Here is a 144,179-nt window from a genome sequence, read left to right as displayed (position 1 = left end):
TAACCCTCAAATCACATCAACTAACGCGAAAAATCATGAATCACCCTCCAATTCAAACTTAAAGAACTTGAAACTTCAAATTCCTACAACTGATGTCGAAACCTATCAAACCACGTCCGAATGATCTCAAATTTTTCACACAAGTCATATTCAACATTTTGGACCTACTCTAACTTCCGGAATCGTGTTCCGACCCCGATATCAAAAAGTTCACTACCGGTCAAAATCTCCAAATATTCGACTTCCACCATTTCAAGCCTAAATGAGCTACAGACCTCCAAAACACAATCCGGACATGCCCCTAAGTCCAAAATCACCCAACGGAGCTAATAGAACCGATAAAATTCCATTTCGGAGTCGTCTTCGCACAGTTCCGGCTACAGTCAAAATCCTAAGACTTAAGCTTCGATTTTAGGGATTAAGTGTCCCAAATCACTTCGAATCACCCGATAATTGAATTCAACCATGCACGCAAGTCAAGGCACATAATACGAAGCTGCTTATGGCCTTATGCCGCCGGATGAGATTTAAATTCTCAAAATAACCGGCTGGGTCGTTACAACTTGTGACACCAGTTTTGGAATGGTATTTAGACACCGCTATTATTATGGAGTTTTCACTATATTTCAGACTTTGCTTCCGTATTTGTTTCTTTGATATTAATAAATTTAAAAATTGTTTTAAAATGGATAATATTATTCTAACATTGGCTTGCCTATCAAGTGAAATGTTAGGCGCCATCACGGTCTGAAAGTGGGAATTTCGGGTCGTGACAGTTGGTATCATAGCACTAGGTTACATAGGTCTCACGAGTCACGAGCAAGATTAGTAGAGTCTGAAGTATCGGTACAGAGACGTCTGTACTTATCTCTCAGAAGCTATGAAGTTTAGGAATAATATCACTTCTTTCTTATTCCGTCGTGTGAATTTATTCTATCATCGATGATTGAATCATTCTACTCTTATTCTCTCGCAAATGGTGAGAACACGTAATACATCTACCGATGGATTGGGACCAGAGCCCCTGGTGGCAACTATGGCCAGGGGTAGAGGTCGAGGCCGAGGTCGTGCTAGAGGCCGAGTTAGAGCTCAGTCCAGAACTCGAGCAGCTGCACGTGTTGTAGAACCTCATGTAGACCTTTAGGAGGAGGTTCCGGTTCAAAATGTACCAGTTGGACCAGTTCAGGTCCCGAAAGGATTCATAGCCACTCCAATACTTCAGGATGCTCCAGCCTATTTGGTAAGTCTTACAGAGGGCATAACCCAGAATGGTACATTTCCGGTGGCACCAGCCGTCTCACATGCTGGGGGAGGAGCACAAACTCCCATTACTCCCGCTCCGGAGTAGATGGCTCCCCAAAATCAGGCTCTAGCAGCCCCTCCAGTTGGGGTAGTTCAGCCAGTTGTTGCTGCACAGACCGATGATAGGCCCGCCATGTCTTTTGAGGCCTTATTGAGACTGGATAAGTTTACTAAGCTTTCTCCAGTTCACTTCAGTGGTACACCTCCTGAGGACCCACAAGATTATATTGACCGCTACCATGAGGTGCTGCGGAACATGGGTATAGTTGAGACTAATGGGGTTGATTTTGCTGTATTTCAGATGACGGGTTCCGCCAAGGGGTGGTGGAGAGATTATATATTAGCCAGACCAGTTAGATTGCCTGCACTTACCTGGGAGCAGTTAAAGTTCCTTCCTATCACACTAAGAGAGGATTACCACAAGCAATTTGAGCATCTACAGCAGGGCAGTATGACTGTTACTCAGTATGAGTCCCGTTTTATGGATTTGGCCCGTCAAGCTCTCCTTTTACTACCTACTAAGGGAGAGAATGTGAGGAGGTTTATTGAGGGACTCACTCACCCTATCAGGCTTCAGATGGCCAAGGAGACCGGAAGCAAGATTTCTTTTCAGGCAGCTGCTAATGTCGCGAGGAGGATCTAGATGGTTCTTACACAGGAGAGAGGGTAGAGGTCTGATAAGAGGCCTCGTCAGTTCGGTGGTTTTAGTGGTGCCTATCTGGGGGCAGGAGTAGTTTTGGTAGGGGTCATCCTCGCAGACCGTTTCATTCAGAACTTCATACATCTCACGGTGCTTCAGGGAGTCACGGTCCTATTATGCCTTATTATGGGCAGCCAACATTCAGTGCACATTCAGCTCCTATCAGTGCACCACCACTCTAGAGTCCAGAGTTACTACAGCAGTTATCCTGCCTATTTGGGTCAGCTTCAGCTTCAGCAGCCACAACATCAGGATGGGTGTTATGAGTGTGGGAACATTGGTCACATCAGGAGGTATTGCCCTAGGTTGGCGAGTAACAGATCTCGACAGGATTCTCGTGCCATCATCTCAGCACTGGTTGCTTCACCGCCTGCTAAGCCAGCTATAGGTAGGGGTCATACAGCTAGAGGTGGAGGTCAGGCCATTAGAGGTGGAGGTTAAACCGTTAGAGGTGGAGGCCAGCCAGTTAGAGGCCGTCCTAGAGACGCTGTTCAGAGTGGTGGGGCTCAGCCCCGATTTTATGCTTTTCCAGCTAGGCCTGAGGCTGAGTCATCTGATGTTGTGATCACATGTATTATTCCAGTTTACCATAGAGATGCTTCAGTTCTATTTGATCCAAGATCTACTTATTCCTATGTGTCCTCCTATTTTGCTTCATATTTGGTTGTGCCTTGTGATTCTCCAAGTGTTTTTATGTGTGTATCTACACCGGTGGGAGACTCTGTCATAGTAGATCATGTCTATTGTTCGTGTGTGGTTACTATTGGTAGTCTTGAGACTAGCGTGGATCTTCTACTTCTTGATATGGTAGATTTTGATGTCATCTTGGGTATGGATTGGATGTCACCTTGTCATGCTATATTGGATTGTCATGTCAAGACAGTGACCCTAGCCATGCCAGGGTTACCTCGGTTAGAGTGGAAAGGAACTCCTGGTCATTCTGACAGCAGGGTTATTTCTTATATAAAAGCCCGGGAGTATGGTAGAGAAAGGGTGTCTAGCCTATTTGGCTTATATTCGCGATCACAGTGCGGATGTTCCTTCTATGGACTCAGTACCAGTTGTTCGTGAATTTCCAGAAGTATTTTCCTGTAGATTTGCCGGGGATGCCACCCGACAGAGATATTGACTTCTGTATTGATTTGGCTCCGGGCACTCAGCCCATCTCTTTTCCACCATACCGTATGGCCTCACCGAAGTTGAAGGAATTGAAGGAGCAGTTACAAGACTTGTTTGATCAGGGATTCATTAGACCCAGAGTCTCACCCTGGGGTGCAGCAGTATTATTTGTAAAGAAGAAAGATGGCTCTATGCGGATGTGTATAGATTATCGGCAGTTGAACAAGGCCACAATCAAAAACAAATATCAGTTGCCAAGAATTGATGACTTATTTGATCAGCTTCATGGTGCCAGGATATTTTCGAAGATTGATTTGAGGTCTAGTGTCACGACCCAAAATCCAACTAGTCGTGATGGCACCTAACCCAATCCGCTAGGTAAGACAACTTTCAACTATCCAATTCCAATAACAATTATTAAAGAAATTTAAGTAAATAATTATCTTAACCTTATACATTCCCCAAGAACTGGTAGTACAAATCATGAGCTTCTAAGAATAGAGTATACAAAGCGGAAATGAAATAATACATAGTCTGTTTGAATAATACATAAACAGAGCTTTTATAAATCTAAGGCTACCCTGAGCAAAAGGCAGCTACAACAGGAACGCATGTACATCTTCAAGTCCCGCAACCATCGAGCACAGCAACAACAACAGCCAACATCTGCACGCAATATGCAGAAGTGAAGTATCAGTACAACCGATCCCATGTACTAAGTAAGTAACAAACCTAGCCGTATGTAGAAAGTAGTGACGAGCTTCCACCAAGTCGGGTCCAAAACCAATAGTCCACAACAATCCATAACAACATAAAGCAAATAATACCAGAAGTAACTCAGGGATAAAATACTCAGCCAAATAATGATTTCAAAAAAAAAATTATAGTTCTTCCTTTCAAATACCTCAGTGAAAACCCAAATCGTTTGCCGAAGTTTCCAATAATATAAATAGTTTGAAAACAATAAATTTCTCAAAAAATATTCTCAATAATAAATAATATATTTTATTTTCCTTCCGGATAACCCGTGTAAAACAAATGTATCACTATGCCCATCTGTCAAAAAAATGTGTGAGAAATCATGAATGATGTGATGCAGTACAACACGAGGAAATACATCTCTATGCATGTATGTCATGTGTGCATGCCAATGCAATGCAACTCATTGATAAAATCATAAACAGCCCCTCGGGCAGAACATCACTCATATACAGCCTCGGGTAAAACCTCACAGTCACTCGTGCCACTCGAGCATACCTCACAATCACTCTTGCCACTCGGGCATACCTCACAATCACTCTTGCCACTCGGGCATACCTCACAATCATTCATGCCTCCCAATCACTCAGCACTCGGCACTCGCACTCAGTAGGTACATGCGCTCACTGGGAGTGTGCACAAACTCCGGAGGGGCTCCTTCAGCCCAAGCGCTATAATCTGCACAGACAACTCACGTGCTGCACAAATAACTCACGTGCTATAATAATAAAGTATGTTGCAGGTGGGAAGCCCCGATCCACACTCATCCTCACAAATCAGGCCCTCGGCCTCACTCAGTCATAAATATGCTGCAGGCGGGCAACCACGATCCACACTCATCCTCACAAATCAGGCCCTCAGTCGATATCAAACATACTGCGGCGTGCAGCCCGATCCCATAAATATGCAACATACTGCGGCGTGCAGCCCGATCCCATAAATATGCAACATAAATCAGGCCCTCGGCCTCACTCAGTCATAAACCTCTCAAACCACTCGGGCATCTCAGTAAAACATGGCATTCGGTCCAAAACATTTATATGCATCAAAATAGAGTCATAAAACTGAGTTATAATATGCAATGAAATGAATATGACTGAGTATGAATTTTCAATTTAACACAATAATTCACAGCAATATGACCTCTGAGGGTCCCAATAATACTGGCACATGGCCTCAACATGATTTCTAATATGCTTTTCAGCTCAATTTCTTTAACACATAAAACCGCATGAAAAATGCCAAGATTATTTAACTATAAAATTCCACAGAAACAATTATGTCACAATTTCTATAGTGCACGCCCACACGCCCGTCACCTAGCATGTGCGTCACCTCCCAACAATTCACAAAATACATATATTCAGGGTTCATACCCTCAACTCCAAGATTAGAAGAGTTACTTACCTCGAACAAGCTGAATTCAATGTCGAGCAAGCTAAACAATGCTCCAGAAATCCTATTATGCGTGTATCAACTCCCGAACGGCTCGAATCTACCACAATTAATTTGATTCAACCCACAAAATTTATAGGAATTAATTCCATATCAAAATACTAATATTTTCACAAAATCTGAAATTACGCTCCAAAAATCATCTGTGGGGCCCACATCTCGGAATCTGATAAAACTCACAAAATCCGAACCCCTATTCAACCACGAGTCCAACCATACCAAAATTACTTAATCCGACCACAACTCGGCCTTCAAATCCTCAATTTAAACTAAGAGAGTTTTCAATTTTTTCCAACTTAATTCACCAATTAAATGATAAAAACAAGCATGGATTTGGGTAATTTAACCAATATTGAGTTAAGAACACTTACCCCGTTGTTTCAAAAATTGTCTCAACCCGAGCTCCAAATCGTTAAAAATGGATTTTTGAACTTAAACTTTCTGTCCAGACCTCTCTTCTTCGCGAACGCGACAGGTCCCTCGCGTTCGCGAAGCACAAAATGTGCTTCCCAATATTTGCTCTTCGCGAACGTGAGACACTGCTCGCGAACGCGATGCTTAACGGAGCCCTTCTTCGCGAGCGCGAGCTCCCCTCCGCAAATGCGAAGGCAAAAACCCAAGCCCACTATGTTTCCCTTCGCGAACGCGATACCCCATACGCGAACGCGATGCACAACCCAACTTCTCTTCGCGAACGCGAGACCTCCTAGCGAACGCGAAGAGTAAATCCTGCCTGCCACAAATTCCTCTTCGCGAATGAGAGGGGCCACTCGCGAACGCGAAAGAGAAAATCCGAAAAATGCAGCAACAGATATCAGCAATCTCAGCAAGGCCAAAAATGATCCGTTAACCATCCAAAACGCACCTGAGCCCCTCGGGACCTTAACCAAATATACCAATAAGTCCTAAAACATCATACGGACTTAGTCGAACCCTCGAATCACCTCAAACAACGCTAAAACCATGAATTACACCCAAATTCAAGCCTAATGAACTTTGAAATTTTTAGTTTCTACAACTTACGCCGAAACACATCAAATCATGTCTGATTGACCTCATATTTTGTACATAAGTCATAAACGACATAACAGAGCTATTCCAATTTCCAGAATCGAATTCCGACCTCGATATCAAAAAGTCAACTCCCCTATCAAACTTTTCAAAAATTCAACTTTCGACATTTCAAGCCTAATTCCACTACGGACCTCCAAAAAAATTTTCGGACACGCTTTTAAGTCCAAAATAACCATACAGAGCTATTGGAATCATCAGAATTAAATTTCGAGGTTGTTTACACATAAGTCGATATCCGGTCACTATGTTAACTTAAGCTTTAAACCTTGGAACTAAGTGTTCCAATTAATTCCAAAACCTCACCGGACCCGAACCAATTACCCCGGCAATTCAAACAACAACTGTAAAGTGCAATTTGAGCAGTAAAGGGGGAAGCGGGGTTGTAATACTCAAAACGACCAGCCGGGTCGTTACATTCTCCCCCATTTAAATATACGTTCGTCCTCGAACGTGCCAAGAGTTGTTTCCAAGCCATCAAATCACTGTTCCATCTTACCACACACGTACTCGGGGGTGAACCCACGTCACCCTATCCCACATAAGCTTGACTACACAATGCAACTGAAAATCATTAATTTAACCTTAGCCCATAAACCTTGTAGTTTAATTTCCAACCTTTAAAATTTCTTTCAAGACACGAATTTTATATTTACACACTGTATAAGTCCGAATAAGCTGCATCGAGCTATAACTATAACCACAGATATAATCACCCAGCATATTACACAACTCGCATGCTCGTAGCACCATTCCTGATCGCAGTGACTACTCCAAAACCAACCGCATACTGGTATTAAACCCATATCAAACCAAACCTCATCCTAAAACCTTCGTACACTGTTGATAATAAAAGAAACACGCATAATCTCGTAACCCTTTATCAGACCAACAAGTCATGGAGGTCTCTTGCCCCAACCGGAACCATAGTCACTTTGTGAGCCGACTTTCAATATTATACTCCTGAGTATACCGAAATTAAACCTGATAGTACCCATTCTAGGTCCAATGACCTTATATTACTAAACATAACTGCTCCACAGACATACCGCACCAATATAACTCAGAGCCACAACTCGTGCCATCCGTGCACTAATACGCAACAATTCAAATGTACCCAGTCATGGAAAATGACTCAAATGAGAGAACTGCCCTGCCAGATTAGCAAGTACTTCCACAAGAAACGCTGAAAATTCATCATACACCATAGAATCATCACCTGATTCTAACACGAGGTTCATATTATATACTCCGAGCCACCCTGCTCCAATTTAATAACGACGGAGAGGCAAATGACAAAAATACCACACAAAACCTTAAAGGACATAATCATTATGCTATCGATCATGCAATACCTAATTACTCATCACACTCAAATTCCGCTATAAAGCTCAAATAGAACCGCACCATCTGTGCACATAACCAATGAATCACAACTCCTCGTAGCATAAAGGAATAACTCACAGATCATTTGAGAACACGAATAAGTTCGACATCAACCAAATGACACATCTCTCAATAATAGCAGTATGGAGCCAACCATTCCGGCTCGGTGTAGAATACACATCTTAATTGGGCCTACCTATGGACCCCCAAATCAACTCGGGTTACCCACAAATAGATAAAAATTCTTTGGAAAATCCATAATGACTGAATCATAACACATTCTATCATATGGATAGCTCCGGCCACAACTTTACAGTCCACAACCATGAAACAATCCTCTCCTGAGAACTCCCAATCTCCAAATCCATAGAACACGCGAATCACCATATTTGATTTCATCTCCACCGCCCAAATGCCTAATAACTCTCTCATACACGATCATCCCACGAGAAATACTTTAAAAGTTCTTCTGTGCCAATTGATAAAATTTGAATATCAACAGTCTATCAACCATGTGAGTACCGCAATACTAATTTATACCTCCGTAAGTAAAAATACAATGCGCCTTCTAAAGTCCGCCCCTTTCTCATACAACACCAAGTAGTAATAGTATTTATCTAGTTATTTGAAACCGCCCATGTTGTCCAACATTCGTTACCTTTTTTTCAAGACTATACTGCCACCCATTTTAGTTAGAAGCCTTTCTCTTGATTCTTTCCAGGACGAAATCACAATACACAATATGTTCTCCACACCGGTAGAAACCATCATGGATACTTTGAAATCCATTTGCACATAATCAAGCCCTTAAAACTAAATTCCTCTAACTCGACCAAGCCATACAAGTCGCCAAGTCCATGTGTATTGCCACAAAGCACCTGTAGAAATACCCCACATCATAAACACTCAAAGAACCGATCATATCCATTACCATACTGATCTAACCTACTACCAAGCTGTCCTATTTCTCCAAGTCCCTTCCGAATTTGTCTTCAGATTGATATTTCTTCTTGCTAAAATACCATGATCTTTAACCACAACTTACCCCACAAACATTAGCATAGAACCACAACGCCCTACGGCCCATAATCAACTGTATTCTTCTTAAGCACCTTCAAAAATACTACAACTATAACACTCACTCTAAGAATACCTTATGTGAATTTGAAATTGTTCTTCTTACCTTCCTTACACAAAAATGTAGAATCCATACACAAGTCCGGAAACATTCTTACTTGCTATATATAATTCTCAAACCCACTGGAATCTTCTCGGGAGTCATCCACTTTGCTCAAATCTAATTGCACCGCCCAAATGGGCCAAAAGACATGTGCCCCATTAGCACCACAACACTCAAAGAAGTATTTCTACTTTAACACCACATATCAAATTCATACTCCGTGCACACTACATCATTCACCAATAATAACTCACTCATCCCGCGAATTTCATTTACTCATACGTGAAATATAATCCTTAACCAGAAATTTCCTTAATCAAGTCATCCTCGATCTCAACTTCTGCAAGTCATAGCTAACCCACAAGTATGTCTCAGACCAAAATTAAAATTTAACACCTAACCATGAAATCAAATTGTCAATAGCAGACTCCCCACACTTGGCTCAAAGCCATAAATTTAAACACTAGATAACTCGCAATATCCATACTCTATTACTGTCATAATACCGCAGTCGGTTCAATGAAAAATCATTCTCAAGCTTATATAACGCCAACCATAAAATACCTCAATCATCCACTAAGCTCGCATTTATTCTCTTGACACTCGAGTCAACTTTATCAGCCAGATTTAAATTCAAATCTCCACCCATACACCCCGTTGACAGAAAAGAAACTCTCCACTCACATCATAAGAAATACTCCTACATAGATTACTCCGCAAGGGATAATCCACCTGCTTAGCCTCAATCTGCTGTCTTGTTATATCTTTTCGCAGTCATAATTACTATGCAATTACTTAGTCAATCTGCGTCCAAACTCATTACCCAGACATGAGAATTTAATTTACCCCAAAATTTAACAATATAAAAGATCCTTCAAAACATTCATACTCGAGATTGTGCGTCACATTAAAACGAAAATCAAGCACCCCATGGCCATTTCTTTACATTTCAAGGAAACACTTCTTGTCATATTCAAATCGTCTTAACATATCCCGCGGTCACATCATACCCATCATACCGCCATTCCACCGCTCATCGAGCCACAAATTCCACTGTAGGGTCATTACCGGACATATGAATCCAAATGTATAGGTTACAACTGAAGCTACCGAGCCTAAGCTGCGGTCTAAACCTGGCCTCAAGTCCTCCAGACTGGCCTATCACCAAAACACAAAATACTCACCTCGAACCTCGTTCATAGAATTACAATCCGGCGATGCACAGCTGATATTGAGCGCTCATGTGCGCATACAAATACGTGGAAGGAATTCAAAGAGTTTATATCTCAAGCTGAATCAATCTCGCACGATAAGGAAAGAAAAATGGGAAGTATATATCCTAAATGCCCTGTAGCCTCTCGAAGATAAGTATGGACGTCATCATACCAATCCGCAAGACTCTACTAGACACTTGCTCATGATTTGTAGAACCTATAAACCTAGAACTCTGATATCACCTTGTCACGACCTAAAATCCAACTAGTCGTGATGGCACCTAACTCAACCCGCTAGGTAAGCCAACTTTCAACTATCCAATTCCAATAATAATTATTAAAGAAATTTAAGTAAATAATTATCTTAACCTTATACATTCCCCAAGAACTGGTAGTACAAATCATAAACTTCTAAGAATAGAGTATACAAAGTGGAAATGAAATAATACATAGTCTGTTTGAATAATACATAAACAGAGCTTTTATAAATCTAAGGCTACCCTGAACAAAAGGCAGCTACAACAGGAATGCAGGTACATCTTCAAGTCCCGCAACCATCAAGCACAGCAACAACAACAACCAACATCTGCACGCAATGTGCAGAAGTGAAGTATCAGTACAACCGACCCCATGTACTAAGTAAGTAACAAACCTAGCCGTAGGTTGAAAGTAGTGACGAGCTTTCACCAAGTCGGGTCAAAAACCAATAGTCCACAACAATCCATAACAACATAAAGCAAATAATACCAGAAGTAACTCAGGGATAAAATACTCAGCCAAATAATAATTTCAAAAAAAAAATTATAGTTCTTCCTTTCAAATACCTGAGTGAAAACCCAAATCGTTTGCCGAAGTTTCCAATAATATAAATAGTTTGAAAACAATAAATTTCTCCAAAAATATTCTCAATAATAAATAATATATTTTATTTTCCTTCCGGATAACCCGTGTAAAACAAATGTATCACTATGCCCATCTGTCAAAAAAATGTGTGAGAAATCATGAATGATGTGATGCAGTACAACACGAGGAAATACATCTCTATGCATGTATGTCATGTGTGCATGCCAATGCAATGCAACTCATTGATAAAATCATAAACAGCCCCTCGGGCAGAACATCACTCATATACAGCCTCGGGTAAAACCTCACAGTCACTCGTGCCACTCGAGCATACCTCACAATCACTCTTGCCACTCGGGCATACCTCACAATCACTCTTGCCACTCGGGCATACCTCACAATCACTCTTGCCACTCGGGCATACCTCACAATCATTAAGGCCTCCCAATCACTCAGCACTCAGCACTCGCACTCAGTAGGTACCTGCGCTCACTGGGGGTGTGCACAGACTCCGGAGGGGCTCCTTCAGCCCAAGCGCTATAATCTGCACAGATAACTCATGTGCTGCACGAACAACTCACGTGCTATAATAATAAAGTATGTTGCAGGCGGGCAGCCCCGATCCACACTCATCCTCATAAATCAGGCCCTCGGCTTCACTCAGTCATAAATATGCTGCAGGCGGGCAGCCACGATCCACACTCATCCTCACAAATCAGGCCCTCAATCGATATCAAACATGCTGCAGCGTGCAGCCCGATCCCATAAATATGCAACATAAATCAGGCCCTCGGCCTTACTCAGTCATAAACCTCTCAAGTCACTCGGGCATCTCAGTAAAACACGGCATTCGGTCCAAAACATTTATATGAATTAAAATAGAGTCATAAAACTGAGTTATGATATGCAATGAAATGAATATGACTGAGTATGAATTTTCAATTTAACACAATAATTCACAGCAATATGACCTCTGAGGGTCCCAATAATACTGGCACATGGCCTCAACATGATTTCTAATATGCTTTTTAGCTCAATTTCTTTAACACATAAAACCGCATGAAAAATGCCAAGATTATTTAACTATAAAATTTCATAGAAACAATTATGTCACAATTTCTATAGTGCACGCCCACACGCCCGTCACCTAGCATGTGCGTCACCTCCCAACAATTCACAAAATACATATATTCAGGGTTCATACCCTCAACTCCAAGATTAGAAGAGTTACTTACCTTGAACAAGCTGGATTCAATGTCGAGTAAGCTAAACAATGCTCCAGAAATCCCATTATGCGTGTATCAACTCCCGAACGGCTCGAATCTACCACAATTAATTTGATTCAACCCACAAAATTTATAGGAATTAATTCCATATCAAAATACTAATATTTTCACAAAATCTGAAATTACGCTCCAAAAATCACCTGTGGGGCCCACATCTCGGAATCTGATAAAACTTACAAAATCCGAATCCACATTCAACCACGAGTCCAACCATACCAAAATTACTCAATCCGACCACAACTCGGCCTTCAAATCCTCAATTTAAACTAAGAGAGTTTTCAAATTTTTCCAACTTAATTCACCAATAAAATGATAAAAACAAGTATGGATTCGGGTAATTTAACCAATATTGAGTTAAGAACACTTATCCCGTTGTTTCCTCTGAAAATCTCTCAAAAATCGCCTCAACCCGAGCTCCAAATCGTTAAAAATGGAAAATGGGACCAGACCTCTCTTCTTCGCGAACGCGACAGGTCCTTCGCGTTCGCGAAGCACAAAATGTGCTTCCCAACATTTGCTCTTCGCGAACGTGAGACACTGCTCGCGAACGCGATGCTTAACGGAGCCCTTCTTCGCGAGCGCGAGCTCCCCTCCGCGAATGCGAAGGCAAAAACCCAAGCCCACTATGTTTCCCTTCGCGAACGCGATACCCCATACGCGAACGCGATGCACAACCCAACTTCTCTTCGCGAACGCGAGACCTCCTAGCGAACGCGAAGAGTAAATCCTGCCTGCCACAAATTCCTCTTCGCGAATGAGAGGGGCCACTCGCGAACGCGAAAGAGAAAATTCGAAAAATGCAGCAACAGATATCAGCAATCTCAGCAAGGCCAAAAATGATCCGTTAACCATCCAAAACTCATCTTAGCCCCTCGGGACCTTAAACAAATATACCAACAAGTCCTAAAACATCATACGGACTTAGTCGAACCCTCAAATCACCTCAAACAATGCTAAAACCATGAATTATACCAAATTCAAGCCTAATGAACTTTGAAACTTCTAGTTTCTACAACTTGCGCCGAAACACATCAAATCACGTCTGATTGACCTCAAATTTTGCACACAAGTCATAAACAACATAACAGAGCTATTCCAATTTCTAGAATCGGATTTTGACCTCGATATCAAAAAGTCAACTCCTCAGTCAAACTTCCCAAAAATTCAACTTTTGGCATTTCAAGCCTAATTCCACTACAGACCTCCAAAAAAATTTTCGGACACGCTCCTAAGTCCAAAATCACCATACAGAGCTATTGGAATCATCAGAATTAAATTCTGAGGTCGTTTACACATAAGTCCATATACGGTTACTATTTTAACTTAAGCTTTAAACATTGGAACTAAGTGTTCCAATTCATTCCAAAATCTCACCGGACCTGAACCAATTACCCCGGCAATTCACACAACAACTGTAAAGTACAATTTGAGTAGTAAAGGGGGAAGCGGGGTTGTAATACTCAAAATGACCGGCCGGGTCGTTACATCTAGTTACCATCAGTTGAAGATTAGGGCATCTGATATCCCTAAGACAGCTTTTCGACTCGGTATGGGTATTACGAATTCCTAGTGATGTCATTTGGGTTGACAAATGCCCCAGCAACATTTATGGATTCGATGAATCGGGTATTCAAGCCCTATTTAGATTCTTTTGTGATTGTATTCATTGATGATATCTTGATTTACTCCAGCAATCGAGAGAAGCATGAGCAGCATCTTCGGAGTGTGCTTCAGACTTTGAAGAATAATCAGTTATATGCCAAATTTTCAAAATGTGAGTTTTGGTTAGACTTAGTTGCTTTTTTGGGGCATGTTGTATCCGTAGAAGGTATAAAGGTGGATCTTAAGAAGATTGAGGCTGTTCAAAATTGGTCTAGACCTACTTCAATTACAGAGATCCGGAGTTTCCTGGGTTTGGCAGGTTATTATCGTCGGTTTGTGAAAGGGTTTTCATCTATAGCAAGCACATTGACTAGACTAACTTAGAAGGGTGTCCCATTCAGATGGTCAGACGAGTATGAGTTGAGCTTTCAGAAGCTCAAGACTGCTTTGACTACGGCGCCAGTGTTGGTATTACCCACAGGTTCAGGATCGTATATGGTATATTGTGACGCATCTCACATTGGGCTTGGTGCGGTATTAATACAACATGGCAAGGTGATTGAATATGTGTCGCGGTAGTTGAAAGTTCAAGAGAAGAATTATCATGTTCATGACTTATAACTGGTAGCCATCGTTCATGCGCTGAAGATTTGGAGGCATTACCTCTACTGTGTTTCGTGTGAGGTATTTACTGATCATCGTAGCCTTCAATATCTGTTCAAACAAAAAGATCTTAATTTGAGACAGAGAAGATGGTTGGAGTTGTTGAAAGACTATGATATCACCATTTTCTATCACCCCGGAAAGGCCAATGTGGTGGCTGCTGCTTTCAGTAGAAAGGCTGTAAGTATGGGCAGTCTTGTGTATATTCCGGTTGGTGAGAGACCATTAGCTGCAGATGTTCTGACTTTGGCTAATCAATTCGTGAGGTTAGATATTTCAAAACCCAGTCGGGTTCTAGCTTGCACAATCGCTCGATCTTCTTTATATGAGTGTATCAGAGAGCGGCAATATGATGATCCTCATTTACTTGTCCTTAAGGACACGGTGCGGCACGGTGATGCTAAACAGGTTATCGTAGGGGGAGATGGAGTTCTACGAATGTAGGGTCATATTTGTGTGCCTAATGTTGACAGGCTTCATGAATTAATTCTTGAATAGGTACACAATTCCATGTATTATATTCATCCAAGTACCGCCAAAATGTATCAAGATTTGCGGCAACTTTATTGGTGGAGGAAAATGAAAAAGGATATAGTTGCATACGTAGCTTGGTGTCTGAATTGTCAGCAAGTTATGTACGGGCATTAGTGACCCGGTGGTTTGCTTCAGAAGTTAGAAATTTCTGAGTGGAAGTGGGAGCGTATCACTATGGATTTTGTTGTTGGACTCCCACGGACTCAGAGAAAATTTGTCGCAGTTTGGATCATTGTGGACAGGTTGACCAAGTCAACACATTTTATTCCAGTTGCATTTACCTATTCTTCAGAGAGATTGTCCGCCTACACGGTGTGCCCGTGTCTATTATTTCATATCGAGGTACACAATTTACCTCACACTTCTGGAGGGATGTACAATGTGAGTTAGGCACGCGGGTTAAGTTGAGTACATCATTTCATCCACAGATAGACGAACAGTCAGAGCGCACCATTCAGATATTGGAAGATATGTTTCGTGCTTGTGTTATAGACTTTGGAGGTTCTTGGGATCAGTTCTTGCCACTTGCGGAGTTTGCTTACAATAATAACTACCAGTCGAGCATTTAGATGGCTCCATATGAGGCATTATACAGAAAGCGATGTCGTTCGCCAGTTGGATGGTTTGAACCGGGAGAGGCTCAGTTGTTGGGTACCGATTTGGTACAGGAAGCCTTGGATAAGGTCAAGATTATTCAGGATCGACTTCGCACAGCTCAGTCTAGGCAAAAGAGTTATGCCGACTGTAAAGTTCGTGATATTACATTCATGGTTGGAGAAAGAATATTGCTCTGGGTTTCACCTATGAAAGGTGTAATGAGGTCCGGAAAGAAGGGCAAGTTGAGCCCTAGGTATATCGGACCCTTTGAAATTCTTGAAAGAGTGGGTGAAGTAGCCTACATATTTGCATTACCACCTAGTATATCAATGGTTCACCCGGTGTTCCATGTGTCTATGCTCCGGAAATATCATGGTGATCCATCCCATGTGTTAGATTTCAGCTCAGTCCAATTGGACAAAGATTTGACTTACGAGGAGGAGCCGATGGCTATTTTGGCCCGGCAGGTCCGACAGTTGAGGTCTAAGAGTTATCCTTCAGTTCGGGTGTAATTGAGAGGTCAGCCGGTAGATGCATCTACCTGGGAGTCCGAGTCAGACATGCGGAGTAAATATCCATACCTTTTCTCCAGTTCAGGTACTTTTTCTAACTTCGTACGAGGACGAACGGTTGTTTTAGAGGTGGAGAATGTGATGACCCAAAATGTCACCTTTAAATTTAATAACTAATTCTGTGTTTTAAAACCTCAAAAAGCATTATTTATCATTCCTCGACTTGCGTTCACAGTCCTTATAATTTTCGAAAAAGTTTTTGTGTGAAAAATGGATTAAAATGTGAAATAGAGCTTTAAAACTCAACTGAGTTGACTTTGGTCAAAATTTTGAACAAACGGACTCAGATCAATGTTTTGATAGTTCCGATAGGTCCGTATCGTGATTTGGGACTTGGGCGTATGCCCGGAATCGAATTCCGAGGTCCCTAGACCGAGATATGGAGTTTTGATAAAAAATTAAAAGCTTGAAAGTTTAATGATTTTTAAGATATTACTAATGTTGGACTTATTGACACGGGGTCCGTATTTTGGTTTCGGAGCCCGGTATAGGTCCACTATAATATTTATGACTTGTCCGCTGAATTTGGTGAGAAACGGAATTGAATTGACGTGATTCGGACGTCCGGTTGTAAAAATATAAGTTTTGAAGTTTTCTTAAAAATTTCCTTTGATTTGGTATCCGATTCGTAGTTTTAGGTATTAGTTTGGCGATTTGATAGCATGAGCAAGTTCATATGATGTTTTAGGACTTGTGTGCATATTTGGTTTGGAGCCCCGAGGGTTCGGGTTGGTTTCGGGTGGTTAACGGATCATTTTTGGACTTGAGGAAACTGTAGAAACCTGCTTTTGGTTTCCTTTTCGCATTCACGAGGGGAGTCTCGCGTTCACGAAGAGCAAATTAGGACTGGCACATTTTGTGCTTCGCGTTCGCGAAGGCTTGAGGTGCGAAGCTTCGCGCTCGCGAAGGGAAAGGGGCTGGTCAGGAAAACTGTGTACGCGTTCGCGAAGGCCAAGCCAGGCAATCTTCGCGTTCGCGAAGTAGCCCTCGCATTCGCGAAGAGTAAAATTGGTCAGCAGAAATTTGTGCCTCGCGAACGCGAGGCACTGACCGCGTTCGCGAAGGGTAAAAGTTCCAAAAATAGAACTTAAGTTCTGGAAAATGGGATTCCTCCCATTTTCAATCCTTTTCCATTTTTGAGCTCGGGTAAGGCGATATTTGGGCGATTTTCACGGAAAAATATTGGGATAATTTCTTATTCTATATTGATTATATTTCATGATTCCATACTCATTTACATCATAAATCCGTGAATTTATGGAAGAAAATTATATTTTTATAAAATCTTTCAAAAACGAAAATTTAAGATTTGAAGATCCATTTGACATCGGAATTGGATAATTTTTATATGGTTGGACTCGTCTCGGAATGGGTATTCGGATTTCATAAGTTTTTTCGAGATTTGAGACGTGCGTCCCACTGTCGAATATTTAAATGAATTTTGGATTTTTATCCGAAAAATTAGTAAATTCATATGGAATTAATTCCTATGATTCGTATTGAGTATATTGAATTGTTTATGAATAGATTTGAAGCTTTTGAAGACAAATTTAAAAGGAAAAGATGTGGTCGAGTAATTGATTGGAATTTGCAAAGCGAGGTAAGTGTTGTGGTTAACCTTGACTTGAGGGAATAGAACCCTTAAATTATTTGTTATGTGAAATGCATGTGACCGACGTATAGGCGAGGTGGCGAGTGTCTATACATCATCAAATTAATTGTTTGCATAATTATTTGAAAATCATAAATTATTCTAAAATACTAATTAATTGTTATAATAATTATTTCTCTCATATTCTTTATCAAATATTAATTCTTGAATTCCTGCAATAATTGTTACATGCTATTTGATCTGTGTGTATTAATTGTTATTTGACATTTAGCATATGAAATATTAAACTGCCTATTTTCTCCTTGATTTCCATAATAAATTGTTATTTGCCATTGTTTGTTTTATAATTAAATTATAATTATTGTATGCTTATTGTCTTATAATTTCATATTAACTGTTGCATTTATTGGGGCAATTTCTTTTATAAGAATTCATTGAAATGAATATATTGGAGGAACGGGTTGCACGCCGCAACAGAATTGATTGAAATGAATATATTGGAGGAACGGGTTGCACGCCGCAACAGAATTGATCGAAATGAATATATTGGAGGAACGGGTTGCACGCCCCAACAGAATTGATTGAAATGAATATATTGGAGGAACTAGTTGCACTCCGCAACATAATTGATTGAAATGAACATATTGGGGAATCGAATTGCACGCCGCAACAGACTTATTAAAAAGTCTATATATATACTTGATTAAAATAAATATTGGAGGATTGAAAATGAATATATTGTGAGAGCGTTTTGCACGCTACAACGAAAATTGGTTGAAATAATAATTGGTTATGACTGGTGAGTTGGCTTCAACTATTATAAATGAGTTACCTGATTTAATTCTATTATTTGTTGTTATTACTAATATTGCGTACATGTTAATGTAAGTGACCCGCCTTAGCCTCGTCACTACTTTGTCGAGGTTAGGCTCAACACTTACCAGTACATGGGGTTGGTTGTACTGATACTATACTCTGAACTTCTTGTATATATTTTGGAGTTGGTCCCAGCGGCGCACCATAGACTTGCTCGAATTTCAGCTACCGGAGGAGACTTGAGGTATAACTGCACGGTGTCCGCAGTTCTGAAGTCTCTATCTACTTTACTTTAGCTGTGTGTTTGTTTCCAGACAACTTTATTTTATTCAGACCTTTATTTGTATTATTCCAGAAGCTCGTGCACTTGTGACACTACTTCTGGGATGGTATTTAGACACCGCTATTATTATGATTTTTTCACTACATTTCAGACTTTACTTTCGCATTTGTTTCTTTGATATTAGTAAATTTAAAAATTATTTTAAAATGGATAATATTATTCTAACGTTGGCTTACCTAGCAAGTAAAATGTTAGGCGCCATCACGGTCCGAAAGTGAGAATTTCGGGTCGTGACATTACTGTAGCACAATGGAGGTAACTTATTGGCAACTGCAGCATCATCTGCTACCGCCTAAATAGCCAAGTCGTGCAACCTCCCTTAAATTTGTCACTGTATAGTTAGTCATACTTCTTATCTACAAAAACTATTCAAAACTGATAACTCTTTCCGAAAAACCCATTAGAAAGTAATTTAATGGTAACTAATCTGAATTTAGACTACAAAAAAGTTTTATTTCATGACCTTAAGAAATTGCATTATAGATTTACTTGGTTCATACTACTCTGTGGTATACATTGGTAGAATATTTGATATAGATTTCGGACCTCAAGGCGCAAGTACATTTACATTATATAGATAATGGAGTCATTTATTCTCTAATTGCTTCCCAGTTCTTTATGTGCTTCTCTTCTCGATGAAGTTCATTTGCTTGTTGATGTTGATGTGATTATAAAACTTGGTACTTGCTGAAAATTCTCTTTGTCAAGTCGATTCTTGCTTAACCTCATATCTCCAAAATTTTCTATGTAAAATACAATTCATGGCACGACGAAAATCTAAGTATTTCTGCTGATAAAATATAGGTATGACGTATTCTTGTTATTTATCAAGACCTTCACTTTTGTTCTACTTTTTGACATGTACTTTTTTAAAATTTACTAGAGTTTCTTTGCAGTGCTAAGGATAGTAAACAACCTCCTCATTATAAAAATCTTCTCAAATAAGTTCAACTTGCTATAGTGCTATCTAGAATTTTGTTAGAAAATTAAGAGGTATGAATGTCAAAAGAATGTTGATTTTTCCTTTTGCATATGATGTTAGAGACAGAAAAATAGTAAAGTTCACCAAATTGTTTCATAGTTATGTTATCTTTGACAGGTAAAATGGGATGAGTACTTTGTGCAGCTTTTTACTTCCTTTTTTATGCATGTTGGAGCTTCTTCAAAGGCTTTTGATTATGATTTGGTTATTATTCAAGATGGTGTAATTCCAATTAACTTTCACTTTTTCTTTCTATTTTATTTATTTATCCATCTATCTATCTTTTATTTATTTTTCGGAAGAATTTATCACGCACGTTTATCCAAGATAAAAGCACAGTTTTGTTTATGCATATGTAACATAGTTTAAGTTGAAAGCAAAAGATTCAGTTGAACTCATAACTTTTTTGACTTGTATAATTTGAACTGTGTTGGTATAAGAACAAGAAGAAGTTACCATTTGCCATTGGAGAGACAGAGAAAGGGTGTGATGTGTTCAGTGGGAGATGGGTTTGGGACGAGATTCGACCTTTGTATGATGAATCAGAACATCCGTACGTAATGCCATAGTTGACTTGCCAAGAACATGGCAGGCCAGATAAAGACTATCAGCATTGGAGATGGAAACCTCATAGTTGCTATGTCCCAATTTAAAATTCTTATATATATATATATATATATATATATATATATATATATAGAACTTTTGGATGACGGATTATTTGCAAATTCATCTTTGCTGCAATTGACGCAGAACCTGTGAGTGAATCTACAATTTCTCAAAAGACTTCCAAAAAAAAGTCTGCTTAGGTACCTGCAAATTCAAATAAGAGGAAGAAAAAAGATACATCATCTGACTCTGAAGATGAAGAGGTAAATAGTGATGAGGAGAGTGACAACTATGAAGAACAATCTAGCGAGCGAGCTAGGTCTTCCGGCAGAGGTCAAGGAAAGGATGTTGGCAAAGCTACAACAAGTAAAAAGGGCAGTGGCCATGGAAGAAGTCGACCTCCATCGGCAAATAAAAGCTCTCAGCCTGAAGGAAAAGTAACGACAGGTAAAAGAGGAAGTCCCGGGAAATCATAAGAGTACAACTTTTTTGGTTATGTTAAAAGCTTTCAATATCATCAAATGTATCTTACTCTCCATTTCCTCCTTAATTACACTGCAAAAAGTGAATCATTTTCATCATTATTTCCATTATACATTCTGAAATTTAGCAAGTGTAAAACATTTGTGCTTTAAATTTGTAATCTGTATTGACACAGAGCATTAACCAGCAAGATGGAAGTGTTTGTCCGAGTTTGTATCCGCTCAACTCTATATCTATGATTGACAGATATTAACAGATTACAAGGATGATTCCTTGGACAACAAAGTTGATGTTCCTGTTAGGCACAAAGTTGATTGTGTAACTATAATGTTTAACTATCGCAATTCACGTGAGGTTTAATATATCAACTGTCAGAACTGTTATGTAGCGTTGGAAATTGATAATATATTAACAAACCTTCATGGAATGAACAAAGTATCACAAAAACTGAGATCTCATAAATACCAAACCAGGTAAATGAACATGGCGTTTTCCTTGGACAATTTAGAGTACTATTGGAAACAATTGCAAAAAGAATTTACGCTAAAAAACTATTGGGCCGTGCTTAGCACAGGCAATACCCCACTAGTAATAAGAGAAGCTAGGAAAAAATACATATCCTACTAGTTGTGTCTTCAATCAAATGTTACAGCATATTTGCATCTCATCAAAGATCGGAGTTATGCCAATAGCAAAATTGAAAATATTAGTTGTTGTGTCTTTTTAGCTTGTGCTCCATTACAGCATTGTGCCATCTCTCTTTTTTTTGGTCAAAATAAAAAAAAAATTCAACCAAGTATAGAAATATACACAGCTAACTCTTTTGGACTCAAGAGTTAGTTCTCAAAAAGAATTACAGAACTCAACTAAAGCTCTACTCAAAACATGTGGCTATGCCATGTTATCAGTGTTTTAGCTTATCACCTTCTATGAAGGGTACAAGCTAAAGACCTCTTCATATAGTTGCATTACAAGCCAATCTATGTATGGGTAGTAATTCAAACTATCTAGTATACTCTTCCATTTATAATTTCTCTGCCCTATAACATGTAACTGTATAACAATGTCCTTCACCCTCTACCTATGCTCTTACTTCTTTTGTTGAAATCTTCTTGCGTTTTTCTCTGCCCAAATATGATAGACAATAGCTGCAAGAGAAAGCCTAGAATATTAGCTCTTGGCCTGTTATTAATACCCAAGACACTTCCTCCTGCCAAGTGCCAATATTCTTTCTTGCTCCCAACCAGCCTAGGATAGAACTTCGCACCTGCTATGAATAGGGGTATGCAAATAGGATATGTGACAAGGTTTCCTCCATGTCAGATTCACACAGCACACACCATTTATCAACTTGTATTCCCCGTCTCCCCAACTTGTCAACAGTGGATAATATGTGCTGGATTGCTAGCCAGAGAATGAATTAATGCCCGAGAAAAATACTTTGAACCAAAAATGCTTTCTTCCAATCTACTTTTTGAAACTGGGGGTGAAGAATTGATATGATTTCTTAATACTGAACTTTCATTGCACTACAAAACTATTTAACAATACTGTCACTATGACTCACTAGCCAACTCTTTGCTTCTAATATCTTCATAACTAGCCAGCAAGTGTGGTTAGGAATGGGAATTTATAGTAAATCTCTCTGTGTTATATAGAAGCAGTGTATCTATTTTACCCATAGACTGTTTTTTTTCTAAGTAACAGCCTAGAGTAACTTGCAAATAGCTGATTTGTTCCACTTATAGAATTCTAGAATATTTAGTCCTCTAGTAGACCTAGGCATGCACAGTTTTTTCCAAGCTACTAGAGCCTTTCTGGAAACCTCGTTAGTTCTTATCCATAGGAAAGTTGTGCGAACATTGGTTATCATACTGATGATCTTTTTTGGCAGTAGAAAGATTTGAGCCCAGTAAGTCTGCATCTCAAATAGTACACTTTTGATCAGTTGCAGTATCCCACTGTAAGACAATAATTTGGTAGACTAACATCTGATCTTTACAATCATCTTTTACACTAGAGGCAAGCATTGGTGTAATGTGAGTTTCCTAGAAGATAAAGGTACTCCCAGGTATCTAAATGACATTTTCCCATCAGAAAAGCTCATTTCCTGAATGATCTGGTATTTTAATTCACTAGACACTCCTGCTACATAAAGTGAACTTTCGTCCATATTGGCTTTAAGCCCAGACACTTCAGAGAAGTGATTAAATGCATGTAACATTAACTGGATAGGGATCCTATCTGCTCCGCAACATATTCACAAGTCATCCGCAAAACAAATGTGTACTAAATCCAAATCTGTGATATAATTTTGGAAATCAATTATTTCAACAGGATGGACTGGTACCCCATTGACTCTATCATCACAATGTAGGAGTGCATTGAAGTCTTCTAATATGATCCAAGGGTCGTTTATAGTTCCATTTAGGCTCCTTAACTACTCTCATAATAATTTCCTTTAAGTGTTAGAATTTTACCCATATACATAGGTTATTTCACAATTAAATTGAGACATTTTATCCTCAATGTGGCAGTGTATCAGCTGGGCAAAGCTAAAGAGGATAGTCACTGCAACTGATGCTTTTTTCCATCCCATCCAAATCCTTCCATTAGGTGTATGAGAGTAATCAGTGTAGAAGTCTCATTCCACTCCAAATCTCACAGTAATGTTTGCAACTTTATATTGTTTAACTCTTGTCTCAAGGCATCCTATTAAGTCAATCTTATTTTAAAGCAAAAAGGCCTTGAGTTCCTTTTGCTTATGGGCTTATTCATAACTTTAATGTTCCAAAAGCAGAAAAATCATGGGGGATGTCTTTTAGAAATTCTCTGACTTACTCTCCTTTCAGCTGCATCCTCATATATTCTCAGAGATGAGTATTGGTTTGGTCCCAACGATACATCTGAATCACTTTCCAAGTTTGACTCATGGTGATCCAAGTCTGATTCATGTCGATTCCTCTGATCATTCCCTTAAAACACTACTGCATGTTTACCACAACGATGCACCTGCACATGAGTGGGAGCATTATGCTTTTCCTCATCTTTTGATGGTTCATTGTATTTGTCATTGGGTACCACAATATCTTGCTTAACCTTCCACTCATTCTTCTCCTGAGGTTGCTTTGTCTGCACCTTTTTTTGAGCTTTTGGTGGTCGTACGTACTCATGTTGATTTTCTTTTCCACAATCTTCAATATAGTTACCAAACTGGACACAATTCTGACAGAATGTAGGCCTCCACTTGTATTTTATGTCTTGATTCTAAAAGCTACCATCTGATTTTTCAACGGTCACCTTATATGGCAATGGTTGAGTTATGCCCATCTCAATAAGAATCCTGGCATACGAAATCCGATCACCTCTGGCAGGCAACTTATCAGTACATATCGGCCGACCCAAAATAGTTAGTAAGTCTACCCAAGTTCTCTTCAGTCCAACATTGTAAAGGCAATATAGGGAATGTCACACAAAGGGACAAATTTCAAAGGTTCTTTGTCCGATTTGAAATCTGGTACCCATTCCTTTAGTATCAGCGACCTACTGTTGAAGGTATAAGGCCCATTTTGAAGTAAGATGTGCTTATCCTCCTCCGATTCAAACTTGAAAATTAAGTACCCATCATCATGAAGGAGTACTCTCGGGGTTGAAACAAAATGCCACACTCCATACACAAACTGTAACATCTCCTTAAATACAGGTGTGCCTCCCAAAACATAACTAATTAACGCACATCTCTATTTCCTACTATGTTCCTCCATTTCTATTTCATTTAATTTCACAACTTTAATTTGATTCCATCTTTAATAACTTGGGGGGAGGGGGGTGTCAATTGCATGCTTAGGTGGTGAGCTCGATTATTTTTAACCACATCCATCATTGTAGGATTTTCATATTTAGAGTTTACCTTTGTAGGGGTTGGCACAAGATGTGTAGCTGAGAAATTTAGTCATCGAGCAGTGGTATTAATTGGTTCATCCTTCTGTATCGGTACCGGCGACTAGATCTCTTGTTGCACACGGCTCGAACCTTCTGCCCCCAGCACCTAGTTAACCAGCTGCAATGGAACCAGAGCTTGGGAAATGCTTCGCAGTAGGGAGTGGAGCTTGAGTTGCCTGCCGTTTCCGGCGCAACATAGTTGGGAGCGCACGTTAGCACACCTTTGCTTAACTTGCACATGTGGAGCTGCTCTTTCCTCCTTTAAAGATCATTCCACGTAACAATTAGGTCCCGGGTTCGAGTCACGCTGGAGGAAAAATATGGAAACACTATACATCCTCCTAATTTGGGAGGGGTTTAAAAAAAATTCACATAACAATTACTATATACTACAATCCATAATGCCATCTCTTTTTGGAAATATTTAAATACTTTGGGGCGAAACACTTGATTTGATTGGAGTAAACCTTGTGTCTATGGTCGTTTGGTTTAGGATAAATTATGCAGAAATTAGCTATGCAGGTATTAGTTATGCAAAAATTAGTTATGTATATGTTAGTAATACAGAGATTAGTATGCAAAAATTAATTGTTTTTGGATGTTTGCTTTGTTGCATTAAATCACTTTATATAACTAAAAATATATGTTTTTTAATTATATTAAAAATTAATACATATTATGAGCTACACTTGTTTTGGTACTTTTGAAATAGGTTAGAACAATTTTTAATTATTTTTAGCTAGTTAAAACATATACTTTCAGAAGCTTCAAGTTATTATAAAGGACAACAAAATCAAATAAATAATAGAATATGACCACTTAGGTGGTAATAAACCACCACCATGGTAGTTTCAAATCTTTGGGTTGCACTAGCTTTACAATTAGAAAATAAAATTAATTCGTTCATGATTCAAGATTCACTCGCAAGCAAAGAACTAAACTGCAAGGGAAAATAAGCTAAAACTCCTACGAGGCTGAGTAGGAATTCAATTAGGTGAAAGATTATTCAAGTAACGAGGTAGTGTCATTATTTTGATATTTTAATCTAAGTATAGCTTATACCTAGATACATAGGTGATACCTAAAACCCTTACACTATTCTTATTACTTTCTACTTTGCATAAAATAATATAGAGATTACATCATAAAGTTATGCATGTCTCATGTAGGGAGAAAACTAAAGTCCCAAGTCCTAACCAAATATTGTATATTTTATGTTGAGTTTTATACATAAAATTAACTCTCTTAAAATATCAGCCAAACAATATATAAATTGTGAATTTTTATATCTGAGTTGTTACTGTTGCGTTTTTATTAAGGGGTGTGAATGGGAAATGGAAGAGGCACCTCTTGGATTGTACCTCTTCATTCCACCATTTCATTGGGGTGTGAATGGAAAATGGAAGAGGCACCTCTTGGATTGCACCTCTTCATCTCACCCTTTCATTGTCTATAAATAGAGAGGCTTAGCCTCATTTTCCACCACTGTAAAATCTGAAATCTCTCCCCTCAATTTTCTGCATACTGCATTGGTTTTTCAAAAAGCAAAACGTAAGCATTTTGTGTGATTTGCTCCGCCATTTGAGTTCGCCAAAATTCTGTGATTTGAAGTGCCGCTATTACATAATAGTTATTCTGTTCTATCCTGGGAGAAATTAATCTGCAACCTTGGGCATTGTGAGGGGATTAAATTCTTTAAGAAAACATAAGAAACTTGTGGGCTCGGAATTTTTTCTGCTTTATTTTTTTCTTTAAACTAACGTTTATTGATTTACTGATTTTGAATACAGAGTAATAACAAGCTTAAGGAATTTAATATTTATTTTTGTATTCATCTTACATTCTGTTTTAGGAGACTAAAATCTTATTGATTTTCTACTCCCGTTTTGGAGATTAAAATCTTCGGATTTTCTACTCCAGTTTGAGATTAAAGTCTTTGTTACTTTCTACTCAATCCGAGATATAAAAACTCGGTTGCTTGTATTCGGTTTGAAGATATAAAAACTTCACTGAGATACTAATTTTGTTTGTCAATTTTTTTTTATAGAAAAATGACAACAAGTGCGGAATAACAGAATGGTTCTGTTGGGACTACTGCTGCAATAGCAATTGCGTCTTCAAGTCACACAACTCCTGCACCGGTGATGGCACCGGCAGAAAAATTCAAAAAGTTTTCTGGTGTGGACTTTAAGTGTTAGCAGCAGAAAATATTCTTCTACCTGACCATGCTCAGTTTACAGTGCTTTATCAGCGAAGACGTTCCAGTTCTGAGAGAAGAAACTCCTAAAAATGAGCGATTTGTGATCACTTAGGCATGGAAGCATTCTGACTTCTTATGCAAAAATTATATTTTAAGTTGCTTGGAAGACGGCTTGTACAATATTTATAGCGTCATGAAAATATCAAGAGAATTGTGGAATGCTCTTGAAAAGAAGTATAAGACTGAAGATGCTAGACTAAAGAAGTTTGTGGCCGCCAAATTTCTGGATTTCAAAATGGTTGACGGTAAATCTGTCATAACGCAAGTCCAAGAATTGCAAGTTATTGTTCATGACCTCCTTGCTGAAGGTATAAACCGAGTCAATATTTTTATTCAAGATATTGATTATTTTACTAATTATAAATTTATGATTGAAGGTATGGTCATAAATGAAACGTTTCAAGTTGCGGCATTTATTGAAAATGTGCCTCCGTTGTGGAAGGACTTTAAGAATTACTTAAAACATAAGCACAAGGAGATGATGCTTGAAGACCTTATTGTTCGTCTACGGATTGAAGAGGATAACAAGGTTGCTGAGAAGAAGTCTCGTGGAAATTCAACAATTATGGGAGCAAATATTGTTGAGGAAGCTTCAATGAGCAAAAAGAGAAAGAAGTCGTATGGTCCAAAGAATTACCCAAGAAAAAAGAAGTTCAAAGGTAATTGCCACAACTGTGGAAAGGTTGGACATAAGGCTACTAAATGTCGTGCACCAAAAAAGGACAAGAAGAAAAATCAAGCAAACATGATTGAGAAAAATGATGAAATAGACGATTTATGTGCCATACTTTCGAAGTGCAACTGTAACGACCCGGTCGGTCGTTTTGAGTATTACAACCCCGTGTCCCTATTTACTTCTAAAATTGTACTTTACAGTTATTGTGTGACTTGCCGGGGCAATTGGTTCGGGTCCGGTGAGGTTTTGGAATGAATTGGAACACTTAGTTCCAAGGTTTAAAGCTTAAGTTAAAATAGTGACTGGATATCTACTTATGTGTAAACGACCTCGGAATTTAATTCTGATGATTCCAACAGCTCCGTATGGTGATTTTGGACTTAGGAGCGTGTCCGGAAAATTTTTTGGAGGTCCGTAGTGGAATTAGGCTTGAAATGCCGAAAGTTGAATTTTTATGAAGGTTGACCGGGATTTCACTTTTTAATATCGAGGTCAGAATCATATTTTTGAAATTGGAACAGCTTTGTTATTCCATTTATGACTTGTACGCAAAATTTAAGTTCATTTCGGATTAATTTGCTATGTTTCGGCATCGAACCTAGAATGTTCGATGTCGATTCTTCAATAATATGTGGTATCACATTAACCAAATGAGCTCCAAATTCAGTTTTTATTAAAGTATTAGATCCTTATTGAAATTACGGAGCCATAGCAAAAAGAATCATTGAATTCGGACATCGTATGAGAGAGTTATGCCTATTTTCGTGTCTGGAATAATTTTTCCGTCGCAGCGAGGGCCCAGGGTAGCGTGGGGCGCTAGCCTTGGCGCTGGGAATTTTGGGATGCTGGAAACTGCGCCACAGGCAGCGCCCCACACTACCTGTGACGCCCGAAACAGCTGAGGGTCTATAAAACTGTTCTTGCCATTTTTACTCATTTTTGAGTTTATGGAGCTCGGTATAGGCGATGTTTGGGCGATTTTTAAGGGAAAACATTGGTGTAAGTGTTCCTTATTCTATATTGATTATATTTCATGATTTCATATTCATTTACATCATGAATCCGTGAATTTATGGAAGAAAAAAAATCAGATTTTTATAAAATCTTCCAAAAATATAAAATGAAGATTTGAAGGTCAATCCGATGTCGTAATTTGATAATTTTTATATGATTGGACTCGTATCGGAACTGGTGTTCGAATTTTATAATTTTTGTCGGGTTCCGATACGTGGGCAACACATGCAATTTTTGAGCTAAATTTCGGATTGTTATGAAAAATTAGTATTTTCATATGGAATTGATTCCTATACCTCGTGTTTATTGTATCAAATTATTTTGACTAAGATTCGAGGCGTTCGGAGGATGAATCACGAGGAAAAGGTTTATTGGAATAAAGAATTTTCTTGGATTGAGGTAAGTAACTCTTCTAATCTTGGAGTTAAGTGTATGAACCCTGAATATATGTATTTTAGTGAATTGTTGGGAGGTGACGCACATGCTAGGTGACAGGCGTGCACTATAGAAATTGTGACATAATTATTTATGTGTAATTTTATAGTTAAATAATCTTAGTATTTTTTATGCGATTTTATGTGTTAAAGAAATTGAGCTGAAAAGCATATTACAAATCATGTTGAGGCTATGTGTGAGTATTATTGGGACCCACAGAGGTCATATTGCTGTGAATTATTGTGTTAAATTGAAAAGTCATACTCAGTCATATTCATTTCATTACATATCATAACTCAGTTCTATGACTCTATTTTAATGCATAAAAAAAATATTTTGGGCCGAATGCCCTGTTTTACTGAGATGCCCGAGTGGCTTGAGAGGTTTATGACTGAGTGAGGCCGAGAGCCTGATTTATGTTTCATATTCATGTGATCGGGCTGCACGCCGCAGCATGTTGTATATCGGCCGAGGGCCTGATTGGTGAGGATGAGTGTGGATCGAGGCTGCCCGCCTGCAGCATACTTATGACTGAGTGAGGCCGAGGGCCTGATTGATGAGGATGAGTGTGGATCGGGGCTGCCCGCCTGCAACATACTTTATTATTATCGCACGTGAGTTGTCCGTGCAGATTATAGCGCTTGGGATAAAGGATCCCCTTCGGAGTCTGTACACACCCCCAGTGAGCGCAGGTACCTACTGAGTGCGAGTGCCGAGTGCTGAGTGACTGGGAGGCATGAGCGATTGTGAGGTATGCCCGAGTGGCAAGAGTGATTGTGAGGTATGCCCGAGTGGCACGAGTGACTGTGAGGTTTGCCCGAGGGGCTGTATATGAGTGATGTTCTGCCCGAGGGGCTGTTTATGATTTTATCATTGATTTGCATCGCATTGGCATGCACACATGACATACAGGCATGGAGATGTATTTTTTCTCATGCTGTACAACATCACATCATTCATGATTTCTCACACATTTTTGACAGATGGGCATAGTGATGCATTTGTTTTACACAGGTTATGTGGAAGAAAAATGAAACATCTTATTTATTATTGACAAGATTTTGGGAGAAATTTATTGTTTTCAAACTATTTATATTATTGGAAACTTCGGCAAACGATTTGAGTTTTCACTGAGATATTTGGAAGAAAGAACTATAATTTTTGAAATCATTATTTGGCTGAGTATTTTATCCCTGAGTTATTTCTGGTATTATTTGCTTTATGTTATTATGGATTGTTGTGTACTATTGGTTGTGGACCCGACCTTGGTAGAAGCTCGTCACTACTTTCAACCTACGGCTAGGTTTGTTACTTACTCAGTACATGGGGTCGGTTGTACTGATACTACACTTCTGCACATTGCGTGCAGATGTTGGCTGTTGTTGTTGCTGTGCTCGATGGTTGCGGGACTTGAAGATGTACCTGCATTCCTGTTGTAGCTGCCTCTTGTTCAGGGTAGCCTTAGATTTATAAAAGCTCTTTTTATGTATTATTCAAACAGACTATGTATTTATTTTATTTCCGCTTTATATACTCTATTCTTAGAAGCTCATGATTTGTACTACCAGTTCTTGGGGAGATGTATCGGTTTTAGATATTTTCTTTTAATTAATTTCATTGGAATTGGATAATTGAAAGTTGGCTTACCTAGCGGGTTGGGTTAGGGCCATCACGACTAGTTGGATTTTGGGTCGTGACAAGTTGGTATCAGAGCTCTAGGTTCATAGGTACTACAAGTCATGAGCAAGTGTCTAGTAGAGTCTTGTGGATCAGTGTGATGACGTCCATACTTATCTTCGAGAGGCTACAAGGCATTTAGGATAATTTTCCATCTTTCTTTCCTTATCGTGCGGAATTAATTCAGCTTGAAATATAACTCTTTGAATTCCTTACACGTATTCGTATGCACACATGAGCGCTCAGTATCAGCTGTGCATCGCCGTCTTGTGATTCTATGAACGAGGTTCAAGATATGCATTATGTGTTTTGGTGATGGGCCAGTCTGGAGTACTTAAGGCCATGGTTAGACCACAACTTGAGCTTGGTAGCTTCAGTTGTAACTTGTACATTTGGACTCATATGTCCGGTAATATCCCTATGAGTGGAAGTTGTGGCTCGATGAGCGGCGGAATGGCTTTGTGATGAGGATGATGTAAATACGGGATGTGTTAATACGATTTGAATATGACGAGAAGTGTTTCCTTGAAATGTAAAGGAAAGGCCATTGGGTGCTTGATTTCCGAATTGATGTGGCGTACAATCTCCAGTATGAATGTTTTGAAGGATCTTTCACATTGTTAAATTTTGGGGTAAAACTAAATTCTCATGTCTAGTTAATGAGTTTGGACTCAGATAGACTAAGTGATTGCATAGTAATTGTGACTGCGAAAGGGTATATCAAGATACCAATTTGAGGTTAAGCAGGTGGGTTATTCCCTGCGGAGTAATCTACGTAGGAGTATTCCTTATGATGTGAGTAGAGAGTTTCTTTTCTACCGCCGGGGTGTATGGGTGGAGATTTGAATCTGAATCTGGTTGCGAAAGTTGACTTGTGTCTTAAGAGGATGAATACGAGTTTAGCGGTTGATTAAGATATTTTTATGGTTGGCATTGTATGAACTTGGGAAGAAGTTTCATTGGACTGACTGTGGCATTATAGCAGTAAGAGAGTATTGGTATTGTGATTTATGGAATATTTTAATCTATGCCTTTGAGCCAAGTGGGGGAGTCTGCTATTGACAATTTGATTTCATGGTTAGGTGTTAAATTTTAATTTTGGTCTGAGGCATACTTGTGGGTTAGCTATGACTTGCAGAAGTTGAGATCGAGTATGACTCAAATAAAGAAATTTCTGGTTAAGGATTATATTGCACGTATGAGTATATGAAATTTGTGGGATGAGTGAGTTGTTATTGGTGAATGACGTAGTGCGCATGGAGTATGAATTTGATATGTGGTGTTAAAATAGAGTTACTTCTTTGAGTGTTGCGGTGCTAATGGGGCACGTGTCTTTTGGCCCATTTGGGCGGTGCAATTAGATGTGAGCAAAGTGGGTGACTCCCGAGAAAATTCTAGTGGGTTTGAGAATTATATATAGCAATTGAGAATGTTTTCGGACTCGCATATGGATAAAATCTAAGATTTTCGTTTGATGGTGCCTGGACTTGCGAAAATTCTGTATAACTATAGATTCTATACTTTTGTATAAGGAAGGTAAGAAGAAAATTTTCAAATTCACATAAGGTATTCTCAGAGTAAGGGATACAGTTGTAGTAGTTTTGAAGGTGCTTAAGAAGAGTACAGTTGCTTATGGGTCGTAGGGCGTTATGGTTCTATGTTAGGTTGTAGGGTGAGTTGTGGTTAAAGATCGTGGTGTTTTAGCAAGGAGGAGTATCAATGTGGAGGCATATTTGGAACAGACTCGGTGAAATAGGACAACTGGGTAGTAGACTGGACCAGTATGGTAATGGTAAGATCAGTCCTTTGGGTAATTACGATGTGGTAAGACTTTACAGATGTTTTGGTGGCAATATTCTTGGGTTTGGTGACCTGCATGGCTTGGATGAGTTGGAGAGATTCGGTCCTGGTGGCTTGGTTGTGCAAATGGATTCCAAAGAATTCTTGATGGTTTCTACCGGTGTGGAGAACGTGTTATATATAATTTCCTCCTGGAAAGAAGCAAGAGAAAGGTTTCTAACTAAAAAGGTATATAAATTATTGGTAACTCAAAGTTGATAATGGGATCCTTGTGCTTGTCACATGATGGCATAATAGATGTGGTGAGTTGTGTGGGATTAAGGTTGGCGTGTGCAAGGTCACAATTTAGCCTTGAAAGGGAGGTCATAAATTCTTAGAGGCATGAACAGTTTTCGATGTTAAGATGAATACTATTACTACTTGGTGTTGTATGAGAAGGGGGCGGACTTCAGAAGGCACATTGTATTTTGACTTACGGATGTATAAAATGGTATTGCGGTACTCACATTGTTGATAGAATGCTGATATTCAAATTTTGACAGGTGGCACGGAAGAATTTTTAAAGTATTTCTCGTGGGATAATCTTGTATTAGAGAGGTGTTAGACATTCGGGCGGTGGAGATGGAATCAAATATGGTGATTCGCGTGTTCTATGGATTCGGAGATTGGAGTTCCCAGGAGCAGATTGTTTCATGGTTGTGGACTGTGAAGTGGTGGTCGGAGCTAGCCAGATGATAGAATGTGTTATGATTCAGTCATTATGGAGTTTCGAAAGAATTTTTTTTTTCTATTTGTGGGTAACCCGAGTTGATTTGGGGTTTGCATAGGTAGGCCCAATTAAGATATGTATTCTACACCGAGCCGGAATGGTTGGTTCCATACTGCTATTGTTGAGGGATGTGTCATTCGGTTGATGTTGAGCTTATTCGTGTTCTGAGATGATCTGTGAGTTGCTCCTTCATGCTACGAGGAGTTGTGATTCATTGGTTATGTGCACAGATAGTGCGGTCCTATTTGAGTTTTATAGTGGAATTTGAGCGTGATGAGTATTTGGGTATTGCATGATCGATTGCGTAATGGTTATGTTCTTTCAGGTTTTGTGTGGCATTTTTGTCATTTTCCTCTTCGTAGTTATTAATTTTGAGCAGGGTGGCTCGGGGAATATTATATGGACCAACGTTTGGATGGGGACACATATTGCAGCGGAGCTATGTTAAGATATGAACCTTGTGTTAGAATCGGGTGATGGTTCTGCGGTATATGATGAATTTTCAGCATTTTGTTGTGGCGGTAGTTATTAATATTGCGGGACAATTCTCTCATTTGAGTCATTTTTCATGACTGAGTACATTTGAATTGTTGCGTATTGGTGCACATATGACACGGGTTGTGGCTTTGAGTTATATTGGTGCGGCATGTCTGTGGAAATAGTTGTGTTTAGTAATATAAGGTCATTGGACCTAGAATTGGTACTATCAGGTTTGATTTCGGTATATTCGGGAGTATAATATTGAAAGTCGGCTCAAAAAGTAATTATGGTTCTGGTTGGGGCGAGAGAGCTCCGTGACTTATTTATTTCGCGTGTTTCTTTTATTATCAACAGTGTACGAAGGTTTTGGGATAAGGTTTGGTTCGATATGGGTTTAATAATAGTATGCAGTTGGTTTGGGAGTAGTCACTGCGATCGGGAATGGTGCTACGAGCAAGCGAGTTGTGTGATATGTTGGTTGATTATATCTGTGGTGATAGTTATGAGTTGATACAGCTTGTTCAAACTTATAAAGTGTATAAATGTAAGATTCGTGTCTTGAAAGAAATTCTAAAGGTTGAAAATTAAATTTTAAGGTTTATGGGCTATAGTTAAATTAATGAATTCAGTTGGATTGTGTTGTCAAGCCTATATGGAATAGGGTGACGTGGGTTCACCCCCGGGTACGTGAGTGGTAAGATGGAACAGTGATTTGATGGCTTGAAAACAACTCTTGGCACATTCGAGGACGAACGTATGTTTAAGTGGGGGAGAATGTAACGACCCGGCCGGTTGTTTTGAGTATTACAACCCCGTTTCCCCATTTACTTCTAAAATTGTACTTTACAGTTGTTGTGTGACTTGCCGGGGCAATTGGTTTGGGTCCGGTGAGGTTTTGGAATGAATTGGAACACTTAGTTCCAAGGTTTAAAGCTTAAGTTAAAATAGTGACTGGATGTCGACTTATGTGTAAACGACCTCGGAATTTAATTCTGATGATTCCAACAACTCCGTATGGTGATTTTGGACTTAGGAGCGTGTCCGAAAATTTTTTTGGAGGTCCGTAGTGGAATTAGGCTTGAAATGCCAAAAGTTGAATTTTTGGGAAGGTTAACTGGGGTTTCACTTTTTGATATCGAGGTCGGAATCATATTTTTAAAATTGGAACAACTTTGTTATTCCATTTATGACTTGTACGCAAAATTTGAGTTCATTTCGGATTAATTTGCTATATTTCGGCATCGAACCTAGTATGTTCGATGTCGATTCTTCAAGAATATGTAGTATCACATTAAGCAAATGAGCTCCAAATTTAGTTTTGATTGAAGTATTAGATCCGTATTGAAATTACGGAATCATAGCAAAAAGAATCATTGAATTCGGATATCGTATAAGAGAGTTATGCCTATTTTCGTGTCCGGAACGATTTTTTCGTCGCCGCGAGGGCCCAGGGTAGCGTGGGGCGCTAGCCCTGGCGCTTGGAATTTTGGGATGCTGGAAACTGCGCCACATGCAGCGCCCCACGCTACCTGTGATGCCCGAAACAGCTGAGGGTCTACAAAACGGGGTTCTTACCATTTTTACTCATTTTTGAGTTTATGGAGCTCGGTGTAGGCGATATTTAGGCGATTTTTACCGGAAAATATTGGGGTAAGTGTTCCTTATCCTATATGGATTATATTTCATGATTCCATATTCATTTATATCATGAATCCGTGAATTTATGGAAGAAAAAAAATCAGATTTTTATAAAATCTTCCAAAAATGTAAAATGAAGATTTGAAGGTCAATCCGATGTCGGAATTTGATAATTTTTGTATGGTTGGACTCGTATCGGAATGGGTGTTCGGATTTTATAATTTTTGTCGGGTTCCGATACGTGGGTCCCACATGCGAATTTTTAGCTAAATTTCGAGTTTTTATGGAAAATTAGCATTTTCATATGGAATTGATTCCTATACCTCGTGTTTATTGTATCAAATTATTTTGACTAAGATTCGAGGCGTTCGGAGGACGAATCACGAGGAAAAGGTTTATTGGAATAAAGAATTTGCTTGGATTGAGGTAAGTAACTCTTCTAATCTTGGAGTTGAGGGTATGTGCCCTGAATATATGTATTTTGGTGAATTGTTGGGAGGTGGACGCACATGCTAGGTGACGGGCGTGTGGGCATGCACTATAGAAATTGTGACATAATTGTTTATGTGGAATTTTATAGTTAAATAACCTTGGTATTTTCCATGCGATTTTATGTGTTAAAGAAATTGAGCTGAAAAGCATATTACAAATCATGTTGAGGCTATGTGCCAGTATTATTTGGACTCACAGAGGTCATATTGCTGTGAATTATTATGTTAAATTGAAAAGTCATACTCAGTCATATTCATTTCATTGCATATCATAACTCAGTTTTATGACTCTATTTTGATGCATAAAAAAAATATTTTGGGCCGAATCCCCTGTTTTACAGAGATGCCCGAGTGGCTTGAGAGGTTTATGACTGAGTGAGGCCGAGGGCCTGATTTATGTTTCATATTCATGGGATCGGGCTGCACGCCGCAGCATGTTTGATATCGGCCGAGGGCCTGATTGGTGAGGATGAGTGTGGATCGGGGTTTCCCGCCTGCAACATACTTATGATTGAGTGAGGCCAAGGGCCTGATTGGTGAGGATGAGTGTGGATCGGGGCTGCCCGCATGCAGCATACTTTATTATTATTGCACATGAGTTGTCCGTGCAGATTATAGCGCTTGGGATGAAGGATCCCTTCCGGAGTCTGTACACACCCCCAGTGAGCGCAGGTACCTACTGAGTGCGAGTGCCGAGTGCTGAGTGACTGGGAGGCATGAGTGATTGTGAGGTATGCCAGAGTGGAAAGAGTGATTGTGAGGTATGCCCGAGTGGCAAGAGTGATTGTGAGGTATGCCTGAGTGGCACGAGTGACTGTGAGGTTTGCCCGAGGGACTGTATATGAGTGATGTTCTGCCCGAGGGACTGTTTATGATTTTATCATTGATTTGCATCGCTTTGGCATGCACACATGACATACAGGCATAGAGATGTATTTTTCCTCATGCTGTACAACATCACATCATTCATGATTTCTCACATATTTTTGACAGATGGGCATAGTGATGCATTTGTTTTACACGGGTTATCCGGAAGAAAAATGAAACATCTTATTTATTATTGACAAGATTTTGGGAGAAATTTATTGTTTTCAAATTATTTATATTATTGGAAACTTCGGCAAACGATTTGGGTTTTCACTGAGATATTTGGAAGGAAGAACTATAATTTTTGAAATCATTATTTGGCTGAGTATTTTATCCCTGAGTTATTTCTGGTATCATTTGCTTTATGTTATTATGGATTGTTGTGTACTATTGGTTGTGGACCCGACCTTGGTAGAAGCTCGTCACTACTTTCAACCTACGGCTAGGTTTGTTACTTACTCAGTACATGGGGTCGGTTGTACTGATATTACACTTCTGCACATTGCGTGCAGATGTTGGCTGTTGTTGTTGCTGTGCTCGATGGTTGCGGGATTTGAAGATGTACATGCGTTCCTGTTGTAGCTGCCTCTTGTTCAGGGTAGCCTTAGATTTATAAAAGCTCTGTTTATGTATTATTCAAACAGACTATGTATTTATTTTATTTCCGCTTTATATACTCTATTCTTAGAAGCTCATGATTTGTACTACCAGTTCTTGGGGAGATGTATCGGTTTTAGATATTTTCTTTTAATTAATTTCATTGGAATTGGATAATTGAAAGTTGGCTTACCTAGCGGGTTGGGTTAGGGCCATCACGACTAGTTGGATTTTGGGTCGTGACAAGTTGGTATCAGAGCTCTAGGTTCATAGGTTCTACAAGTCATGAGCAAGTGTCTAGTAGAGTCTTGTGGATCGGTGTGATGACGTCCATACTTATCTTCGAGAGGCTACAAGGCATTTAGGATAATTTTCCATCTTTCTTTCCTTATCGTGCGGAATTAATTCAGCTTGAAATATAACTCTTTGAATTCCTTACACGTATTCGTATGCACACATGAGCGCTCAGTATCAGCTGTGCATCGCCGTCTTGTGATTCTATGAACGAGGTTCAAGATATGCATTATGTGTTTTGGTGATGGGCCAGTCTGGAGTACTTAAGGCCATGGTTAGACCACAACTTGAGCTTGGTAGCTTCAGTTGTAACTTGTACATTTGGACTCATATGTCCGGTAATATCCCTATGAGTGGAAGTTGTGGCTCGATGAGCGGCGGAATGGCTTTGTGATGAGGATGATGTAAATACGGGATGTGTTAATACGATTTGAATATGACGAGAAGTGTTTCCTTGAAATGTAAAGGAAAGGCCATTGGGTGCTTGATTTCCGAATTGATGTGGCGTACAATCTCCAGTATGAATGTTTTGAAGGATCTTTCACATTGTTAAATTTTGGGGTAAAACTAAATTCTCACGTCTAGTTAATGAGTTTGGACTCAGATAGACTAAGTGATTGCATAGTAATTGTGACTGCGAAAGGGTATATCAAGATACCAATTTGAGGTTAAGCAGGTGGGTTATTCCCTGCGGAGTAATCTACGTAGGAGTATTCCTTATGATGTGAGTAGAGAGTTTCTTTTCTACCGCCGGGGTGTATGGGTGGAGATTTGAATCTGAATCTGGTTGCGAAAGTTGACTTGTGTCTTAAGAGGATGAATACGAGTTTAGCGGTTGATTAAGATATTTTTATGGTTGGCATTGTATGAACTTGGGAAGAAGTTTCATTGGACTGACTGTGGCATTATAGCAGTAAGAGAGTATTGGTATTGTGATTTATGGAATATTTTAATCTATGCCTTTGAGCCAAGTGGGGGAGTCTGCTATTGACAATTTGATTTCATGGTTAGGTGTTAAATTTTAATTTTGGTCTAAGGCATACTTGTGGGTTAGCTATGACTTGCAGAAGTTGAGATCGAGTATGACTCAAATAAAGAAATTTCTGGTTAAGGATTATATTGCACGTATGACTATATGAAATTCGTGGGATGAGTGAGTTGTTATTGGTGGATGACGTAGTGCGCATGGAGTATGAATTTGATATGTGGTGTTAAAATAGAGTTACTTCTTTGAGTGTTGCGGTGCTAATGGGGCACGTGTCTTTTGGCCCATTTGGGCGGTGCAATTAGATGTGAGCAAAGTGGGTGACTCCCGAGAAAATTCTAGTGGGTTTGAGAATTATATATAGCAATTGAGAATGTTTTCGGACTCGCATATGGATAAAATCTAAGATTTTCGTTTGATGGTGCCTGGACTTGCGAAAATTCTGTATAACTATAGATTCTATACTTTTGTATAAGGAAGGTAAGAAGAAAAATTTCAAATTCACATAAGGTATTCTCAGAGTAAGGGATACAGTTGTAGTAGTTTTGAAGGTGCTTAAGAAGAGTACAGTTGCTTATGGGTCGTAGGGCGTTGTGGTTCTATGTTAGGTTGTAGGGTGAGTTGTGGTTAAAGATCGTGGTGTTTTAGCAAGGAGGAGTATCAATGTGGAGGCATATTTGGAACAGACTCGGTGAAATAGGACAACTGGGTAGTAGACTGGACCAGTATGGTAATGGTAAGATCAGTCCTTTGGGTAATTACGATGTGGTAAGACTTTACAGATGTTTTGGTGGCAATATTCTTGGGTTTGGTGACCTGCATGGCTTGGATGAGTTGGAGAGATTCGGTCCTGGTGGCTTGGTTATGCAAATGGATTCCAAAGAATTCTTGATGGTTTCTACCGGTGTGGAGAACGTGTTATATATAATTTCCTCCTGGAAAGAAGCAAGAGAAAGGTTTCTAACTAAAAAGGTATATAAATTATTGGTAACTCAAAGTTGATAATGGGATCCTTGTGCTTGTCACATGATGGCATAATAGATGCGGTGAGTTGTGTAGGATTAAGGTTGGCGTGTGCAAGGTCACAATTTAGCCTTGAAAGGGAGGTCATAAATTCTTAGAGGCATGAACAGTTTTCGATGTTAAGATGAATACTATTACTACTTGGTGTTGTATGAGAAGGGGGCGGACTTCAGAAGGCACATTGTATTTTGACTTACGGATGTATAAAATGGTATTGCGGTACTCACATTGTTGATAGAATGCTGATATTCAAATTTTGACAAGTGGCACGGAAGAATTTTTAAAGTATTTCTCGTGGGATAATCTTGTATTAGAGAGGTGTTAGACATTCGGGCGGTGGAGATGGAATCAAATATGGTGATTCGCGTGTTCTATGGATTCGGAGATTGGGAGTTCCCAGGAGCAGATTGTTTCATGGTTGTGGACTGTGAAGTGGTGGTCGGAGCTAGCCAGATGATAGAATGTGTTATGATTCAGTCATTATGGAGTTTCGGAAGAATTTTTTTTTTCTATTTGTGGGTAACCCGAGTTGATTTGGGGTTTGCATAGGTAGGCCCAATTAAGATATGTATTCTACACCGAGCCGGAATGGTTGGTTCCATACTGCTATTGTTGAGGGATGTGTCATTCGGTTGATGTTGAGCTTATTCGTGTTCTGAGATGATCTGTGAGTTGCTCCTTCATGCTACGAGGAGTTGTGATTCATTGGTTATGTGCACAGATAGTGCGGTCCTATTTGAGTTTTATAGTGGAATTTGAGCGTGATGAGTATTTGGGTATTGCATGATCGATTGCGTAATGGTTATGTTCTTTCAGGTTTTGTGTGGCATTTTTGTCATTTTCCTCTTCGTAGTTATTAATTTTGAGCAGGGTGGCTCGGGGAATATTATATGGACCAACGTTTGGATGGGGACACATATTGCAGCGGAGCTATGTTAAGGTATGAACCTTGTGTTAGAATCGGGTGATGGTTCTACGGTATATGATGAATTTTCAGCATTTTGTTGTGGCGGTAGTTATTAATATTGCGGGACAATTCTCTCATTTGAGTCATTTTTCATGACTGAGTACATTTGAATTGTTGCGTATTGGTGCACATATGACACGGGTTGTGGCTTTGAGTTATATTGGTGCGGCATGTCTGTGGAAATAGTTGTGTTTAGTAATATAAGGTCATTGGACCTAGAATGGGTACTATCAGGTTTGATTTCGGTATATTCGGGAGTATAATATTGAAAGTCGGCTCAAAAAGCAATTATGGTTCTGGTTGGGGCGAGAGAGCTCCGTGACTTATTTATTTCGCGTGTTTCTTTTATTATCAACAGTGTACGAAGGTTTTGGGATAAGGTTTGGTTCGATATGGGTTTAATAATAGTATGCAGTTGGTTTGGGAGTAGTCACTGCGATCGGGAATGGTGCTACGAGCAAGCGAGTTGTGTGATATGTTGGTTGATTATATCTGTGGTGATAGTTATGGCTTGATACAGCTTGTTCAAACTTATAAAGTGTATAAATGTAAGATTCGTGTCTTGAAAGAAATTCTAAAGGTTGGAAATTAAATTTTAAGGTTTATGGGCTATAGTTAAATTAATGAATTCAGTTGGATTGTGTTGTCAAGCCTATATGGAATAGGGTGACGTGGGTTCACCCCCGGGTACGTGAGTGGTAAGATGGAACAGTGATTTGATGGCTTGAAAACAACTCTTGGAACATTCGAGGACGAACGTATGTTTTAAGTGGGGGAGAATGTAACGACCCGGCCGGTTGTTTTGAGTATTACAACCCCGTTTCCCCATTTACTTCTAAAATTGTACTTTACAGTTGTTGTGTGATTTGCCGGGGTAATTGGTTTGGGTCCGGTGAGGTTTTGGAATGAATTGGAACACTTAGTTCCAAGGTTTAAAGCTTAAGTTAAAATAGTGACTGGATGTCGACTTATGTGTAAACGACCTCGGAATTTAATTCTGATGATTCCAACAACTCCGTATGGTGATTTTGGACTTAGGAGCATGTCCGAAAATTTTTTTGGAGGTCCGTAGTGGAATTAGGCTTGAAATGCCAGAAGTTGAATTTTTGGGAAGGTTAACTGGGGTTTCACTTTTTGATATCGAGGTCGGAATCATATTTTTAAAATTGGAACAACTTTGTTATTCCATTTATGACTTGTACGCAAAATTTGAGTTCATTTCGGATTAATTTGCTATATTTCGGCATCGAACCTAGAATGTTCGATGTCGATTCTTCAAGAATATGTGGTATCACATTAAGCAAATGAGCTCCAAATTTAGTTTTGATTGAAGTATTAGATCCGTATTGAAATTACAGAATCATAGCAAAAAGAATCATTGAATTCGGATATCGTATAAGAGAGTTATGCCTATTTTCGTGTCTGGAACGATTTTTTCGTCGCCGCGAGGGCCCAGGGTAGCGTGGGGCGCTAGCCCTGGCGCTTGGAATTTTGGGATGCTGGAAACTGCGCCACATGCAGCGCCCCACGCTACCTGTGACGCCCGAAATAGCTGAGGGTCTATAAAACGGGGTTCTTACCATTTTTACTCATTTTTGAGTTTATGGAGCTCGGTGTAGGCGATTTTTAGGCGATTTTTACGGGAAAATATTGGGGTAAGTGTTCCTTATCCTATATGGATTATATTTCATGATTCCATATTCATTTACATCATGAATCCGTGAATTTATGGAAGAAAAAAAATCAGATTTTTATAAAATCTTCCAAAAATGTAAAATGAAGATTTGAAGGTCAATCCGATGTCGGAATTTGATAATTTTTGTATGGTTGGACTCGTATCGGAACGGGTGTTCGGATTTTGTAATTTTTATCGGGTTCCGATACGTGGGCCCCACATGCAAATTTTTAGCTAAATTTCGAGTTTTTATGGAAAATTAGCATTTTCATATGGAATTGATTCCTATACCTCGTGTTTATTGTATCAAATTATTTTGACTAAGATTCGAGGCGTTCGGAGGACGAATCACGAGGAAAAGGTTTATTGGAATAAAGAATTTGCTTGGATTGAGGTAAGTAACTCTTCTAATCTTGGAGTTGAGGGTATGTGACCTGAATATATGTATTTTGGTGAATTGTTGGGAGGTGGACGCACATGCTAGGTGATGGGCGTGTGGGCGTGCACTATAGAAATTGTGACATAATTGTTTATGTGGAATTTTATAGTTAAATAACCTTGGTATTTTCCATGCGATTTTATGTGTTAAAGAAATTGAGCTGAAAAGCATATTACAAATCATGTTGAGGCTATGTGCCAGTATTATTGGGACTCACAGAGGTCATATTGCTGTGAATTATTATGTTAAATTGAAAAGTCATACTCAGTCATATTCATTTCATTGCATATCATAACTCAGTTTTATGACTCTATTTTGATGCATAAAAAAAATATTTTGGGCCGAATCCCCTGTTTTACTGAGATGCCCGAGTGGCTTGAGAGGTTTATGACTGAGTGAGGCCGAGGGCCTGATTTATGTTTCATATTCATGGGATCGGGCTGCACGCCGCAGCATGTTTGATATCGGCCGAGGGCCTGATTGGTGAGGATGAGTGTGGATCGGGGTTTCCCGCCTGCAACATACTTATGATTGAGTGAGGCCAAGGGCCTGATTGGTGAGGATGAGTGTGGATCGGGGCTGCCCGCATGCAGCATACTTTATTATTATCGCACATGAGTTGTCCGTGCAGATTATAGCGCTTGGGATGAAGGATCCCCTCCGGAGTCTGTACACACCCCCAGTGAGCGCAGGTACCTACTGAGTGCGAGTGCCGAGTGCTGAGTGACTGGGAGGCATGAGTGATTGTGAGGTATGCCAGAGTGGAAAGAGTGATTGTGAGGTATGCCCGAGTGGCAAGAGTGATTGTGAGGTATGCCTGAGTGGCACGAGTGACTGTGAGGTTTGCCCGAGGGACTGTATATGAGTGATGTTCTGCCCGAGGGGCTGTTTATGATTTTATCATTGATTTGCATCGCTTTGGCATACACACATGACATACATGCATAGAGATGTATTTTTCCTCATGCTGTACAACATCACATCATTCATGATTTCTCACATATTTTTGACAGATGGGCATAGTGATGCATTTGTTTTACACGGGTTATCCGGAAGGAAAATGAAACATCTTATTTATTATTGACAAGATTTTGGGAGAAATTTATTGTTTTCAAATTATTTATATTATTGGAAACTTCGGCAAACGATTTGAGTTTTCACTGAGATATTTGGAAGGAAGAACTATAATTTTTGAAATCATTATTTGGCTGAGTATTTTATCCCTGAGTTATTTCTGGTATTATTTGCTTTATGTTATTATGGATTATTGTGTACTATTGGTTGTGGACCCGACCTTGGTAGAAGCTCGTCACTACTTTCAACCTACGGCTAGGTTTGTTACTTACTCAGTACATGGGGTCGGTTGTACTGATATTACACTTCTGCATATTGCATGCAGATGTTGGCTGTTGTTGTTGCTGTGCTCGATGGTTGCGGGATTTGAAGATGCACCTGCGTTCTTGTTGTAGCTGCCTCTTGTTCAGGGTAGCCTTAGATTTATAAAAGCTCTGTTTATGTATTATTCAAATAGACTATATATTTATTTTATTTCTGCTTTGTATACTCTATTCTTAGAAGCTCATGATTTGTACCACCGGTTTTTGGGGAGATGTATCGGTTTTAGATATTTTCTTTTAATTAATTTCATTGGAATTGGATAATTGAAAGTTGGCTTACTTAGCGGGTTGGGTTAGGTGCCATCACGACTAGTTGGATTTTGGGTCGTGACAGCAACCTAGTCGGAAATCCTAGAGAATGGTGGATTGATTTGGGGGCAACTAGTCATGTTTGTGCTAACAAGGAGTTGTTTACTTCTTATGCTCCTGTTGGACCCAACGAGACAATTTTTATGGCAAATTCCGCTACTGCAAAAAATGAAGGAACGGGCAAGATAGCTTTGAAGATGACTTTTGGCAAGATTGTGACTCTTAATGATGTCCTTCATGTTCGTGAAATGCGGAAGAATTTAGTCTCGATATCACTTCTAGTCAAGAATGGCTTTAAGTGTGTTTTTGTTTCCGACAAGGTTGTAGTTAGTAAGAATGAAATGTATGTAGGAAAAGGCTACCTTACGGAGGGCCTTTTCAAACTCAATGTAATTGCCATTGATATAAATAAAATTTCAGCTTCTTCTTACTTGCTTGAGTCAAATAATTTATGGCATGAGGCCACGTCAACTTCAAAACTTTGCGAAAAATGATTAATTTGGAAGTATTGCCTAAGTTTGAATACAATAACTCGAAATATCAAATATGTGCGGAATCAAAGTATGTTAAACATCCTTATAAGTCAGTTAAAAGGAATTCAAATCCTTTAGACTTAATTCACACAGATATTTGCGACATGAAGTCAATACCATCTCGCGGTGGAAAAAAGTATTTCATAACTTTTATTGACGACAATACTAGATATTGCTATATTTATTACTTAATAGTAAAGATGAAGCAATTGAGGCATTCAAGCAATACTAAAATGAAGTTGAAACGCAACTAAACAAAAAGATCAAAATGATAAGAAGTGATAGGGGTGGTGAATATGAATCTCCTTTTGAAGAAATATATTTGGAATATGGCATTATTCACCAAACAACTGCCCCTTACTCGCCGCAATCTAATGAAATTGCGGAAAAAAAAGAATAGAACGTTAAAGGAGATGATGGATACCTTATTGATAAGTTCGGGTTTATCCCAGAACTTGTGGGGGGAAGCTACTCTTACGGCGAATCAAATACTCAACCGAGTTCCCCATAACAAAACGCAATCTATTCCATATGAAAAATGGAAAGGTAGGAAACCCAACTTAAAATATTTTAAAGTGGGGGGTATTTGGCTAAAGTGCAAATTCCTAAACCCAAAAGGGTGAATATTGGACCGAAAATGGTTGATTGTGTTTTTATATGATATGCAAGAAATAGTAAAGCATATCGTTTTCTGGTTCATAAATCAGAAAATCCCGACATTCATATTAATATGGTAATCGAATCTGATAATGCTGAATTCTTTGAGAATATTTATCCATATAAAAATGAATGTGAGTCGTCTAGTGAAAAATCTAAGCAACCTCGAGAAGAAGAAAAGGAAAGTACGTTTAATGAGGAAAATTCAAGACGTAGTAAATGCCAAAGGACAACTACTTCCTTTGGACCAAACTTTCTAACATTTTGGTTGAAAAATGAGCCTCAAACGTTCAAAGAAGCAATGTCTTCCTCGAAAGTACAATATTGGAAAGAAGCAGTCAATAGTGAGATAGAATCCATATTAAGTAATCATACTTGAGAATTGATTGATCTTCCTCCGAAAAATAAATCTTTGGGTTCTAAATGGATTTTCAAAAGGAAAATGAAAGTTGATGGTACTATTGACAAATATAAGGCAAGATTAGTTGTTAAAGGGTTTAGACAACGAGAAAGTTTTGATTACTTTGACACATACTCGCCTTAACAAGGATTACATCTATCCAGGTGTTAATAGCGTTAGCCGCCATGTGTGGCCTTCAAATCCATCAGATGGATGTAAAGACAACCTTCTTAAATGGAAATTTAGAGGAAGAACTCTATATGGAACAACCTGAAAGGTTTGTAGTTTCCGAAAAAGAAAAGAAGGTGTGTCGACTTGTTAAGTCACTTTACGGACTAAAACAAGCACTAAAACAATGGCATGCGAAATTTGACCAAACAATATTGTCAAATGGTTTCAAGATCAATGAGTGTGACAAATGTTTTTACATTAAGAATACTCCAAATCAAATAGTCATTGTTTGTTTATATGTGGATGATATGTTGATAATGAGTAACGACATTGCTAACATAAATGCTACTAAGCGCATGCTTACTAGTAAGTTTGATATGAAAGACTTAGGAGTTGCCGATTTAATTTTGGGAATTAAGACCCTTCAAACTCCTCAAGGTCTAGCTTTGTCTCAATATCATTATATTAAAATGGTACTTGAAAAGTTCAAATATTTGGACTTTAAAGAAGCAAAAACGCCAATTGATTTAAACCATACTCTTGTAAATAATAAAGGTCAAAGCAAGTCTCAATTGGAATATGCTCGAGTATTGGGAAGTTTAATGTACATTATGAATTATACACGACCTGATATAGCTTGTGCGATAAGTAAGCTTAGTCGATACACAAGTAATCCCAACCAGGCTCGTTGGATAGTAATGAAATGAGTTTTGGGATATTTGAAATATACCCAAGACTATGCATTACATTACAATAATTATCCCGCAGTTGTTGAGGGAAATAGTGATGCAAATTGGATCACCGGATCAATGGAATCAAAATTCATAAGTGGATACGTTTTTACCATTGGTGGAGGAGCAGTGTCTTGGAAGTCGTCCAACCAGACATGCATCGCCCACTCTACAATAGAGTCTGAGTTTATAGCTTTAGACAAGGCCGGTGAAGAAGCTGAATGGCTCCGGAATTTCGTAGAAGACATTCCATTTTGGCCCAAACTTGTGGCACATGTATGCATATATTGCGACAGTCAAGCAACAATAGGAAGGACTGGGAGCGTTATGTATAACGGGAAATCTCGTCACATTCGACGAAGGCATAATACCGTTAGACAACTACTCTCTAGTGGAATTATCACAATTGACTATGTAAAGTCAAAAGATAATGTATCGGATCCGCTTACAAAAGGCCTACATAGAGAGGCAGTTGAGAAGTCATCAAAGGGAATGGGACTATGGCCGAGGACAAGTCATTGTGACGGTAACTCTACCTAGAAGACTGGAGATCCCAAGATCTAGGTTCAAAGATATCAAACAAAGTCATTAATGACAGTTCAACATTGTCAGATAATTTTTTTTTGGTCCATTCTCGTGATGAGACAATGTTCAGTACCAAGGATAAAGCGTTAAGGCTTTTTAATGGTTTCTAAATTTGATACGGGGTATATCAAATAGTGTATCTACGAGATAACACGCTTAGGAATCACCTATGTAAGTGTGAAGTGTAAGTCGCTTCAAGGAGAATTTTGTAAGGCCAGTTCTCTACGCATTTATGAACCAGGTGGTGTTCATGGCTGAAACGAACACAACAATGAGAACCAAAAACAGTTAAAGGTTGATTGTGTGATTTATGGTTATCTAGGTATACACCAAAGTTCGACGATTCAAAGATATCAAATCTACCGATTGACCGAGTATATCCGACATAAGCTTACTACGGAAAGTTCAAAGGGAAACCTACTTATCCAGATGCGATTAATCCTTAATTGCGAATCACATAGTATTTTCATGCATATTTTTCCACATATGTCTATTCCCCATTCATGTGGGGGATTGTTGCGTTTTTATTAAGGGGTGTGAACGAAAAATGGAAGAGGCACCTCTTGGATTGTACCTCTTCATTTCACCCTTTCATTGTCTATAAATAGAGAGGCTTAGCCTCATTTTCCACCACTGTAAAATCTGAAATCTCTCCCCTCAATTTTCTGCATACTGCATTGGTTTTTCAAAAAGCAAAACGTAAGCATTTTGTGTGAATTGCTCCGCCATTTGAGTTCGCCAAAATTCTGCGATTTGAAGTGCCGCTATCACATAATAGTTATTCCGTTCTATATTGGGAGGAATTAATCCGCAACCTTGGGCATTATGAGGGGATTAAATTCCTTAAGAAAATACAAGAAACTTGTGGGCTCGGAATATTTCCTGCTTTATTTTTTTCTTTAAACTAACGTTTATTGATTTACTGGTTTTGAATATAGAGTAATAATAGTTACTCCTTATCAACAAACCCAACAACCCCTTACAACTTGTTTGGATGGTTGTTACATGTCGTTTCATAATGTATCGTATTGTATTGTACTGTATTGTTAGATGAATACAATGCTTGGATAGATTGTATCATTTGCCGTTGTTTCATTATGTCACACAAAAAAAATATGAAGAATAAACTTGCAACATTACTAAGAAAAAATAGGATATGAAGTAGAATTATTATATAAAAAGTAGGGTAAAAAATAAAATATGATTATTTAATAATAAAGAAGTGCAAATGAGAGGAAAAAAAGGTAACGATGCCACCACACCAAATCCGTCGTTACATAAAGTGATACTTTTCGTCGTTACGTAATAATTGATTTAACGATACGATATAATAAAATTTAAGTAACAATCACAACAAACTTTATATTTAAAGTAACAATGCGATACAATACAATATGTAACAAATATCCAAACAAGCTGTTAGTGTCTTTGACACGAGGTTTTATTTTTAATTTAAATTAAGTTTTATTCATTTTAATTTTATTATCTTGTTAAGGCTTTTTTATGATTTTGTAACGAATTAAGGAAATTAGAATACATATCATAAAAAAAATTAAATAAAGTACTATAAATCACAAAAAAACACATGTATAAGAATGAAAATTGCAAATTACATTTTGGTTATTGATGTCATTAATGAACTGATAATATATATTTTTCCCAAAGAAAAGAAAAAGCATGTTCTTAGAAATTCCGCAATTGAGCACAAAAAAAGAAGAAGAAGAAGAAGAGGAAAACCTTGTCGTCCTCCCCACGCATAAACAATCATCAAAAAGAGAAAAGACGAAAGAAGAAGAAGAGACCGAAAGGAAGGAGTTTGGCCTTTGCGGTTGTCTAAAGCCATCCATCACAGGTTTTCAGACAACTCCTATTTCCCTTCCGATCCTCAGCTTTCTTTCACTGAAGCCGCCATTCAATTCACACATAATTATACACATACACAGAGTTTTAGGGTTTGATTGCTTATAGTTAGCTACAAAATGAAGCCAATACGGCTTCCAGAACCTCCGGCAAGTCCACGAAGAATGGGCGGTGTGCCGGATATATTCGAAGGCGGAGTACATGGCGTGATTAGACGAGCTGTTATCATCGGCACTGGTTTTCCTGCTTCTGAGAACCAAAGTATTGGCTTGGTTCAAGCTCTCGGCCTCTCCGATAAACACACTTTATATGTGAGTTCTTTTTCCCTTTTTTCTAATAGAATTTTCAATTTTGTATGTTTTTTTGTCGTCCTATTTGATTTCAGTTGGCAGAAAGTACTCATGGTTACCCTAGATTGTGTAGATGCTGTCAATTGTGGACCAGTAGTGGTTGTTTATATAGAGGATCGATAAAATTGCAGGAAACTTAAACTGTGTTAAATTGGAAAATACTTTTGTGACATAGATGGAAATGTTCACGAGTGATTTAACGAGTGTCTTCCTGACTCTTACATGGACCTAATGAAATTGAATTAGGATAATGAGTGCGATTTAGAGTTGCCCAGGGCTTTGGTCTAGTGGTAAGAGTGCAACCCGTAATGTGTTACGGGTTACACGCACGTCACGGGATCGAACCGTGTCGCAGACAAAAGACTAGTATTTAAGTGGAGAAGGGTGGAGTGGCGGACTCATTATCTACTAAGTTTTGAACCGTGCGCCACTAGCCTCGTGGATTTCTAGGATGTTAAAAAAAGAACGATTTAGAGTTGCTGGACTATTATATTATGTGCTTGCTGTGCTGATATCTGGCAATTATTTTAGACATGGATGTGTGGTAGCATTAGGGGATTGAAAGTGGTAATGGACAAACTTATGAAATGTTTGGGTGGTATCCAATGCATAGAAATAGGAGTCTTAGGGAAATTTAAAGTTTAGGGTTGGCAAAGGTATATTCTGAAAGGGTTCTTTCAGAATTTATAGGGTAGAAAAGTCAAAATATGAAAAGATAGTGGGCATGGAATTGAAATATTGCGTCTTGAGACTTTGAAGAGTAATATTGTGCTGACCGTGGTTAATATTTCCTTAACCAGTAAAAAGGTTGATAACTTTTTACTGCTTTGCCTATAGACTTTTCTTGGGGTTTAGGATCTTATTGCCTTTGTTTTTAAGTTGCTTTTTTCTTGCTTCAATTCTTGCACATAGAACTAGGACTACAGTCCTGTTCACTTGTAACCTTTTTTGCCTACCCTATTTTTTAATTTTTTTATGAGGAAAACAAAGCGTAAGTCTTGACCACTACCCCCAACAAGCTCTTTTATATTTCCTACCCTGATTTGCTTCTTGGTTACTTCGCTATTTATTTGATCCTTCTACAAATTCTAGAAGCTCATGCATTAGGTAACGATTTGCGGAATTTGCCTCATTTTCTTGTCAAAAGATCAATTCAAAGGACACGAATTTAGCAACATACCCAGAAAACGAACTTATGGGCCCCCCTTCCTCTTCCAAAAACTTAAGTGGTTACCTGTTAGTTTTGAACTGATAGCTTTGTCAAATATAACCACAATAAATCCGTATCCAAGAATGTGTCCATGAGGTTCAAGATATGGCATTTTATGAGTTTAATAGTAACTCATTATCAATAAGAGAGAGAGAGAGAGAGTTTAATAGTAACTCAGATGAGATTGATCCTGCATAGTTAACCAAAAAAGAAAAGGATAAAGAAAAAAGAAGGAAGTTTCCATGCTTTTGGCAAGTTATGCTTTCTACGCATTTCAGGTAAACGGTACACAATCTATAAGCTTAGGCACAAGATGTTAAAACAAGAAAGGACACAACCTTATCAACCATTTCGTAGTTGCATAAATATGTTATGTGTTTTTTTTTTAATCAAATCAAAGCTCAAAGTTTTTTGGTGTTCATGTTGCTCTGACAAACGATGTCAGGAATTTGACTTTTGCTGTTTTGGAATCCATATTACTCTGAAGGATGTTTGTACGTAACGGGTTGCGTTTTATTCTTGCATTTTTTTGCTCCAGTGTTCACACGCCCACCAGAAAAGTGGGGATGGGGAGGTAACTTGTTAATGCCCTTCTTCAGTGTATTGCTTTCAGCCTGATCTTAATTGATTGGTAAAACTTTCCACTGAACCAGAGGCTTGTTTTGGTTAAAAAATTTGCATGAATAGGGTGAATGAAACAGCTGAAGTTTCTAGTGAATTGGCTGATATTAGAAATTTCTTATAATTTTTTATTCGATTTTTTTTTTTTTTTTTTTTTTTTTTTTTTTAAATTATTAACTTACAAAGTGACACAAAAAGGTAAGGAGTGGGTGATAAGCTTGAAAGATCTGTATTTATTTTGGGAAATTGTAATTGCCAATCAAACCTTGTTTCTTGAAATCATTGTTGATGCTATCTGTACATGCAGCGGGTTACAAGACCAAGAGGAGGAGTCAATGAGTGGCTACACTGGCTTCCTGTATCTCTCCACAAAAGGCTGTATTACATCATAAGCCAGATACGTGGGTTTCTATTGAGAAGTAGGGCTGGAAAACTAGGTCCTTTCCCTTTGGAAAATGGTGGCAATGCAGGCTTATCATCTATTTTGGAAGCTGATGTGAAGAGTATAGTTAGAATGGCTCGCGAGACATTTGAAAAGTAAGTATTCAATTCCGGACTTCATCAGTTTTTGATGACTTATGTGATTTGTTTGGTTCCTGTTGCATCTTATGATAATTGCTTAATTGCGTAGTAAATTTCTTTGTCCGAATCATAGTAGATATACACAACAAAGAATGCTTGTAGTATTGGTTTTCTTTGTTGGAGCTAGTACATTTGTACAAAAATAGGTAAATTCTAGTTATTGAATTGTTATGCGAAATACAGTTGAATGGTCACGTTTTTGAGCATGTATAATATTGTACGATGCATTCGATTCTTTATTAGTTGAGAATCTCATGGATCGTTTGAGTTTTAGTCAATAAAGATAACAATTTTTCAGTTCTGTAGTGGTAAAGCCTTCCCACTTTTAACCAAGAGGTCGGAGTTTAAGTTACTATAGGGAGAAAAATGGGGGAAAAAAAATACTACTGGCAATTGAGGAGGGTACGTGGGGCTGTCGCGGGGTTGGAATTTACCAAAAATCAATTGATCAACTACTTCCCTATCTTAAGTTCGTTCTGGTGGCTGTGTGAATCCTCTATTTTTGTTCGCTCATTTCGTTCTATCATAATCTGTCTCTGAAGAGAACTATAAGTTTTCTGAAATTAGAGATTCTGTTAATCTCATACTTAATTCTTATGATGACACAATTTCTTGTCAAACTAAAAAGACTCTTGGCAAACATTGGACCTTGTAAGCAACAACAGCTAATGTTTAGTTTAAATTACTTGGTGTCGTCTATATGGATCCTTCATTTCCATTGCATTCTGTTGTTAATTATGTCCACACGGATGCTGGGAGATAGCTTGTTGGGACAATTTCCTTCTATGTGATCTAGATCATACCTAGTCCCCTTTTAGCACTTTCAATTATTGTAGTATCACACTTAATGGTTGGTGCCACGTGAAGGTCTATGTGGAATATGAGGAAATTATCTCATGCGGTTTTCTTTTGTTATGTGCTCTACTTACATCCGCTGCCAGCCTGCCAGTAGTACTATGCTTAGCTAATTTTGTATGATTGTACATACATCTTAACATCACATTTTTTAACACTAATTTTATGATATGTTGGGACATAGCATTCCAATTTCTTATATAGGAGTCTAGTCAGCTATATGTAAGGTAAATTTTAGATAACGTGAAATAATAGAAGTTACTATTAAATAAGGAAATTACTTAAGTAATGAGATTCTTAATTATGATACAATTAGGGAGCATATTCTATACAGTTAACCTAAACATATGGAATGGATCTGGAATAGTTTAATATATAGCTACATTAACTTTCTTGTCTTTCAACACGCCCCTCAAACTCAAGGTGGTGAAGCAACTTGAGTTTGTACGTCAAAAGTGGAAAGTCAAGTCAAGTATGCCGAAAAAAGCTACTGTTTGAGGATACGTTACTGATAATTGAACGATGATTTGACTGCTTACTAGGTTATGTGATGGCTGCTTGCTAATATGACATTAACATGTCTTTGGACAATGACATACTGCTGACTAGATAAAGACGTGTTGGGCGACGTGAATCCACGAGGAAGAGAAGAAGACTTCTTCTTTTGTGGGAATACTGGGTAGAGATTCAATAATCGAAGGAGGAACTCAATACATGAAATCGCATTCTATAAATAAAAAGAGGAGGAGACGACCTTAACAGGAAAGTGATCGAAAATTTTACTTTCAGAGTTGGAACTCGATACCCAACTTCGGTACCATAAAGAAAAGAGGAGAAGAAGAATCTTTGAAGAAACAAAAAAGAAACAAGAATTATATGCTTATGGAAAAGAAGGAAACTCTGGCTAGGCATGCCCGCACATGCGGGTAGACGAAAGCTAAATACTTTACCAAGATTTTAGAGGTTCTTATACCATGTTAAAAGGGGGGGGGGGGGTCTTGAATTGATTGTAGACACATACAAGACGACTCCTTTTTTTTAATGTTGAATATACAAGACGACTCCTTATATAGGAGTTCAAGGTTTTATATGTAAGGTAAATCTGGACTGCATGAAATAAGAAAATTTACCTAAATATTGAGTTTTCAAATTTGACAAATTTACAGAGAATATTCTGTACTACGAACATAAATTTTTTTATTATCTAAATGCATAAATCTCTTGACTTTCGCACCCAAAGGTGTGGCTTGCGTTTAATGAAGTGGGTGCAAACCTCGGAAACTAGGGTTCAAGTGCTAGCAAAGACAAAAATACTAGGTGATTTCTTCCTATCTTTTAAAGCTTTGGTGCACAGATTTACCCGATACCTATGCTAGTGGGAGATTACAAGTATCCGGTAGAATAACTAGGTGCGCAAGGTGGCCCAGACATTACCGCTGTTAAAAGGAAAAAAATGTCTTGTCTTTCAACAACTCCCATATAACATTGCCGGTTTCAAACCATTTTATAGAACTTGTCTTTATTTTGGTAAATATCTTACTATCACATAGCACTCCCATAGCAGTCTTCCGTTTTCAACCATCTTCCTTTTTTATTTTATGTGTTACATGTTCTTTTATCATGTGATTTTCCTAAAAGACTTTGATATTTTAGTTGTCTGCATCTATGATTCCATCTAATATCACTTCTACTATTCTTCTTTCTGGGTTAAAGTTGCGGTGCATGAATTTTTTCTAACTTCTACTTATTCTAAAACCCTTTTTTAGCGTGTTTTTCCATTCTTCCCGTTTTTTGTTAACTCTCATGCTAGTTTCATCAATTAACACAATCATGATCTTCTTATTCATAACTTGGATTAACAAATATGGGCTAAAAATAAATCTCTGGTGTAAGCAAACAATTACAGGAAGCCTCTCTGTATCTCCTTCCATTGTTCTCACACTTGTAATCTTGCTCAGTTGTACATCTCCTTGATGACATTATTCCTTAATATTTTTTAATATATTTAATAGGAATTCTTCTCTTCTCAAGCATCTAGCGAAGTTACGATACATTTTACTACATTTTCTTTAAATATCTCTGCAACTACCTTATTCATATAATTATTTCATTGTTGAGGAGCGAATAACTGCTGTTAGAAAAAGTTGGTTGAGAACTCCTAACAGGGTGTAGTCTTAAATTCTTATTTAAATAAAAACTTGGGCATAACCAAATATAGAACGACTAAGGTTCTCATACACACAACCCTACCCAGACCCCATTTGTGGGGTTACACTGGGGTTTTTATTGCTGGTGTTGTTAAGATTCACCCATGCTTGAACTGCAATATGAAGGCAATTTCGAGACAATTTGTGATTGAATTTTAAGTTTGGTAATTAGCGAATAATAATCTTATAAGAAGGGAGATACTTTTGATTTTGAACTACACAAAGAGATGACTATATAATTGAAGTTTTTAAATTAAAGTTTACCCCCTAATTAAATCAGTCATTGAACTATGCACCAAACACAAACAAGTTAGGGCCAACAATATGAATCCTATATATATTATCCTCTATTTGGGCTCATTTCATTCCAACATTGGTAAGTAATTTGTCTTTCGGGGCAAATTGGACGTTCTACAAGAATACACTTGTACCTACCGGACTTAGTGTAAGTGTAACAACAATTAAGCCTTCACATGATTTTAAATCTACCTTGTCCTTTTTAGCACCTTCAATCACCATAGTATTTCACCCGCTAACTGGTCCATTTGAAGGTATGTTGAATCATTTCGGGTAACCATCCCTGTCTTACTTATATTAAATTCGTTAATATTAAAAGTGTTTCTCTGTAGTTCCAGCTTTTGTTATCTCCCTTGCTAGTTTGAGCAATTAACACAATATCATATACCTATAGCATGCACACTGAAACCTTATATGGCATGTTATTGGTTAGCTCATCCATAATTAGGGTGAACTTGGGCTAAAGGGATATCCTCACAGTAATGGGAAACTTCTGTGTATCTCTTTCCGCTGTTTTCACACTTGTGATCCTTTATGCTTTTTGTATAAAACCTTAAATTATTAAAAACTTTGTAGATGTCCCAGATTTCGTTGAATATGCCGAATTCCAACTGAAGGGCTTACATGGGACCATTTTGGTAGTTAAAGGGTTTAGTTGAGTCCAAAACTATTTGAAGGGTTTATGTCATAATTATCAAAAGTTGAAGAGCTGCCAAGTTTATTGCTCTTTTTAATCATGTGATTTTTTCTTATGAAGAGGAGTGAAGGCAATAACAATGGTAGGAATTGAGTCAGAAGGCAAATTACCAAACCAGAACTTTCATTCTTCATTAGCTCGCTTCAGCTTTGTTATAATTGCTCTAAACCTTTTGGAGTGCTTTTTTAATAGGATACACATATGACCTTGAGTAGGGTTTCTTTATCTAAAAAAAATTATTTTTTGTTTTGATGTCATTTTGATATACTTTTTTTGAAAATAACCTTCACATTTTGTAACCCGAAAAATAATGTTTGTTCTCTTTCTACTCGGTGAAGTAATGATGAGCTAATATATTGCTCATTCTCAGGGATGGTCCATTGCTGGTGGTTGCATCTGGAAGAGATACGATCTCAATAACTAGCTCCATTAAAAGATTGGCATCTGATAATGTTTTCGTTGTCCAGGTATGAAACCTGATGCTTCCGCAGTGGAACATGTTTTTTCTTCTGCAGATTGTTATAGTTGAAAGTCCATTTCACCTCTTCTTCTCATTTTTTATCTTTACTCATGTTCTTTTATTAAAAAAAAAAAATTATTTTTTGGTGGTGAGGTTGGTGGCTGGACAATATCTCAAATGACATTTCAGCTTCAATGATGAAATAACTGGAGAGTTTTTAGTATCACTAGAGATATTTGGTAACATATCTGCAATAATTCTAAGTCCCTGTTATAGAGGCAAGAAGCATTTTTGGGAAGAAGGCATGTGTTTTAACAACTGACAGCTGGAATCATATGAGCTGCTTGGATCTACAGGGGACTGAGAACATATCAGTTTTGTTCAAATAGGGTTGGTTAAAGCTTCTTTTTTTTTTTTTAAAATGAAGTAAGTTGTTGATTAATAAGGCATTAAGAAGATGCAAAGTTACAAGGAGCATAATTACAAGAGACAAAAGACTAAAGAGAGCTGGTAGCTACTACACAAAAAGTCAATCTAAGACTAGAGCACTAACAAAATCCAAAACTGTCCAGTAATGGCACAACTTGGTCCAACTGAAAAGATTAAGTAAGCATTAGCTTTAAGAGAGTGATTTGGAGTTGAGATGCCGTCAAAACATCTTTTATTCCTCTCAGTCCATAAACACCAAAAAATAGCTGTAGGAATCATCAACCAGACTTTCTTGATTGCCTTATCAACTTCCCATGAACTCCAACTAATCTGTGCTTGTCTCAAACTCTGTGGCATGACCCAACTCAGGCCAAAAATATTGTTGAATATGTTCCAAGGGTTGGTTAAAGCATCTTAATTAATAGCCTAACTATGAATGGCTTAAAAGTTTATCGAACTAGGTCTAAAGTATCTTGAATATCTGCAGTGTAACCTGAATGGTTAAAAGACAAGGTTACAAGAAACAAATTTATGTTTCTTAACACAATTGAAACTCATGATCTCTTTCTTTGTAATTGCCAGTTTATTTCTTTACTTGATTGATTTTATTGCCCACTGACATTCTCTTTTTGCTGTCTAATATAAAGTAGTTGCTATCACGCCACCCTTGTTCCCTAAAAGAAGTTTAATTCTTTCTTTTGGAAAACTTATTTATCTATGAACTTTCATCTACCGGGTTGTGGGGGGGAAGGAGGGGGGGGGGGGAGGGAGGGAGAGTAGGAACGAAGAAAATGACTGAAGAATTTGATGAAAAGCTTCATGCTCTACAACTACTTCCATTTCTTTAGATATGCTTATATGTCCAACTTTCAGATGAGAAAGATGCAATTTAGTCTCGCGATGTCTTTTTTTTAAAAAAAAAACTTTATAAGGTAGTTTAGTCCTGTAGTTTCTTACTGGTTGCTTATTAGAGTCTAAATTATTGAGAAGTCCTTTGGGCTTATTAAATATTTTTCTATAGCTGCCTTGTTTCTTATCAGTGACTGATACTTTAGGAGCGATAGATATTCTCCTGATAAGGATAACCGATAGTTGATATTGCCCAAGTCACTGACTAGAGACTTCTGGAATATTTTTGTCCTGATCTTTTTTCCAAAGTACTGGTTGACTCATGAAGGATTCCTCAATTTTAGGATCTGCTAATGGTAGCTGCTGCCTTTTCTGTTTAGCTTGCAAAGAAAGCTGTTAGTACATATTTGGACAATACATCATTTTATCTTTTGTAAATTCTTGAATAATTTTGGGTCTGGAGAAGAAAATCTCATTTATTTGCCTCTACTGCATTTCAACTTCAGATTCAGCATCCAAGATCCCGTTTGGATAGATTCGACTTGGTAATCACCCCCAAGCATGACTATTACCCTTTAACTCCTCAAGGAAAGGAACAAGTTCCTCGTTTTCTGCACAAGTGGATAACACCCCATGAACCACCTGATAAGCATGTTGTAGGTATCCTCAACATTTACACACAGTTTTAGCATGTAATATGCAGTATATTTCTGAGTTGAGAGCTGTTGTATCTAAACTGGTTTCATTTCTGGGCTGTGCCTTTGTGTTTTCTGTAAAGGTACTTACAGTAGGAGCTCTACATCAAGTTGATTTTACTGCACTTAGAGCTGCAGCCATCACCTGGCATGAAGAGTTTGCACCTTTGCCAAAGCCGTTACTGGTGGTGAACATTGGAGGCCCTACAAGTACGATATTTCTTCAAGCCAAACCACTGATATCCGTCCATTACAAAATTAAATTTCATAACTTAAAGGGAAAGTATGAAAAGACAGGTCTGAGATCACATGAGATATGGTAATACAGCATATGAAAAAATCGCATGAGATATGAATAGGAATATATGATGTAGAATTTTGAAGTATTTAATGGTTATACGGATGGGTGCGAAGTTTGTGAAAAGATATCTTGCTTGTAATGCAAAAAGCATTTAGTAGAAACTGGCCCCTCTGCTATTATACGTAGTTCCATATGAATCTCAGGCTAGAGCATTGGTTGTTGTGGAGTCAATCATCGAACTTGACTGGGTAAGAATAACTGAATGAGAGGATTGAATAGCAAACTTCCTCTATGTCAAGGAGCCAAGTCTTTTTGTGTAGATTTAGTGCTTTTTAATTCTTGCTGCTCAACATCTGCTTGAGTGCACTTTTATCTTTATGCATGGATATTGCTTGGTTACTAGTTTTAGGATATTTGTAACCAAGTTTTGTGCTTTTATATTGTTGCTGCTCAACATGACTGTACTTTATCTTCATAACTATAACTGGGTTTCATACTGGTTGGTTCGCTATTGTGCGTTCCAATCTTTACTAAATGATTGTCGTTCCTTTTCAATTGGCTAACATCTATATAGATTAATCATCTTTATTTCATGTTTTGCATGATATTTTGTCGAAAAATCTTGCTTTTGTACCTTCAGTTGTTAAACAGTCTAGGAAAAGTAAGACATGTATGGGAATTCATGAAATTTCATCAGGACTGTTGAGTATGATTTATTTTGTTCATTGTCTACCTTCACCGCTGCGTTCCTGTGTATTCAACTTATATCTTTCATGGATTATTATTAGGATACTGCAGGTATGGGCCAGACCTTGTTAAGCAGTTAACAGCCTCCCTTCACAATGTTCTTACGAGCTGCGGGACCATAAGAATATCGTTCTCCAGAAGGACACCAGCAAAGGTACTCTTTACAGATTTTCTTTCAAATTATACCAAGTGCCAACATGTTTAATGTGCCTGACTCTCTGAGCCTCATTGACTTCTTGTAGCATTCCTATATCGTGGTCAAAGAGCTTGGTATGGATCCAAAAGTATGCATTTGGAATGGTGCAGGTGACTCAAGACAGATTTATTTGTATTAGTTCGTGTAGTTATAATTTTATTTGAAGGATAATCGAAGGGATATATTTTCTTATATCTTCAGAGCCAAATCCACACATGGGGCATCTGGCTTGGGCGGATGCTTTTGTCATCACAGCAGATTCAGTTAGCATGTTGAGTGAGGCTTGCAGTACTGGGTATGCCTGACAATCAGCTCAGCAGTCGTTAATGATCTAGTATTTCTGTACTTGTTTTTTCTTAAAATTTTATTGTGATTCATACCTTATTTCCCAGGAAGCCTGTGTATGTAGCTGGAGCTGAACGCTGTACATGGAAGCTCACAGATTTCCACGAGACACTCAGAGAGAGGGGACTGACTAGGCCATTTACAGGACTTGAGGATGTAAGAATCCCTTACTCTTTTCCTTCTTTACAGCTAAAATTGGGCAAGCTATAGCTTGGAAATTCGGTGTGTATGTCTTTATGATCTAACCTGGTGGTTCTCACACACAGTAGTTGATTACTGTGATGAGATTCTGCCATGCAGAAAGGGAAGATTGTTCTTCAAAACAAGCATGCCTAGACAATTCTAGGTGCTTGTGTGTCCAAACTTTTCTGTTCTTGTCAGTACGATAACTTGGGCTTCACCAGTTGGTGGTTAATTTAGAACGTGATTGGTGTGTTTATTCTTTTGTGCTTACGTGATATTGTTTCCTTGAGGGAGAAATAATGAGAAGTCACGCGAATAGTGTGTTTTGAAAGTGAGCTTTACAGGAAGACATCTGGATTGCTATGCTGGAACTATTCTCTATATTGATTCCAGTTGTGTTCTTTGTTTATTTTCTTTATCGAAAATTTGGTATGAAATCACTAGGAAAAAACAAAACAGTGAAAGTATTAATAACTGGATGCAATGATATATAACTTATTGAGTAAAATAACATTAATCATTAGGCATGGTATTGTTATATATGACTAGATAATGTAAAGGCTGAATACATACACAGCCCCTTAAACTTGTCCAGTTTTTTCACTTAGACACATATACTAAGGCTTGTTCCAATTGGACACTTGAACCCAAACCCAAGTGTACCTATGAGACACAACTTGCTGAGCTGGCACATAGCGTGTATCTCACTTAAAATAAAGCGCGTGTTGCCAGAAAATGTGAAGACTTCGCCTGAAAATAATTTTCTGGTGACAAATTTTGCAGCCACCTTTTACTGATTCCGGCAACCGCCATGACCATCGCCATCATAGCACGTTCTTCTTTTTCTCAGATCCGACCATCACCACTCTTCCCCCACCATAGATCTGCCACCACCGTAGAGACCTGGCAACTTTAAAATTGGTCACGATCACCTCTCCCCTCCTCAGATTCTGACCGTTAGAATTCTCAAAGTTTACCAAGATTTCATCCTAATATCTCCAAAGCCTTCACCAGCTGAAACAGAGCTATACCCATTTCAAAGAGAGGAAAAGAGCACATACATGACATTTCTTTTTCACAAAGTATTCACAAGAAAGGGTCAATTTTGCAGATTGTATCTTGATATCTCCAACGCCTTCACCAGTTGAACAACGAGTGGCATTCACAGATGGTGTCATGGTGGTGTTTTTTTTTCCAGGCCGGTTGTGTTTCTTTCGCAGTTTGGTAACGAAGAAAAATCATTCACCTATTTTACAGATTTGGTAACCAAGAAAATATCATTCGTTTCGTCGGCGTTCTTCTTTTTCCCGTATAATTTTTTTTATTTTTTTCTCTCTTCATATTTTGCCTCTTTTATTTTTGACGTGGCTTCTTCTCATTCTTAATATTTGGTATGTCATAGCAAGTGACTCTCACGCACTAAACTTTGTTTAGAAATGTAAAATATGTGTTTAATTGACACAATTTAAATATAGTTGAGGTTTTCAATAGAAACAAGTCTTAGTTCAAGTGTCTAAGTGAAAAAAACGGACAAGTTTAAGGGGCTGCTTATGTATTCTGCCTCATGTAAATAAAAACAACATAATTGTTGAGATTTTTTTTAAAAAAAAACTTGTCTATTCGAAAAAAAAAAACTAAGTTGTGAAAGCAAATGGAAATCAATTAGACGTGCTAATATATTGTAGTAAACATCAAAGTAGCTCTAAAATTAAATTGGTAGCATTGTAAAATGTTTAAATGGAGAATCATGGCTAGTGGGGATTCATATAACCGGCCCCAACTTGTTTGGAACTCAAGTGTATTTGTTGTAACCAATGTAAAGTGTTGAATGTAACAAATGATGTACATGCAATCTTCTTAAGCTTTAGCTGAACTAGTCATTGTATGAGCAATAAAAAGTTAGCTATGAATAGGCACTACTTATAGAATTAGTAATACTAATAAACACATTTTTAACGTGTTTCAAAAAATTTCCATTCATTTAAACAAATAATAAAAAAGACAGCTTCATCATTATAATTATCTTGAGTGAATAGAAGAAAGTAAATTAATTCAGGGCCTGTTTGGTTGGTTGGATAAGGAGAGTTAAATCTCCATATAGAATTAAGCATAGACATTATTTAGACCCCTCCCTCTTTTATAATAAAACTCAATAGATATCTGAGGGAGGGGTTTAAGAAATATCTGAGTTCTCTCCTGTGGCATTAAAGAGAAAGAGAGATTTGGGGGGTGGGTGGGGGGATGAGGATGGAGAAACAGGGCTAAGTGGGGAGTGACTGCATGAAGGGGGTGCTTGGAACTTTCCCTCCCTTTTGTTATTTATTTATTGAGCTTTGTGGTTTTATATAAATATGTTCGAACTGTTCAGGAATAATGGGGCAGGGAGGAGGTTAATCTAATGAAGCATTACACTGGTGGGGAGCTCATTAATATTTATCAAATCAGAAGGCATATTCAGATTTTTTAAACTACAGGGTGGGGTTAACTGGTTAAGTAATTGACCCAATAGTTAAAATCGTTGAGTGTTAGAATTGAACAGGAATAACAGTACTCTATAATAAAATATAAAACTACATCAATATAGTTAGGATAAAAGCAGTCATTTAGCAAGACAAAAGATCATATTAAGTACGTTTTTTAATTTTAAACGGCTCAATGAATAAAAAGTGACTTAACAACTTCACCGTATTTGTAATTGTTTATTTAAAGCTTAAGTCGGCAAAAAAGAACATGTGTAAATGCTACTAAGAAGAAAAGAAACATGAACAGGCCCGGGGAACTTGGAGTGTGAGGTGATTGTTGGTGTGGGCCAGGTGAGGGAAGAGGAAAGGGATATTGGTTGGAGGTGGTGGTTGGTGTAAAAATTGATTTTTCTCTTTTCAGAAGGTTGCTACTATTCATGAATGCAAAGATTTGAGAAAGGGAAATCGTTGAGTTGTTTTTGGGATGTCCTGAGATCTGGGAGTTTTACTCCGACAACGAGACATGAAAATTAGTGCAGGAAGATATGGGATGTGACTCAGTTTTTCACTTTTTGGCGTCCTTCGCTGAGTTATTCAGTCCTCAACCGATAATGGCTCCTAAATTTGAGAAAGGATTTCCTGTCTTCTGGGATTTTCTTATGCAATAATAATGGATACTTGAGGGTGTTTAGAGTCTTTAGACATTCTTTCTTCATAGGTTATAAGATGGTCGGTAGATATACTGTTGTCCATTGTGCTGCAATCAGTTGGCAGTTCAAAAGAGTGCTAGGCCTTGTAGTTTAGCGAGGAGGTTCCGGTTTCCAAAATTTGCTCCCTGTTGACTTCTCTTAGTCGAAGGGGAGCCTTGGCGTAACTGATAAAGTTGCTGCCATATTACCGGGAGATCATGGGTTCGAGCCGTGGAAACAACCTCTTGCAGAAATGCAGGGTAAGGTTGCGTACAATAGACCCTTGTGGTCCGGCCCTTCCTCGGACCTTGCACATAGCGGGAGCTTAGTGCACCTGGTTGACTTCTTTTAGCCGAGAATGGTTGGATCACATTCAGGGACCTGCCAAATATCTATTATTGTGAATTGCTTGTCTCTTGAGTATTTGCTTGTGGAGATCTTTTATCATGAATTGCTTGTCTCTGAGTATTTGCTTGTGGAAATCTATTATCATGAATTGCTTGTCTCTGAATATTTGCTTGTGGAAATATGCCTAAACTGCTTTATTATTTCCCTATAAAGAATCTTCCCCATTAAGTGGGAATACTGGAAGTGCGTTGATTATGGAATTGAGAGGAAACTTCTCGTCTCTGGAAGACTACTTGGCAATTCTGTTTTCACGTTAAGCTCTGACATTTTTCTCTTTATCTTCCCCCCCAAAAAAAAAACAGATGTCTGAAAGTTGGAGTTACCCTCCGCTTAATGATACTGCTACTGCAGCTACTCGTGTCAATGAAGCTCTTGCTGAAAGAGGATGGAAGATTAAAGCATAGAATCCCCTGGTGTATATTGTTGTTGCCACAGATTTTCTTTTCTTTTTTCTTTTATTTTATTTATTATGTGTTCAGAGCTCTGAGGTCATGTATTATGATTGATTTAAATCTTATAGGAGGAAAAAGAAATAATTGTCAGATAAAATCAGAGGTGAACAATGAGGCTCTTATTCTTTTACCCATTGAGGGTTTTTGGCACATATTGACAAAATAAAGGTCAATCTTTATATGTAAAGCAGAAGCATTGGATGGCTTGGCGGAATGTTTTGTTTCACGGTTTGCTTTCCTCAAGTCATAAAAGATCAAAATTTAACAAGTTCAAATCTTATTCTGCTTCGTTGGAAATTTCTACAATATGGCCATTCTGTATTTATCTGTGTGTAGATATAGAATTCTTCCGTAGTCCGGATGTAGTTCCAAGCCTCTTAACTGTTGCCATTCTGTGTGGATCTGCTACGCATAATATGGGAGAGTTGAATTTTGCGGTGTTTTTTTAGCTGGTTATGCAAATCAAGTAAAAGTGAACGGAGGGAGTATGTAAATTATAAAGTATAAAATAAACGTACATGATGGTGCATGCATTATTCCGTCGTATTTAATGTGTGTGTTTTGGCATTTGGTCTTCTCTGTTTATTAAGAGAAAGAAAAATACTAGACTAGGATCAAACTTCAAATGGACCAGATTATAAAGTCTATTCGATCTGTTGGTCAACGAGTAGCATTCCGTACTTGTCTTCAGCTTAGAGACAATATTCATTATAATAGATTATATTGCTGCTTGATCTGTATATTATCACTATACGAGATTATGAGGAATAATTTGAAGAAATTAACAGATAGTAATATAATTTGAAATAAATATCAAGTAGTCCAAATGCTTACGACTTTTTGGAGTATAAATAGCCATTATTGAATCCATTAGTGTCTTGACCTAATGTAGCTTCTGAAGTATTCCTTGGATTATTGGGGTAAAACTTAATTTCCTTGAAATTTCCCTGGTTCTTTCTCCACCAATATTTATAAGGTGTAAATGTAATGTTAGGAAAATTAAGCTGAGATTGAAGAACTTTTAATTTAAATTATGGTGTAAAACTAAATCAGATGAAGAATACTCTCTATTTCCTCTATATAAATTTAAATTTATCATATTCCGTTTGCTCCAGAAACCGAAATTTACCGGTTGCTTATGCTTTTGGTTGAAAAAGAAATCCAAAAACTGGGTTTCTAGTTTTCGCAGTACTCTTGTATAAAAATTTTGTATGAAGAATACTAATTTTTTCTTCACCAAGGCACAAACTCAAATACTGAGCTTAGAAAAGTTAACTTCTTTGTTGTTTTTGCTAAATTATTGCAAATAAATACTCCTTTCTTTTCATTGTGTTTGCCATAGTTTAATTTGGTACAAAATTTAATTAAAATGATTTTTAAAATTTCAGGTCTTAAATATAGCATAATATTTGTGTAGCTATAAAATATTTGAAACTTGTGCTCTTAAATAAGTCATACCATGTGTGTTGCCATAAAAGCTTCTCAGTTAGAAAATATAGGAATATGCTAATTTTAAAAAGATTAATAGCTTGTTTGGTCAAGCTTCATTTTAGCAAACGTATTTTTTTGTTTGTTCAAAAGTTTTTTTTATCAAAATTAAGGTATTTTGCAAGTTATTAGAAAGAAAAAATGTTTTTGAGTAGAAGCAAAAGCAGTGTTTGAGAAGTAAAAAAAGTAAAATTTTCCCAAAAGCATTTTAAAAAAAAAAACACACTTAGAAGTACTTTTTTAAATCTTAGCCAAACATTAATTATTGTTCAAAAAATTTTTAAATTATTTAGTCAAATATAAATTATTTTTTATCAAAAGTATTTTTAAGAAAAATATTTTTTAAAATAAGCTAATTTTAAAAAATTTGACCAAACACGCTATAAGAAAATAATGCCAAACAAAATGAAATTAGAAATAAAAGATTTTGCAAAAAAAAACATTTTTTTTGTTGCTTTTGCTAACTCATAAGTACTGCTACTATCTTTTTAAGTTTTCAAACTAACGCATGTGAAAAGTTAGCTCACCTGCTCTGCTCAGTTAATGAATATCTGACGTCTGACTTCATATTAGATTCTTCACTTCAGCATCACTTTTTCCAGTTTCCATTTTTCCACATTACCAACATCACACACGTGACACCAACCTTCCACATTTCGACACGTGCACTCCACTTGACGTTTTTTTTTCACTTGGTGTCGGGTATATTTTTTTCTCATAAATTAATAGGCTCTAAGTTCGAGTCATCCAAAAGTAAAAGTAAGGTGAGTAGTTCTTTTGGAGGGAGGTAATCGGTGAGGAGTTATCTTGGAGGGAGGTAACCGAGAGTCTATCGAAAATAGTCTCTCTACTTCAGAATATGGGTAAAATTTACGTACACACTACCCTCTTCGGACATTATACTGAATTATTGTTGTTATTGGTGGTGGTGGTAGTGGTGGTGGCATCGGGTATTTATATTGGGACTTGATTAATCCGGATTCATGCCGAAAAATTAGGAGTCAAAATGTTCTCTAATAAAGATGATTTCATATTCAGGGCACGAATCCGAAATATCTAATTATTAACGTTTTTCATATACTACATCCTATGCTTCATGTTCGATGTACTTTTGTCTTTTTAATCTATTATGGAAATATGAAATATTCATATTTAAAAAGTCGATAATTTTTAATTATTTATTTCGCTTGTAATGATATATGATTATAGCACTAAGCATAGAAATATCATTATATATATTTAAGACTATAAATTTTATTACTTTTGATATATGATAAAAGTTTTTATTTTTATGTTTACTAGTAAAACCTTTGCAAGATTAGTCGGATTCAGACGGACTAGTCGCTAATATCCCTTAAATTTTTATCTCGTGTCTAACGTCGTTATATAAAATAAACTGAAGAGAAAAATGAATTTTTGATTACAACTACTCCTATTGATACCTGTCGGATAATTCTATCTCTCTAAAAAAATGTAAATATATAATAAGAAATTACCTCATATTGTTATGCCTCAACTAAAGTTTGCACTCTCACCTCCTATTTTCTATTTGAGTTGCATTGACCCTTTCCAATTACAAGGCATTAGTTTGATAAATTTGCAAAACTAAATCCGATCAGATTAATTTAGTCTTTTTAAAAAAATAATTCAATCTCTTAAAACTATATAAAAGATAGCAGTACTCTTATATTAGAATTTTTGTTATATAAAAATTATAAAAGATATATTTTAAAATGTTACTCAAAATTTAACAGCAAAAATTGCCTAAAATTTTGAGATAGGAGAAACTCAGCCTCCCATTTTCTTCTTCCCACTTACCCCATCTTTTTCTCTCTCTCTAGAAAACCCATTTTTCTCTCTCTACCCACACATGTATATAATCTGTTTACGTATACTTCCTTTACCTGGAAGTTTATTTTGTACCCAGTTTCCCCATTCATCAGAATTTTTCATCTAATAAAACCCTATCTTCTACTAGCCGGTGCTAGTGCTGGTGCTGCTGATTCTAAATCAAGTAAGTCAAACTCTAGGGTTTTGGAATTGTTTTTGTATTTTGAGATATGTTCTATTTAAATTTATGTTAATATTTTGTTTATTTTGTTTGTGGGTTTTCGGTAATTAGGCTGAATTCTTGAAATCTGATTTTTGACATCTTTGTGGTAAAGTTTCTATTTTTTTCCAAGAATTGGGGTTGTGTGTTTATTTATTTACCCCGTAAATTAATGATCATTTGTGTGTTCCCCTCTGATTTTTGTGTGGATTTCTGGGGGGTTTTCTCCAAATTCTCTTGATTTTCTTGAGGCTAGCTTGGCTTATTAGAGGGGAAGTGTAAAAAAAAAATCCCTCCATTCCACATTATGTGATACGGTTCGGAGTATGAGGCTCATACTGTCTAATTCTTAGTGAGAACCCGGACATAGAATCTTCAAGTTTTTTTAAATAGAATGTACATATTTAAAAACTACACAAAAAGTACTAGTATAAATCATAGTACCTAACAATTCAAGATATTTAAAAGGCATTTAAAAAAATCACAGTCAAAGGAGAATTCCTTTGACTCTCCAAATTGTAATTGTGTCAGATAAAGTGAGACAGCGGGAGTAATGTATTAGCTATATGATGAAATCATAGATTCTCTTTTTGAATTTTTGGGTTTTGATATTGCAGTGTTCTTGTGGTTAAGTGAAGTGAATTGGGTAATATTTGTTCTATTTTTTCTGGGGTATAACTTTGTTTTTTCTTAGCCTTTTGTGGTGATTTGATGGTCTTGATTGCAGTTGTGATAGTGGAGGTGAACTTTGTATTTCGGGCTTTACTTTTGAGTAATTTTGAGTACCATTAGGAAAAGAGGTTTTCTTGTTTCAAAATAAGATTATTGGAGGTCAAGGTCTCATGAGAATTGTTAGGGGAATGCAGAAATTAGTTCGCGAGTATCAGACAGAAGTGGACTGCTGGGACAAATCATTCAGCCTTGGTATTGGTGTTACCGCTCCAAAGGCCAGGAAGCGTGACAAATTCAAAGCAAGCTCTTTGTTTTTCTAACTTCGGGTAAAGGAGAACTCAAGTGTTTCATAGGTCCCGGGTTGAAGAAGACTACCCCAAATGACTCGGATACTGGTTCAGCGCGGTTCCGCTGGAGCTTCATCGTCTTCGTCCTCAAATCAGAACAGGTCATCTACTTCGCTCCCTGGTTCGTCTTCTTCTTCAGCTCCAACCCAGCCACAGGCTTCTAGTAACAGTCAGGTATTATCAGCTTCGAAAGATGATGAATTCGTAGAAGAAATACAAGAAGAGGTTGCTTTAGAAGAGCTCTCCATTGGTTCTTCAAACTACAAGGGTGTTAAGGTTGACGATGGATTGTTGGATAGTTTAGGTAGCGACCAAAGCACCATTGAGGAAAAGATTGCTGATAATGAGACGAGAGACGGTGTTTTTGTCAGTGAGGGCCTGGCAAGGGAATATGATGGTTTGAGAGTTGTGGAAGTGGAAAATGAGGGAAGTTCAGTTCAGAGGGCTATATGTAGTTCATGTCCACCTCCACCTCCTGTCCCACCACCAAAACCTGCTTCACTAAACTCGAGTCCTAGAAGATTCCCGTTGGGTAGTTCACATGCTGGCCGTATAGGATCATCTAGGGGAACTGCTGGGAGACCTACTGTCTCAACTAGGACCTCACCTGCTGGATCCAGGCCATCCTCTCCACGATCACATTGTGATGAAGGTTATAATAGTGCTGATGAGCAGAATCCCAGCTTTGGATCCTCATATGATGATGTGGTATGTTCCACCATTTTATCAATTAAATAGTAGATTATGGATAATTTATGCCCCTCTTGTTCGCTTGGGACATAAGAATCGACTATGTCTCTGTAGCATTTATAATTAGGATATTTACTAAAGTTCACGTACCTTATGCATTTTAATCACTTAGTGATCATCCATTCCCAATTGACAAGTTTGAGAAAGGTTAGAAAGTGGAGATTCTGCTCTCGAGTGAAGAAGGCACTGTATCTTGTCTATTTGAGAATAACCAAGGCTTTCAATATGTCTCAGTTTGCAAAGTTAACATGTTTCCTTTGTTTTAGGAGAGAGAACAGCAGTTTGAAATGGATCTTAGACGAACCAAAGGCTTAGAAGTTAAGAAAATGTTGGAAGATGGGAACTGTCTCTTCCGTGCTGTTGCTGACCAAGTATATGGTGATTCTGAAGCTTATGATTTGGTCAGGCAGATGTGCATTGACTACATGGTAATCTTTCTACCAAGGCGTCACTTTTGAAGTCCCTGTAAAGATATAATGATTGTATTACTTTCTTTCGTTGCTAGGTTAAAATTTCTATTTGCTTGATTCTAGTTTCTTTTGATATTACTAGGTAGGAAAGCTGCATGCTTATAAGAAACCTTTTACCATTAGGAGAACCTCGGTTTTGTTAGTCTATTGCTGATTTCGTAGTTATCAAATTGGTGGAACTACAGGATTTACAGGCCAGGATATAATAAAAATGCATGGACAGCATAAAGAAGTAGATATCTGCTGTAAAATATAGTGAGAGGATTTGATAGCTTGATAGTAGATTTTCTTTTCACTTATCCAAAAGAAAAAATATATAGTAAATATTATGTGATGAGCAAAGGATTTGGTGACATTGTTGGATATCAATATCATGCCTTTGCACCCAAGGGTGTGGCTTAGTGGTCAATGAAGTGGGTGAGAACTATGAGGTCTCAGGTTCAAATCCCAGCGGAGACAAATACTAGGTATTTTCTTCCTATCTATCCAAGCCTTGGTGGATAGAGTTACCTCGTACCTGTGGCTGGTGGGAGGTGGCAGGTACCCCGTGAAATTAGTCGAGCTGTGCGCAAGTTGGCCCGGACACCACGGTTATCAAAAAAAAATGATTTATTCTCTAGTTGTCAGGTGTTTGGTTGGACAGTGGTAAATATTTCGGAAAGAACATTTATTAAGCATTGATAACAACGTTAGCAAATTGGATAGTGCTTTTATGGTTTTTTTTTTATATTAAAGATTGATAACAACGTTTAAGTGTTATTTCTCAGCAAAAAAAAGTAATGTTTTAAGTGTTGGTGGGAGCAGTGATGTGAAGTTAAGAGTTGAGATAGTTGTGCCTTATCCCAAAAAAAAAAAAAAAAGGAAAGAAAGAAAGAAAGTTGAGATTGTTGTGAAGGAAGAAACTTCTGCCACAGAGTATATGAATCATTTTCTGGAAAATGCTTGCCAGCATACCAAACACGCATGTCTCCCATACAGAAACTGAAGCAGTAAATTTTGTAACTGAATGGAGAGAAATTTCATAACATGGAATACAAGAGTTGGTTAATGCAGATGATGCGTAATTTATCTTAATATTTTTTTTGGCATAATAGGCAATGAAGACATTAGAAATATGTTTAGCTGATTTGTAATGCTAACTTTGTCACAAAGGTGTTTAAGTAATTGGTGGTTTGTGTTTGGAATACACATCAAAATTCCCCGGCGTCTATACAAATAAATCCTGTTACATGGCAAAGGAGCTACTATCATCTTCAGGTAGCATGCTGCCATTTATGATTCGCCCTCTTGCATACCCTGTGACCAATGATGATCAGCTCTCTAAATATGCTAAACTTTGTTAGGTTTGCAACTTTTGCCCTGCTTTTTTTATTAATCCTCCCTCTGTTTCAATTTATGTGTCCTAATTTGACTAGCCACGGAGTTAAAAATAAAAAAGACCTTTGAAACTTGTGGTTTTAAACATGTCATGAGATTTTGTGGCTATAAAATCATGCCATTTTGGGTAAATGGGAGGTTTAAAGTTAAATTGCTTTTAAAGATAGAAATGTGTCATTCTCTGTGGAATGGACTAATAAGGAAACTGTGACTCATAAAATGGAACAAATGGAGTAATAATTACCCTGGTCTTGCTTGCCAATTTCTGGTTTTCTTGCAATGTTACCCTCTAGGCCACACCCGTGGGGTAAATATATTTCTCTGGTTTCGTGTGCATGAGCTTATGTTATTCAACTAGTGAAAAATCAACTAGTAGAGTTTCATGAATAAAGGAGTTGGGTTGTAACACCCCCCCTCCCCCCCCCCCTCTTTTGAGGGGTGGGAGTTGCTAGCAGGTTTGTAGGTATGTCTGCATGTATTCTTTGTCTGGTCTTTCACTTCATCTTGTCAGCTTCTTGCAGAAATCTAAGTCAGTATGGCAATCCTTTCTCAAAAAAAAAAAGGTCTAAGTGGACTTCGCATCGTCAACTGGTGTCTTGTGTTCCCTTGGCATCCAAGACCTTAACAGTGACTATAAAAACACTATTGTTTGTAAAGGCATCCATGTGTACATAGTGGCTGGAGTACTTAAGTTATATTACTATCTTTTATGTTCTGAAGGCTGATAAGTTCTCCTAATTATTGGTATCTTTCTGCAAAACCTATTTACCATCCCTCTCATTATTTGATACTCGATGAGCTTCTTTGTGATAGGAGCGGGAAAGGGACCACTTCTCTCAATTTATAACTGAAGGTTTCACTTCCTATTGCAAGAGAAAAAGGAGAGACAAGGTACGTCATGTTGTAGTTCACTAGTATTCCCTGTCCCATTTGTTGCTTCTGTCAGACTGGTAAAAATTTTAAGCAATTAATATACATTGCAGAAGGTATGTCCACTTTATGGTCTTAGAGATAATTTCTCTGGATTACTCGGTTTATGCATCCATTGGAGAAATTGCTAAGGGCGCGGGAAGATAGTAATGCTGTACTTAGTTTTTTTTCCTTTTCCTTTTTCACCATTTATGCTCTTACATTTGTGCTTCTTGATTACTTTTAAATCACTTCATTTTATGAAACCTTTATGCTAAAGAGATTCTGGCTGCTGTTCGAGTCTAGCGTCCAATGATTAACCACCTTCTATTTCGTTTTCTTATCGAAAAAAGGGAAAAAAAAAAAACTGGATGTTAGAGAAGTTAAAGAGCTTATATCATCTTTCAAGAGCTTGTGTGACCTTTGCTGTGGCTCCTGTTTTGTTTGTCTGTTTGACATATATGTATTTCATGCATGTCTTTGTCCTTTCCCATATCCTTTTTTTGGGGCCATCAAAATAATGATTCTCATGATTGACTTTGTAGGTTTATGGCAACAATGTGGAGATTCAAGCTCTGTGTGAAATGTATAATCGCCCTATTCACATATACTCTTATAGCACAGGTAACTTTTCTTTTGTTATTCTTTTTTCAAATATCAGTAATGAATCTATGGCTACTAGGCAAGCTTCTGTGGACTATGTGTGCGCTGCGTGAATTTAATTTGTGGAATTCACTAATGCAGAACCAATCAATACATTCCATGGAAGTTACAATACAGACAGCCCTCCTATTCGACTCAGCTATCATCATGGAAATCATTACAACTCTCTTGTTGATCCACGTCGACTAACAGTTGGTGCTGGCCTTGGGTTTAGCTCTCTACAAGGGGTAAAATTTCCTATCTACAAATTGGCATGATGTTTACTTTCTGTAGCTGTTGAAACTGGATAAACTTCATTGGCTGTGCCTACAGCTCTTGGGTGTTCAATTATGTGGGTCATGTTATTTTTTTTTTACGAACTTTGTAGTTTGTTAGCTAAAGCATCTAGTAGATCTGTTTTCCATCCTTACCTTCTGATTTTATTTTATTTATTTATTTTTATTTTTTGTTATAGAGGAACGTTGATAAGGATCAGGTCAAAGCAGCAATAAAAGCTCAACAGGATCAGCAAATTGATAATGTGAGTAACCTTAAAACTCGCGATCTGAATTACTTTCACAAACCGGGCAATCATTTGGTTTCGTGTTATGTTAAATGGTTCAATTCAGGCACTTCTGGCAGAAGGACGCTTTTATTCTGATCTTGAGCTCACTGAAAAGGAGATAGAACGCATGGTAATGGAAGCTTCTAGGGCTGAGTATATTGCCAATGACAAATTCAGGCAGCAGTTTGGTTGTCGAGAATCTTCCACTTCTAGTGCTGAACCATCATCATCAGGAGCTAGTAAGTTCGAGCTGGCACTCCATTGGGGAATTGGCATTCGTGAACAATTCATGATTCTTTTGTTTGTTCTTCTATTGTGATAAGACTCAACTGGTTATGGTCTTGCAGGGTCATCAGGAAGTGAAGCGAAGCAAGAAGGTGGGGGGCGAGAAGTTCTTAGTGACTGCATCCAGATTATGCTGTCGATGGGATTTAGCTATGCGCGAGTAATAGAGGCTTATAGCATATTCGGGGATGATGTGGATTCAATGGTATGTTATCTCATTGAAACCAGCAGTAGCAGCAGACGTAAAGGAAAAGCAACTGAATGAGGAAAAACAAGAAAGACTTGCAAATGAGATATTAGTTTCTTTTTTCTCCCTATTAGTATAACTATAGCGTTGTCTCTGGAAACCTCGAACGTAGTATTTTCATTCTTAAATCTACCATCGAAGTGTTGCCTGATCTTCTTCCTTTGCTGCTTTCTGCTTCTTGTAGAGGAATGTTTGCATCTCTATGAATAATTTCTTTTAGAACATAGTGTTTACACGGAAGGGTTCTGATACTAATCTGTCCTTTTTCCTGTTTTCCCAATTATAAAAATAAAACCTTTTGGAATATATACGTCTTTATGGTACTTGACTATTACGTGTTGATTGAATTCACCAAATCTGTATCGATTGTTTCCATTTTATTTCGCGTAAGCAGAACGTGTTAAGACTGCGATGTATAGAGTTGAGGCATCTGATATCTGTTCGTGTTCATAACTAATTTCAGAAATTTGGGTTTTTTTTTCTGTGGCTTTTTTGGTTTTATTTTCCTTATAGAAAACCGATATTTCCAGTTCATTTCTACCGAGTGCAAAAGGTGTCCCTAGAGTTATGGGGGAGACCATCGTTTTGTAAGTAGAAATAATTAACAAAAAAGCTATGAAAATGGAGATAAAAATTAACTTGTCCCATGAGAAAAGTTATCGCATAATTGAGATAATAGCGCGTTCGTTGATGTGTTTGAGTAGTAAACATAAAGATAGAAATATACGCAAGTGTTTGATAATTGTAAGGAGGTGACATTTCTTCCCTCGAGGGTTTAAGCAAGAAGATCTTAAAAGCTCAAATCTGGAGCAATTCAATATCTCCTACGCTCGAGGTACTTTATAAAATTATCAAACCAAACAATTACTAACTTCGGCACCTTTTCCATTCCAATGAGAATAACATTGCATAGAAAGTTGAATTACTTTTTCATTAACAAGACCTTTTCAAACATTTAAATCCTTAAGAAAATTGATATCCGAATAGACAACAACAAACAAAAATTGTTGAATAAAAGTGCCCAACTAAGTATGATAACTAAGTATGATGACAGTGACCTTTGTGAAGAACACAGCTGTTCAGAATCTGAATTTATCAGAAATGCAGTTGAATGTAAATGGTAAGAATTTACCATCTGATTTACAGCAATTACTTGATAAGTATTCTCCTATTTTTGATGCTCCTGGTGAATTGCCACCTCATAGAAGACATGACCACAGAATTGTATTGAAAGCTGGGGGTTCTCCCATTAATGCGAGGCCCTATAGATACCCTGCCACCCAAAAAGATGAAATAGAGAAAATGATAAGAGAGTTACTGCAGTCGGGTTATTAGGCCTAGTGTGAGTCCCTATTCCTCTCCTATTGTGATGGTTAAGAAGAAAGATGGGTCTTGGAGGATGTGCATTGATTATAGGGAATTAAACAAAGGGACAGTGAAAGATAAATTTCCCATCCCAGTAATTGAAGAGTTGTTGGATGAACTAGGTGGAGCAAAATTCTTTGCTAAACTGGATCTTAGTTCCGGATACCATCAAATTAGAATGTGTCCCACCCATATTGAGAAAACTGTATTCCGATCACACCATGGTCATTATGAGTTTGTTGTAATGCCTTTTGGTCTCACAAATGCCCCTTCCACATTCCAAAGTTTAATGAACCATATTTTCTAGTCACATTTGGGGAAATTCATCTTAGTTTTCTTTGATGATATCCTTATCTATAGTGTGTTGGTCCAGTCACATGGCCCATTTGGAGACAGCTTTTCAAATTCTGAAAATCAACAAATGTTCTTTTGGGGAGAGAGAGGTGAATGTTAGAAGTTATGAGGAAGTATTCCATACCATTCTTTTTGAGGCTAAGGAAATAATAGCTTACTGAAAAAACTTTGTTAGAATATAGTTAAATTAATACTGTAACAACTTAAGCTTCTGATAAAATGATTACACACTTCATGATGGCATTAGAGCAAGAAATCCCAAGTAATTGTCTCATTTGTCACCCGCTAGTTAAATAAAAAAAATTCACATGCTTGGGCCATTTAAGAAAGAATCACGCGAGGGCATGTCAAAAAACGTAATGAAAGACATGACCAAGTAGAAGCGTCTAATACCATCTCCACAAACGAATTGCCTGTCAAATAAAATAATACCCAGTGATATGCCATTTTGAAGCATCTTATTTTTCAAGAACATAGCTTCATTTGGTTAACTGTCTACAAATTAATAGTCTATACAAGGAAGCTCGAAACTGTGACCTCTTAAGTAGCCGGCTATGAGAATTGCATTTGTAACTCAGCAAAAAATTCATGAATACGTAATTCACTATCAAAGCAAAAAATGCGTAATTTCTCCCATGGAACGTTAAAAACTTTCTAACTACGACACATTGAACTACAGATGAATAGGGAGCAACTCATCCAAGGACGATTTTCCTTGAGCCTACAAAACGTAAAGCCAGCTTCACAATTTGCTGGAGCCTGAAGCTGAAATTATCTGGCATCGAAAATCAAGCAGTTTTCACTTTCCGAGATGGAGGACGGCGGAACAGACTGATAAGATCGTCAAGACCCTGTTAAGCAATACCATTGTCACATTCAGTTCTCTTTTCTTTCCATTAGATTTTTCCAGTCCTTGTTTTAGTTTGTTTTAGTGGTAAGGGGTTTAAGGAGGAACACAAAATTAGCAAACCAGAAGGAAATAATCAGGGATTTAATAAACTAAGAGTCATACCCTGGTGGTGATGACAAGAAAACTGAAAAGTGTAATCAAGTATGATCCGAGAACTAACAGCAAAAGCAAATCGAATGTTACGCTGGCAACCTACAATAAGAAGAAAGTAAGGTGTTAGATTTCTACAGGTAATGATGAGGAACATGATTTGCCACAATAAGCTCAAAGGTAAATCAAGTAATATGACTCTAGATTAATAGAGGTGCAAGATGAAACAGAACGGCCACGTTAGGCAAGTGAGGCCTCAACAAAATAGGCCTATCTGTTGAAATTATAATTGGACCTAAACAATTCAACTATGATCAATGATAAAATGTACTGTACACTAACAACCTCATTTCTTTACTACCGATTACCGAACCACAATTTTCAACACTTCTCTATCAAACTAAATTTTATAATATATTTGAACATTTTACCCACAACCATGCAGTTAAACCGGATTTAATCTATTGGGATTGAATAAGTACATTTTAAGAACATCTTTTTTAATGTTTTCTATGTTTAATGGACATTGCTATAAAGGTAGCTTGCGTCGAAATATTGATCTAGTTATCAAGATATTTCCTCCATCTAACTTCCGCAGACACCTCCTTGACTTTTTAACTTTTAGATACAAAAACCATTATAGACATGAGTACTAGGAAGGTAGTGGTGGCAAGGAGACAGAAGAGGGAGTGGTCTACGCACCTGATATATATGTAACCTGCCACTAATTGAGTCGTAAAAAGTAAACATTCCATCTAGAGTCTCATGCTGTATATTCACCTCAGCAGTATGATCAGCTAATTCCTGCAAGAGATAGGTTTCACACGTGATGAAAATGAGAGAGAAAAAGATACGACTACCAGAAGGAGCTCAAATTGATTTATGCCAATGCCAGAGTTATTTTTTCTTAAATGATTATGAAATAAATATGCCAGTGCTGGAGTAGTATCTCTTTTCCAAATAAAAGCCCTCAAACATATTGTAGTAGAACCAAAACCTGTTGATGATCAATAGTCAGAAGCTCAAATGCCAGGGAGCACTTTAACAGGTCATACATGTGTATAAAACCAATAGACCAACTAGTTTGAAACCAAGCAAAACCAGCTCAATTTGGTTGGCCCATTCCTCACCTTTTTCAGAACATCCTTGTCCCAGGGTTGATTTGGACCAACAGAAGGCCCTCAAAAAGGAATTCCTTTTCTGGATAAATAGAAAAGCCTTTAAATATAATATACCAGAACCAAAATCTGCTTAATGACCAATAGCCAAAATCTTACATCCAGGGAGGAGTATAACAGGTCAAACATGTGCATAACACCAATGGACCAACTAGTTTGCAACCGAGCAAAACCAAGTTTGTTAGCCCATCCTCGTCTTTCTTAGATCATCCTTGTCCTATTGGGCTGATTTGTACCAACATAATAGTCACCATAACCAAGTGGTTCAAGACTAGTTGTGACCTAAACTTTATCTCCGACCATGTTACAAAGGAGAGGCATGCAGAAGATAAAGGAGGAGCTCACATGGTTCCACATATGTCATTACCAGCCAGAGAACTGATTCTCTCCAAAATCAGAGTCCAGTTTCCTTTTTCCCTTAAGATTAAATAGGAATAAGATACCTAACACATCCGGTTTTCTCAAATAGCCAATGCTTCCAAATGATGACAAATTCTAACAGATAAACGTTCTAGAAGAAGATTAAATGCATAAGATGTCTCTACAAAAGACATTTATATAATAGAGTTTAACTTGGCTGATTAGGAAATGCTATTATAATATTGTTTCAAAAAATATGAGCTGCTAGAAATAATAACACCAGCGAGTCATGTGAAAGATGTCACCATCTATCTTTGAATTATTTTTGGTATGAGGGAACTGTATAAATGCATAAAAAGAACATCCCATTGCCAGTTGATCGGAGTCTGTTCAAACAATTTGGGATATCATCCAGTAAAGCATTCTAAATCCATTCTGTAGTTATTGGAAAACTATGAAGAAAGAATATGTTCACTATACAACATGGCAGATACATAGGAGCAATGCATGTTCAGTTGGCAGATGTTCAATTCTAATCCTGACACCCAGAAACAAGAATTGTTGATGCATGTTCAGAAATGAGAAGCAAGAGCATTTTTTGTAGCTCCTTTATTTATTTATTTATTTATTTTTATTTTTTTTTGGGGGGGGGGGGGGGGGCGCTAATCTCATTTAAACTACAAATAAAGGAAAGGAAAACAGATAAGAAGAGACACATCATCTGATAAAGTAGAATGATCCGTATGAGCATTGGGGACAGTGATACATGATAAACAAAGATGTATGTGCATATGCGTGTGTCTATATGTTAACAGGATTTTTTTTTTTTTTTGCAAAGAACGGTAGTACCTTTTGAAGTGCCATGATGAGTGGGTCATTCTTTGGAAGAAAAGGTGCCACTCGAGAAGTCCTAGACAGAAGGTCCAGCCAAGACCGTACATAGGAAGGATTAACAGCTAAACTACTATTGTCGGCAAATATATTTGTGCTCTTCCCTTCCTGGCTGTATATGTGTCTCTGTATAAATAGATACTTGTTAGACAAAATACAACCATATATTTAACAAGATGTAAGAAGGATATTTCTCAACCATGAGATTGCTCACTTCATGAGATAATAAGCAATGGTTCATACTTTAGTTGATATAACAGAAAGTCTACCACAAAATAATAAGGCATGCAATGCTGCAAGATGATGTACACATGCTTCGAGAATCAAGAAAGATTTACTCTTTTAGGGAAAAATCCTTGAAGTTTCTCCTAGAATGCAGAACTAGTAACACAATATCTAGCATACTGAAATGATCTGTTCAATATGAGTGAAAACATGCTAAACAGAGATCCTACCACCAAAACTGATCTTCTTACATACAGCTTCTCAAGAAAGGCACATAAAACTTTGTACTCCATATTAATTTTGCCAAAAATGAACAAAGATGACTGACCTGAATTAAAATAAGTATTACAAGAACACCTGATGCAGATGCATACCTCTTCTCCTAAACAACTACAAGCAATCCAGGACATTATAGCTCCAAATGTGATAACAAAGAGAACAAATCAAAATTTTGGGACTACGAACTTCACTCTTATAGTTTTATGATTGTACTATTCTGAACTGTTAGGTTTATCCTCATCCTAAAGATCTCTAAAAGATATGCTTCAACAGAATCACGTAAAATTCTCATATTGTTCATCTGACTCATTAAACAAAAGATGCAAATTAAGCTAAACTGTATTTTGGACAGATGTAATTAGGTCTTTTTGTAATTATGGCTTCCAGCACAAATTTTGTGTTGATGAATATAATGTTACCTTTCTTTAAAAAAAAGATGCAACATCAATAAAATAGTAGATATATTACTTATAAGCTAGCAGATTGCTTCCAGGAATCGACCAAAACTTAAACATGATTGTGGAAAATGTTAAGAGACCCCTTTTTTTTCAAGGTTAAGAGACCTTCAATGAGAGTAACTTTGTCAATTAAATGGAGTCATGGAATGATGAGGTAAGAATGATTCTCTAAATTATCTTGTTTGTGTTGATTAAAATATGTGGTTAATGCTGATTATGTAAACAGTATATGCGCAAAACATTAAACACAACGGATATCTTAACAAAGAGAGAAAGATGTGGATGTGACATGCTTTAAAGGTCCCCTGAGAGGCCAAATAAGCCTCCCCTTTTCCTTTTTCAAGTTCAAACAGTTAGGTCCCAGTTGTCTATTTCTCGAAAAGTAAGATAATGTCACTTGAAGGTTGCTTGTTTCATGATTTATGAAATCACACTCCTATTATTATTTAAGCTTGTTTGGAACAGGTTTGGCAGCGAAGATGTAGATCCTTACTGCTAGACTTTCAGCAACAAGCTTGACACTTTGAATAATTGAGGCTTCACTCACAGAATGTCTGGGGGGAACAGGAAACAAGGATTTCAGCAAATTGCCATCAAAGAAGTTTGAAAATAGGACATAGAGGCATCAGTAGCAAAGCCACTACCTGTTATCAGACAGACCTCCAGTGCTTTCTAGCAATTCAGGTGCAGTAGAAAGCTCAGAAATTGTTGCTGCAGTAACTCTCAGCCTTGAAAACTGTTCATGCTCCCAGGCTACCTACAGCATTTTAGTATCTTTAGCACAGTAAAACTATTACACATGGCATCCTAAGAAAATAAAACAAGTAAAAATGGCATGAGTAACTGAACTTCAACTACAGAACAAAGCTCAATGACTTATTCTTCAGTCAGTGTTAACACTGTTCAATTATTCATTTATTAATGGGAACCTCTAATATAGTACAAATGAGATGGGAAATCTCAACCCTACCCCCAACATAAGATCAGATGGGAGGTTTCCTCCTTCCCAAGAAAGAATGCTGCATAGAACTATTCCTGGGGTTCCCTTTTCCTTTATGTTGCAGTTTACTTTGACTATGCCGAAATCTGAGTTTCACAATGACAAATTATTAGCAGCCAAGGTTCATTTTTAGCAGCCAACGCGAAGATGATTGAAGGAGAAAAAGAATATCCAGCACCCAGATTCTGTTGGCATTGCCACTAAATTACCAGTTTACTGTAATTGCACTAATAACACCCATTCAACCAGCAAACACCATAGACAATATTGTTAAAATTTGTGACTGTGACCAGACAGATCTGCCACTGACAAATCTCATTTTTTAGTAACATGCCTCTTGTTACAAATGACACCAGAAATGCAACCAAGCACAAACTTAGACCACTATGTAAAACACACTAATGAGTCGCACCATGGCAAAAAAATGTCAAATTGATTAAGTAGGAAAATACTAAGCAGATTTGGTCCAATAGAAATGGCAAACTGTAAGTTTTCACAAAAATACCCTTATATAGTTTAGGTCCGTGTATGATTCAAGGGAAGGGGGAATAATTGCTCGAATGAAGCAGTAGTCAATTTTCTCACACAAAAAAGCATTTACAAAGTTTTTCTTTCACCATGAAAATGAAAATTCCATCACCACATCGGAAAACATTCAATGCCCCAAATACCCTTTTGCGAAAGAGGTTTCTGAGGCTCTAAAGCTGGTCTAAGGGTCTGCATATAGATGACATCAAAGGACAGGCCTGACCAACAGAAAAGAAAGATGTGTGCTTACTCGAGGACTGGAGATGTTTATTTTCTTGTGCTTAAGACCAACTTGAAGCCCCGATTCTTCTGCTACACGAGAGAAACCCTACAAATACAGATTTTTAGACTAGAAAGGATTGCGGTACAAGTAACAAAAAATTGAAATGCTCCAAGGCTCTTTCAGTTGATGCGATCATTCAATACCTGAAATATTTGTTGAATGTATGCGTTTTCGGGAGGTTTTGAAACATGAAGATGTAACTCATTGCTGCCCAAGGACCCAAGACTATTCAAGCAAATGGCATAGTCTATACTCTCACGTAGACGTTGGTCAAAACTTCGAAGCCACTGAAGAAAGGAAACTACAGATTGGAAAGACAGAGCAAGATAATTGCAACTTCTGCATAAACAATGTTTGGGAAAGAGTAGTGCACCTTCTGAGTTCCGTTGTAGTTATAGGGCCCACCAGATGTCAATCCAAAAAGTAAATTATATCTACCTCTTGTTTTAGGATTTGAATACAGAACCGAGAACAGCCTAGCTATCTCAAGAAGTGCCACAACACCACTTCCATTGCTATCACTTCCAACTGACAATGCCTGTAGATTTTAGCATAGAATAAGCAACTAATGTCATAATGTATACTGGCAGTTCACAAGTTAACGGAAGTTATCATTTACCGGTGCAGCCCCAAAGGTGTCGTATGAAGCAACTATGGCAATAGTAGGGAGTTGGCTTGAGTCTCCGTCAAGTTTTAGTCCTGGTAACCATCCCTAAATTCACCCATAAATAATAATAAACATCCCTGATAATTAATGCAAGACAAATTAACATACAAATACCAGCTATCAAATTAACTTTATTTATTAACCTAACTTATTAACCAGCACATATTTTAGATTGTTATAGTAACTTATTTGAACATCTCTCCTATAATTCAAGAAAAAATCTATGGTAAAAAAATCTATGGTAACTAGGAAAAACATTAAAAAATTACAATAGAATAAATTTTGGTTAACCACAACAAGAAAATGAACCCATGGGATATTTCAAATGATTTTTCAATCAAATTATAAAAAAGAATAATTTAATAATAATCTAAATGATAAGGTTTATACCTACCGACTACACAGGGATTTACAATATTTATAGCAACTTCTGCATGCAAAATGAAGAACCACAACCATTTCCAACTACTAATACGGTTGGCTTTAGCAACCATAGAAAGAACAACATCTTCTTTACATGACAAAATGAAACAAGCAAAACATGTCCACCTCCTTGCCTAAGTTGACATCAACATGGACCATGTTTATATATTAGTAACCATATACAGTATAGTTACTATAGGCATAATTTGGACTTCTAAATGTGCTTTTCTTAGTGCTTGGGTAGCAACATATAGCAGGTAGGACATCCAGTGCGGATCAAATGCCCATTATCAAGGGATAGCTTCATACTTCCTTTCTGGAGCGATGAGCCAGATATAGCAAGTATGCCATAACAAATTGTTTCCATAGTGCTTAGAGAGCAAGAGATAATATATAGAATGTCCACCCATATCAGAATCGATATAATTAAGGCATAGCTCATTTCTTCTCTTCTTCTAGAGTGATGAGCCAGTGATAGTGAGTTTGTCATCACTAACAATATCCCCAAGGTTAAGTGAACCAGGGGCTATGAATTAAAACCGTTGCTACCTGCAACCCCTCTGGGAAAAAGAATCCCTCCTCAACCACCTCGTCTCTGGTGTAAAATTCTATCAATAGCGCTAATAACGTTAAAGCAAAGCAGTAGTTCCTATAAACATATAAGAAAAAGTGACCACAATTGATAGCAAAAAGGGGCGATAAATTTTAGCGATCAATAATGTCAATTTTTAGGCCATTAAGAAAGGTCAATGTCAATAGAAAAAACATCAACTTAAACATTCATAGTAAGTCAAATTTCTTCAATTTAGAACCAGAAGGTGAACTAGAACCTGAATATTTGCAATGGTGGGGGATGCAATTTTCTTAGGATCTGAGGCAACAACAACAAGCTTGTATCTGTAGATATGAGATCAGCCGAATCATTGACACTAGGAAATGAAACCAGTTTGATAATTAAAATTGAAACACGATGACAGAAACAATGTCAAATATCAGATACTCATTCAGTTCCATGTACAAGTAATATAAATCAAACTAAACTAAATAAACATCTATGCACGATCAACTAGTTGCTCTAACATTCTGATGTAGTTATATTTTTTCTTTTGTTTTCTTCTTTTTGTATCTTTTGGTGGACAAGCACATATACAATAAAGGCATTAGAGATAGTAATCCAACTTTTCAGCTCAAATTAAATCTTATTTTGGCAGCAATAAAATATGTCAAATTAGCTGAAGAATAAGGATGAACAGAAGCATTTAATTTTATGATGGCGACTGCAGATAGTCAAGAAATTTTACAAGCATACTACAACAACAACAATAACAACCCAGTATAATCCCACTAGTGGGGTCTGGGGAGGGTAGTGTGTACGCAGACCTTACCCCTACCCTGGGGTAGAGAGGCTGTTTCCGATAGACCCTCGGCTCCCTCCCTCCAAGAACTCCCCACCTTGCTCTTGGGGTGACTCGAACTCACAACCTCTTGGTTGGAAGTGGAGGGTACTCACCACTAGAGCAACCCACTCTTGTCGAATTTTACAAGCATACTAACAATAGAAAAAATTATTCAGACTACAATCAGAGATCTTTAGGACATCAGTCCAATATTGTCATGTTTTAGTAACTTGTTGTCAGATGAAAGAGGCAACTTCTATCTCAAAAATAATAGTGAGACATAAACTTACCCGCCTGTAGTAGCAGTTGCAGGTTGACCACTAGCATCATTTCTCTTGACTTCAGCTAGTACAGCACTGATGTTATCATCCTCAAAAGCAAAATATACAGGATACTGGAAGAAAATTTCATACAGTTAAACAATCACCACATTTATGTCATATGCAATAACAAATGTTGAATTCTTTCAACATGAAGAAGATGCAACTAAACCACAAGTGCTATCCAAACGAGAAATCTGGTGAAGGCAGAAGACGTACAATAAAAACACTATCTAGAACAAAAACATTGTCCAATGTTTGGGGAGAACTTCCCACAAAATGCAGTGAATTTAATTATATAAAATCACATATAAATGGAGACACAGGTCACATGAATTAAACTACCTCCATCGCAATTCAACTGCTACACCCCGTAACATTTCGTCAATTTTTAATGCATCTTAAGGTGTATGTAGGCATATAGCTCCATCTAATTATCTCAAGTAGTTTGGAATGGACCATAGAGTTATTTCTTAATGTGTGGTGTTCTTAATTTAATAAAAATGGTAATAATAACATTGACTCCCCCCCCCCCAAAAAAAAAAACAAGTATTAAGAATTTATTTAATTAAAGACCAAACCAAACCAAACAGGCGCCTAGACAAAGGTCAAAGACAGCTTTAGGAACGTGATGAAGGTGCATTATAACTCTCATGCATTTACGTCACTGAACACATAACGAGGAGCAAAAATTAGAACACACAGAAAAAAAGATAATCAAGGATGTGTTTGCCTCACAGGGATGTTAGCATGTATAAGCAACCGCTCCAGCTCAGACACTTTATTCCTCAAAAGGTCAAAATCACCATCATCACCAACTGCAGCGTCTACTTTTTCTGGACTAAATTTAGGAGGGAGTAAAAGCAGTAAGCCCCCTAACAGATTCCCTTGTCCAATATATTCTGCAATAAAACGGAAAACAGGAAGAGCACCATTACTCCATTAGACAAGTGAACTAGAATTGGGAAGAAAACCAAATCACTAAAAACAAGAATCAATTATGTTGTACAATGAATTTTTTAAGTTGAATTTTTGGATTAGTTTTTCTTTCTGCAACTGTCAAAAATTAATATGCCCTTTAGCAGAGTTAGCAATCCAACAAACAAAACAATTACTATCAGATCAAGTCAACAACAATCAAGCAGTTCGAAAAGAGTATATACCAAAAGTATTTTAGCAGACTTATCACATTAAAAACAAAAGCCGAGACAGAGAAAAGAAAAAGAAAATCTCAAAGTGCAATAGAAGGCAATCAATTTAAATTGATAAGGCAAAGGTCAAGCATTCATGTTTTTATGACATTAGAAGTCAATGTCCCAGACAGTGAAAGGAGGGGCCCACTGCTGAAAATACTTATTTACAATGCAATTCAGCTTTTGAGAACAAACCAGAATATTAGACTGTTCCTGCGGGTACATAAATCACTGTAGCACTCCCAATCAGTTTGTCCTTTCTTCCAACAATATATTTTATCTGCATTGTCAACCTACTGATAATTTTCACTTTCATTCTTAAAATAAAACCTTCTCGAAGTCCAAGTTGTTTAAAATGAACTAAGCACATTCCTCAAAATAGTCAATGTGTCTAGCTTTTGCCTTGTTTTTTCTTTATTTTTTAAGGGAAAAGGTCCAAATTTACCCTTATAGTATTCGAAATTGCTCAGTTTTGCCCTTTGCTACACTGTTAGTCCATTCATACCTTTATTGTTAACAAATCGTCTCGTATTAGCCATGTCATTAACGGAGCTCCAACTGAAATAGGAGGACTCCATTTCTCCAAACTGTTCGATAAAAAAGGTCCAAATTTACCCATCAACTGATTATGGTTTAAAATTACCCTCAGTTAGGAGCTTTGTTGGAGGCCACGGCAAAAAATGAGAGTTTTTTCTAACAGCGCGGATAATATTATACAAAAAATTTAACAGAGAGCAAAGTTGCTCAATTTCGGAGGTGATAAAGCCATCAAGAAGATATGAATTATGATCCCTGCAAGTATTTTTTTGCTTGTTTGTGCGAAAGGAACCGCAGCAGTTCTAACAGAATTTCAACTCCAGACAACTCCCCAAAGTCTAGATGTCTACTTAATCTATTTAGCTAGAGCCCTAACCCCTGTAAATTGCATTCATCATTTTCCGAACTTCGTTAGCTCCCTAATCTTAGCATAGTTTCTTTTGATGTATTGAAGCTAACACAAATTCTCTTTTCTATCTTTTGCACCCTCTTAATGCCATTTAATGAAACTTATTACTTCATCAAATAAATGCATCAATTGCTATAAAAAAATCATTAACAATAACTAACGAGCTTCTTAGCTGAACTATGGCTGGTAAACGCAACTTTCGAACACTAAATCCATCTTCAACTTATTACTTAATCAAGTAAATGCATCAATTGCTATATAAAAATCATTTACAATAACGACCAAACTTCTAGCTGAACTATGGCTAGTAAACGGGAAACATTAAATTAATCATCAAAGTTTTGTGTACTGAGAATGTAAAATTTCCAGCAGTATATGAAAGCGCGAACCTTTAATGAGATCGAGGTTCAACTCACGAACGGGAAGCATGAGTACAGTGCGAGAGAGATCGGCAGAAGCGAAGAGCGAAGAACCGGCGTGGTGATTGAGAGTAGCGAGGCGAGATCCGAATGGGACGCCGGAAAGATCGTACTGAACGAGCCGGTAAACGTCGACGACTGTGATGGCATCGCACAGGTCGACGCACGCGACGAGGACTAATACCAATGCGACTACTGGATAGTAGACGGGATCCAATACGGCCGCCAGCCTTCTCTGAGAATTCGCCATTGAAGAATGGCTGCAGAACTCTCTCTCTGTGTGTGTGTGTGTGATAGGGTTTTGATGGATTGATCTGAAAATATATTAAAGAAGTGCGTAGTGTAATAGACTGTTTGTCTGGACACTAGGAAGGGTGAAGTTGATGAAGATAATAATAAAAGCAAACAAATAAATAATGAATGTCTGTAATAAAAATGAAACTATTGGTGGGTGAAGATAATGATTCGAACCTTTTTAACTTTGAGTTTCAAATTAATAATTTATTCAACCGGACGGGTTTCCACTTCCTGTGCTCACAATTATACATGAATTTGATCATGACAAAACATATAAATTTTATCACTTCGGGAGGTTATAATTTCTTACAAACTCTATTCAAGTTATAAACAAAATTTATTGTCTTTACTTATATTTAAAATCAAATTATAGAATTTCAAGAATTTAAAAGAGAAAAATAGGTAAAATACTTAACTTCAATTCATAATTTATTCATGAGTGAAGTTCATGGAACAATTGACAATCATTATGTTCAATATTATGTATAAGTTGAGCACCATGCACGTATCCCAGATAACGTGTTATAAAATAATAAGAGAAGAAGAAGATGGAAAAGTAGAGAGAGAATTCTTATTGATTTCTGGGTGTTATAAAATAATAAGAGAAAAGAAAGAGTATTGCATGGAAAAGTTGAGAGAAAATTCTTATTGATTTCGGGATGATCTACAATAGAATAGAATCTCTCTATTTATAAGGGAAAAGTGACTTAGTCACCAAGTAACAAACCCTAAAATCTTTCTAAAATATAGACATTCACCTTAAATACAATTCTATTTATAACACCTTCCCCTTCAATATCTATTCAACACATAATGTACCTCGTTAAAACTTTAACTAAAATAAAACCCAGTGGAAAAAAAATTCTAGTGAAGGAAAAAAAATACACATATCTAATAATACGCCTTTTGGTTGCCTTGTTAAAAAACTCGCAAGGAAAACCCAGTGGCACAAAAACTTATAAGAGAAAAAAGAGTACAACGCGTATTAACTCCCCCTGATGAGAACATCAATTCACATATTTGAGCATTCGCATTCCAATCATGTGCACCATCTTCAAAATATCATTGGGGAATATTTGATAAACAACTCATCCATATTGACATAAATAAATATGTTGCACCTTGAAATCATCATTCTTGATAGATATGTAATGTCTTCGTATAATATCGTGGAATGGCCTTTTCAATATCTCCATAGAGGTAAAAATTCTCACTATCATATTATCATGCTTGTAGTTATAGCAAAATACATATGTGCACAAATTGCACTTAGGATATAGTAATTCAGGACCAAGAAATTCTCCAAGAATTGTATATGCTATCAGCATTTTAAATCGTTCATGGATTGTCATATAAGTATAGTCAAATAATCCATATAAATGGACTTTAGATTTACATCAAGTTTTCATGACATGCTAGACATATAAGATAGCTAAAAGTGATTGAATGCTCCGTTGACTTTATACTTTCAAGTATTTGAACTGCAGGTCTAAAACTACATGTATTTCATATTAAACTAATTCTAATCGAATTTTGTCTCTTCCATTTGGCCAATATTTTTATGTCTGTATTCGACAGGCTTAAGATCATCTATACTTAGCGCTATCATAGATGTCAATATTTTATATCGATTACAATATTTTCTCATAAAGACATAATATAAAGATCTCTTCATTCATTTCAGGTGCCTGAACCTCTCGTGAGGTTTTATGAAATGTTATGTCATGTACTCTTCTAGAGTACTAGTCTCTTTACTATAATTGTTTTGATCATTTGCTCTTCTTCTTCATCGAGAATTTTACTTGGTACCGATTTGTCTATCTGCTTCAGGCACACCATAGACTTTATCCTTCTAGGACTTATTCTAAAAGGAGTGTTTGCAATGAGAATATAGTTAATTTCTTTGGGTCAGCAAATGCGTCTGGCATGCTTTGCAATATATTGTAGATGAATTATCTTTTTATGAACTTCATGTTCATATTACCTTATTTGATAGTCTAGATGTAAAAATAATAATTCATTCCACGTAATTTTTTCTCAACTGTTTATCGTGTCTCCCCTTCATGTTAGAAAACCCAACTTGCTTCCTCAACTTTGGAAACCCACCTTTTTGTGTTATGGTGTTAACTAAAATATACATCTCACATTAATAATAATAAGATGAAATTATTTGATTCCTTACCCCGAATCACTTGTGAGGGGAGAATGTAATATACTTTCGTATATAAGGTATATCAAACTAATATCGATAACTTTGTTCTCATAAACAATAGTTTAGCTATTAAGTGGAGGCACTCAACAAATCATTTTGCCAAATCAATGGTGATGTAAAATAACTTATCAAGATGAACTATCTTGAATAAAAAATTATGGAATATGCTCTAAATTAAATTATTGAGCAAGTTATCTGGCAAACACCATGTTGCGGGTTAATAATAATCGCACATGTAACCATCTCGTAGATGCATCTTATGTCGTATACATGTCAGGTGAATGAGCTCATATTCACCTTTGATATTTCCGGCATTCATGGGATTCAATCCCAATTTTAGTTGGTCTATTAATTAATAAGAACAAATAACATAAGAGAATTTGTAAAGAACTTTCTATTTCTTTAATATTTACCTATGTGAATTCTCTTTTATTTTTGCACATCATACTTAAATTAATATGGCTAAACTAGTTATGCCAACTAGATAAATTATCAATATTGGTGAACTTCATGTTTACATCATGACATGTGCAATTATAAATTAACTCCAAGTTTATTTTGATATGAATTTTTATATAAATAAACTTCTACTTCACTGTGACATTCTTTTATTTGTTTAGTACAAACTAGAGAATAAAGTGTGTATTTATATATATATATATATATATATATATATATATATATATATATATATATATATATATATATATATATATATATATATATTACCATGATACAAGTCGTAGTAATAGAAGATATTAAATCTTTTCTTTATTTATAGTCTCAATATAACCAACAGCTTTCGCGAATACGTTAGAAACTCAATAAGTTTCTTTGAAACTTACTACAATACAATACCTTATGATAATCAATTTTATTTATCCAAAATAGTATAATTTGCTCTTCCAGAGCTCTCAATTAATTTTGTACTATCGCATATTCATCAACATCCATATGATGAATATCTCTTTCAAGGAGAAAGTTATACCATTATGGTCATGTTCAAATCATTATAGGCAAGATATGATGCTTCTATTACTTTTACCCTGTGATAATCTCATTGCCTTAATATTTTGGCATAATCACAATGGGTACCTGATCAATGACCATTCATTCAATAATAATAAAATTATTTTCTTATTTCATCTCAAACCATATTCCAGAGATGAGTGTAGTATATTCACTGCCACTAGCACGTTCATATTCTTCCAAGAATGAATATGTATTCATAAATCAAATGTTGTCACATTCACATCATGAATGGACCATAATAATCTATATTTGCTTTACAAAATCTCATGTCAAATTGATGACAAACATTACTTTCACAAAGTGAAAGGGTATTTTGAGAATCCTTATTGTTCTCATTACTATAATAATGACGATTATAATTTCGTGTATTGCCACGTCCACATCCATTGATATCTTCACGGTAATAATTTTATCTTCTTTCAGACTTATCATTTACTGCTACCACATTCTCTTAAGAGAATGAGAATGAAGCAAATTCAACCGGATGGGTTTCCACTTCTTGTGCCCACAATCATACATGAATTTGATCATGGCAAAACATAAAAATTTTGTTACTTCGGGAGGTTATAATTTCTTACAAACTCTATTCGAGTTATAAGTAAAATTTATTGTCTTTGCTTGTATTTAAAATTAAATTATAGAATTTCAAGAATTTAAAAGAGAAAAATAAGGTAAAATACTTAACTTGAATCCAGAATTTATTCATGAGGGAAGTTTATGGAACAATTGACAATCATTATGCTCAATATTATGTATAAGTTGAGCACCATGCACGTATTCCAAAGCCTCTACTCAATTGGTTGAAGTCTCTTGCTGATAACGTGTTATAAAATAATAAGAGAAGAAGAGTATTGCAGAGAAAAGTAGAGAGAGAATTCTTATTGATTTTGGGATGATCTACAATGGAATAGAACCCTCCATTTACAGGGAAAAATGACCTAGCCACTAAGTAACAAACCCTAAAATCTCTCTAAAATATAGACATTCATCTTAAATACAATTCTATTTATAATACCACGCATGTAAATGAAGCGGTAAACAATGCGTTATTGGATGAATAAAAGAGAGTTTAAGAGAGTGAATTCAGGTAGTTAATTTGGTTAAGGCAAAAACTTCAAGTTTCAACAGAAACTTTTTATTGCTCCCACAACTGCACCTATTAAAGCAACTAAAAGAATACGGAGTATTAATTAGGCTATTTATTTATTCTCAATAAAATTTTTGCCTAATTCTTATCTAGATTTACGACCAAAATTCTAATAGCGTGATGATATAAAACAAATATGTGAAGTTTGCAACGCTTTAGTTCAAAATAATTATCACTTTAAGATAGTTCTGTTTAATATTGCTCAATTCTTAAAAATTATTGAATAGGTGTAACTTAGTAAACTATACCTTATATTTATTATTTTCTTAATGGACGTGAAAAGAGCTAAAACCACAATTAAAATGAGACGGAAGGAGTAAAAGAAAGATAATAGAATTACATAATTTGAAGATGTGAAAGGAAAGTAAGATTTTGAAAAGTTCCACAATTCTTCTAGGCATGTACCAAACCACGCCGCAAAAGAGCAATTGACTTAACTACTACATCTCATTCCCAAACAAGTCGAGTCAGATATATATCTGACTCCAATAATTCCCTAGATGGTGAAAAACACACAATAATTCCCTACCATAACATTGTGACTCCAAATAAAAAGGGGAAACCAAGAATATATCAACATTTTGCAAGAGTCACATGAAGTAGGTCAAAACAGTACTTTGTATTTCTATACATCACTCTACTAGAGTTGTCTCTACAAAAGGCTCCGGCGGATGCCCATGATAACCCTTTCAAATGAACTATTTACTCTCGAAGTGCAGCAGCGAAATATTCATCCCTTAAAACCTATATTCTTAAGGGCAGGAAATTCTAAAGCTTGTCCATGTTCTGCAAAATTCAGTGTGCTGTTCGTTGGTTATTCTTCGTTAGGCTGCAGAAGAAATGGTGCTGCTTAGAGAACAAAAGAAAGGACATTAACCCAAATATATACAGATTATAGACAACAACAATCATTAACAGCAAGATCAAAATAAAATGTATCCAAACCTCAAAACTTTAAAGTAGAGATGTGATACATGATCCTACAAGTGATTTCGAATTTAGGTAAGGATGCTACGGAACACCTGTCATGCTAACATTTATCTACATTTCGAATTTAGGTAAGGATACATAACGTTCATGTTGGGTTAAACAGATAATATGGTTCCTTTGATGGGCTTCTGCTTACCTTGGTACTGAGGATAACAACAGCTCTCCCCCCCCCCTCCCCCCTCTTATTTACTATTTTATTTTATAGGTATGTGTAAGTTGATAAGTAACAACCTCTTTCTGTAGATACCTTTCGTGAGAACATGATCCTTCCCTTGCCGTCATTCCACATCTTCAAAGCCAATTCACTTAGATCCTCATGTGTACTTCTAAAGCTAAAGAAGTGCTGCTATATAACCACTTGGTATCTAAACTACTTTAATAGTATCTCTGATCCTCACAAATCGTTCCTCTGTCGGCCAAAGCTACTCCCCTGTGACAGCAGACTATTGGCACCTAGTTTCCTAATGTCATGCACAATGTGTATGATGAAACCTCCAAGATGTCTCACCATAAGGAGGGATCCTCATACATAGAAAAGGATCCAATGAATTTGAAATGATTCAACAACCTCATTTTGGGAGGGTGAAAACATTAAATAATATCAGAAGTGCAAAAATGATCAAAGAATTTTCGGCCCCGGAGAATTCTAAGGTACTGAAGAAGTAAGGAACTTCATTTTTTTCCTTTTTGATACACATGAAATTCACTGACAAAGTAATGTTTATTGGTGAGAAATACAGTATGTAAATAAGTCTGTACAGTTATGTATATAGAATTACAAAGTACATCAATTTAGTGGATATTTCCCAATTACTTGCACTAATATATAAGTAAATATCATGTAAATTTGTCATGGTTTTTCGTGGAGTCCATATATTCATTTGACACAAAAAAGAAGTATTTGAGGTATGTTTCCAACTTCTTTTGAAATGATTCTTAGTTCCATTCATCGGAAAGTTCATGGCGGTCAATTCTCTAGAACATCATACACAAAATTCAAAAGAGAAAAGTCCTCACAGAAAGGATTTTTGGTACATCCAAAAGTTCTGCAATGACTAAAAGTTAAAAGAAAGGAGTCATTACCCAGAAGGTGCAGTTGGCATCCAACTTTGCTATGGTTTCAACAAGTACATTTATTAGTAACATATTCCATGTATTCAGTTAGCTGACCCTTCTTCATTCTCAGGAAAGAGAAATTGAAGGTCTTCATTGTCCCTGTACACTTGTACCAGAGCAGCTGCTTTATATGCAAACAACCCGACCATAGCAGGAACCAGCTGTTACGAACACAAAACATATGTCACATTAACTTATGAACAACCACAATCAGAGGAATCAAACAGAGGATAGCTTAAATAAGTCAAGATTCTAAAGGTTTAAATAGGTGTTAATTCAAATGCTATAAATGTACACCTGGAAATCAAAAAGATCATGGGCAAAATGCTGACACAATTCCCACAATCCATATATTGCTGCAGGAAACACAAGCCTTGGAGATGAAAGAGCAATGCTGCTACCTTTAACCGATCTCTCAAAAAAATCCTGCAGATCTTGGCTTCGTATTCCAATTCTGAGGGGAAGAAATATCAAATCACTTCAGTCAGTCAAGTTCACCATTCTTATGTGGAGCATAACCAAACAAAGACATAGTAATGACATTACTTCTTTAGTTTCTTTTTCTTAAAAATCTCAGGAACTGTCTCTTGTGAGAGGTTGTCTGCATGTTGGCAGAGGAGCTGCAGGTACACATAACTGCATAAGAAATTACAGACAGCATTACCACAATGAAATAAACCGAGCCGAATATGATGCGGCCGATTTTATCGAAACATATCCTCAAGAAAAGAGAACAGTTCAAATGTGAAGATTCTATCATAACTAGGTACTTGTAAGGACTAGATGATGTAAAAGCAATTTTCTTAATATTCTAACCTATCCATTTTTACCTGCCTATATGTGCCAAACTAGGTTGTTTACAAGTACTAGGGGATGATCTATAAAGTATAAACAGAATAGATAGAGTAAAAAATAGATCTAAATCATACCTGAAAACAACTCCCGTTGCATAGCTCAATGCAGCCTACGAATTGAACAAGTAAAATCTGTCAGTCCACTGCAGATGCAGGTTTGTACTGACCTGGGACCTCTTTCATAAGGTAGACAAGAAAATAACCCAGTGAAAAAAGAATAACAAAACAAGTTGAGCACGACCAACACAGAATACTTGGAGTGCAAGTTTAGTGACGTGGCTGGGGAGGCTGATATTGAAGTGAGGCTGGGCACACAAGTTATACCAAAGAGAGATAGTTTTAAGTATCTTGGGTCTATAATCCAAGGAAATGGGGAGATTGACGAGGATGTCACAGATCGTATTGGAGCGAGATGGGTGAAGTGGAGGCTTGCATCCGGCGTTTTGTGCGACAAGAATGCACCGCCAAGACTTAAAGGTAAGTTTTACAATATAGTCGTTAGACCGACCATGCTGTATGGGGCGGAGTGTTGGCCAATTAAGACCTCTCATGTTCAGAAGTTAAGGGTGGCGGAGATGAGAATGCTGAGATGGATGTGTGGTCACACTAGGAGGGATACGATTAGGAATGAAGATATTCAAAATAAGGTGGGAGTGACCTGTATGGTGGAAAGATGCGGGAAGCTAGACTGAGATGGTTCGGTCACGTGAAGAGAAGAAGCGTGGATGCCACTGTGAGGAGTTGTGTGAGGTTGGCTATGGTGGGTTCAAGGAGACGGCGTGGTAGGCCGAAGAAATATTGGGGAGAGGTGATCAGACAGGACATGACACATCTTCCGCTTACCGAGGACATGACTCTTGATAAGGGGTGTGGAGGTCGAAGATTAGGGTTATAGATCAGTTAGTGGTCGAGTTTATTTCCTTTTCACACATGTACTTCCTTCCCTAGCTGTAGTACTAGTGATACCTTGTGTTCATTAATTTTACATCGATATTTTTATCTTCACTTCGTTTTATTTTTCTTATTGTTGTTACTATTTCGTTTGCCGCAGTTCTCTGTCGTAATTGCTGTGATTTTGCTGTATTGACCGGAGGGTCTTTCGGAGACAACCTCTCTACCTTCACAAGGTAGGGGTAAGGACTGCGTACATACTACCCTCCCCAAACCCCACTTGTGGGAATATACTGGGTATGTTGTTGTTAAAACAAAACCAGCTTTTTTAGTCAAGAAAGCAGTGGAAATGTAAAGAAGTTTCCAATTGGAACAAAAATTGGGCATCAATGGTTACTGCAGCTGTTGTGAGATGTTCTACTAAAGTTGATAGGGTGGTTTATTATAAGAAGAGACTGTAAAAGAGAGTATGAAACTCGGAGGCTCACTCTCTCCATTATAAGCTTTCCCAATTGCAGTAAATCAATCACCTATTGTGATATACATGCATGTGCGCTCACTGCTCCCACAGCTAAAGTGAAGATTTAGGTAAATATAGCACAACTAATAATGGCCATTAATGCTTCTTTATTGATAAGTAACATGGCCACTAATGCTTCTAAGGTTATACTATATGCCTTCTATTATAGAATGTCTCGAGCTCAGAACCTCTTCTACCAAATACCTGGACTGATAAAGCTACCAAACAATATCCACTGCAAGCAGTCCCAATGCCCACCGTTAAGTAAAGTAGCTCCTTCTTAAGCTGTAAGAGAAACAGAAAATGCTTTATACCTTGTAGATTTAGAACATAACATAGTTCATTTGCAGATATCTTTGCTGTGCGCTTCAACAATCTTTTAATTGGGATACAATTTCATTGAACCATGCTTTCATAGTGAGAGTAATAACATTTGAAATCCTTTCCTTGTCACTTTCACATACTCTTAGGAGCAGGTGAAATGTTATCCAGGTATAGCCTAAGGTGCCTTCTACTTAAGAATTACCATCTTTCATGCTTTATGACACAAAATTATTAGAAGACACCTGAAGAAGTCCAGCCAGCAACTGCAAGAATATGCAAGCAACCATAATTAACTACCCATTTTATTCTTAAAGTCAGTAAAGGTCTTGTAAATCACTGAATAGCTCAGACTAAGCATGCATAGAGTAGGTGTTCGTAGAAACATCAGCCATTCAGATTCTACCCTTTATCAATAAAATTTCTCTAATAATATCCCCTTTTCTCGAACAACCATAAAAAGAATATTGAAAGCAGGAGATAATACTAATACAGAAGAAAAATCACAGAGTGATAACAATATACAAGAAGCCGACTTTCCTTTGGACACCGTTTCGCCACAAGTAAATAAGACAACATGAATCACAATAATGATGATAACCCGGAAGAGAGATTACGAGTAGAATCTCTACTATCTAAACCGACTACACTAGTATTCCAGTGCTGCCAAATATAAACATTTATTATTATAAATATAAAGAGCAGGAATTTAGTAGGATGCTTGGCGGATACATACAGCTTCATATCGGAGAAAGTTTAGCCTTTTCCTTCTTTCCCTATCATCTTGTATTTCCTGTGCATATCATTAGAAGCATCAATAGCAAAATTATTACTAATACTCTTTCCCTTGCTCATAATTAAGAATATCCAAAACTCCACTAAAAATAGAAAAAAAAGAACTTGTAAATAAACACCTTAAGGGTCCTCTTTTTATTAACTGGCGCCGTGGCATCACCTGAAAGCCACTCTTTAGTACTTTTCAATTTCAAAAACCCACCTTCATTATCTTCTCCTGATACCTGCATTTGCATTTTCTTGGTTCAATATTCAAATATGAAGCAAACAAACACCAAAAACCCATAAAACAAAAAGGAAATATTCAGTTATAACACTGAGAGTGTAATAAATTTTTTATACCTATCAATATAATTTAACCTTTATAACAAGTTACTTAGCATTTAGTCTAGATTACCGATCACCGCTATTAAATAGTGTTACCTGCAATTATCTTTTGAAGTGAATTGATTGTGTAAATATTTTTTACACCGTCAGTGCATAAAACATTTTAAAAAAAAGGTAGGCATGAAAATACCTCTTGTGACTGTGTAGCCTCAGTTGCACCATTTCCAGCTTCTAAAGAATCAAAATTTACCACATTTCTGAGCCAAATTCTATCAGAAATTCTGGATATAATATCCCCATTTAGCTCTCTTTCCCTTAAGAAATCTTGAAAAACGTCATCCACTGCAACTTCAGTCACTGAGGCAAAAACAATTTTAAAAAAAATGGAAATCACTCAAATGGGTAGTTACAAACTTACAATGCTTTCAACAAAAAGTAAAATTTAAGTAAAACAATTACCGGGTCGAGAGGTTTTGAGGACAGAGAGTGTTGTAGTGAATCTGGGGTGGGACCGGCAGCGACGCGGCGGTGAGGTTAAAGGGGAGAGAAACTGAGAGTGATTGGAAAAACACAATGGTAACATTTCAGTTCGTATATATGATATGGAATTCATATACTAATGCTATACTTTGGAATTTGACCCAAAAAGAAAAGGAATTTTTTTTTTGGGTACAATTCTTTTTTTGGAGTGGACAATTTGAAGCTAGCTAGTAGCTTCCCTTTTATCCTCTGAAAGTTGTTCTGAAATTTTTGCTTGATAAAATGGCCAAGACGCCAAGTCCAAGTTGCACATTGGAGAAGGGAAATATCTTCTTTTCCTGTCCTTTTTTTTAAAAAAAATTTAAATTTATTTTGTTTTCTTGGTGAAAATGCTGGCTTTTAAAAAAATGGTAGTACATCTTTTTTTTAACTACAAACAAAAAGGCCAAATAAACAGTCACTTCTACTTCATCTTGTTTGGAATTGAATGGATTTAGGAGTTATTTGGTTGTCATATTAATTATCCAGGAATTATAAATATAAAATTATTTATGGGGAAAATGTAACAGAAGAATTATTATATCGAGATTTATAATATTAATATAATTATTCATAATTAATAAAAGAATTGTTATATAGCGGTTACTTACTTGTACTTTAAGACTACTTCAAGGATACTTATTTTGAAATATTGGAATAAATTACATGCATTCTTATTTTATATTTCTATGCATAAAATAATATATAAATTCTCACATAATTTAATATGAGTATTATTTAATACTGCTAATCAAACATTGTATCGAGTTATGTAAGTATTATTTTTTATACGATCAGCCAAGCGTTACATTAATTATGGTGGGATTCTTTTTTATAATCCACCCAATCAAATATTGTATTAGTTTATGATAATTTTACGTTGACATTTTTTTTGCTAATACCTCTAATCACAAATAAAGTTATGCAATTATTAATAATCTATGGATCGTATGCGATGATTTTAATATAGGGAGTAAAGCATGTATTAGTAATGCAATAATTTATAATGCAATGGTTAATAATACAGAGAATGTAGTGTTCTTATTGGATGTCTGGTTTGTTATAGATTATCATGTATAAATTAGTGTACTTATTTTAAAAAATAAAATAAAAGTTTAATTTAGAGGAGAAAGAAGATATAAATTGTAGAAGGGTTTCTTGCCACATTTTTTAATTCATATATCATTAATAATTATATTCTTAGTCCATATTCTACCCCTATAAGATATTATTATTATTATTATTATTATTATTATTATTATTATTATTATTATTATTATTATTGTTATTATTATTATTATTATTATTATTATTATTATTATTATTATTATTATTATTATTATTATTATTATTATTATTATTATTATTATTATTATTATTTCTATTTTTTCGAAAATAAAACAAAAAGACTAAAAAATAAAAACTACTGCACTACTCAATACTAACCATTTATTCACTGTTTGTTGTTGTATTATTATTATTATTATTATTATTATTATTATTATTATTATTATTATTATTATTATTATTATTATTATTATTATTATTATTATTATTATTATTAATGTTTGGCCGTAAAATGATACATTTGAATTTATACGTGGTTTATAGATAAGTGAATCGATTTGATCCAAAAATAATAGATGGATTAGACAAAAATATAAGACTTAGCCTTGAAATTGAAACAAGACAACATATATCTTAGTCCCGGATGTAGAGCTTCCGGGGCAGTAAGAACAATATAAGTACGCAAGAAAGTAAGATGTTATTGAGCTTTTTAATAGAATACAATGTATGCTTGTCAGAAAATTTGTGTCCTTACAAGGATGATAGATATCACTATTTATAGATTGTACCTAGGGAATAAGGTCTTAGGATCAAGCCCCTCTCTAATGATAATTACGGGGCCATTGAAGAATGTATAACGGTGAGTAGTGAATGCTATATTCGTTGTAACGGAGCATGCACTTAATGTTATGAAATATTCTTCGTTGAATGATATCGGATGGCAGGCATTTATTTTGCCTTTATGAATATCATTCTCTCCGATGACAAGCGAGATCATTGCCTTCAAGTTTGATTGTCTTCTGTCTTCGGCTCAACGTGTCGCTTTCTCATGCGATCATAAAATATGAACATATTTTATCCCATATAGATAGTCCCCGTGCTTTCCGGTGGCATAACTTTGTGTCACCGGAAAGTTGGTAGAGATACCTTTCTTGACAAAAAATTCTCTGACATCCTCTGAAAAGTTTATGGCGGTTGATTAGACGCACATCTCTCCTCATTTAATACCCCGAACACATGTCATCCTTCGATTCAGCATTACTTTTACCGGTTATCGAGGTAATTATGGCCACAATTTTAGCCGCTTATTCCTTTACTTATACGCATCAAACTTCTTCATTTACGCTTTATAATTCTTCAAACTTTATCAAGCTATTTTTACTTAACTCATACTTTATCTTCAACCTTTATTTAACCTTCTTCTTGAGAGAAAAACTTTCCTTCTTTTCTGATAAAAATTACTTCTTATTCAAAAAACCCTAGTTCTTCAAAGAACAAAGGTAAGGCCGATGATGCTCCTCCTCCTACGATTTTCTGCCGCTAATCCTCGCACGTAGGCTGTCGGCGTATATCCTTCTTCCATCCGTCCTTCCAGCATTCCCGTTGTGAAGGAAGACTGTCATTGCCAAGATTTAGATATTATCACTCCTGATCTAATGAAGAGGATAACCTTACCCAAGAAGGGCTTTACGTATTTTTATACGTATCCTTTAACTTTGGGGCCACTCTCTATGAGCAGTGAGCTTGACTCCGTTATTATGAAGTTTTGCATCCGTTACCAGGTATGCCTGGTGCAAGTAAGTCCTTCTGTGTGGAGGACAATCAATTGTCTTTGGCGCCTGTGCCACGAGATGGGAGAGGAGCTAACCTTAGCTCGATTAATAAATCTTTATTCCCCGAAGATTTTTCATGAGGGAACGATAAATTTCAGCAAACATGGCCACCATGCCCTACTAGCCAGCATGGATGATGACATCGACCGTAGATGGATGGAACAGTTTGTTGTAGCTGCCACCAAGGACATCATTCTAGCCACGACTTCATCCTTTCCGGAATTGTGGAACCGTACACGTAAGTTCATCGCTTGTTTATTCTTCTAGCTAAAGATCATCCCATGTAGTTACTGATTTTTATTCTTTTATTTGCTTCATCAACTTAGTGGGTTCCACGTAGGGTTGAAGGCTTGGACTAGTGAGTCCAATTTTAGATGTTACTACGCCCGAGACCCGTACGTGGAATGAACTAGCCCTCAAATATGAGTAGAATGCCAAAAATCATGGTAAAATGAACTCATATTGTTTTTACTTTTCGTATAAGGAAGTTGATTAATTCTTCTCTCCTGTTAAATTCAGGTCTACCCCAGGGCTCAGTTATCGTCCCCGAGAAGGATGTTTTGGATGAACCTACTGATGAGGCAAGGTTGTTGCAGGAGGCATTTACCCGAACAAATGTCTCCGGGCCTGCTCTAGTGCAAGTGCTTCTTCTCGGAGTCCCCGGCCGGAGAACAAGCAACTAAAAAGAAGACGTATAACGACCCGGTCGGTCGTTTTGAGAGTTAGAGCCCCGAACCCCTATTAACTGCTTTTTCCATATCTATTTCTGTTATTGTGACCTGTTTGGATGACTGGTTTTGAGTTTCAGAGTATTTTGGGACACTTAATCCCTAAATGTGAACTTAAGTCTTAAAATTTGGACCGTAGTCAGAATTGTATGAAGACGGTCCCGGAATGAAATTTTTGTCGGTTCCGTTAGCTCTGTTAGGTGATTTTGGACTTAGAGGCGTGTCCGGATTGTGTTTTGGAGGTCCGTAGCTTATTTAGGCTTGAATTGGCGAAAGTCAATTTTTTGGAGTTTTGGACTGGTAGTGAAATTTTTTATATCGGGGTCGGAATCTGATTCCGAAAGTTGAAGTAGGTCCGTAATATTTAATATAACTTGTGTGCAAAATTTGGGGTCAATCAGACGTGGTTTGGTTGGTTTCAGCATCGGTTGTTGAATTTAGAAGTTTCAAGTTCTTTGAGTTTGAATCCGAGGGCAATTTGGTGTTTTGATGTTGTTTTGAGTGATTCGAAGATTCGACTAAGTTAGTATGGTATTTTAGGATTGGTTGGTATGCTTGATTGAGGTCCCGAGGGCCTCGGGTGTATTTCGAATAGTGAACGGGTGAGTTGAGCTGTTAGAAAGATTTGCCGGTGTTCAGGTATGGGTCTCTGAAGTTGGGAACGCGGACCGCGGTGGAATTTCACGTCAGCGGTGGAAGTTCACGGGCGGCGGAAATTCCGCGGACAGCGGTGGAATTCCACGGGGGCGGAAAAGTTCCGCGGTCAGCGGAATGCTTTTCGCGGCCGCAGTGGAAATTCCGCGGACCGCGGTGAGGCGTTCGCGGGGGGCAGTGAGTTTTTCACGGTCAGCGAAATTGGAATCCGAGGAGTGCAATATAAATACTAGATTCAGGGTTTTATTTTTATATTTTGACCTAGAGAGCTCGGGTTTTGACGATTTTTCGAGGGATTTTCAAGAAAACCAACGGGGTAAGTGATTCTAATTCAGTTTTGGCTAAAATACATGATTATATCACTAATTTCATCATTTGATTCGTACTTTGGGGTGGAAAATTGGAGAAAATAGTAGAAACTTCATAAAATGGGTTTTGAGAGTTGAATGTCGATTCGAAGTCGGATTTTAATAAATTTGATATGGTTGGACTCGTGAGTGAATGGGTGTTCGTAATTTATAGTTTCTACCCGATTCTGAGACGTGGGCCCGGGGAGACTTTTTGGGCATTTTTTCTAATTTCACGTTTTAGCTTCGAATTAATTAGTTAAATTAGTTACTGGTAGTTATATTTATATTATGCAATTGATTTGAATAGATTCGGGCCATTTGGAGTCGGATACTCATGGCAAGAACATGATATCAAGTTGAATTGAGCTTGACTCGAGGTAAGTAGCTTGCCTAACTTTGTGTGTGGAAAATCCCCTTAAGATTTGAAACTATTGTGATATATGAGCGCCGTGTACGTGAGGTGACTAGTATATACACGGGCTAGTTATGGTAAAACCCAATTTTCTTACTGAGCAGCAACATGTTTTCCTGTTATTTTGAGTTATACCATTTTAATGAGTACAAATCTATTTTCATTCTTAATTGAGTTATTCCAATATGTGTAGCTATCATGTTTAGTCTAATACAACATGTCTACGTGTCTTAATTGTTTATGTGAATTCTGTGCAGCATGCTTAGTGAATTTTCTGCTCCTTCCCTGACCGGTACCTAGCCTAAATTGTAAGAATTTCGTGATGTAGTTGTATTTCTATCGTTCGCACTGCATATTTACTTTGGGACTACGAAACGGTATTCCGGGAGATCCCCTTATACTGCATATTTACTTTGGGATTACGGACGTATTCCGAGAGATCCCCCTGTACTGTATATTTACTTTGGGACTACGGAGCGGTATTCTGGGAGATCCCCCTGTACTGCCTATTTACTTTGGGACTATAGACGTATTCCGGGAGATTCTCTTGTACTGCATATTTACTTTGGGACTACATACGTATTCTGGGAGATCCCCATGTACTGCATATTTACTCTGGGACTACGAACGTATTCCTGGAGATCTCCATGTAGTGCATATTCATTCGAGACTATGGGACGGTATCCCGGGAGATTCCACATTGTGTATACCTTGTTCTGAGCCGAGGGTTCCCTTGACTATTTAATTTTTGTTTTTGAAAATTTTCTTTAACTGTTTTACCGTAAAACTTACTTATATCTTTTACTGTTTAAATTTATTATATTTACTCCGGTAGAGCCTTTACCTGACCTCGTCACTACTCGACCGAGGTTAGGCTTGACACTTACTGGGTACCATTGTGGTGTACTCATGCTACTCTCTGCACATATTTTTCGTGTGCAGATCTAGGTGCACCTTATCAGCTGCACTATCTGTGAGCCATGACAGATTTGGAGACTTCAAGGTATATCTGCCGCGTCCGTAGACCTCGGAGTCCCCTTCTACTCTTCCTCATGTCCATTATTTTTTGTATCTTCCTTGTTAGATTCTGATGTATAGAGACACTAGACTTTTCCTTCTATAGTTTATGATTCACGATGTTCCGGTTTTTAGGGATTGTTGTGTATTTTTGAATAGTTGGTTAAATTTATATTTTCATTTCATTAATCCGCAAAGTGTTAGGCTTACCTAGTCGTAGAGGCTAGGTGCCGTCACGACGTCACACGAAAGGGAAATTAGGTCGTGACAAGTTGGTATTAGAGCTCTAGGTTCATAGGTATCGTGAGTCACAAACCGGTTTAGTAGAGTCTCGCGGATCGGTACAGAGATGTCTGTACTTATCTTCGGGAGGCTATAGAAATGTTAAGAAAAATTTCACTACTTGATTCCTTGTCGTGCGAAAGTTGTTTACTTCAAAAAAAAAAATCTAAACTTTTGTATTCTGTTCTCTCACAGATAGTGAGGGCACGTACAAACAGATCTGACTAACAGACACCTTCTGTATTCAGGTTTATTAAGAATATTCCGCAGGGAAAAAGTGGTCACCACAGCTATCGAGTGACATTGGAAGTAAGGTCTTAGCTTTCGAGCGGCGACTACTAGGGCTAAGATAATTTTTTCCAGATGTGGATAGTGAGTTTATGCTCCGTTAAATTTTACTAACGTAGTAAATAGGAGATTGTGTACCTTCGTCCTCGCAGACTAAAACATCACTTACCGCTACTTTTGAGATCGCTAAGTAGATCAGTAGTTGTTTGCCTTCCTTCGATTTTGACAGTAACGGAGGACTTGACAAATACCCTTTAAGATCCTTCAAAGCTTGCTGACATTCCGGGGTCCATTCAAAGTTATTCTTCTTTTTGAGCAGCGAGAAGAAATGTGACATTTCTCTGAAGACCGGAAAATGAATTTGCTCAATGCGGCTAGTCTTCTTGTTAGCCTTTGAACCTCTTTTACGCTTGATAGATGGTCCGGGATGTCTTCGATGGCTTTGATTTTATCGGGGTTAACTTCTATCCCCCTCTATGACACCAAGAATCCCAGGAACTTACCGGAGCTGACCCCAAACACACACTTCTCAGGGTTAAGCTTCATGTTATGCTTTCTTAAGACGTCAAAAGTTTCTTGCAAATGTTTGAGATGATCACCTGCATTCAACGACTTTACAAGCATATCATCTATGTAAACTTTCATGGTTTTCCCTATTTGCTTTTCGAACATTTTGTTCACGAGCCGTCAATAAGTGGCTCCGACGTTCTTTAGCCATAAGGCATCACATTGTAGCAGTATGAGCCTAAGTTCATTATAAACGAAGTTTTTTCCTGATCCTCTGGGTTCATCTTGATTTGGTTGTACTCGGAGTAAGCATCGAGGAAACTCATTAACTCGTGCCCGGCCTTCGTATCAATTATTTGATCAATGTGTGGTAATGGAAACGAGTCTTTTGGGTATGCCTTATATAAGTCCTTATAATCTACGCACATGCGAGATTTATTCTTCTTCTTTGGAACCACTACTATGTTATCTAGACAATCAGGATACTTTACCTCTCGTATTTAACCGATACCAAGCAAGGGAGTTACCTCTTCTTTGACAAATTTGTTTCTAACCTCATCAATAAGACGTTTTTTCTGTCTTACTGGAGGGATGCTTGGATCCAAGCTTAGCTTGTGTATGACCACTTCTGGTGGGATATCTTTCATATCTGCATGCGACCACGCAAAACAATCAATATTAAATTTAATAAATTTAATAAATTCAATAAATCCAGACCTGACCTCGAGGTGCAGTCCTGTCCCCAAGTGGAACTTCATCTCCAAGAACTTTTCAAACAATGCAACTTGTTCAAGTTCTTCTGCTATGGACTTTGTTGCGTCAGTCTCTTCTGGTACCTGGAAATACCTTGGCACCTAATAAAATTCTGACGACTCTTCCCCTTGATTGACTTCGCTCAGCTCGGGAGCAGGCACCGGTTCCTGTAATTACTATGCCGCATGCCCTTACCTTTGCTACTGGAAATCGAGATTGCATTCATTTCTCTCGTTGTCGGTTAATCGCCTCTTATTTGTTTAATACCTTTGGGAGTTTAGAATCTCAATAACTGATGATATTTTGACGGCGCAACCTTCATCCCGTGCAACCATGATCTCCCCAGGATGATGTTGTAACCCATATCGCGGTCCACCACCTCAAAAAGGGTCGTATTCATCACCCTTCGGCATTTGTGGGCAGCAGAATGTCTCTTCGGGTTGTCACACTTGCTAGGTTGAACCTGGCGATGAGCTTTGTGGCCAGAATAATGCTTCCGGAGAGCTTGACTTGCTCTAATACCCTCAATTGTATGATATTGGCCGAACTTCCTGGATCCACCAGAACATATTTAATTTTAAAGTCTAAGACATGTAAAGAAATTACCAACGCATCATTGTGCGGTAGCAACAATCTATTGGCGTATTCCTCCATGAAAGTAACGTTGTCTTCAGCGACTTCCCGGAGTCTCTTGTTGTGGGTCACTGATACCTTCATCTTTTTTGCCGCCGAGAATATAACCCCGTTAATCTCGTTCCCCCCGAAATCATGTTGATCGTCAGGCACGGGGGATCTTCTCCTTCTTTTGAATGTTCTACATTATCACGATTGTGACCGTAGTTGCTTTTAGCCCGGTCACTTAAAACTTCCCTAAGATGGTCATTTTTCAACAATGTTGCCACCTCTTTGCGCAGATGCCGGCAGTCCCCAGTCCGGTGACCGTTTGTCCCGTGGTTTTCGCACTACAAATTAGGATCCCTTTATCTAGGAACAGATCTCATTGGCTTCGGGAACCATGCTTCTTTAATGTTCCTCATAGCTGACACCAGCTCCACTATGATGGCGTTGAAGTTGTATTCAAAAATTTTGGGGTAGGAAGAATCTTGAGAACCTTACATTTCCTTATTCTGCAACGACTTGTTATTTCGGTCGCGATCAGTTCTTCTATTGGTAGCGAACCTATCCACTGACCGGAAACCTCTGTCACGTCCTTTGGCCAGTTCATAAGGTAGAAACCAACTTCTTGAAGATCGTCGATCTGTGTCTAAATCATCTCTCGATTTCTCTTTACTCTTCTCCTGGTCCCTACCCTTGGACAACACCGGGAAATAAAAGATGATCATCCTTAACCCTTATCTTAGACTCGTACCAGTTGTGAACATATGCCTAAATTATTGCCTGGAACTCGAGCATACTTTCTTTCAACTTCCGGGAAGCGTGAGAACTTCTCGGATTAAGACCTTTGGTAAATGCTTCAGACGCCCATTCATCCGGTACAGCCGGTAGCAACATCCTTTCCTTCTGGAATCTGGTCATAAACTCCCGCAATAACTCGGACTCTCCTTGCGCAATCTTAAATATGTTGGCCTTTCAGGCCTATACCTCTTTGGCTACGGCATGGGCCTTGATGAAAGAGTCTGCGAGCATCTCGAAGGAGTCTATGAAGTGCTCGGGCAAGAGCGAATACCATGTCAGGGCTCCCTTCGTAAGAGTCTCCCCGAATTTCTTCAGTAAGACTGATTCAATCTCGTGGGGAGCTAAGTTGTTCCCCTTCACCGCTGTTGTAATATATCATGAGGACTCGGAGTCCCATCATACTTCGGCATGTCTGACATCTTGAACCGCTTCGAGATCAACCCTGGTGTCGTGATTGGTTTGGATGATAGTTGGGTATACTTCTTTGAATCTGGTCCTTTCAATACTGGTGGTGCCCCCAGAATTTGATCTATTCGGGCATTTATTTCCCTCATAAACCACATGAGTTTAGTTTTAAAGGGATAATTTTCATTATTGTTTCCGGAACTGCTATCGTTTCCTCCGTCCCTATCAAAGCCAACTTCGTTTTTGGGGAGTTGTTATCGACCCTTTGCGTTGTTTGATTGCGGGAGCACCGGGAGGTACTGCACCTTGTCCATTCGCATTGTTTGAAGCACCCGACAATGCCTGCTTCAGCTCCGTCATAACACGATTCTGCCATGTGAGATAGCCTATAATGGCCTCTTATTGCTCCTTCAAGATCCTTACTGTTTCGACGACGTGCTCGTCTTCAGCATCATCATGAGTCGCCTCTCGAACATGTCGAGGATATTGCCCGTCGTGAACCGGTGTGGCCTCGTTCCCCTCGTTGTGGGTATCACTGATGGATACTTTATGCCGAGGCTGGTTTCCCTAGGCCTCAACGTTGTGTGTGTTGTTGACACCATTATCTATCATTTTTAATGATTTTTGCTAAGAACAAAGAATCAAACAAGTTAGTAATAAATGCAGGGATCAATTCAATTACACGACTGTCAAGGCCCCACGATAGGCGCCAAACTATTTACCTATAAAATGGTGCAGTTAGATTTATTCGTGGTTTATAGACAAGTGAATCGATTTGATCCAAAATAATAGATGAATTAGACAAAAATGTGAGACTTAGCCTTGAAATTGTAATAAGACGACAGATATCAACAATATAAGTATGCAAGAAAGTAAGATGTTATTGTCACGACCCAAACCAATGGACCGTGACGGGCACCCGGTGCCTTACCTAACTGAGCACCAACGTAACGTATATTTCTTCTCATACCATCATGAGTAAATGGGCCATAAGGGTCGTCATGGGATAACCAGAATAAAACATAAGGGAATACTAAATATAAGACGACCCGTCATGATATAGAAACTTATACATGCGATATACAGGCCTATAAGGCCGACATGATCATTTGTATACTCAAAACATAGGCCGATAAGGCCATACAAGTATCCATATACATGACATTTGTCTACAAGCCTCTAAGAGTACATAAATATCATAAAGGTCGGGACAGAGCCCCGCCATACCAATCAATACATGTCTAAATCATGCTAACCAAATAGGCAACTCCGAAGCAAGTGGAGTGCACAAATACCTTCCGCTGAGCTGATAGCCTACTAGGAGAACTCTCAACCTGTCTATCGGGACCCGCGGGCATGAAATGCAGCTTCCCCATGTAAAAGAGACGTCTGTACAAATAAAGTACCGAGTATGTAAGGTATGAAAGCAGTATATAAAAGACATGAAAGAAACAAGGAGTAAAGAACTCAACCTATAAGTCTGAAAAGCTTTGTGAATCATGAAAAATTAATAATACCATGCATGTGCGTATAAATGTCATACCATGCATAGGTATATGTGTACATAACATCATCAAGCCTCCGAGGGCATCCCATCATATCATCTCAGCCACTGTGGGCGAAATCACCAACATATATCAGTTGATCAGGTGGAGGTGCGTATATAACGCCATAACCTTTCCCGATATCCCATATACATATAATATACGCGTATATAACGCCATCTGGTCATGGGTCAATGTACATGTATAAATGAATGCAATGCATAGTGAAGCAAGTCAATAAGATCTCTCGGATAAACTTTATCAACTTACGTATTTTCTAATACCCATAAACAAACGGTAGAATAATAGGACACATAGGGAATCACGAACATAGGCACCCCTAGTACTTCTAAGAATAGAATTATTTGTGAAAGTTGCGCGCTTACTCATTTTGTCGTATCAAATGGATCATGCCAAAAGGAAATAAGGGATAACCTTAACATACCTTAACTCCATCGAGTCCTTAATACCTTCCAGGCAATTCTTCAAACAACTTAACTCAATCTACCATAACATAAAGAGATTCAAAACCAGTGTTGAGTAAAGGCTAAGTCTGCAAATTAAACTACTAGCTCGTTTATCTAAATTTGGGCAGCATCTCTATCACGACCCAAAATCCAACTAGTCGTGATGGCACCTAACCCAACTCATTAGGTAAGACAATACTTTTACCCAAGAACTGGTAGTACAAATCATGAGCTTCTAAGAATAGAGTATACAAAGCGAAAATAAAATAAATACATAATCTGTTAGAATAGTACATAAATAGAGCTTTTATAAATTCAAGGCTACCATGAACAAGAGGCAGCTACAACATAAATACATAATATGTCATATGTGCATGTCAATGTATCTCAGAGATTGTACTCATGTACTCACACTCTCAGAGTACTCAATCTCACTGTCTCGCATTCTCTCTCACTATGCTCAGCACACTCAATCACTCAGCGCTATACAATACATGTTGCGGCGTGCAGCCCAATCCCTGTTTATAGTCGACTGCGCTTACTGGGGGTGTGTACAGACTCATGAGGGGCTCCTACAACCCAAGCACTATAAGCACGGACAACTCACGTGCTGCACGGACAACTCACGTGCCATAATATAAATGTCTGGATCCGCACGGCCAACTCACGTGCAATAATATAATATATATAAAGCCAACATGGCCTGCTGCGGCGTGCAGCCCGATCCCAAAAATATCCTCACAATCAGGCCCTCGACCTCCCTCAGTCATCAACCTCTCAAGCATCTCTCTCATGGACTCACAATGTCATGAGAACAGCCCAAAATAATGATATGATGTATCAATAAATAATAACATATACTGAGATATGATATGTAATGACATGAATATGACTGAGTATAAATTTTTAATTTAAAGTAAATAATTCACAACAATATGACCTCTGTGGGTCCCGATAATACTGGCACATATCCTCAACATGATTTTTAATATGCTTTTCAGCTCAATTTCATTAACACATAAAACCGCATGAAAAATGCCAAGATTATTTACTACACAATTTCACAGAAACAATTATGTCACAATTTCTATCATGCACGCCCACACGCTCGTCACCTAGCATGTGCGTCACCTCCCAACAATTCACGAAATACATATATTCAGGGTTCATACTCTCAGCTCCAAGATTAGAAGAGTTACTTACCTCGAACAAGCCAAATCCAATGTCGAGCAAGCTAAGCAATGCTCCAGAAATTCCATTATGCGTGTATCAACTTCCAAACGGCTCGAATCTAGTCACAATTAATTTGATTCAGCTCACAAAAATTATAGGAATTAATTCCATGTCAAAATACTAATATTTTCCAAAAATCCGAAATTACGCTCCAAAATCACCCGTGGGGCCCAACTTACCACGCACATACCCGGGGGTGATCTCACGTCACCCAATTGTATATAGGCATGACCACACAATATAACTAAAAATCATTAATTCAACCTTAGCCCAAAAACCATGGAGCCAAATTTCTAACATCTAGAATTCTTTTCAAGACCCGAATCTCATATCTACACACTGTATAATCCTGAACAAGTTGTATCCAGCCATAACCATAATCCCAGATATAATCACATAACATACTATACAACTCGCATACTCGTAGCACTATTTCTGAGCACAGTAACTACTCAAAACCAACCAAATACTAGTATAAAACCCCGCATTCAATAGAACCTCATTCCGAAACCTTCGTACACTGCCAATGATGAAAGAAACAAGCAAAACTCATAACCACTCATCTGATATACTAGCCATGGAGCTCTTTTGCCCCAACCAGAACCATATTCCTCTCCTAAGCCGACTTTCAATATTATCCTCCCGAATATACCATAATCAAGCCTGATAGTACCCATTCTAGGTCCAATAACCTTATATTACTAAACACAATTATCCCACAGACATGCCACATCAATATAACTCAAGCCACAACTGCGCAATATGTGTACCCAAATATGGGAGATGTCTCATGGAAGAGAACCGTATTGCAAGTTCAATAAATATTACCACAACTGCAATGTTACAACCAACTCCTCAAATTTCATGAAGAGTATAACCGTAGGTGCATGTGCACAATTGTAGAGGAAGGAAATTAATAGATCAGATAAATTATTATAGAAATAGAATTCCCACACATGGCACGGACAACTCACATGCCAATAATATGAATCGCCCGGCATGGTCACAGGCCTCCAGTCCCAGCATATCATACATGAATAATTAAACAAGTACATTTGTATATATGATAATGAAATAAGATTCTCATACTCCTGGACTGGTAAAAAAAAATACGCGATAGTGTATGCATGTGCAAAGTCTGCTATCATACTCCAAATCGGCAATTTAACACAGAAATAGTAACTACCCCGTTTATTCAGAGAACTGGCCTCTTTTTAACCTCAAGTGTAGCCCAGATAGTTCTCAATAAAGGTAAGAGTACGAGAAATGTTATAACTTTACACTTAACAGTCAACTCTAGGCATATCATAGCTTAAGCATTTTTTTGAGTATAAATACCTGCCCCAATGCCTGCACATTGGCTAAAAACTCACATATATGCACACTTATAGCGCTTAGCTATCACAAATAATTAACGCAACTAGTGCCTCTACTGAGTTAAAATAAAATAGTCACCTTAAATAGGTCGCAACCTCGAAACAATATACTTCTGAGAACTCCCAGTATCTAAATTCATCGAACACATGAATCACTGTAACTGATCCCAACTCCAACACTAAAATGACTAACACATCTTTCATTCACGATAATCCCATGGGGAATACTTTCATAATTCTTCCGTTCCATATAGCAATAATTTGAATATCAGGAGTCTATCAACCATGTTAGTATTGCAATACCGATGAACATCCGTAAGTCAAAACACAATGCGCCTTCTGAAATGCGAACCCTTCTCAGGAATTACCAAGCAGTTATAACACCCATCGAAATATCTGAAACTGACCATGCTGTCCAACATTCGTTACTTTCTCTTCAAGACTGAAATGTCACCCTGTACATGTAAATCCTAATCCCGCACAATACACCACATCTATTATGCCATCATGTGAAAAACACAATAGTCTTATTATCAACTTTTAGTCAACAACAATTTACATACTCTATTAGTTTGAAATCGTTCTTTTGCTTCTTTCCAGGAGGAAATCACAATACACAGCACGTTCTCCACACCGATACAAAAGTATTCGATTCAAACCATGGTAGAAACCATCATGAACACTTTGAAATCCACTTGCACATAACCAAGCTATTAGAACTAAATTTCTCTAACTCGACCAAACTACGTAGGTCACCAAAATCCAAGAATATTGCCACAAAAACATCTGTAAAGTCTTACCACGTCGTAATTACCCAAAGGACCAATCCTACCATTACCACATTGGTCTAGCCTACTACCCAGTTGTCCTATTTCTCCGAGTCCCTTCCAAATTTGCCATCAAATTGATACTTCTCCTTGCTAAACACCATGATATTTAACCACAACTCACCCCACAAACCTTAGTATAGAATCACAACGCCCTACGGCCTTTAAGAAACTGTGTTCTTCTTAAGCACCTCCATAAATACCACAACTGTAACACTCACTCTGAAAATACCTTATGTGAGTCTAAAGTCGTTTCATTCATCTTCCTGATACCTAAATATAAAATCCATAATGATATACAAAAATGCCATAAGTCTCGACTCCATCCAACTTAAATCTCAGATTTTAGCCGCAAACAAATCCGCCAAAAATTTTCAATTGTAACATATAAATCTCGAATCCATTAGAACTTTCTCGAGAATCACCCCATTTGTTCAAATCCACATTACACTGCCCAAATAGGCCAAAGGACACGTGCCTCGTTAGCACAACAACTCTCAAAGAAGTAACTCTACTTTAATACCACATATTAAATTCATACTCCGTGCGCACTACATCATTCATAAATAATAACTTACTCATCCCACAATTTTCATATACTCATAAGTGCAATATAACCCGTATCCAGGAATTTCCTTACTAGAGTCATTATCGAACTCTACTTCTGCAAGTCATCACTGATTCCCAAGTAAACCTCAGATCAAAACAAATTTTTGACACATAGCCATGAATTAATTTGCCGATAGCAGACTCCCCCACTTGGCTCAAAGCCATAAATCAAAACATTCGATAACTCACAATAACCATACTCTCTTACTGCCATAATGCTGCAGTTAGTTCAATGGAAATTCTTCTCAAGCTCATGTGACACCAACCATAAAATACCTCGATCATCTTCTAAGCTCGCAATCATTCTCTTATCACTCAAGTCAAGTTTCTCAGCCAGATTCAATTTCAAATCTCCACACATGTGCCTTGCTGGCAGAAAAGAAACTCTTCACTCCTATATAAGGAACATTACCAAACATATGAATCCAAAAGCACAATTTACAACTGAAGCTACCGAGCTTAAGCTGCGGTCTAACCATGGCCTCAAGTCCTCCAGACTGGCCCATCACCAAAACACAGAATACACATTTCTAACCTCGTTTATAGAATCACAAGTCGGTGATGCACAGCTAATACGGAGCGCTTATGTGCGCATACGAATGCGTGGAAGGAATTCAAAGAGTTATATTTTAAGTTGAATCAATTCCACATGATAATTTAAGAAAGATGGGAAGTATATATCCTAAATGCCATGTAGCCTCTCGAAGATAAGTATGGACATCATCATACCGATCCACAAGACTCTACTAGACACTTGCTCATGACTTGTAGAACCTATGAACCTAGAGCTCTGATACCACCTTGTCATGACCCAAAATCAAATTAGTCGTGATGGCACCTAACCCAACCCGTTAGGTAAGCCAATTATCAACTATCTGATTTTAATGAAATTAATGAGGCAATTAATTAAAAGAAAATATCTAAAACCAATACTTTTCCCCAATAACTGGTAGTACAAATCATGAGCTTCTAAGAATAGAGTATACAAAGCGAAAATGAAATAAATACATTGTCTGTTTGAATAGTACATAAACGGAGCTTTTATAAATTTAAGGCTACCATGAACAAGAGGCAGCTACAACAGGAACGCAGGTACATCTTCAAATCCCGCAACCATCGAGCACAACAACAACATCAATCAATATCTGCACGCAATGTGCAGAAGTGTAGTATGATTACAACTGACCACATGTACTGAGTAAGTAACAAACCTAGCCTTAGGTTGAAAGTAATGACGAGTTTCTACCAAGGTCGAGTCCAAATCCACTAATCCACAACAGTTAATAACAACATAAAACAAATAATACCAGAAGTAACTCAAAGATAAAATGCTCAGTCACATCATGATTTCAGTAATAATAGTTCTTCCTTTCAAGTACATCAGTGAAAATCCAAATCTTTTGCCAAAGTTACCAAAAATGTGAATAAGTTTGAGAACAGAATTTTTTTCCAAAATTCTTTCAATAATAAATAAAATATCTCATTTTCTTTTCAGATAACCATTGTAAAACAAATGTATCACTATGCCCATCTGTCAACATGTGTGAGAAATCATGAATAATGTGATACCGTACAACATGAGAAAAACGTATATCTATGCATATATGTCATATGTGCATGTCAATGTATCTCAGAGATTGTACTCATGTACTCACACTCTTAGAGTACTCAATCTCACTGTCTCACATTCTCTCTCACTGTGCTCATCACACTCAATCACTCAGCGCTATACAATACCTAATGCGGTGTGCATCCCAATCCCTGTTTATAGTCGACTGCACTCACTGGGGGTGTGTACAGACTCATGAGGGGCTCCTACAGCCCCAAGCGCTATAAGCACGGACAACTCGCGTGCTGCACGGATAACTCACGTGCCAAAATATAAATGTTTGGATCCGCACGGCCAACTCACGTGCAATAGTATAATATATATATATAAAGCCAACATGGCCTGCTGCGACGTGCGGTCCGATCCCAAAAATATCCTCACAATCAGGCCCTCGGCCTCCCTCAGTCATCAACCTCTCAAGTCTCTCTCTCATAGGCTCACAATGTCATGAGAACAACCCAAAATGATGATATGATGTATCAATAAATAGTAACAGATACTGAGATATGATATGTAATGACATGAATATGACTCAGTATAAATTTCAATTTAAAATAAATAATTCACAACAATATGACCTCTGTGGGTCCCAATAATACTGGCACATATCCTCAACATGATTTTTAATATGCTTTTCAGCTCAATTTCATTAACACATAAAACCGCATGGAAAATGCCAAGATTATTTACTACTCAATTTCACAGAAACAATTATGTCACAATTTCTACAGTACACGCCCACACGCCCGTCATCTAGCATGTGCGTCACCTCCCAACAATTCACGAAATACATATATTCAGGGTTCATACACTCAGCTCCAAGATTAGAAGAGTTACTTACCTCAAACAAGCCAAATCCAATGTCGAGCAAGCTAAGCAATGCTCCAGAAATTCAATTATGCGTGTATCAACTTCCAAACGGCTCGAATCTAGTCACAATTAATTTGATTCAGCTCACAAAAATTATAGGAATTAATTCCATGTCAAAATACTAATATTTTCCAAAAATCCGAAATTACGCCCCAAAATCACCCGTGGGTCCCACGTCTCGGAATCCGATAAAACTCACAAAATCCGAACCCACATTCACCCGCGAGTCCAACCATGCTAAAATTACTCAAATCCGACCACAACTCGGCCTTCAAATCATCAATTAAAGTCTTTGAAGATTTCTACCATTTTCAACCCAATCTTTACCCATTTAAACTCAAAAATCTTTTTATAAACCTTATTGATATGTATAAATAATACTATTATACCCAAGAATCATACTCTTAATCACCCATCTTTACCCAAACTCGAAATTGAAGACTAGGGGTTAGAACTTTACCTCTTGGGTGAAGATCTTGTGATATTTCCTTGTTGGATTTCAAAGCTTGAACTAGATCTTGATGAACAAAGCACTTGAGCTTTTTCCTCTCTCTAGAACACTCTCCCTTCTCTCTAAAAATGTCACATTTTTGCTCCAAAATGAGTCCCAAAGCCTATTTATCAAAATGGGGTCGGGTTATGAAAATAGAAAAATTAACCCTACGAAAGCAGGTATGCGGTCGCATAATGGACCGCAGAATGGGTATGCGGGCCGCAAAATTGATCGCAAAATCGACATCCAAAACTAGGCTCTTCTGGTCCATTATGCGACCAGTTTTGCGATCGCAAAAGTAGTTTGCGATCGCATGACTGTTTTGCGATCGCATAATTGGTCGTAGAATTGCATTTTTCAGCCTTTGGTAATTTTGTCATAACTTTTTGTAGAAATGTCCAAATGATGAACGGTTTGAAGCGTTAGAAACTAGACTCAAACATCTTTAATTTGATAGGTAATATACCATATAACACTTTGTATCATGAGAGTTATACTTATTTGAAGTTACGTCTTGTGCGAACTCACTTGAAACTTTAGTCGTATGAAATTTCCAACTTCTATATTCGATGCCGAAACCTATCGAATCAAGTCCGATTGACCTCAAATTTTGCACACCAGTATAAATGACATAATGAAGCTATTCCAATTAACATAATCGTATTCTGACCTCGATATCAAATGGTCAACCCCCCGGTCAAACTTCCCAAAAATTCAACTTTCGGTATTTCAAGCCTAATTCCACTACGGACCTCCAAAAACTTTTTCGGACATGCTCCTAAGTCCAAAATTATCATACGGAGCTATTGAAATCATCAGAATTAAATTCTGAGGTCGTTTAAATATAAGTGAATATCTGATCAACTTTTTCAACTTAAGTTTTCAATTATGATACTAAGGACCCGTTTGGCCATAGATTTTGCCAAAATAAACTTGGGCTTTATTTGGCAAACACATATTTGGCCATAGATTTTGCCTATATTTTGGCAAAATTCCAAATCCCAAAACCAGATCAATAGCTGGTTTTGGGCCAAATCCCTAATAATACACATGTTTTTCCAAAATAAATTTGGAAAATATGTTTTGAAAACGTATGTTCAAACATATTTTCATCTTCAAGCCAAACTTCACCCAAAACAGATTTTTCAAAATAAATTTGTGAATCTATGGCCAAACGCTAGCTAAGTGTCTCATTTCACTTTGAAATCCTTCCGGACCCGAACCAACTAACCCGATAAGTCATAAATCAACTGTGAGGCATAAATTGAGCAGTAAATGGGAGAACGGAGTTGTGATACTCAAAACGACATGTCGGGTCGTTACAATCTCCCATGTAACAAGAGCCTCATCTAATACCATATACCAACAACAATGACCAGAGAAATCCAGCAATACATAATTATCAATAACAAGACACCATATAACAATAAGTCACACACTTTACGACGAGCTACAAGCCCAATTGGAATTTGTATACCCCATATCACCCCTTATAGACTTCTTACTTTAACGTACTAGTATCATTAACATGATAATGAAGCCATTCATCAATGATTCCAGCCGTATACCATATATTTATGACAAAGAAAATAATTCACAACTCCAATTATACTCAATTAACAACTTTATTCACTAATTCATGTCTAGTCCATCCATTTAACTTAATCAATATCAAGATAATCTTAAGCACATGAAAGAACACAATATATATACCTCCTACAATAGCTTCAAGTCGAAATCCAAGTTATATTTAGTTTACAACAGCCCTCAATGGCAATACAACACCATAGAAGTGACTTAAGCTAATCTTCACTTCCAATCTCAAGTTTCGTATGCTTCTTTCACCAATTCACTTGATAAACATATAGACATGCATAACAACAGAAACCATATCATAATCAAGTTATTTTTCCCATTTTCCAGCCATTTATAGTTTATGGAAACAACCTTTCCAAAATAGTCCATTAAAACCCATAACATCCCAAACTATTTCAAGTTTTCTCTTGTAGTATTTTGCTCAAATAATGCAACCAACACACAAACAACTTCAAGTACATATAGTAGGATTTTATACTCACCTTAAAAAGTAGAAACAACACGAAATTTCAGCCAAGCAAAACCCACAACTATACTTAGTAACATCCTAACACTATAGGTGTTATATTCTCTTCTTGAATCAGCTTTTGGTGTTCAAGTTGGTGTCTAAACACTTGTAGTTCACTTTGAAAATCTAATATATATGAAGGAGGGACTGATTATTACTTTAATAAACAAGAACAATACGAAATATGAGGTTACTTACCTTTGAAGAACCCTCCAAAACGGTCACAAGATGAAGACTATGATCTAGCAAGTACAACAAGATTTCTAGCATTGGATTCATGTTTTCATCTTAGGTTCTTACCCTAGAATCATGGAAGAACCATTGGAGAGAATTTAGGAGGATTTAGGAACTGTTTTGGACCAGAAAAATAAGTGAAAACGATGGAGAATTGACTTAAATACAAGCTGAAATTTTCCCCGACTTTGTGGGTCCCATGGGTGCTGCTTGCGCAGTCTCGCGAAAACGCGAATATCTTTCTACTCCGATATCGTATCGACGGACAGTTAAACGTGTTAAACTAGACTCGAAGACCTTCTATTTTGTATTTAATATATCCCCAAAAGACATCTTAAAGCTTACGAAATGTATTGCTCAAAAAGCTTCATTACAAGGCAAATCCTTAGTCGGTTTTTCCGCAACTTAAATCTGATTTTTTCCAAATTTTATATTTCATATCCAAACATCATATATAGTCATATCATGATTTTAAACTCATTTAATTCATGATTAACAAGTCTCGTATTCATCTTAACTTACTTAAGACTTCGGTAAACCTTTCTTATCCTTGTAGAAGGATTTTGTCCCTTTTGAGCTTACATTAGATAATCCTATAATGACAGTGACGTCGGAAGTACAGGGTGTAACAACATGTCCCCTTAGAAATATTTGTCCCCGAATGATAGCTCTTAAAGGTTGCGAAAATGGGACGTAACATCATTAAATTATTTTATATACTTTCAAAAATGATCTTATTTTCAAGCTTACATCAATTGACTTACGACGAACTTTTACGTATAAAAACATGGGATGTAATAGTTATTGAGCTTTTTAACAGAAAGATGTTAGTGAGCTTTTTAACAAAATACAGTGTATGCTTGTTATAAAATTCGTGTCCTTACAAGGATATAGAGATAACTATTTATAGTTTGTACCTAGGGAACACAGTCCTAGTATAAAACTCTTATTTAATGACAATTATGAGGGCCATTGAAGAATGTGTAACAGTGGGCGGTGAATACCATATTCTCTATAACGGATAATGAACTTAATGCTATATAATATTCTTCATTGAATGCTACCGGATGGCAGTCATTTATTTTGCCTTTATGAATATCATTCTCTCTGATGACCATCGAGATCATTGCCTTAGGGTTTGACTGTCTTTTGTCTTTGGCTCCACGTGTCACTTTCTCATGCGATCATAAAATATGAACATATTTTACCTCATACAATAATACACTTTTAAGATAATACACAAATTTCTACATAACTTACGTGCCCTTAAAATGAGTCGTTAGTATTATTGTTATTATTATTATTATTAGTCTTAGAGTAGATGCGTTGCGCGTGTATCTTATATCAATGAATACAAATTTTTAAAAATTACATAGATATTATTGACAAACGTGCTTGAATTATCAACAAAAATTTAAAAATTCTTATTACTGAAAAAAAGACATGAACGTTAATCATATTTATCTTACTTAGTAGAAGAAGATCTCTTCTCTACAAATGCCTTATTATGTGGACTCTTGTTAGGGATGGATTTGGGTTCTCACGCCATCTTTTCTAGGTAAATTCGATCATCATCATGATAAGAGATGATACATATTAATATATGTTATTACTTCCTTTAACTCAATAGTAATTAGTAATATCAGTTAGCCACACATTCCTAATTTAATATTTATTCGCTATTACATGCAATATTTATTCGCTAGATAGATTTATCGATACTATAAGAAACGACGAAATTCTATGGCAACACTTTTGGAAATATTTTATTAACATTTTAAAAAAGATTAGTTTAAATATATAGCATTTTCAACATTACCAACGTTAAATCTTGAAGTTTTAGCAATCTTAAAATAATCGTGAGAACTTGAATATGATTTCTGTACAATTTGCTTTAAGTTTTTATCTCTTGGTATTTTGAAGTGGATGACTTCTAATGTCACCTGGATTATTGTTGTTCTGACTAAAACAACAATTCCTAAAATTATAAATTCTTGTAAAAATTAAATTACTCGACTTATATAATTAATATTATTGTAATTAGAGGTGGGCGTCGGCCGGTTCGGTTTGATTTTTATGAAGTTCGGTTCGGTTCGGTTTGTTCGGTTTTTGGTTTTCTATTTAGTGCACCAATAATCGAACCAAAATTAGTTCGGTTTCTTCGATTTTTGCTAATTCGGTTCGGTCGATATTCAGTTCAATTCGGTCAGTTTTGAACAATGAATAATAATTCCTATTCCACTCCACGTGATGCCTTACATAAAAAAATTGCCGAACACACTTAGTCAATTCAATGACTTGCTGTTCAAAGGTTGAACAACAAAAGGCCCCAGAAATTTCATTTACAGTGTGCAACACAACTTTGAAAGTTCTTAACTGAGCTCTGGATTTTGAGTCTTGCTCTTCCTCTATCTCTAAAATCTAACTCATACTGTCTTGACACCTTATTGTAATGAGGAATATTTAAAAACAGTTGATTCACTTTGTCCATATGTTCCTCCCAATATGTGGGTAGCCCGTCGAGAAAACTATGCCCTCTATGAAAACTTCGATTTTTGGGTTTAACCGAAAATCGAAGTTGTAAAATCGAGCACCGAACCGAACACCGAAATTATAGAAAACATAAACCGCAAACCGATCGAATAAGCGAAAAATCCGAAACCGAAAAAATCAAAGTTTACGGTTCGGTCGATTTTTTTGATTCGGTCGGTATTATGCCACCCCTAATTGTGATTACATTCCAAATATTAGGATCTCCTATATAGTTTAAATAGAAAAATATTTAATAGTCAAAATTATAGTTAATTCCTAAATATTAGAAAGTACAAATTAAACGATAATTTTGTCCAGTGTAAAATTTATTTTTAAATAATAAAAAGGTCGATCAATTTTGTGTTGAAACTTCGTGCTTTTGTAATAGTCTAGAGTGACTGAAGAAGACAAAACTAAAAGAAAAGTGAAGCATTGTTTTCTTATATATTTAGTAGTTTTTAATTTTAGTCTCACATTATTTATCACATAGTTAGAATAAATTAATGTAAGATGTTGTAAATACTCAATGAAGTAAATTGTTCTTTAAAAATATTACTCATTGATGTTAAATTTTTATTTTATTCATCATCGATACAACTAGAGTATCATTAGAATGTCACTTAATTGCCTAACTACTTTAAAGAACGTCTACAACTTTTACTAATATTCCAAATAATCAACTTTTAAATATTTAGTTAAGGTAAAAATTTAATCCGCTTTAAAGTCCTAGAATTTAGGTATCCAATTTAAATAAGGAAAGATTTAAAGTCATCTCACATGACATCTCTTTATGAATACATTCTGGCTTTTACTATTTCATCCTTATTTCTTAAAGGTTGTATTTAACCAATCTAATTCTTAATACTACAATCGATTTTATTTTATATTCAGATTTTTTTTACCGCTAATTTTACATATATGATGAATTTAGAAAGGAATAAGATTAGATCATCTTTCTAGTTAGTTAATTCAAATCCGAAAAAAAGACAATTCAAATATTTAATTATATTTTTAATCACTAATAGAAATAATTTATTTTTTGAGGATTTAAATTATTAATATTAGCTCATAGACATAAAATAAATATTTAATTATAATTATATATTTATCCGCAAAAATTCTTTTGTCAAATGATAAAAAAATTGAACTTTTGCACTTTATGTTTGTCGTAGCGTTAGTAAATAACTTTTATCAATCACCTTTCTCTCTCTTTCTCTTGCTATTATTAAATATTTTGGTAATTATTTTTTCTGATTAAGTTTTAAAATCTATATTAATATTTATATTTAAGTTAATTATTGATCGAAGAATAAACTTATTAGCCAATGGACCAATCTCACACAGAATACTCATGTATAGGTTAATTACTGATTTGTTTACATCATAACTGTTCACCTAAAATTTAGCATGATTATACATTTTCTTTTGAGCTAAAAAACGTTCAATTGTATAAAATTCATATATAAGGTAAACCAATAAATATTTGGTGATATTTAATTATATTTATTTTTTAAATTCATAAAAAATAAAACTTTAACAATTTTAAAGTACTAAATAGAAGGAACTCTTGCTTAATTCAAGTAAGTAAAGGTATAATAAGTTACAAATCTTATTTAATTTTAAACTCTTAAATATTAGGTAGAAGAATAATCAAATAACTATTTTATCTAGCGTAAACTCTATTTTAAAAGGGTAAAAAAAGCGAACAATATTTCGCTAAGGGTTTTCGTACTTTTAATATATACTAGTATCTATAAACGTGCGTTGCACGTTAATAATGATACAAATATTTATTTATATGAAGGAACAATAAAATTTAATTAATGAGAAAAATTTTATATAATACTACAACAATCATCTAAATGCCGAAAAATATTGTTACATTAGCATAATACGTGAATTCAAAATGAAAGGGCATCTTCAGAACTTACATAAATGATCAATTTTAGTCATGTTAAGTAGATAATTATGTATTGTAGTTAAAGGTATCTAATGTGATGGTATCTTACCGAACACTTCTTTGTATAATGTGTTTTTTTATATGTTTCCTTATAATACTTTGGTTATTCTGCCATAACCAGAACTCTTGTTGTCGATATTGATATCTCTCTTGAAAGTGCAACATATAGTTATTCGCGTGAGAAAATATATTGTGGTAACTATAGTCCAATATTTAGGATGTTTATCCTTGTTTTTATTTATTATAACTACAAAAAAACATAAACATACTGAAAATTATTTTCACACAAATTTAGAAGGATATTCTTTAGTTTCGGAAGATGAAAGTTGAATTCAGGGTTAAACACATACTTAGAAACACATTGATTAGTATCATAAGTTCTGCATATATGATGTTATTGTCAAAACTTTTATATACCGTATGTGTACTATTACATAAGTTATTCAGCAGATCTAAGTTTTCAGTAGCATGACGGGCATATTTTTCTTCAAAATAAACCTATATGCAATGGAAGATCAATTTTAACTTAGTCTATTATATATACGGAGAAATAATAAACTTGACAGCAAACATGTAGGGCAGAAGGCTATTTGGTATTAAAGTATTTAAGTATTTTCTTCGTAGTAATTGTTGGTATCATCTTGTGTTGAGTCAAAACTGAAAAATATTTTATTTTTACCATAAGACTTCGCAATCAACCTTTTACTTAGTTGATCAACAAATTAATTTTTGCTAGCTACGATAGTTCTTTAATTTCAATTATGTAATTCTCATAAATTGTGTTTTAATCTAATGATGAAAATATTCTCCTTATTAAATGCACTACTATTATGATTGGGGTTGATAACCAAGTGTTATAGAAAGAACCAAATCATATTTTATTGGATGCTCTTCTTCGTTTCTGACACGAAGCAAAAAGTCATTGAATATTGGATTTGTTCTTTCTTTTATATTTCTAGAGCAAAAAATAAGTTATTACAACTATGTTTTTTCCATATGAGTTTTTTTGTTTAATATTTTAGGGCTATTTTTGGTCTATCAATATTATATTCGTATTTTTATAATAATATAGGCTCTCCTGTTTCTTAATGAATTTGGACAATATGATACGTTTTCAAATTAAATTAGTAATAGAAATTTTTTAAAAAGTATATATCATAAAAGTTATAGGATTACATGGCTAAAAATATGTCCATATCCCGAAAGTAATTATACTAATAGAAAATCTAACATGTTCCTAAAGGTATTAGGTTTACATGCTAATATGTAGTATTATATATCTATGCCCGAATATAATTATACTAATGAGATTTCTAAAGGTAATCATGTAGGATTTCTAACGTGTAGTATTATGTCCTAAAACTAGTAGGATTACAAGGCTAATGTCTAGAATTCCGGTTATGTCCTTTTTATTGTGAGTTATTATGCTTTAGATGATTGTTGTATTATTATATATAAAATTCTCTCATTAATTAAATTTTATTGTTCATTCATATAAATAAATATTTAAACCATCATGTACCATTATAAATGTGGGAACCCCAAAAGTTAAAAGTTAAATTACTGAAATAATCTTCTAAATAATTGAAATGTACCTTATTTAATTATTTAATAATATTTAAATAAAAGAAAGTGACTTTTGGACATTTACGAAACGTCTTGTACTCTTGTTAAGGAGACTCTTGGACTTTTCATAAGCGGAGTGTGCTGACATTGCGTAGTGTAAATTTTATTCTGTATATATGAATTTCAGTAGCAACAAACATTGAAATTCTTTTTTTTTAAAATAAAAAGAATAAAATCTAATTCCTAAAGGTAATCATATATGATTCTTAACGTGTAGTATTATGTCCTAAAACTAATAAAATTATAATGCTAATGTCTAGAATTCCGATTATATCCTTTTATTGTAAGTTATTATGTTTAATATTAAAAGGTTATTTTTGTAATCTAACATTTTATTCATACTTTTGTAATTATATAAATAAATATAGATATATTTTAATAAACTTTATTAAGAGACTTATAACTGATAACTAATTTTGAAACTATTTGGCTTGATGTGAGAGCTTTTTTCTCTCCTTTTAATAATATATAGATAGATTATTATTATTATTATTATTATTATTATTATTATTATTATTATTATTATTATTATTATTATTATTATTATTATTAATAATAATAATAATAATAATAATAATAATAATAGACAGTTCGCTGGTTGAATGAGCGACGTATAGGTTAACACTGATTTTCGTGTCCATCAAAAGGTTACGACTAAAACCCTAATCCCAGGCACACAATGGCAGTGTTGAGCTGGAAGCAAGTGTTGGAAGACAACAACACCACTGACCCAAACTCCATTACTTCTCTTTCCCTTACTCACAAAGCTCTTTCTGATGTATATTTATAAATTTCCAATCTTTCTCTCTAAAAAAAAAATCCAATTTTCTTGTCTCATAGTGTTGCATTTCAAGATTTCATTTTTCTATGCAGGTTTCGTGTTTGAGCGAGTTCAAGAATTTGCAGAGGCTTGATCTTGGCTTTAATAATTTAACTTCACTCGAGGTAATTAAACTATTTTTTTTTGTCTCTTTATTTTTGGGTTCTAAGATTTGAGGACTCACTTTTTGTTAATGAAATTATAGGGGTTGAAGTTATGTGTGAATTTGAAGTGGCTGTCTGTTGTACAAAACAAACTTCAGAGCTTGAAAGGGATTGAAGGGCTTATTAAACTCACTGTGAGTACAGCATTTTGGTTCCCTTTTTTTGCCATCTTTTTTTATCCTTCTAATTATTAGTAGCTATTTCACTTGCAAAAGAGGGAAGTAATGAGCTTGTTTAGAGTGTATTTTTCTATATGCATAATTTGTTACTGACTTTTCTGCTTTTGAGTACTTTTTAAACTTTTGTGTTAAAAGGTCAGATCATGCTACAATCTGTGAGACATCTCAAGAAGTGGAAACGAATAACCTGAAATTTGAAACTTGGAGTAACATAGGAAGCTCAATATTTTCTATTCTACTAAACTATCCTGCTGTTGTCTGCTGTCCTTTACATATGCATATATACATAACATATACACTACATTCACACACACATATGTGTGTGTGTGTCTCTGTGTGTGTGTGTATGTGTGTATATATTGCCATTATCTTTTAGCCTTCTTTGTAAATATCGTTCTCCAAAGATTAAAGATTACAAGGAGGGTTGACTCATCAAAAAAAAAAGAAAGAAAGAGAGAGAAGCTAATCAGTGCACTAAACAATTTGTTGTAGATAAAGAGGGGATAAAATAAGAATGATGGCCCTCCATTGGTGCCTTTTTGATACATATTTTGCGTCTGCACGTGCCAGATAATCATAGTAAAGTACAAGAAGGAAAAATAGTGGAGGAATAAAAACACTAGAAATAAAAGCATGTATACATTAAAAGACGATTCTTACTGATTTCTTGATGAGTAAAGAGACTACAAAGTCAATTGTTTAAAGTCTTATGCACTTGCCTTAGTTATGTTACTGAGATCTTGAGTACGGGTGGTCCTTATTGGTTGAATTATATAGTTTAGGGTGAGTAGAGATAAATTTTAATTTTGGTTGAAGTGTGCCAATTCTTAAGTGTCTTAGTTCCCTGTGTCAACATTTTTTATACAATTTACACGCCATTATTCCAGCCCCTCTTTTCATTTGATAGTTTCTGTCTGTTAAGAGGATGCTGTAGCATTTTCTTTCTTTCTATCTCTCTCTCTATCTCTCTCCAATTGTTTATGACATCATTCTCCACCTTTATACTTATCAAAAGACTGCTTTCTCTGTTTTAACTCTTCTTGGCATTTGGAAATTGATTGATTGATTAATAAAACATATCCAAGTACAGATTGCCAGGCATAGAGCAACTATATCTTCACTTGTCAAAATGAGCAACTATAGTTTTTTCCTGCTTGAGGGGGAAAATGTTAAGAGTGCCTAGGACTTGTATGTTCATTATCTTTTAGGTTGTTTCTTTAATTAATGACCAAACAAGATTCTATATACTCCTTACATTATTTTAACTATCATGGGATAATCTCATATTTTTTGCATTCCAAATAAGCCAGATGAGGCATAACGGTGTTGTTCTTTAAGCTATGCAATGCTTGATTCGCTGTCTTTTGATAATACTTATTAGACGATAAACATATATAAAACCAAGCTCCATATCAGTGGTGTGATACTACAATGCAGCAAGCGGGGATATTGCACAAAACTCACGATGATTCGCCTCCTCCTCAAGCTTTCTGTAGTTAAGATTACATTTCATGCTGCTCACACTTCCCTCTTCTCCCATTCTTCTGATAATTCCATCTAAAAAACTCACTTGAATAATTTTGCTTTCAACTCACCCCATATCTTTTCGTTACCCCAAAGATGTGGGTAATATTTTCCTCTATTGCACATTGGTAAATTCTGTAAGATACGCAACCTCATCCCACTCAGTCCTATAAGGTCGCCTAAAATTTCCACCATGCATAATTTTCTGGTTATCCCTTCTTAAATAATTTTAAATAATTGGTCCACTCCATATCATTTAGCACTCTGAACACCCGTGGGTATGCATCCTTCAGGATTGCCACATCTTACCGCACATCCTCTGAGAAAAGTATTCTTTTTCGGCTAGTGATTTTATGGCCAAAGTACTATAACATGTTCTTTCCCTTTAAGACACCTCCATAAACTCACCTCATGCGATTGTGTCACAATATTTCTTCTTCTTTTTACTCCATAGTTTGAGGTGCTTACAGCATCAGTTGATGGCTACTGAATTGATCGGTCTTTAATCTTTAGATCTAAAAGAGGTAAAAAGTTTTTGGCTTTTAATACCACTTCCGTGCTATATCAGGTACTGAATGCTGGAAAAAACAAGCTCAAATCTATGGACGAGGTCAGTGGTCTTGCTAACTTGCGAGCACTGATTTTGAATGGTGAGCTTCGGTATATGTACCACTGTTTTTCTCCATCAGAGCTTAGTATCTGCTGGAGAATTATTTTTATATACTGACCGACTTTTGCCTTTCTGTTGCAGACAATGACATTTTTTCGATTTGCAAGCTTGATAAAGTGCAAGAGCTGAATACATTAGGTATGGGCTCCTCGATCTCAAATTTTATATTTTCATGATTAATGGCTAGTATGTGATTGAGCATGGTGTAATATATAGTTTGTTATTCTGCTAACAGTGCTCAGATCAAACAGATTCCCTGTTCTTATATTTGTGAATTTCAGTATACTTTCTTTAGCAATACAAATCCAAAGGATCCATTAGTGTGACTGATTCAGGTGACACCAAGATGCACTCAAGAGAACAAGAACATACCATGATAAATCTCAACTCCTTATACCTCGGTTGCTATGACTTTTACATGCCTAGGCATTTGGTTATAAAGTAAAAACTGAGAATCAGCCATAGAGATACTAATCTGTTAACATAAAGAATTGGATAAAGTTGGTTGACCTCCCAATCATTCGTTTAGAGAACAGGGTTTGGAATCAAGAAGATAACAAGGTTTTTGGTAGCTAGTTATATCCTGGATACGATTGTATATGTTTAGTTCAAAGAAATAAAAAGAACGATAAAGAATAAGAATAACAATCTTTTGTGTTCTTTTAGTTTCCCTTGTCATATCCTTTTTATTTATTCGATCGACTCTTTATGATTTTTGTAGCGAATACTGCAAAATCGTGAAACATTGATGCTTAAGGCTTGACCGGCATCAAGAGGCTGTTATTAGCCTCCATTGGCTTGTCTGAAATCTTGTTTGCTACTTGTGTTGTGTAAGCGGCTGTAGTTACTTGCCCTGGGTGATTATTAGGCAAATTGCTAGTGCTAATTATACTGTAAAAAACCTGTTATCTTTTGGTCCTCTTTGACTGCGATGGTTGAACAATATCATTTGACTTTTTGTGCCACCACCACATATTGAATCGAGATGACTAGTACTTATATTAGTTGACCTTTCTGAACTTCATTGTCAAATTAGATTAATCTGATTGTTTTTCATTTTTGCCGTGCAATCAACTAAGTTGAAAGTGTCCCTCTGCCTTTGGTATCTGTTGCAGTCCTTTCTAGAAATCCTATATCTGGAATTGGGCAGAGTCTGGCCAAAATTAACTCAATCACAAAAGTAAGCTTCTTTATTTCACGTTTGTCTTTTACTGCATGATAATTCATTATGGTGTTCTCATAAATAAAAAAAATCATTATGGTGTTTACTATGTCCTGACACCGTATGTGCACCGGCCTTCTAGTTGTCTCTCTCTAATTGCCAGCTACAAGGTATTGACTCTTCACTCAAATCCTGCACTGAGTTAAAGGAGCTACGCCTTGCTCATAATGATATTAAGGTAAGTGCTATAGCTAATGATCAGTTATGCTGGATCGCAGAGGCTCCCTTAATTACCTGCGAGCCCTTTATTTTTCTAATTTTACATCCTCTCCATTGTTTTACAGACACTTCCCAATGAGTTGGCTTTTAATATAAAACTACAAAACATAGACATCGGAAACAATGTGATCATGAAGTGGTCAGATTTGAAGGTAGCCATTTTTGTAGATTTCATTTGTACCCTTAAAGTCCTCTTTGTTTGCTATACATCATCTCTTCTTATTTTGACAGTTATCTTCAAACTTTTCCTTTGCTGAATATGTGACTGTGTGGCTTTATGGTAGGTGCTGTCTTCATTGGTTAACTTGAAAAACTTAAACCTACAAGGGAACCCCATTGCTGAAAAGGAAGCTTTGGCCAAAAAGGTTAGTGCATACTTCTTCGCCTTTCTCTGGATTTGAAGCTGTAACATCATGTGCTGACTAACTATGTTTTACCAGATCAAGAAACAGCTGCCAAATTTGCAGATTCTCAATGCTAAACCTATTGAAAATGCCGTGAAAAAGGAAGAGGGTGGTAGAGTCGATGGTGAAAATGAAAGTGGTCATCTTGATAATGTCGCTTCTGATCGTAAGAGAAAGGAGTTGGTGCAAACAGAAAAAAGAACCAATTATGACGTGGGGATTCCACTCGTTGAACTTGGCACAAGAGAGGAACAAAAGCGCAAAAAACAGAAGAAGAGTGAAGTTTTGAAGGAGAAAGCATCAACCAACAAAAATGATACTGCCGTCGGGGATAAGGAACCAGCTAAAAAGTCTAGTAAGAAGGCTAAACAACATAAAGCAAGTGCCATTGACGATGGAGAAACTCCTTTTGCAGATCTTTTTGGTCCTGATTCATCAGAAGATCCATTGACTAGCAGTCGGAAGGGCGTTAATCACAACACACTCCAAAATGTTGATGCAGCTGCAGGCTTGGTTACGTTCCCCAAAAAGAAAAAGAAGAACAAGAATCTGGTAACTGGTGCTGCTGCTCTTCATTTGTCATCAGTAAGTGATGAAATTGGATTGGGTGGTACATCAACGTGGGGTGACTAGAAAAATAGCATCGCAGAGAAAATCAAGTAGCACCAAGCTGAGACTGTGAAGTTAGCTACTGTCATTTAAGCCCGGGCCTCCCATTTTGCTTGATTGCTGTGCAATAAGACGTTTGCACGGTTTACTTGAGAACAAATTGGTTTCACTTCCTGATAGAAGCTGTAATTTTTGGTGCTATTACTGCAAGTCTTAAGGGCCACAATTCTTTCTTGATAGCCAGATCATTGGGAAGGAAAAAGATGTTCCTTCTTGCTCTTGTTTGTCTTAGCCTCTTGGGTTTTTGGAAGAACAAAAATACCCAACTTGCTTTTAGCAGGAGTACTTGTTGGGAAGATTTTGTACTTGTAGAGACGTGGTAAACAAGCCTAATTTAAATTTTGTTTTTAGAACATATTGTGTTTTAGATAGTTAATGGTCGTGTTTCCAATGACACACTCACGAAGTGTTGTCTGCCTGAATTTCTAATGCATTAGTATAATGCATTAGAAACCAGAAGAATGACCCTTTGTGGCGGATTGGCAGTGATATTAGTCCCATTTTTCCTCCTATTTCTCCTCTACAATTCTCAGCAAACAAAGTAGGAAGTTTCTAAAGAAAATTCCAAGCAATGGTGCTTTGACTTGCAAAGATTCATTACTTAAAGTAAACTGCTCCATTTTAAGTTTACTGTAGTTTGAGCTTGCCATATTTACCCCTACTCCATTTTGACAAAACATTATTAAGTAGTACTTTAGCGTTTTTAGTTGACTGTGCAACACAATGGGTGACATTATATTTCGGGTACAAGACATTTGCGTATTAAGATGTTATCATTGAACTTTCTAAGATTCAACGACAAATAAATTAGAGTTTCAGGACATAAGCACTCAAAGGTGTGACATAGTGGTCAATGAAGCGGGTGCGAACGGAGGTAAAAAATATTAGGTGATTTCTTATCATCTGTTCAAGTTTTGATGGATAGAGTTACTCGGTATCTGTTGCTGACGAGAGGTGGCGGGTATCCCGTAAAATTAATCGAGATATGCGTAAGTTGGCTTGAATACCACTGTTGTCCAAAAAAAAAAAAAGAGTTTCAGGACATAAAACTTTCGACGTAAAACCAAAACTTCCATATGCCTAATTGAGATTTGTAGGTAGATGGTAACACTAGTTATCTTATAATTTTGAGGTTGAAGTTTAACTCTCACCAAGTTTTTTTCTTTTCATTTCTGCTACTTCGAACCTCCCCAACAATTTTAGTTACCCAAAAAAAGAAAAAAAAGCACCTCCCCAACAATTTTTCTCTTTCGAATGCACCTTTTTTGTCGGGGAAAGGGCCAAATATACCCCTTTAATTTCATATATTGCCTACATTTAACCTCCGTTATATTATCGGGCCAAATTTGATTTACCCCTACCGTTATACTATCGGTCCAAATTTACCCCTACAATCAACCAACTTTTAAAAATACCCTTGATCTGTTAAATAATCCAAAATCTCCCAAATTCTTTTTATTTAAATCACTTATTGTTCTTCTTGCTCCATTATTTTCAAAAATTACTATTGATGTGAATGTTAAAGTTACTAGACTATACAAATTATTCATAATTATTTTTTAATTACCAATGCACCCATTTCTCTTCCTGTAATAAATAAAATTGGCTTAGAATTTTATTCATTTTCAATCATATACACACCGTAGAATTTAGTGGGTCTATTTATGATGTATTATATGCAGCTGATCATCATGTATGTACATATATATTCAAATATATTTTGTCATTGCCTGGTTAGTATAGAGTTCGACCGACTAACTTAAGAGTGCACAATGTGTACGTATTTAATTAAAGCAAAGTTGAATTAGACAATGTAAAGTCTCCGAGGAACTTCAACTTCAATCACTAGTACTTGCAAAGTCTCCATAATTTTAGTGCAACGAATTCATTAAAATTGGGACGCTGTAAATACTTTTAGAATTTAGAAAAGCTACCTAATTTAGATTTTTCAATTTACTATACTTTATTTATTTGATTGTATTATTTAATATTTTTTTCTCTTATTTGTTTTTCTCTAATTCAGAAAGCAGGTAAATGCAAGTTATTTCAAAAATAGTGGACCAAGAAGAACAACAAGTGATTTAAATAAAAGGAATTGGGAGATTTTGGATTACTTAACAGATCAAGGGGTATTTTTAAAAGTTTGCTGATTGTAGTGGTAAATTTGGCCCGATAGTATAATAGTAGGGATAAATTTAAGCCGATAGTATAACGGAGGTTAAATATAAACAATATATGAAAATAGAGGGGTATATTTGGCCCTTTACCTTTTTTGTTATTGTCAATCAATCAACAATCTAACTATTTTATTCCATTTCACTTTATTAAACAAGGTGTTTTCGAAATTGCACACATGTTCTTGCAAAGAGAACATTTTAACTCCAACTAATTGGTGTCATCTACGCGAACCATTTACGTTTTTTTCTGTCTCTAACTAAGCTAGTATAGTACGTATAAGTTTCCAAAGATGTCCTGTTAGATAACTTCATTTTATTTCATTTTTAGCTTTTATTTTGTCTATCACCTTTATCAACATGTTATCACACTCAAAATCAAGTGCAATCAGAGAATTTATTAAGATAATTTGAGCTCATGCCACGTATCTTGTCAATTACAATTATTTGGAAACTCGAGTTTTGGGGACTTGCTAATGTTACATTTTTCAATCATGCCTAAGATCAAGTTCACTCCCATCATAACACGTGTCTGTTTTGCAAAATTTATTTGCGAAACCCCCAATAAATTTAATCAAGTGGAAGCAAAATTAAATTATAGAATGATCCATGTGAGCTGAAAAATGTATACAAGATACAGTTCTGCTTTCAAGTTTACGTGATATTTAATGTTGGCTTTTAGTTAAAAGATATAAGGTGAAGGATAAATGGAGGGAAAAGTAAAATTTTAATTTTTCCTCTTCTATAATTAAGAAATATTATTTTATATTGTAGGAGGAAATCTTATTTGTCGGATATGTATATATATATAATTGTACTTCTTCTAATGATCAATGAAATTATTTGTTGTTTTGTTCCAAATTATAAACATCAAATCTAATGTTGAAAGATATTTCTGAATTCTGATTAAATTTCAGCTTAGCTTGAAAATATCAGGCGAAACAATTGGTTTTCAAAAAGGTAAAAGAGGAAATGCAAAATTTGGAAGACTACAGATTGGCATCACTGTAAATCAAGTTCGTTTTATTGCATTAAAATATCACGTTTCTGTAATTAGATCTGCAAAATTATGGTAGAAAATTTCTTCACAACGATTCCGGCCAAAATTTAATGTATTTTGCAAGTTGCAAAGTTAGCACTTGGCCACTAGCTAGTAGTATATTATTACTTAACCATTTGACTTTTTCCCACAACTGCAATGTCCAAGGTCAAGAACCACTATATACCCATCTTTCATTTCTTTTTTTGTTTAATTCTGATGTGCGATACTTGTATTGAAGCCTCCGATTAATCTGAATTTGCGTGGAGTTAGTTCATTAAAAGGGAAAAAGCTTACGTGAACGCATCGAACATGATCCAAACCAAGTGAGAAACCTTTAAAGGAAATAGTCTAGAAGCAAATAAAAACTTAAAACGGATCATTTGGTATAATGTATAAGCAAAATTAACGTGGGATAAAAATTTAGAACCTCCTCATCCTTTTTTAGGTTATTAATTTTGGGATAATGACAATAACAAAGACAATGTTATAATGACAATAACAAAAACAATGCAAGTTGATGATAACAACAATTAAAGAAGATAAAGAAGACACAAATTTAACGTAGTTTGGTCAAGGTGACCTACGTCCACAAGCAGAGAGGAGCAATTAACTATACCAACAAGAGTTCAAAAGAGAGTACAAAATTAGAGTAAATACTCTAATTAATCCCAAATACCCCAAGAGAATAACCTCACAAGATCACTTCAAAGAAAGGGTTCACACAAGTGTTTCCCAACACTCACTCTTTTACAAAATACGCTATAAAGAAATAAAGGAGGAGAAAGAAAGACAAGAGTTAAAAGCTCTTGAATTGGTGTGTTTTCAAACGAAGAGAAACTCCTCTATTTATAGCAAGAAATCCTTGGCCTAATAGTGGATATTATGTCATGACAAATGTCATGAAAATTTGGCCCACACTTGAGAAGAAGCCAAATTAATGGCCATATTACAGGGATATCTTATACCTGTCAGAGGGTGAAATAGTAATCCTATGATAAGTTGTCCCAGGATAAAACAGTAAAATTGATAATCCCAAGATTAATCCAACGTACTAAAACAGTTAATAAGAAATAATATCAGGATAACTAATCCCAACATAATTATTCATAATCTAACTAATCTCATCATAACTAATCTCACATAATTTGTCTTCAAACTAAACGACCCCAAATTAAAGATTAATATCAGGTTGATTGATTAAGCATAATTAAATCAAGTAGTACGAAGTGCGCAGTTATATTTGCAAATTTTATTAGGTTTGCAACATTGACACAAGGAATAAGTATATATTTGAAGACTCATTTAAAGAAATGTTGTCGCGCTTGACACAACTAAATATTGTCCCCTTGATTTTGCTACAATTACTCTCTCCGGTCCATTTTAAGTGATTTTTTTGGCTTTTTTTTGTGGTTCACAATATTTATTTTTTTCAGATATCAAGAAGGAATTAACTTCTTTTTTTCAAAATTGTCCTTGAAGTAAAGAGCCTAGGAGTAGTTTGTTATATTTTCAATGAGTAAATTAAGGCTAATATGGTCAATTTCATTGTTAATTAATGCTAAAAGATAAATTCCTTAATATGTGTAAAAAAAGTCAAAAAAATCACTGGACCGGAGGGAGTATAGACTACATGATATATTGGATTGAAACTTGCTGTGAGTGTATTTTCCAGTTTTGTCCAATATAATATTTATGATGAAAATAATGTCCAAACAACTCCGAAAATTACTTTATAATTCTTTTCTAGTTGCGTCTGAATCTCTTCATATGGTTGTAGGGCTTCATCAAGTCAATTTGATTAATCTACTCTTATCTCTCTTCAATAAATGTTTATTAATATTATTTACTTTCAAGAATAATTAATATTAAGGATAAAATAAGAAAAAAGTTAATTAATATATATCATGATTTTCTACAATGAATGGGCCAAATATTTTTAGTAATCTTGACAATTAAAAAGGAATGGAGAAACCTGTACAGTGCATGAATTAGAAGGATGAAAAGAAAGTTAAATCTGTTGTCATTTAATTTTAAAAAGTGGCCTTGGAAACTCTTGTGTACTCGCTATGTATGATAGGGATTATGTAGCTAACGGTTCTACCGTAACGCTTAGTATTATCAATAAAATATTTCTCTTTAACCAAAAAAAAAAAAATTAAAAAGTGAACTTAAAATTTATAAAGGTAAGACGTCTGGCGATTAAGACAATTAGTAAGAATTAGTGAGTGATAACAACTCTTTGGTTTGCGTCTCTTAACTAAAATAAAATATTAATAATTTTGTTTACCCGAAAAATCGGATAACGTTAGATTTGTGTATGGTTCTAAGGATATGCGATACAATTTGATACAAATCGTGTAGAGAAATAGAAATATGTGTATTCTTGACTATGAGAATGAAAATAGTAAGCAAAAAGAATGAGTAAAACAAGCACAAGGGGATCTCTTTTCATCCGTCCCCGTGATCTTTTGTTGCAGTCCCTGTTATAGTAGAGGGATCCTACTTTATATACAATAAAAAATACGTAGTGGAGATTCCATGATGTATTGTCTTTTCCTCGATTTCCGCCAAGATTCTCTCCCATAGTGCGGTTGCAACGGCCCTAATCTGCGAGCTCGATACTGGCTCGAGCTCGGTGTTGGATCAAGCCCTCGACCTTGGTCCGAGCTCGATTCTGACTTGGGGTCTCGGTATTCGGGGTGAATGTTGGTCGGTCCATGCATCTTCGATAATCTCCGCTTTGCCTCGTAGTTTGATTTGGATATGGGCTCGATAATGATATCGAGCTTGTCATTGATCGGTCTTAGAGCTCGAAGTTTGCCGCCCTTACTTTGGACCTTGACCGAGCTTGTCATGCAGATATCCTTTGATCGAAATATTATCGTCTCGATCAGTCTGTATGACCGACTCGAATCGGTTTTGACCGTATACAGATAGTCCCCTCGTTTCTCGGAAAAGGATGTGGCGAGAAACGATATGATTTCCCAACAGCTCGATCAGATATATACTGACATTTTCATCGATCCCGACCATGACGTATGTGATAGCTATCCCATCGGTTCAGTTTTACCGATGCATTTAATGTGTCAGACGGTGGTCGGCCACCTCTGATATTGAACCGTCATTGCTTCAATCTATAAATAGCCTTTCCTTCCACCATTCATCATTTTTATGTCTTCAGTCTTCCAAATTTTGCAAGTTCCTTTTATGAGTTTTCTGCTTTTAAACCTGTGAGTTTTACTGCAAATTCTTCCTTAGAACACCAAATACTTCCGTCCTTTGTTTACGAAATTTTAAATGGCAAAAACGTCTAAAACTGTTCCGCAAAAAGAGACCGCTTCTTCATCTCGACCTGCTGGTGGCGAGGATGTGGAAGAGCCCTACCCTGAGGAATTCGTTCCGGTTGGGTGTTCGACCGTAGGCAATTTTAAAATTGAAAAGCGTTCTCCGAGACCGGGTCGGTGTGAGCCGATGTCGAGGTATCAATGTTCAAACACCGAAAAAGTTCTCGATAAAGTCATACAAGAATGCAAGTGGGATAATAAATTCGTAGTAATCCCATCGCCCGATGAACCAATTACTACCTACGCCGAAGGGTTCTTAAGTGTTTATACTTATCCTTTCACGTTGGGACCCTTAGACTCTGTCATCGTTGCCTTTTGTAAGAGGTACGATGTGATCCTCGGCCAAATCCATCCTTCCTTTTGGAGGATAGTGATTCTTCTTCGATTTTTCTCGAGCAAGGTCGAGGGGCGTGTCTTCACCCTCGATCATCTTATGCGTCTTTACAGTCCCCGACTTTATCGAGGAGTGTTGATCAAGCTTGCTCGCCGAGCAACCAAAGTGCCATTCTCGAGCATAGACGAGACCCGGGATCGGGGTTGGATGGGCCGTTTTGTTCGAATCAAAACCTCGGATCTGATCCCTGCCGATGACTTGCCATTTCCTGGGAAATGGAATATGAGCCGTGAGTAAACGTTTCTCTTTGCCAGTTTTGATTTTGTGATTGCTTTCTATTTTGTTGATCCATTTTTCCTTATCACAGCCATAGCTCGAATGCCGGAACCGATCCCGGATCTTAGACAATGGGTCGAAAGCCTGGTGTTGCAAAGACCGTACTCCGAGCGTGCTTGGGTCGAATTATCAAAGGGCCGATGGGAGGCCAACAGTCATGGTAAATCTTTTTGTCGATTTGTCTCTTCGACGATTTGTATGGTAAATCTCCCTCTTCCCTTTTGTAGGACTTGGGAAAGACGTAGTCATGAGGCCGACGTCCGGTGGCGAAGAAGTTCTTGTCCTAAAGCAGGTGAAAAAAAGGAAGGGAAAAGACATATCGGGCTCCCCGAGCTCGGAAAAGAAGAAACCGGCTAAGAGATCTCGGAAGCCGAAGGGGGGCCCTGGTGCTATGTCTTCGGAAGCGGTCCGCCATTCAAGGGACGAGCCCGAAGAAGGAGAGGAGAATTTAGCCTGCGTACGGGCTAATGTTGTGATTCAACAGTCTTCCAATTTGGTGGAAGCAGATCGGGGAACCTTGGCCATATTTCCAGAACAAGAAGAAGCTGTGATTATCCCTTCTCGAGCTAAGATGATTGGAAGGGATACCGAGGGTGGATCTTCTCAGACAGTAGAGGATATTTCAAGGGATGAGTTCAGGATAGTTGACATTGGCGGATCCCCTCAAATTTCGGATGCCATGATTCGAGAGGCCGTCATGTTGGAGGATCGGTCCTATGAGGGTATTCAGGAGTCGGCCGATATCCATGATTTTCTGGAGGGGCTCGAGTCTGGTGCCTCGGAGGAGGTTACTGGTTTCGGTGGAATGTCGGTACCCAAAAAAAGCATCGTGGTCGGGTTCCTCCGAGCCTTCATCGATTCATAAACTGGTGGACCGATTTTCGGCCCCGAGTATCGATCCCGACCGAAGGCGGAAGATAGTGCTCTCCATGCCTGCGGATACCCGAATTTTTTCTTCCCCTGTGGGAATTGCCAGTTACCTTCGGTCCTTGGTGACCGAAGAAGATCAATCAGTAATGAATGCGGTGGGGCCCGTTTGTCTCTTCAATGAGGCCCAACATGCTTTGAATCGGGTAACTCTGATAGTGTTTTCACCGCTTCTTTTACACAGAGTTATAGGTAATTCTAATGTTTCTCCTTTTATTTGCAGGCTTTAGTGTTGCATCACGAGGCCTTTCTTCGAATCAGGGAGGAGCATGATGCTGAGGTTCGGAGCCTCACCGAGAAGAGTGACTCGTACAAGCTTCTTAGTGAAAAATTTCGAGCAGATTTGACAGCAGCTCGGGAAGAGCATGAGGAGATGGCTGAGCAGGTATTCCGAATGTTCCATGATAGCGAAGATGAAAAAGAGATAATCACTAACGATCCGATTCTGCAGGTTCGGCAGAGGATCGAGCAGATTGGACGACTTAACTCATAGGTAGATGCGCTACTGGCCGAGGCAGAAGAATTTAAAAATTGTATGGATAACCTTGCCTCGAAAAAGGAAGCCGTCGAAGCTCAGTTGGAGCTGTCAGATGCCCAACTTCGATCTGCGAAAGAAAATATTTTGGGGCTGATCGAAAAGATGAAAGAGCTTCAGCATCGGTTGGATTTGGCTAGTTTAGATAAAGCAGATTTGGCCAAAGAACTCGAAGTGGCCAGATCTGAAGTAGTCGAGGTCAACAAAAGAGCCGACGCCAAAGTGGCTCAGTTCAGGATCGATGTCGAGGTTAATCAAGCCAAAGCCGCGAGCATGGTCGAACATGCAAAGTGGCAGGCTCGGAGAGAGACTCTCGAGGAGGTCAGAGCTCAGGGCTTCGATGTCGGGGCCGAGATTGAAGTCGCCAGGGCAGAGGAGAACAAAGCTCGGAGGTTGGCCTTTCCTGAGGAGGACTCCGATGACTCGGGGGATTCTGAAAATGAGGACGATGCCGAGAATACGGCCTCCGATGAAGATTGAGTCATTTAGGGCCTTAGATCGATCGCTGCATTCTTTTGATACCGCATTTCGGCTTTTGTATAAAGAACTTCCCTTTGGAAGAGTAGCCGCCTCTGTACAAAAAATTTGTAAATATAAATCTTTCTTCTTTTTGAAGAAAAATAGTCTTTCAAACTGAATAGATAGTTTGAATTTAAATCTCTGTTGCTTTCGGGCCTTGTGGGTAGTCCCCTTCATTTTGATTCGAAGAAATGAGTAGTTTTGCTCGAAATCAAAATAAAAGTAGCCCACAGGCTTAGTAATAGAGTAAATGATTCGAACTCGATGCAATGCAGCCCGTAGGCGTAGTGGTCGAGTGATTGCTTGCTCGAACTCGAAATAAAAGTAGCTCGTAGGCTTAGTAGTCGAGTGAATGATTCGAACTCGAAATAAAGTATCCCATAGGCATAATGGTCGAGTGAGTGCTTGCTCGAACTCAAAATAAAAGTAGCCCGTAGGCTTTGTAGTCGAGTGAATGATTCGAACTCGAAATAATGTAGTCCGTAGGCATAATGGTCGAGTGAGTGCTTGCTCGAACTCGAAATAAAAGTAGCCCATAGCTTTGTAGTTGAGTGAATGATTCGAACTCGAAAAAATATAGCCCGTAGGCGTAATGGTCGAGTGAGTGCTTGCTCGAACTCGAAATAAAAGTAGCCCGTAGGCTTTGTAGTAGAGTGAATGATTCGAACTCGAAATAATATAGCCCGTAGGCGTAATGGTCGAGTGAGTGCTTGCTCGAACTCGAAATAAAAGTCGCCCGTAGGCTTTGTAGTCGAGTGAATGATTCGAACTCGAACTAAAAGTAGCCTGTAGGCTTTGTAGTCGAGTGAATAATTCGAACTCGAAATAATGTAGCCCGTAGGCGTAATGGTCGAGTGAGTGCTTGTTCGAACTCGAAATAAAAGTAGCCCGTAGGCTTTGTAGTCGAGTGAATGATTTGAACTAGAAATAATGTAGCCCGTAGGCATAATGGTCGAGTGAGTGCTTGCTCGAACTCGAAATAAAAGTAGCCCGTAGGCTTTGTAGTCGAGTGAATGATTCGAACTCGAAATAATGTAGCCCGTAGGCGTAATAGTTGAGTGAGTGCATGCTCGAACTCGAAATAAAAGTAGCCCGTAGGCTTTGTAGTCGAGTGAATGATTCGTACTCGAAATAATATAGCCCGTAGGCGCAATGGTCGAGTGAATGCTTGCTCGAACTCGAAATAAAAGTAGCCCGTAGGCTTTGTAGTTGAGTGAATGATTCGAACTCAAAATAATGTAGCCCGTAGGCGTAATGGTCGAGTGAGTGCTTGCTCGAACTCGAAATAAAAGTAGCCCGTAGGCTTTGTAGTCGAGTGAATGATTCGAACTCGAAATAATGTATCCCATAGGCATATTGGTTGAGTGAGTGCTTGCTCGAACTCGATCTTGTTTGCATAATAAATCTTGAACATAGAATATTAGTAAAGAAGAGGGCTTTTTTTTGCAAGTCATTATACATGGGTTCATGTTTTGCGTCAGGGCTCGGGCCAACTACACAAGCATAGTTCGTTTTGACCATTTAGCTCTTGCAACGTTTCCTGTTGAGACATTATTTGTCATGAAATAACGAAGTAACTTCCTTTGCAACGAACTTGATAATCGTCACAGATGCGTTCAATGATAAAGTCCCCTAGTATACGAGGTTGATTTTAAAGAGGCCTCGGATACTCAGCTGTAGTATAGTTTCCGCTATATGGCTGGTATCGATCTATGGTCGACTTTTGCTTTTTCGTAACGGACCTAGAAATCAACTGGTCATCTTCGACTCTTATTTTGGATTGATATCGATTGTGCACATCGGTCCAAGTAATAGCTGGGTACTCGATCAGATTTTGCTTTAGTTGCCGTGAAGCCATCGAGCTCCGCTCGTTTAGACCTTGAGTGAAAGCTTGAACAGCCCAATCATCTGTGACTGGTGGCAGATCCATTCGTTCTATTTGAAAACGAGCTACGAACTCCCTTAGCATCTCGTTATCCTTTTGTATTACCTTGAACAGGTCCGACTTTCTGGTTTCGACCTTTATGGCTCTGGCATATGATTTTACGAAGCAATCTGCAAGCATAGCAAAAGAATCAATAGAGTTAGATAGTAAATTATGATACCATACCATTGCCCCATTTGACAGGGTTTCACCGAATTTTTTTTAATACAGATTCGATCTCGTCATCTTCTAAATCATTGCCATTGATGGCACACGTGTAAGAAGTGACGTGCTCGTTGGGGTCAGTCGTTCTGTCATATTTAGGTATTTCGGGTATACGAAATTTTTTGGGGATTGGTTTTGGGGCTTCACTCGAGGGAAAAGGCTTTTGAATGAATTTCTTTAAATCTAGCCCTTTTATCATTGGTGGAGCTCCCGGGATCTGATCGACCCTGGAGTTATATGTTTCTACTTTTTTATCGTTGGCTTCGACTCGTTTTGTGAGTTCCTCGAGCAATTTAGTAATTTTGGGAGTAGTCCCCGATTCTGGCTCATTTGACTTCACTATGACTGGTTCCGTTCTGTGGGTGATTTCTCGAATCGGATTGGGCTCCGGCCTGCTTTGTTCTTGAGTTTGGCTCTGCAACTGAGCTATCGCTATTTGCTGGACTTGCAACATCTCGAATATCATCCGTAAGTTGACTCCGATCTCCTCCGCATTATTGGTGTCTCGAGCTACGGATCGAGTACCGCCCTGAATGCTTTTTTCCGGTTCGGAACGTTGGTTCGCCTCAAGATCCACTTGTGAATTGACATCTAGCGGTACTTCGACTCGAGCTTCGGTGACATCGTTAATTCACCTTCCGTCCCTGGGTGTCAAGTCGTTGACTTCATCTTGAAGGCCGGCTTCATGGTCGATAGGCAAAGCTATCAATCGAGGGTTTGCCATTGTTGATCTGAAGTTGTAAACTGGTGTGTATTGCAGATTTGTATCAAACAACCACTGTTACCCTTAGCCCCACGGTGGGCGCCA

The 144,179-nt window shown here is 37.0% G+C and overlaps 5 protein-coding genes across 10 annotated transcripts; 3 read left to right on the top strand and 2 right to left on the bottom strand.

The window, feature by feature from the left end:
- Positions 1-49,617: 49,617 nt before the first annotated feature.
- Positions 49,618-65,103, top strand: LOC107811609 (mitochondrial fission protein ELM1). Its single transcript, XM_016636580.2, has 10 exons — positions 49,618-50,111; positions 52,289-52,518; positions 56,990-57,086; positions 58,864-59,013; positions 59,136-59,262; positions 60,142-60,254; positions 60,343-60,406; positions 60,498-60,591; positions 60,689-60,797; positions 64,686-65,103. Exons 1-10 carry the CDS (start codon positions 49,920-49,922, stop codon positions 64,785-64,787), a joined length of 1,278 nt encoding a protein of 425 aa, XP_016492066.1. The 5' UTR covers positions 49,618-49,919; the 3' UTR covers positions 64,788-65,103.
- A 2,797-nt stretch (positions 65,104-67,900) lies between these two features.
- On the top strand, positions 67,901-74,960 carry LOC107811581 (OVARIAN TUMOR DOMAIN-containing deubiquitinating enzyme 6). 3 transcript variants are annotated; one of them, XM_016636549.2, is made up of 9 exons: positions 67,901-68,337; positions 69,068-70,100; positions 70,409-70,570; positions 72,803-72,880; positions 73,444-73,522; positions 73,643-73,788; positions 74,016-74,081; positions 74,170-74,344; positions 74,453-74,960. In XM_016636549.2, the coding sequence occupies exons 2-9, from the start codon at positions 69,426-69,428 to the stop codon at positions 74,653-74,655; spliced, it is 1,584 nt and encodes a 527-aa protein (XP_016492035.1). In that variant the 5' UTR covers positions 67,901-68,337; positions 69,068-69,425; the 3' UTR covers positions 74,656-74,960. The 3 variants fall into 3 exon arrangements, with proteins under 3 accessions (XP_016492035.1, XP_016492042.1, XP_016492027.1); XM_016636556.2 differs by having other exon boundaries at positions 68,098-68,337; positions 69,240-70,100; XM_016636541.2 differs by having other exon boundaries at positions 68,098-68,337; positions 69,101-70,100.
- Positions 74,961-76,797: 1,837 nt separating this feature from the next.
- Positions 76,798-88,307, bottom strand: LOC107811571 (uncharacterized). Its single transcript, XM_016636532.2, has 14 exons — positions 87,894-88,307; positions 86,104-86,267; positions 85,336-85,439; positions 84,479-84,545; positions 83,178-83,270; positions 82,932-83,096; positions 82,702-82,845; positions 82,526-82,603; positions 81,392-81,504; positions 81,241-81,301; positions 79,744-79,911; positions 78,059-78,160; positions 77,369-77,458; positions 76,798-77,207 (listed from the first exon to the last, which is right to left on the bottom strand). Exons 1-14 carry the CDS (start codon positions 88,171-88,173, stop codon positions 77,145-77,147), a joined length of 1,692 nt encoding a protein of 563 aa, XP_016492018.1. The 5' UTR covers positions 88,174-88,307; the 3' UTR covers positions 76,798-77,144.
- A 4,732-nt stretch (positions 88,308-93,039) lies between these two features.
- On the bottom strand, positions 93,040-99,245 carry LOC107811550 (uncharacterized). Of its 4 annotated transcripts, none has more exons than XM_016636511.2 (10): positions 98,885-99,245; positions 98,616-98,782; positions 98,218-98,322; positions 98,040-98,096; positions 97,187-97,267; positions 95,647-95,681; positions 95,264-95,353; positions 95,015-95,171; positions 94,685-94,878; positions 93,141-93,457 (listed from the first exon to the last, which is right to left on the bottom strand). In XM_016636511.2, exons 1-9 carry the CDS (start codon positions 99,036-99,038, stop codon positions 94,759-94,761), a joined length of 966 nt encoding a protein of 321 aa, XP_016491997.1. In that variant the 5' UTR covers positions 99,039-99,245; the 3' UTR covers positions 93,141-93,457; positions 94,685-94,758. The 4 variants fall into 4 exon arrangements, with proteins under 4 accessions (XP_016492010.1, XP_016491997.1, XP_016491992.1 ...); XM_016636506.2 differs by having other exon boundaries at positions 93,141-93,440; XM_016636518.2 differs by having other exon boundaries at positions 93,324-93,460.
- Positions 99,246-126,753: 27,508 nt separating this feature from the next.
- LOC107811540 (uncharacterized) lies at positions 126,754-132,359 on the top strand. Its single transcript, XM_016636500.2, has 10 exons — positions 126,754-126,918; positions 127,014-127,085; positions 127,166-127,258; positions 129,396-129,477; positions 129,579-129,635; positions 130,613-130,677; positions 130,802-130,897; positions 131,004-131,090; positions 131,223-131,303; positions 131,379-132,359. Exons 1-10 carry the CDS (start codon positions 126,820-126,822, stop codon positions 131,973-131,975), a joined length of 1,329 nt encoding a protein of 442 aa, XP_016491986.1. The 5' UTR covers positions 126,754-126,819; the 3' UTR covers positions 131,976-132,359.
- The last annotated feature ends 11,820 nt before the right edge of the window (positions 132,360-144,179 follow it).

The sequence above is a fragment of the Nicotiana tabacum genome, chromosome 9 (assembly GCF_000715075.1).
Source record: "Nicotiana tabacum cultivar K326 chromosome 9, ASM71507v2, whole genome shotgun sequence".
Lineage (NCBI taxonomy): Eukaryota > Viridiplantae > Streptophyta > Magnoliopsida > Solanales > Solanaceae > Nicotiana > Nicotiana tabacum.
The sequence above is the reverse complement of the archived record's forward strand: the minus strand, read 5'-3'. Positions and strand labels throughout refer to the sequence as shown.

Excerpts from the sequence above, each read along its gene's own strand:
- LOC107811609 (XM_016636580.2), top strand. The coding sequence starts at position 49,920 with ATGAAGCCAATACGGCTTCCAGAACCTCCGGCAAGTCCACGAAGAATG. Across the intron at positions 50,112-52,288 it reads CCGATAAACACACTTTATAT|CGGGTTACAAGACCAAGAGG; the intron begins GTGAGTTCTTTT and ends CTGTACATGCAG. Across the intron at positions 59,263-60,141 it reads GAACATTGGAGGCCCTACAA|GATACTGCAGGTATGGGCCA; the intron begins GTACGATATTTC and ends GATTATTATTAG.
- LOC107811581 (XM_016636549.2), top strand. The coding sequence starts at position 69,426 with ATGACTCGGATACTGGTTCAGCGCGGTTCCGCTGGAGCTTCATCGTCT. Across the intron at positions 73,523-73,642 it reads CATATACTCTTATAGCACAG|AACCAATCAATACATTCCAT; the intron begins GTAACTTTTCTT and ends TCACTAATGCAG. Across the intron at positions 73,789-74,015 it reads GGTTTAGCTCTCTACAAGGG|AGGAACGTTGATAAGGATCA; the intron begins GTAAAATTTCCT and ends TTTTTGTTATAG.
- LOC107811571 (XM_016636532.2), bottom strand. The coding sequence starts at position 88,173 with ATGGCGAATTCTCAGAGAAGGCTGGCGGCCGTATTGGATCCCGTCTAC. Across the intron at positions 81,505-82,525 it reads TAAACATCTCCAGTCCTCGA|GTAGCCTGGGAGCATGAACA; the intron begins GTAAGCACACAT and ends AAAATGCTGTAG. Across the intron at positions 78,161-79,743 it reads TCATCATGGCACTTCAAAAG|GAATTAGCTGATCATACTGC; the intron begins GTACTACCGTTC and ends TATCTCTTGCAG.
- LOC107811550 (XM_016636511.2), bottom strand. The coding sequence starts at position 99,038 with ATGAATTCCATATCATATATACGAACTGAAATGTTACCATTGTGTTTT. Across the intron at positions 98,097-98,217 it reads ATAAAAAGAGGACCCTTAAG|GAAATACAAGATGATAGGGA; the intron begins GTGTTTATTTAC and ends TGATATGCACAG. Across the intron at positions 94,879-95,014 it reads ATGATCTTTTTGATTTCCAG|CTGGTTCCTGCTATGGTCGG; the intron begins GTGTACATTTAT and ends TGTTCGTAACAG.
- LOC107811540 (XM_016636500.2), top strand. The coding sequence starts at position 126,820 with ATGGCAGTGTTGAGCTGGAAGCAAGTGTTGGAAGACAACAACACCACT. Across the intron at positions 129,636-130,612 it reads GCAAGAGCTGAATACATTAG|TCCTTTCTAGAAATCCTATA; the intron begins GTATGGGCTCCT and ends TATCTGTTGCAG. Across the intron at positions 130,678-130,801 it reads AAATTAACTCAATCACAAAA|TTGTCTCTCTCTAATTGCCA; the intron begins GTAAGCTTCTTT and ends CCGGCCTTCTAG.